At 39.0% G+C, this 144,179-nt stretch overlaps 1 protein-coding gene across 1 annotated transcript; it reads left to right on the top strand.

Moving 5' to 3' along the window:
* Positions 1-95,019: 95,019 nt before the first annotated feature.
* COL1A2 (collagen type I alpha 2 chain) lies at positions 95,020-131,339 on the top strand. The gene is made up of 52 exons (XM_081244307.1): positions 95,020-95,240; positions 97,770-97,780; positions 98,414-98,428; positions 99,075-99,110; positions 100,236-100,328; positions 101,663-101,716; positions 104,542-104,586; positions 104,675-104,728; positions 104,820-104,873; positions 105,190-105,243; positions 105,664-105,717; positions 106,245-106,298; positions 107,887-107,931; positions 108,225-108,278; positions 108,379-108,423; positions 109,072-109,125; positions 109,661-109,759; positions 109,885-109,929; positions 110,037-110,135; positions 110,561-110,614; positions 110,775-110,882; positions 111,252-111,305; positions 111,407-111,505; positions 112,426-112,479; positions 112,929-113,027; positions 113,413-113,466; positions 113,960-114,013; positions 114,170-114,223; positions 114,489-114,542; positions 115,526-115,570; positions 116,737-116,835; positions 118,028-118,135; positions 118,810-118,863; positions 119,797-119,850; positions 120,573-120,626; positions 120,724-120,777; positions 120,874-120,981; positions 121,358-121,411; positions 122,292-122,345; positions 123,562-123,723; positions 124,461-124,568; positions 125,239-125,346; positions 125,698-125,751; positions 125,840-125,947; positions 126,093-126,146; positions 126,519-126,626; positions 127,094-127,147; positions 127,269-127,376; positions 127,704-127,962; positions 128,380-128,564; positions 129,278-129,520; positions 130,357-131,339. The coding sequence occupies exons 1-52, from the start codon at positions 95,171-95,173 to the stop codon at positions 130,501-130,503; spliced, it is 4,101 nt and encodes a 1,366-aa protein (XP_081100433.1). The 5' UTR covers positions 95,020-95,170; the 3' UTR covers positions 130,504-131,339.
* The last annotated feature ends 12,840 nt before the right edge of the window (positions 131,340-144,179 follow it).

The following is a 144,179-nucleotide window of genomic DNA, read 5'->3' as shown; positions in this document are numbered from 1 at the left end:
GGCAGCAGATCGTGTGCAGAGATGCTGCGCTCGGCACTGTGATCTGGAGCCCCAAGCAGTACAGCTGCGCATGCGTCTGTGCCCGTGTCTCCGCCCCGACCCCGCGAGAAGTGAGCTCCCTCCCTGCGAAGAAGAACGCTATAAAGCAGCCCTACCCAAGCCCTTCGCTCTGGAGTCGGAGCTCGCACCTCTTGATTCTTTGATCAAAGAATAAAACTTCCGGGGCTTCCCTGCTGGCGCAGTGGTTGAGAGTCCGTCTGCTTATGCAGGGGACACGGGTTTGTGCCTCGGTCCGGGAATATCCCACGTGCCGCGGAGCGGCTAGGCCCGTGAGCCATGGCCGCTGAGCCTGCGCGTCCGGAGCCTGTGCGCCGCAACAGTGAGAGGCCCGCGTACCGCAAAAAAAAAAAAAAAAAAAAAGAGTAAAACTTCCCTTTGCTTCTGAACTGGACCTGGGTCTCATTTTATCGGCTCAAGTGACACCCTCTAGGGGGACCCTTGTTGGGACTGGAGCAAACTGGCGTTTTCTCCCTTTTGTAAATTTCTCTGTGTCATATTTCTGTCCTCCTTTTAAACTCTCATTTGAATTTTTTTTCTTTTTTAGTTATCAAAAATAATGTATGTTTATTGTGGAAAATATAGATGATTAAGAACAAGTAAAAAGAAAAAAAAAAAGAACTCTCCCCTGCAAGCAAAGTTCATCCAATATAGTCAAGACAAAGGTAGAATAACTATAATTTTGTAAATGGGAGACATTAAGGACATAAAGACAGCAAAGATCACTTGAATTGTATCCGTTTCACGTCAAGGGCACCCTTATAATCACATTTAGTTACACAGGGATGGGCTATGGAAACAGCTGGGTGGACCTTAATTTAATTTAACTAATTGATTTATTGGTTTCATTAATTGCTGTCAAAGGATACAAATACTGTCCCCAAGGGCCACAGTTTAGTTGGTCATCACAACAGCTTCTAGAAAAGTAATTGGATTTCTTAGTTTAGCCCTGGAGGTGAGCTATCAAAGAGCTAGCAGAATTTAACAATATAGTGTCATGGAAAATAAAGACAGAGAACAACCTATTGATGTAAACAGTGCCTCCTTCTTTCTCATTTTCCTCTGACAAGGTCTTTTTCCATTAGTCTTTTTTAATTCCTTTTTAGCAGAGTAAATTACTTTCATTTCTTCCCAAGCACTCTACTATCCTTTTCTTTGGATTTCATCTTCATTTTTAACCTTGGCTTTTCTCTAATTATCTTAGATGCCATCATATCTTCTTTGTACATAAATGGAATATGAATCAATAAATAATTGATAAAATTGTTAACTCAGAATCTTAAACTGACTGTTTGGTTTCCCCTGTTAAATTGCAGTCTCTGAACATAATGCTAAAGCCCAGAACCCTGAATTAGAGATATTTCTTCTTTCCTTGTTTTGAGTAAAATTAAAATATTTACCCAATTACTTTTAATAAAAATATAAAGTTTTGAGAAGAAAATTAAAATTCAGAATCTCAGATTTATTACCTTTTGATCTTTTTCCTATGTATGCCTGAATCTCAAGGAAAAAGAGCTATAAGTCAAACCTTCAAATGCTGCTTTACCCTGTAACACACTGAGGCATAAGTAGCACTTTTAATCATGAAACAAAATCAGGGAGAAAAATGTTCTCTTCCCTTCTTCCATCTTCCCTGCCTCCTTCCCTCCCTTCCTTCCCTATGCAGGTTTGGCATCTCTAGGATGCTAAAGAACCTGTGTTAGGGCCCAGTAAAAATTAGCAGTGCCAGACACAGTAGCTAACATCCCTGGGAAAGCATAAGCATCACTAGGTGGGGAACTATAATGCTGGGCAAAGCAGAGGGAGATGATGTACAAACGTGTAGCAACAGTTCAAGAGAAGCTGCTTATATCTGCACACGTAGGAGAAATCTCCTGGAGATACTTTTCAAAACATTTGGTAGAAGGATGGGCACTTTGAAGCTGCTTGAGTCCAACCTCAGTCATGTAAATCAAATGAACCAATGAAATTTGAGTCATGGCCATTGCTATGACCTCATTCATCTGCCAAGGCCGGTAGAGCCCAGGGAAATTCAGGTATTAAGATATTTTTAGACTTCAAGGACATAATAAATTTGTGTCCCATTTCACAATACGTCTTCTCCATTTTCCATACACCTTCTATAATTAATGGATATGCCCCATTGCAAAATGCAGATTTCCTTTTAAATATTTAAATTTTGATTCCCAAATTAATTTAGGATTCCATTTCTTCTGAGCATGGATAAAAATTATCTTACACTGGCAGGATGAATGCAACCATGTGTATTGTGATTAATGTAGGAATAAGAAGGCTGAAGCACAGGGATAATTTCAATATACCAATGTCAGCTCACAGTCTAGAGGAAAGGTTTTGCAAGAGAAACTCTCTGATGTCCAAAGGACTGTTAGAAATAAACATGGCTAGTTTAAATCTACAGTTCTCAACTCTCCTATTTAGTTTGTGGTTCAACACTACCTCTCATGGCATTTTATACTTGAGTAATTTTGTTATATATATAAACTCTGGTGCCTTTGTATTAAACCATATTGTTGTTATATTATTAAGGAGCTATTGAAATACTAGAGTTCAGCCCTTACAAAATAATAATAATATGACTTTAACTGCCTGTAAAATAGTTTGCTTACTACAGCGACATTCATACCTAATTACAACACAATTGTGCCTTCTACAATTTAAGACCCTTGATATGCTTTTAGCTTTTATGATTATGATTTGTTTTTAACTGGACACGTAAAATATAAATATAGTAATATTTGATGTAATGAATCGAATGATCTCAATGTGCTAAACTATAGCCCAAGAAAGTCGGAAACCTTTGAAAACTACCTCAATGTTTTCCAGCCAATGAACTTCCTCATCAGCATCACTGCTAATATCATCTTGTCATCCGGGAGGCCTTCTGACAGAAGAACTTGTTAGGCAGTGTTGGGTGGAAATATCACAACAGTAGGGTCTCAAGTGGCTGTGCAGTTACCTAGACTCTCTCTGGGCAATCAGCCCTTTGGATAATAATTCTGAAAATTGATTCATGGGCTCGTACAACTAGAAAGTCTCTTAGAGATCATCTAACGTAGCTGGACTCCCTCAATTGGTACCTGCTTCTAGCCACATGATGGATCTTGTTCTACTCTCATTATTTCTCTAGTTTTGCTTGTACAATACCTCTTCCTGCTCAGAATTCAGAGCTATAGCAGGAGTCTGAATACTTATCTCTATAATGCTTCCCAATTCTACTTCATGTCCATTAACTGAAAGCTGGCATTCCTACACTGTAGCTCTTTTTATTTAATGTGAAGAATGGGAGCCACCAGAAGAGAAACTGTATGAAGCCAGAGGCAGTTGGCACAAGAAACTAAGGCTGCAGAGCTCCAAGGACTAGCTGCCCACCTTGCTGGAACTTTCCCCAGCAACTGCTAGTGAGCTGGGGATTAGTCAAAGATGACAAACCGACAAGCCGTGAACTGTCTCTGATTTGAGGACTCTAAATCCTGCTCATTCTTCAAAACCCAGTTTAAATATCTCATCCTCCTTATGAACTAATATTAATAATTAATATCATTTCCCCCGAGTCCCAAGCACTTTGTATATAGCTGCACTGTAGTTGTTTAAGAGTCTATCTTCCAGTGAGATAATGCAGTTTATTGAGGAAAGTGACTCTATCTTATCACTTTCGTATCTTCAGTGCCTGGAATAGAATAGCTGTTTAATAAATGTCTGAATGTAGAAGAAAATGTCAAAGAAAAACATGAAGAAGATAGCATACTCTTTTTATTGAACATCAGGGAGCACTGGAAAAAGAATGTAAAAATATATGAAATCTTTTCTCCTCTTTGTATGACCAGAAGAAGCCTACAAATATTGTCAGACAATCCTAAACAGTGTAGTAAAATCACTTCTGAAAATGAGGCATATTTACATTGCCTCTGCACCTCTGATAACTCTGGCCAGTGTTATTTAAATTGTTTATTATTTGTTCAGATAATTCTCAATGCCACACATGCTTCAATAATGTTAACCAATTGCACACTTGAAATACATAGATGGATTGTAGAAAAGTGCCAACATTTTCTCTTGTAAATACATAGCACATAGCATTGTCATTGTAAGTCATTTTATTAATGTCATCTGAAAAAGAGATTGAGTTCAGGAGCTATTGTCTGTGGTATTTTGCTGCTGTTTTTCTCTGTTCAGTGTTCTGTACTGTAGTCTTCACAAAAGAACACTAGAGGGATCAGCTTCATAGTTTTCAGAGGCCTTTGTGTTAACAAGCCAAGTACAATTATGGCTCTTCCCAGAAGAAGGGAAGAATAATGTTGGCAATAGGGTGTTACCACCCAGAATCACACAGAAAAGCTGCACATGTAACCAGAATGGCTTTCTCAGTCTTTATAAACCCAGAAACCTACGTGGCACTTTCTACAGCCAGAGGCAGCACTTTGGGAAATTACCTTCAGAAAACTGGGTAGAGGTCTATCGGAGCTTTGAAAAGAGCCCGCAACCCGGGGAGGGATTGAAGGAATAAATAAGCAGACGTGTTGTTTAATAAGGCTGCCAATTTCTTTTTTTTTTTTTTTTCACTTCCAAGGGACAAAATCAAGTAAATGTCAAATTTTTCCCAGCTGGCAAGCACATTCAGATTTCAGACTAAAATCCTCCAAAAGGAGTAGGGCTGATAATGAGAACATAAGAAAAACATGAATTGTTTCTTTTCAAAATAGGATAAAGAAACAATTCAGTCATCTTTAGTCTGGACCATTTTTATTTTCACTTTGTCTAAACCGTGGTCATGAATAAACACATAAATGGATGAAACAGTATAGTTTTGGCGTTTATGGACACAAACGAGAACTAATCAAGCTGGTGATCCAAGTCTGTCAGAAAAATTACAGGAAAAAAAAAAACACAACCCTTGTCTGTAGGGTCACACGGTAGCTTTAATGTGTCAATTTCAGAAAGACCTTGTCAGCTCCTAAACTGGTTTGGTTAGTGAATTATCTCATTTGCTGATCCTCTCATTCCCCTGGTCTCTGTGGTTTGTCTTAATTAAAATAAAAACCATACTGCTTTAATAATTGGATCACATCATGTCTCTTCTCAAAACTTTGCAGTAGCTCTTAATTGCACTGAAACCTGGAATCCGATATAAAATCAATACTGGGGTTCTAAGTCCACGTCTCAAATGTTCTCGTGTCTCCGACCCAAGTGCTGGCCTCCCAGCTCTATGCAGCCAGGGATGTCACTCCAGGCAGTCAATCTGCTTGACTCCAATAATAGCCTGACATGATTCCCCTTTTCTTGGTTGTACCTTTCTCTCCTCCAATAAATAAACACTCAGAGTGCAGCTGCAACAGCCTATTTTTGTTGGCCACGCCGGGTTGTCGTTGATAGGATTTGATGTGCAATGTGTCTTGTCTTGTTTCTTCTGAAATCATAAACTCCATGCTTTTTGACTCCTCGATAAGTCCACAGCACTAACACAGCACCCGGGGCTCCATAAAAGTAGTCGATTCTTTCATTGGAAGAGCTCTGAAGGGAAGCTCAAATCTTTGTCTTTATAAGCCAAGAGTTATAATGTAGATTCAAAACTTTCTGGAAAAGCAATGTGATTCCCTTCAGCCATGCCCCTTCCTCCCTCACTGTTGATTTGGTCCCTCCCTGTAAAAAATGGGGAAAGAATCCTGGCTTTCCTGTATGATAGAACTTTCCAACAATGCCCTTCCATAAAAGGGATGGGTCTTGTTTCAGAGCCAAGCGAGCTGTCTCCAACAGCTTGGGCTGGGTGGTGGTGGTGTTTTTTTTTTTTTTTTTTTATACTTTTAGACAACGTGGAAGTGTCTGGAATGGTGCCTTCAGCCCCAGCCATCTTAGAAATTACTCAGTGTTTCAGGGCCCTGAGCCAGTAACTGCCTCCCAACCGCTGCCCAACCACTTGTGCCACGTTAGCTCTGACAGGGAGGTTGGTGAGCTGTGGACTCTGGAAGGCCGGAGTGCTGGGGTCTCCCAGGCTGAAAAACACTCTACAGGATCTACAGCAATTCTCAGAGGCAAAAAGCACCCACCCTCTTGCCCTACTCCACCTCCGATAGCAAGTGAGTTGTTCAGACCTCATTCCCATCTAAAGCTCCCCAAAGTCTAAGGCACCAAGACCCTGAGAAGCAGCCCCACCCACCCAAGCATGCTGGCCCAGAGCTGCACTCATCCAGATGGAGCTCCTTTTCCTAATCTGTCAGCTGAAAGGGGAGACTTTGGGAAGGATGCCTTTTACAAGTTTCCTCCAGTGGTGCATATACCTTATCGTAATAACTCCACCTACAAAAGCCATTTTTCCCTCATTCCCTCCAAGAAGCCCTATAAAGTGTCAAGTGACCTGGCCTTTAAGTGTGAAGTGGACCTTCACACACTGAAAGGATTAACTTGTTTTCTGGGGGGGCTGGGGGTAGGTAGCACACTGGTCCCCAGCTATGGTGTCTGTGTCACCTCCTCTGCAGCTGTCAAGTTGGTGGATGCTCCTAACGTCACAGGATCCCCAACCTAGAGCTGGCAAACTTGAACCAGATACACACCAGGGAGTTTGAATTTTTAATGAAATTAAGCATGAATAGAAAGGTGAGGCTTGTTGGGCCATGTGGGTTCTGCCAGAAACATGGATCTCTTTGGTTACAGGAAATCTGGCTAGGTATCTTGCTCCAACCAGCTTTACTGACCCATGTAAAGAGCTACTCCCTAACCAGCAGGTCATAGTGTGTTCTTAAACACACACACACACACACACACACACACGCTCTACACACTGTGAAGCGTGGGTTTGAATCTTGCTTGCCTCTAACACTTATACCCTGGGCATCTTATTTTCCATGAATATCAGTAAGTTCATCTATGAAATGGGGTAGAACTGATATCAAGCCCACTCCCCCTGCCTCATGGTTTATCCCCACTTTCCCAATATTTTAACATGGGTTTTCCACATTCTCCCTTGGTAATCTAGTCTAATGTCAAATCACTGTTCTGGTCGTGATGTAATCTTCCTATGGGCAGGGACCTCATCTGTTGGGTTGCTCTGTATCTTTTATCCCTAAAAAAGTGCTAGGTACAACAAACATTGATTGAATTAATGAATGTCAGGAAAAACTACTGTCTTTAGTTTCATCTCTGCTACAAACAAGCTATAAGTAATCTCAAGCAAGTCATCTGAGCTGTCTTGGCTACCATTTCTTTATCTATAAAACAAAGTGTTTGCAGTACAAAGATTTTGGTTCTCTAAGACACTCTTTCTCAGTTAGGAGATTATTTTGACCTCCAGTTCTTTTTTCTGCTGAACTTTTATCATTTCAGGCATATCTCACATCAAAAAGACATCTCATTGTGTTTCAGAATATAGACTTCCAAGCCAGACTACTTGGGTTTGTATCCCAGCCCTCCCTCTAACTAGCTCTGGAATTTGGGGCAAGCTCTTCACCCTTACTGAGCCTGTTTCCTTATCTATAAAATGGAAATAATAATAATGCTACCTCAAAGAGCTGTAAGGATGAGTGACTAACCTCCTGTAAAGAATCACAAAAGTGTATGATAAACAGTGAGCACGCAATAAAAGTTCACTATAATTACATGATCATCTTTCATTCCCATATTTTGAATTTAGATAACTAATAGTGGCTGGCATTTGGGACTTTCCAACAGCATTCCAGGTTTTATTTCAAACTTCTCTCTTTTTGATCAATGGTAGTCTAAATTCTACATACTGAGTATCAAGAACAAGGATAATAAAAACATCCTGGATGCAATATCCATCTTATTTGTCAGGAATATGAAACAGCATCTTCTAAAAATCACAGTGAATGTGTCCTTATGCTGATCCGAAGCCACAAAATGCAGGACTTCAATTGGGGTCGGCCCATCTTGACCTCCACATCTTTACTCTCATGAGGAAGATCTTCATTTCCTTACATTTAAGATTGGTTTTATTATTTTCTTCATTAAAGCATTAGGAGTGAAGGGAGACACAAGAGGGAGGAGATATGGGGATATATGTATGTGTATAGCTGATTCATTTTGTTGTACAGCAGAAACTAACACAACATTGTAAAGCAATTATACTCCAATAAAGATGTTTTTTTTTTAATTGACAAAATTACATTGTTTGTTCTTAACGTTTTTATTGTTACTGTTATTAATCTTGCTCCAGCCATAGAACCGGAACATAATTTTCCCTTTGGTGGAACTTGGTCATTTTGCTACTTTGAGCAGAGTTTGTGAAGACTGAAGTTGAAAGGGCTGTGAACTACGGATAACCCATATATTCCTTAATGGTTGTTACATTATTATTTTTCTCACAATTATCTGGAAAAAAAACCCCACAGATTTATTTGGAAAGACTCAGAACAATGAAATAAATACAGTACTGATTTCAAATGCAAATGTCATGTCATTTCTAAATGAGTCAACCTTCAAAAGACAATGATAAATCAACCAGATAATTTCTGCGTGTCAAAGAGTTTTAAAGGTGATAGCTAGTAAATTGAAGTACACATCAAAGTTTCTCAAATAAAAATGTTAAATATAAGTTACTTCGTCATACATATCTAAAACCTGTCAAGTTCAGGGGAAAATAATCTGTCCCACCCCCACCCATTAACTGAACAGATCACAGACATAACTGGCATCTTTCCACCTCCCAGGAAGTGGCCTCAAGGTAGAGTGGCAGCTTCATGGTTACAGCTGCGTGAGAGTGCCGCTGAGTGCTAGCCCCTCCAGCACCAATCATGGCAGGGCTGCAGCATGTCCAAATCCAAGTGGCAATGTCCAGGATGCAGTCAGAATGCCAGATTCAAAAGGCATTTCTGGATCTGTCAAGGCTCTAGGCTGTTGGGTTCTAGCCTATTGGTCATCTCAGCCAGAAAGGACAAGGAATGATTTATGAAGATATTCACACACCCCATAGAAATGCACTTGGAGTTGGATTCTCTAGACCACTGAACTTCCTGCACTCAAGCAGGCAGGGTCTTAGACTTTAAGGTGTGGGTGTTCAAGTTAATGACAATACCTATTTTCACCAGCTCATGAAGCCTGAGGCCCCCAGGTTACATGTGTCTCACATATTTTGAAGAGAGGTTGATGCTACCTGTTGTTAATTTATGAAGTGAGTGGGCTGAGAATCAAGAAGGCAGAAAAATCGTGTGATGTGCAAATGATTTTTCCTCCCCCTATGGATCAGAATCTTAATCATACCATAAATATTCTTATTCTCTGTGTGGATGATGCAGGTGATCTCAATTTCACAAGGGCATATAAAATTCAATCTGCCTTTATCCATTCTCAAGTGAACGGGATCTTGAGTAAACTATTGCCTTTTCACTGGAATTTATGTTTAGCAACAATGCAGCTGGAAATTAGAGAGCAGCAGCCCAGTTACTTGTTAGCACCCATCTCCTCTCTTAAGCCGGAATCCATGTGCTGTGCCTTTAACACAGGGGGGGCTAGCTGGCAACTCAGGGCTGAACTCTGCCCTCCCTGGGCAGTGAGTCAGACTCTGCTGGCTCTGATGAACGGAATCTCCCTCCAGAGTCCATAGCCTTCCACAGAGAAAAGACATCAGAGTGCCTGAGGGGAATGTCTCCCCTGCCAACTGACCTCCCAGCACAGAGGTCACAAGCATTCTTTACTGAGAGGACCAAGACATCCTAAAAGCCTGCGAAAATGTAAAAATGTAATTCATGATGCAAGCAAAACTTTTCCCTGCCTCCATCACCTAGGACCACATAGGAAAATACAGACGTGGACTAATGCCAGGTTCAGGCAGAGGGGGACCACAGCCAACTCTTTTTCAGTCTTTCCACAGTACCTACACCACACACATGCGCACACACACACACACACACATCCATACTATAAATTATTGTCTAGGGTTTGGTGAAAACGATGTTTCAACACATGCGTGAGAAGAGAAATTATGCGAGAGACTACAACTCTCACCCCAAAACGTGTGTGTGTGTGACTGTGTGTATCTGTGTGTAAGAGAGACTGTTACATCTAAAAGGTGTAACTTTTAACAACTTCTTAGATTGTTTTTTTTTGTAGCAGCATAACTTCCTTTAATCTTATTAACCTGACAGCAAACTTACCCACTAATCAAACACATTAGATAATATATGAAAAGAGAGAGAGAGGAAGGGAGGGAGGGAGGGAAGAAGGGGAAGGGAAGAAAAGGGAAGGGAAGAAGGAGAAGGGAGGAGGAGGGAGGGGGAAAGGAAGGGGAAGAGAAACAGGGACTAGGCGGGAGAGGGGAGAGAGGGATGCGGAGAGGGAGGTGATAAACTGAAAGAACGATCAAAACAAAGTCCCTTCTCCCTTCCTCCCACACTGCTAGATCTGTAAGCAACTTCCAACCCTGCTTACATTCCCAAGGGCAAGCTTTAAAGAAATGTTCAAGAGGCCCATAAAACTCAGTGCTTGGACACACTGGAAACTTTCTGAGATAATGGTCTGGATGGCAGCTCTTAAACTGAGCCTTCTAGGAGGTCTGTGACCTGGAATGCTGCTCTTAAAAAGAATTCTGTAGCACAGAGGAGCTGATCCCTCTCCCTCCTAAACCTCCAGGATAGGTAGTGGGGTAAGTTAGGCCACTTCCTCCCAAGGCCTGGAGCTCAGGCATTTCAGTGGAATTCCTCTCCCCAGCCCCGCACTGGCTGGGGAGAACATCACATACTTTTGTTTATCAATGTTTCTGTCCTGTTTGTTCAAATGTGGGCAATAGTATCAGCAAGAAACCAAACGGAATAGCTCCTTTAAATACAAAGAAACAGTTGATGTGAATACAGATCAAGTGAAATAGGACTTTACTTTGCATCCCAAATTGAGGAAATGGGATAGATTTTTTTACATAAAGTCTTCCTAAAAGCAGAAATTAAAGTTTACTTCAGCTTTGCTTCATAACAGTTTAGTGGAGTACTAGCTTGTAATCTAGTGTTTATAGTTACTTGGTTCACGTTCTGTAATGGTATTTTGATTTAAGTTTGAAACACTAAGATGGAAGTTAGAGATTGGCTAATAATTCATTCTTAATCAAAGGATGCAATTCAAGAAGTTGTAACTTTTAACAGCTTTTTAGATTTTTGAAACTGTAACCTTCTTTAGTTAACCTTATCAATCTAGCAATACATTTATTCACTGATTAAACATATTAGATAATAATGTGAAAAAATTCGGAAACCATTGCAATGTACTATTGATTTTATTTCCCTCCTGAAGAGATTTCCATGGGCTTCCTTTCTCCAACCAATTCTTTGCCCTTGAATTCAAAGCCTGATGCTCTGATTACAACCCTTTTTCTTTTTTTCTTTCTTTTCTTTTCTTTCTTTTCTTTTTTTTTTTTTCCCCTACTAATGTCCTTATGAATTTGGAAGCAGCTGAATCCATCTATTTATCTCTCCACAGCATCCCTCATATTATTTCCCTTTTCTGGAATGACTCCCCCCACCCCACCCTGCCCGGTTTAATCCTACTCATCCTCCAAAGTCTAACAAATACTGCCATCTATTTAAATTCTTCCAACTGGGTTTTCAGACATATATGGTTCATGAATGTCCTCCTTTGTGGCTGCCTATATTTCTTATGCCCCTCAGTACATGACATTTCCTGTGTTCTATTCATTATCATATCCACCCCCCCAACATACACACCTAGCATAACCCTCCTCTGTGTTTTAAAAACAAAACAAAATAAACAAATGAACAAAAAGACCTTAATTCCTTAATCCTCCCCTCTTGTAAATGAGCAAAACAGAAAACACCAGAGCAACAATTAAAAAAATTTTTTTCAATTATCTGCTCACATCAGCAGATGAAGTCTCCTTTAGTGTATCCAGTTATCATCCTTACGTAATACAAACAAAGCAAAATGCTAGGTCTCAACTACACAGAGCTGCCAAGCAAAATGAGCAACTTGAATAATCATATCAAGCCAGATTCCCAGAAATTCTCCTCACCCTGGGTCTCCATATCACCACCACATCGTGCAACTGTGGAGTTGTGCCTCAGAAAATTGAATTGACCAAATGTGTCCATTTGTCTGATTTGGTTTGCTTAATCAATACAAAGCAGGTTTACTGCAAGGACCAAAAATGCTCTTGTCCATTCCTCTAGAAATCCTAGATCTTAATCTGCTTTCATAGAATCAGCTACTGGAGGTCTTCTTTATTTTCCAGAGTCTTCCATTTAACTTATGAAGCGCTCCACCAAGTTGCCTAAAAGTAGATATTAATTTACTCACAGGATCTGAACTGTTTTCTCCTTAACTAAATACTGCCTTCTCAACCCCATTATATGCTTTTCAAAAGAAAAAGACAAAACAATATATATATATATATATATATATATATATATATATATATATATTTGCTGAAAGGGTTGAGGACTTTTATGAAGCATTTCAACAGATTTGTCAGAAAGCAATATGCAGTACAGCTGCTCTCTACCCCGAAAGCTGGCCTCTCAGATTTCTTCCAGAGCCTTTCTTCCAACCTCTCTCCCGCCTGCCTTCAGGCATACTTTCCGTCTCTGTTACTGCTCTTTCTTGCTTTCTCTCTGCCTGCACCCTTTCTCTCCCAGCTCCTCACTGGTGTGTCCCAGCGATAGAAGGCAGGAGTGTGAGTAGAGAGCACAGTCATTTTGGTGCACGCCCATATCCTTAATGAACATGCGAAGAATTCACTAATCACTCAAGTGCAACCAAAGCAATAAACACAGAAGAGATATAGAAACAAATTTTCCAAACAACTCAAAATGACGCACAAATTATCCTGTCCTTTACAAGGTTAAAAAAAAAGTACGCTGCTGAGGGAAAATAATATATACCTCAGAAACTCCTACCAGATATAAATCAATGCATTTCAGAAGTCTAGATTTTCCTGCATAAAATTCAGAACTTGGAGTTTGACTTCCATATGCCTAACCAAACACCAAGTCCAAGAGAACTTTATTAAACTAAGGGCATTTCACGGATTAAGATATTCTTCTTCATCAGCATTAACTGTTTTATGTGTTTCTCAGGAGTAAATTAAGAAAATAAATCAGGGACTTCACTGGTGATCCAGTGGTTAGGACTTGGTGCTTTCACGGCGATGGGCCCGGGTTTGATCCCTGGTCATGGAACTGAGATCCCACAAGCCGCATGGCATAGCCAAAATAAATAAATAAATAAAATAAAAACATTAAAGAAAGAAAATAAATCAAACACAATCCTCGACCCTTCATAAACAAAATTCAAATGCTTGATCTACAAGTTTAAGTGATGCGTTCGGTCCAAGGTAGAAAGGTAGGGGGTCAGAGGTCTCCTCTGAGAGTCTATAGGTTCTACTGGTCCTCACAAGTGTCAAGGGTATCACAGAATTGTACCCAAATCTAAATAACAGAGCCAGGTGACGAGTGTGCTGTCTTCCACATAAAATGTAATCTATTTATCTGTCTATCCTCCGTGCTTTTACACGTTTATTCAACTCAATATGTTTGCAGTGCTTATAATATTCTAGGCACTGTTTGGGTTTTGCAGACATGACAAAGAACAAAACAAAGTCTCTGCCCTCCTGAACCTTACCTTCCAGACAGACAAGGGAGAAATAAACAGATAGATAAATGGTATAGCAGGTGGTGATACATGTTAAGAAAGACAATGGGAGCAGTTGCTGCTTTACATAGGTTAGTTTAAAAAGCCCTAACAGAGAAAATGACATTTGAGCAGAGACCTGAAGGGAGTGAATGAGTAAGTCATGTGGATAATTGTGGGAAGACTACCAGGCAGAAGGAACAGCAAGTGCAAAGGCCCTGAGGTAGGAGCATGGCTAGTACATTTCAGGAACAGCAAGAGGACCAGTGAGGCTGGAGCAGAGTGAGAGGAAGAGAAGTATGAGGTAAGAAAGGTCAAAGGGAAGACAGTGCACATCCTGCAGAGCTCTATCAGCAAAAAAAAAAAAAAAAAAAAAAAGGACTTTGGAATTTATTCTGGATGAGATGGGAAGAGTCTGGATGACTTTGAGCAATGGAGGGACATGACATTAAATATTTAAAAGGAGCATCTGCCTGCTATGTGTAGAACAGACTACAATAGTGGTGGCAAGTAGCACTAATAAGTAACGATGTACCTAGAAAACAGAGCTGCCAGGATTCAATTGGTGCAGTGGATGGAAAAGGGTAGGGGCAGTGAAAGAAAGAAAAGAAAATTCCAAGCTTCTTAGCCTGAGCAACTGGAGAGATAGATTTGCCATCTACTATAATGTAGAAGACACTGGAGTCAGGAAAGGGGTTCCTTCCCTCCTTCCCCCTCCTTCCCCCCTCCTTCCCCCCTCCTTCCCCCCTCCTTCCTCCCACCTTCCCCACTACTTTCTCCCTCTTTCCTCCTTCCTCCCTCCTTCCCTCCTCCCTCCCTCCTTCCTCCCTCCTTCTTTCCTCCCTCCATCCTCCCTCCCTCCTTTCTCCCTCCCTCCTCCTTCCTTCCTCCTTCCCTCCTTCCTCCCTCCCTCCTCCTTCCTTCCTCCTTCCCTCCTTCCTCCCTCCCTCCCTCCCTCCTCCTTCCCTCCTTCCTCCCTCCCTCCTCCTTACTTCCTCCCTCCCTCCTTCCTTCCTCCCTCCTCCTTCCTTCCTCCCTCCCTCCTTCCTTCCTCCCTCCTCCTTCCTTCCTCCTTCCCTCCTTCCTCCCTCCCTCCTCCTTCCTTCCTCCTTCCCTCCCTCCTCTCTCCTCCCTCCCTCCTTCCTCCCTCCCTCTATCCTCCCTCCCTCCCTCCTTCCTTCCTCCCTCCTCCTTCCTGTCTCCTTCCCTCCTTCCTCCCTGCCTCCCTCCCTTCCTTCCTTCTCTCCTTCCTTCCTTTTCTTATTTTTTAAATGACAGAAATTGCAGTATGGTTGTATTCTGATGGAAATGATCCAACAGATAAAGAAAGAAATGATGGTGCTAGAGAATAAGGAAACAATTATAGAGTAATGTCGTTGAGGAGGGGAGAAGAGATGAGAGTGGCTTTCGTTAAGAAGCATGGCAAGTTAGTCCATGTAACAGGAGTGAAGACAGAGCTGCAGGTGGGTTAGGAGAGGTGGTGGTGCGAGGATATACAAATTTTCTTCCATTTGGTTCTATTTTCTCAGGTCTGCAGTGAAGAGTGGGGGTAGGGCATGTTTCCCATTATCCTTCCTACTTTGCCCCTGACCAAGTTGCCACCTCTATACCACCATCCAAACCCGCCACTGTGCCCTCTGAAACTGCTTATCCATAGCCAGCAGGCCCTCCCCCTGCCAGTTATTCAATGTTTTCTCTCAGCCCACACCTCCCCATCTACACTTGGATCTACATTGCTGGGGCTGGGAGATTGCAAACATATTTTTTCAGGCCCCCTGCTGGCTGGCTTCCTTCTGTCAATAGAAGATAGTGGAGAACAAAGGTGGGAGGGAGGGAGCAGCTTCTTGCTTCTGGCTCTGATGGTGTGATAGCTGTTGGCAGTTGTGATGTGGCAGCAGGAATCAGGGGGTGCAGCCCGGTTTCTCCAGTAGCAGAGCAGCAAAGCCTGGTTTACAGTCATTAGCAGCTTCTTACCTCTGAGAATCTGCTTCCGCCTTTAGACTCCTTCAACCATCTCACCTCTCTCCTTTTGTTCCTCCAGTCCTGCCAAGAGCTTTGTAAACAACTCCGGGAATTAAATTCCCATAGTATGACAGACACGGAGTAGTTTCATTTCCTTGACAATGGGTCCCTGTCTGATACACAGTCAATACTTCAGCGCCCTTTTCAAGGGTTTCCTCCATCTTCCTGCTTTATTTAAAATGTATCTGTGCCTCAGTGACACTGTTTCTCTGCAACACACTCATATATCACTGTTTATTATCTCATGTCCCAGCTATTTGAGAGCCAGGGGGTAGTGGGGCCGGGTAAGGAGAAGGCCGTGCCTCCCCATTGCTGCATTCAGACAATTATTCTCCTATTTGTCTTCTCAAATCCTTCTCAGTAGGACCAATTCCATTTGACTTTACTAATATTTAACAATCCCATCTTTACCCAAGCCACCACCTTGTTATTCCCTTTCTTTAAGCAAAGGTTCTGGCATCCAACCCCAAACTTGGTCTTTATCCAAGCCCTGTTGAAATCCTGAATGATCTCAGCGTCTACATGGATGACCAACTGACCCGTTCAACATACTGAGCTTTCAGCATCTTGGCCTCAGCCAGGTTCTTCTCCACTCCATTCAGTCCCTCTTTCATGTCATCACCTTTATTTTACCTGTTTCATAACCAAAATCATTAATTCCCATACTAACTTTTTACTCTCAAACTCTCCTATATTTGACATACTTGATTGGGTACCCCCTGGCATTTATTCAACCTCATCAGCACTGCCAGTGTATCGATCCCTCTATTTTCTGCTATTCAATCAACACTTTCTTTCCTTTCCTCATTTCCCTCCTGAGATAACTTCATTGCGTGACTCGTTGTTTCAGCAGCACTCTTGTCAACATCTTAACTCTCTTGCTATGCTATCTTTTCATCATATGAGTCCAGCAAAACCCCAATATGAGTTGTCCAACTCTTTCTCCATGTCTGTACCTGAGTATCTAAATATAGCTAGGAAAAAATCATATAACATGGCATATTGTTTACTTTCTGTATAACTTCAAAAGCCCGATCTCAAACAGGCTGAACCTAACCAGCTCCAACTACCTTAATATTTACCTCTGGTCTACACTCTCCCACTTTCTCTAATAACTTTTTCAAAAACAATTTTTTTAATTCTCCTTAAATCTTTAACCCAACCTTCAGCCCCTTTGCTCTCAGCACATGGTGATCTCATGTCAATTCATGGAGAAAAAAGATGCCATAATAGGTAGGGTCTCTCCTCAACTTCTTGATAACCAATGCCCAAACCCATCTATACCTGTCCACCATTCTTACTTCCTTCCTGTTACAATATAAAGGAGCCATTCCACAAACTTGTTTTAGGCAAGTCTCTCCACTTTTGCTTTAATTCTCTCTCTTCACAAATTCTCAGAAACCTACCACTCCATATTAAAGCTTCCCCCTGCTTTTTATCTGGAGTCTTCCCAATAACTTCTCTTTTCTTTCTTTTTAAATTGAGGTAAAATTCCCTTTTTATCTGGAGTCTTCCCAATAACTTCTCTTTTCTTTCTTTTTAAATTGAGGTAAAATTCACGTAACATAAAATTAACTATTTTAAAGTGTACAATTGAGTCACATTTAGTACATTCACAACGTTGGACAGCCATTACCTCTACCTGGTTCCAAATATTTCATCACCCCGAAAGGAAACCCCTTATCCATTAAGCAATCATTCCCCATTTTGCCTTTCCTACAGCCCCTGGAAACCACTAATCTGTTTTATATCTCTAGGAATTTTTCTATTCTACATATGCCATATAAATGAAATTATATAATATGTGACCTTTTGTGTCTGGTTTCTTTCACTTAGCATAATATTTTCAAAGTCCACTTACATTGTAGTAAATATCAATACTTAATTCCTTTTTATGGATGAATAAAATTCTTTGCAGGGATATAGCACATTTTATTTACCCATTCGTCAACTGATGGACATTTGGTTTGTTCCACCTTTTGGCAACTGTAAACAGTGCTTCTATGAACATTTGTGTACAAGTTTTTGTTTGAACACCTGTTTTCAATTTTTTTGCATGTATACCTAGGAATGGAATTACTGGGTCATGTGGTAATTCAATGTTTAACTTTTTGAAGACTGGCAAACCATTTTCCACAGCGGCTTCTCATCAACTTTTTAAAATGCTCATGTCTATCCAATTAAAAAAAAAAAATCTGAATCCCATGTCCTTCAGCTACTGACCTTTCTCTCACCTCCTCTCAGAGAACTTCTTGGAAAAAGTTGTTTAAAGGCTCAAACTTCTTTCCCCAGTTATAAAAGGTTGGCCTCCTCTAGACCCAGTCCTATGGCTTTTTCTTTCCTTTTTTCTATATTGTTTTCCCCATTGATTCTGGCATCCTGCCAGTCTGTTCTCCTAACTACAGCCAGTGTGACCTTTTCAAATGCAAATCTGATCATGCCACCCTTTTTCAAACAGTTAAGAGATATCTATTGCTCTTAGATAAGACAAAAATCCCTAACCCACCTGAGCGTGCATGGCCTCACTCCACTTACTCTCTGGCTATTCCTGTCACCAGGTACTCTGTCACACTAGGAACACAGCCATATGCCCTCTTGTCCGCCATAGGCCTTTGTTCTCACCATGTTCTCCTCCTGGATTATACTTTCTCTACCCGCATATCTTCACTTGTTAATTTCTATTCTTCACATCTCCGTTCATTTCTACAGAGCCATCCTTGACCTCCATGATTTGGTAAAATCCTATCATTTCTTATAGCACTCTTGACTTAGTTCATGCTGCTATAACAAAAATACTGTCGACTGGTGCCTTAAACAACAAACATTATTTCTCACAGTTCTGGAAGCTGGGAAGTCCAAGATCAAGGCACTGGCAGAGTGGTGAGATCCTGCTTCCTGGCTGGTATCAGCCACCTTTTCCCTATTTTCCTCACATGGCTGAGAGCAGAGAGGAAGCAAGCCCCCACTTATGAGGGCTCCAACCCCATGACCAAATTACCTCCCAAAGCCCCACCTCCAGATACTATCACATTGGAAGTTAGGCTTCAACATATATATTTTGAGGGGACACAAATATTCAGTCCATAACGACTGTAATAGGCTGGACTGCGACCCTCCAAAATTCATATGTTGATATCTTTTAACCCCCCCGTAACTTAGAATGTGACTGTATTTGGATATAGGGCCTTTAAAGAGGAAGTTAAAGTAAAATGAGATCATTTGAGTGGGCCTTAATTCAATATGACTGGTGTCCTTATAAGAAGAGGAGATCAGGCCACAGACAACACACCAACTGAGGGGCAGCACTGTGAGTACCCAGTGAGAAGTCTGCCGTCTCCAAGCAAAGGAGAGAGACCTCAGAAGAAACCAGATCTGCTGACACATTGACCTGGGACTTCTACCCACCAGAACTGTGAGAAAATTAATTTCTGTTCTTAAACCACCCATCTGTGGTATTTTGTTATGGCAGTCCTGGCAAACTAATACAATCACCAAGGTTCTTTCTATTTTGACCCTCAAAGTCACCTCGTTGTCCAAGATGGCAGCTGGAAGAAAGAAGAAAGGCAAAAAGATTTTTTTTTAAATGAGTGTTCCCAAATAAATCATTTTCCTGTAAGCAGTTCTCCTAGAAGTCACACACAACACTGCCACTTCGCTGGCCAGATGTTGGTCTCACGGCCACCCCTAGATGCAAAAAGGTTGGGAAACATAATTTATAATATCTGGTCTGCTGCTGTCCTGAATAAAATCAAGATCCTGTTACTAAGGAAGAATGAGAGACTGGAAACTGTATGGCAGCTGGCAATCTCTGCTACAATGGGTAAGTGTCATATAACCCTAGAGAATTTAGGCATAAATATATAAATGATGAAGTAAACTAAACCCACAGTATTAATTTGGGAGTTACATATGTGTATACTTGTTATTTTTATATTTTTAACACATAAGAGATATTTGGCATATTGGAGTATCCAATGGGGTAGTTCTGTGATTCCCATTTAAATTGTATAATTAGATAATTTATTAATCATTTTGTTTTAATTTCAAAGGCATAAGAGAATTTTAGCATCAAGGCATTTAACAAGAACTTAAATTTCATCATTTTTGAAAGTTTATTAATGGGATTTCTTAAGATTTACTTAAGTACTTAGAAAGATTTTACTTGTTAATCAGATAATTTAGGATCTTTTAAAAAATCAAGTGTTTTAAATTTATAAATTTAGTTTAAAATGTTTAAACAATTTTAATTAAGTGGGTTTAAAAATCCCCTTGAAAGTGGTTGTTGAAATATGCTACATTTTTAATAGGATAATAAGATTTCTAAGTTGAATGTAAAAGATTGAGGAAAAATTAATTTGGATTTGTAATATGTCAAATATTAATATGAAAATCCAAAAGAATCACAAATAGTCTCTTCTGTGCATAGAAGCTGCCCTCAAGGACACTAGAAAAACTTCATATTGACAGACACATGCTTACAAAAAACTTAATGACTTCCAAGTATTGGGGCTTTTTTCTCTAAATAATGTGAGTTCATTGGAATTCTTGGAGCAAAATAATGTCATGATCACATTTGGGTTTCATGAGATAATTTGGATGACAGTGAAATGTCCCTTCCTACTTTTCTGCCCAGTGAATTCTACTCAATTCTTCAAGCACCAATTCCAGGGTCACCTCCTCCATGCAATCCAAACAGATACACAACCACAGGCAGCACTGTTTCTTCCCCTACACTGTTGTATTTATTCATCCTGTACTATGAGCATTTCATTTTATTGAAGTTATTTGTGTCTGTCTCCCCTAGTAAACCATGAGGCAATACTATCTTATTCATTTTTAGATTTTTTTGTGCCTAACATGGAGCCAGATACATTGCAGTCATATGATATGCATTTCAATTGGATAGAATGCAATTGAAATGCAAAGTTTAGGACCTGATTCTGAATTCAGTACAAACCCACCAAAGTATAGCGGTGATCTCTCCTTTCCTCCCACTTTCAAATTTTTACTGCAATTATAATTAAATAAATAGTAAGTCATAATGATTAATTATTTGTGTCGAAGACACATCTAGCACCACAGAAAAAGAACTGGCTCTTCCAACATTTCCTATCAACAGGTTTTGGGCTGTGTACTCACTTGCAAATGATTACACATTCGCAGGAAAGAAATGTGTTTTGGTTGGGAAAAGTCCCAGCAGGCCCATTGGGTGGGCATTTGATTCCTTGATAAAAAGCCAAGTCCTGCTGTCTGGAAAAGAGGAAATTAGAAAAGGGGCAAAGGACCATTTGCTTCAGGGCCTGAAATAACACCAATTTCAGCAAGAACCATGAGCAGCAAGATAGCTGAATTAAACATTGGAGAAATATTGCTATCTAAGGCTTCTTTAGCTATAAAGGAGCTTAGAAAACAACTTCAGAATAATTTCCCAGCCCACAATATTTTGACCAAGAATATATTGAAAGGAGATTTAGCAAGATGTTTTAGAAGACTTTAACAGAGTAAAAAAGATATAATCTTTTTAGATCCAGGAAAGATAAACAAATATCAATCCAACAACAAAAACCCTTTAACGTACCTTTTGATCCTGAGATTATATTTTGTGTATGTGAGTTATTTCCTTTGTGTATATGAGTATGTGTCTCTTCTCTCCCTTTCTCTCTCTCCCCACCCCTCTTTTTCTGTCTCTCTCTCTCTCTGCCTCTCTGCCTCTCCTTCTTTCTCTCTCTGTCTCTCTATCTCTGTCTCTGTCTCTCTCTCTCTGTAATTATACTGTAAAAATCAAACCAGCAGGAACTGCTTCTTAACATTTAGTCATTATCTACCCTGGCTGTTGTAAATTTTTTTCTTATCTTATTATGGAGAAATTTTGCTCTCTATTGCCTATACTTCTCTCTAGCACATTAATTATCTTTCCAATGACAGGCCCCTAATCCGTTTTTTTTCCTGTGAAATCTGTAGCACTTAATGAAGATTATTCTCACTTTGTAAAGGCTTTAGAAGGGACTTTTCAGGTCCTGTCTAAATGAGGGCCTCTTAAGTCATATGATGAGCTGAGATTGAAGGCCTGTTCTCTCAGATTTGATTAGCAGGTCCCGCCGATGGCTTGCTACTACTTTTCTCGGCTCTGTGATTTTAGCCAGAAAAAAAGCAAAAAGAAAAACAAGAGTAGCTATCTGGATAATAGCAGGAACAAGTCAGGGAGGGGAACATCACCTGCCATATGCACTATAACTGAATACAGTCATTAGCTACAGATGCCCCGTAATTTGAAATGGGGGCCTTTCTGTCTCTTATCTGAGGTAGTCTCAGAGTTGAGACCAGTATGTATAAATAAGAGCCTATTCATATTCCACTGGGGCTTAGAATTAGGGATCCTAGCATGTGGTTTTCCCTTCCTGTATCTTCATGACCTCTCTGCCTTTTAAACAATCAGGACTTCCTGATTATGGTCTGCTCAGGTCTGCTTCCACTATTCTCCCTCAAGAAGAAAAAATATATAATGCATTAAGTCCCAATTCTGAGAAAACAGGGTCCAGATCTAAAAAGCAGATGTCATTCTGATTGTCACTAAGAGCTTTGATGACATGCTTCCCATCTTCTCTCACTCTTGGGGGGAAAGCCATATTCCAGCCTTATGCTGTCAAAAACACACACACCTAACCAGGTGCTAATTATATTTGGAGTTTCCAATATTCAAATATTCCCCCAAATTAGTGATAAACACACACCCAGGGGTTTTAAATCAGAGCTATACATCTGGCAACCTATGGACCACCTGCTGCTGGAATGGTAAAATCAAAGTCTGGGAACAAGATATCATGATTCTGAAATAAATCTAAAGAATAGAGAATAGGAAATGATGGCTTTTTTTCAGTAATGATAATTAAACTGGCTTCTCCTATCCCTTGGAATCAGATGAGATAGGAATAATAATAACACAAACAACAATAACTAACATTTACCCAATGTACTAAGGTGCTTCTTTCACTAATTCTTTGAATCATCATAACAAACCTATGAGGAACATATTTTTTATTATGGTTTCCATGTTAAATGTATGTGGGAAATAAGTTGTAAATTTGCATTAACTTGCCCAAAGTCATAGGTTTTGGAAATACAAAAATTGAGTTTCTAGGCTAGGGTTTTACATTAGAGCTTAAACTCTTAATCACTACTTCTTCTCCATTAGGGTCCTATCATCCTAGGGCCCTAAGTTTACCAGAGCCCCAGGTAGAGCTTTGCCCACATGCCTACTTCCAAGTCATATAGGAACCCAGGCCCACACCACTGGTGGAATCCCACCAGCCAACAAGCATGAAAAAGAGTACAACTAGATTGCAAAATTTTTGTGATGTTGATAAGCATGACCCCAAAAACAAACATAGGAATACTATCTCCCATAAAAAGTCCTTCCATAACCTGATGCCTAACGTAATCAAAATCCTAGAATGTAGCCTGAAACCTTTTACCTTCCCGCCTTCACAATACTGTTCCTCAGCCTAGAAAATTCTCTTTTTTTTCCCTCACTCCCTGCTCCACCCCAACTTTGATTGGAAACTCTTATTTTTTGCTTCCAACTCAACTTAAAACTTACTTCCTCTAACAAGCCTTCTGCAACCCCCTAGTCCAGGTGAGAAATACCCGTTAAGGGTTTCTGTCGTCCCTATACTTTGCTTATCATAACATTTATCATCATTTATCATATTTCGTTTTATTGCCCTTCTTCCTTACTAGGTTATAAATTCCCTGAAAGTTGTAGAATCACATTTGCCTTATTGCCTAATACATAGTTGGCCCTGTATACAAAATTGTTGAATTAATGAGTAAGTGAATGAATGAAGAAGCAACACATCTTTTGACAATACCAAGTATTAAATTCTGAAATACCTCTTATAGGTAAAAGAGAGAAATGTTCTTCATCTGAAAACCCTAAAAAGCATGAGCCATGGTTATTTATCTAAGATTAGTTAACTGTCCTTTCTAGGTCCCTTCTAGTTTTATAAATCTTTTTATTTTTTTTAACAAAACTGCCAACGCAATCTTTAGATTAATAGCAGCATTGTTGTCATTATTTCACCACTTGAGTAGATGAGTGCCTGTCTGACACAGAGGTGAATAGCAAGACTGGCCTCCATCTAATCAAGTGCTCAACAGCACTCGTGTCAAGGTGTGATGGCAACCCTTCCACTTCTCAGCATTATTGCCATTTGATGAAAGAGGCAATAAAGGCATTTTCTTTAAGTAGAAGTCCTTAGTCTGTGTAATTTTACCCTCACCACTGATTAATTTATCAATCTTACTTCCTTTGCTCCAGGGTATACAGATTAAAAAAAAAGTTGAAGACCCATATTAGCTGTGTGAATTCCCGCACAAGTATTTTAATATGTTCATTGAACAAAGACAAGTAATTTATAACATGCTATTTTTAACAATTACCTCTGCCAATACAACTGATTAATCTGCAATTTGTTTCAGAAATTGGACTGACCAGTTTAATGCATAATTTTTAACATAAAATATTCAACAAACCTTTCTGCATTGATTAGGGGCCACTGAGTAAGGAAAGTTATATTATTAATTTCCTGCATCACCCCAATGTAAAACTTGACAGTTTGTAAACTAGAATATTCAACAAAATCTAAAAATGAGGGGGAAAAGATCATCATTCGTTAACATAAAATACTCCTTGTAAATTCCCATATTCCCTGAAGGAGCCACCCGAACCCATTTAATCTATGTTAGTTGAGAAAACTGAGGCACTGAGAAGTCTAAGTCATAATAAATTTTAGTAATCTGACAAGAATTTTAATGTTTGTTCTTGACTATCTTGATACAGTGACACTAATTTGGAAGAGAAAACATAAAGGACCTAGAAAGTAAACTGAATTATGATGTTTTTTAGATACATAGATCTAAGGAAAGGCATTGGACCATGAGGTCTTTGAAAACAAACTATTGTCTTCTGCCCCGTACTTCCAGCCCAAAGTCTGGGGTATATTTAGTGCTTTATACAAGTCAAATAAGTGAATGAATAAATACTGGTAATACGTCCATTTCTCCTTCATAGACGTTTAAAATTCTTAACAGTGTTTATTAGGCTCCTCAAGACCTGTCCTTATATCTCCAGTCCTCTCTCAACAGCCCTCCCTTGCCTTCCAGACAGACAGAACTTCTTGCACTTTTTCAAATGTGTTTTGCATTCTTTTGCAAACTTGAAAACTTCAAACATGAGGTTCCCTCTACCTGCACTAGCTTAAATGACACTTCCTCTGGGAAGTCCTCCCTGGAGGTTCATCTTCCTTGTCTATGCATTCCCAACACCCGCATTTCCCAGTCTCAGCACCTATCCCACCACTTTGGCTTTGCCCTCCTACCTCTGGGTCTCCAGCAGACTTTCCTTGAGGGCAGAGATTGTGTCTGTTTAATATTAGAGCTCTTTATGTGCAAATGAGAATAAAAGCTACTGAAACTCATCTAAGCTAAAAAGGGATTTAATAGCTATATATTCAGGCATTCCAGATTCTTGTTTGAAGGTATCAAATCTCTCTCTTCTCCATCTGTTTCTCACCTGTGCTTTGCTCTATATGCCAGTCTTCTATCTCTGTCTCCCTTCATCTTCCATGTTCTATCTCTATTATCTCTTCATCTCTCTTTCATTTTTGTTTCTCTCTATGATAGTCTTCTTCTTTCTCACTGCAGGGAACTTCCTCCCTGTGTCTGAGAGAAGGTTGTGCGTGGTTTGGCTATAAACAGTTCCAGGTTACATCATCCCAATTTAATGACCATGAAAAAAAGGGTCTCTCTCTCTTGGCATTCAAGTATAAAATCTGAGGGTGAAGTCCTGGATTTGGACCAATGTTCTGGGATTGGACTAATGCTTGGACCAATCACTGTAGCCAAGGGAAAGAACAACTAAAATCAGTCCCACAGCATATTCCCAGCCTTACATCCTGGGCCAGTGGGGTCATGTGACAGGCAGCCCTACCAGAATTGGAACTGGGGAGGGACAGTTTCCTCAAATGAAAAGAGGTACTGTTACAAAGAGAGGAGGAAGTAATGTTGTGTGAACAAAACAATACAATTCTACCCATACTTGATTAACATTGTATTCCAAGACCCTATCATTAAATCTGGCATATGACTGTTGAGTAATAAATATGTAGTGAATAAGTGAATAAATTAACTTAGGAAAGGATTTGGAAAACAATATACTTGATGTATTAATATCTGGAGTAGTGTAACTCATAAGTGAGAATGAAAAGAAACACACGATATTTCTTGTTACAACAAGAAAAAGAGAGCAGCATATTGCTATGGCTAGAAAGCAAACACGATGCTTGGTAAAAGATTTGCAAAAGCAGTATACCTAAAGTCACATCACAGGAATGTCTGGTGGAAGGTTAATATATTTTGGTGATTCCTCAGTCCTGCCTGGAACCTATTCCTAGACCCAGGTAAGCCTGATTAGCAGTTGTGCCTACAAAACTCTTCACCTTTAAGCTCAGGTCTTTTTACTGGGCCAATAAGTATTCTAAGAAGTGGGTATACATACATCTCAATTTTTATGGTCCTCTATCTCAGAACTGAGGCATTCTTGTGACTTCAATGCCTTGGGCCTAGATACCTACCTTTTGTCTCATCTGAGCTTCTGTACACCTGTACCCTGACCCCAATCATCCTAGCCTTGCCTGTGTCTTCTTTCATATTTGAATCTAAGTGGTAGTATCCCTCTTTGGTTTCCTATAAATTCCTTTGATCGTTGGACTTTGGATAAGTTCATGCTTACTAGATTTCCTTTCATTGTCTGTTCCATTCCTAGCTGGATTGAAATGGTAGACCTAGAAATCTGAACCGACTCATCTCACTGTACTCTATTCAGCTGGGTCCTTTCCCCTCAAGTGATTTTCTCATCCTGGATCCTTTTTACATGCTCATTGCTCACAGATGAATAGCTCCTGGACATAAACCTTGTTTTGACCTGTAAGCCTGATGGGCCCTTTCCATTATGATCTATTTTCTGGCTACCCACTCCAATTGGGATAAATAATAATTTTCCAGAAAATTTTGTTTTCTGAGATTCTAGAATTAGTAAATAGAGATACATTTAAAAGTGACTTCCATTATGTAATCTAACATTAGAAATGTACCACGCAAAAAGAGTAGAATATTTAGCATCATTTAACACATCTATTAGCTTTCCTAGTAGGATGACACATTGTGCTATTTGACCCTGAAAGATCCTCATAAAAAATTGTAGTTGGGTCAAATGCTTCCTTGCTCCAGCAAAGAAAAGCCTAAATGATTTACTACCCAGTGTTTTATCAAATATTAATTTCTTGAGTCTCATGAGGATACAGCACTAGCTTTCAATTATATCCGTAATATAATTTCCAGAATATGCTCATTTCAAGATATATTTAAATGTCTGTCTGGCTTTTTGTGTTTATACCATTAAACATACCATCCCTAGGGGTATCTTTCTAAAATCACATAAACTTAATAGCTCCATAACCTGAATGTTGATTGAGTTCTATATTTCTCTGGTCTACATATATGTGACAGAAAAACCAAAAAGTAACCACTAACTTAGTCATTTGGAGTGGGGAACTGCTTCTCCCTTACCTGTCAAAGTAATGATAATTTCAGTCACATGTCAATTTGAACCAAGAGGAAAAATAAACCACCTCATTTTTCTTGCTATTTTTCAACAAAGACATCTGAGAACTAGTGGGCAAAGTATGTCTCATACATTGATTCGATTTTATATTCTCTATCATGACAATTGGTATCCATCCATTAAACAAATATTGGATGCCCAATATATATCAGGACAATACTAAACACTGCTTGTAATATTTAAATAGTAGATTTGAGCCCTTAAAGTCAATATTGTATCTCACCACTAAAAAAGAAATGCCAAGAGAAATTTTCTTCCCCCATTGTTTGGTGATAGAGCTACAACTCCTTACCTTTAGTTTTAAGAAGCTCAAATCATATTATCTTTATCATGACTCAAATTCACACCATAAGTCTCACACATGAAAAAGCCGAGACATACAGATTTTAAAAAATTAATCCATTAAAAATTAGGCATTAGAGAACCAAAATAAAATTTCAGATCAATTTGTCAGCATTCTCAACATTTACTATTCCTAACTCCTTAACAAGGCATTTTACATTTGATTGAAGAACGCTCAGTTAATTTTACGTAAAATACGCGTGGATGACTAAGGAATATAGTAGAGGAATAAACTTCATGTTGTCTCCTTGGAACTACTGAAATGAAATGCAGTCATTTGGGACATTACCCTCCTCTGATACAGGCAGTAAGAGGTCCCCCAGATGTAGGTGGAGAGCTTTTCCAAGGATTACTCTCTGGATTCACCAGGGGTGGATAACACACAAGACCTGACCTCTTTTGCTTTCTCTCCTTTTGGTTCAACTGCTGCACATCTGTTAATTTTGGGGTTTGATTCAGGTAAAAAGGTTTAGTAGGGAGAGGCTAAAAGTAAGAACTATAATAAGAATTGAGATTATCTATGAATGTAAGTTTCACTTTTGCTGTGACCACAAATAATAAAGAAGTTATTTTAAAGGTTAATAATTAAAGGCAACTCCACCCCCTTTCTCTCTGGTAAACAGGGAAAGCAGGCATAAGATGGTGCAGTTTGCAATACTGTGGTTCTAAGGAATGACTGCTAACGTGGTCTCCTCCCTCTTGGAACGAAACCTATGTCATTTGGAAAACCTTTATTCATTATGCAGAACCTGAGAGACACACAATATTCCAGCTGGTTTCAGAGACTAATGTTACCAACAGCCACGTCACCTTCTCTCCCTTTCTCTTTCCCTTGTTCCTTTTATTTTTTTCTTTCTTCCCTTGCTTAACTCCTTCCTGGATTCCTTCCTTCACTTCTTCCTTCCTTTATTCATTCCTTTCTTCCTTCCAAATGAGTGAGTTTCCAATTTTCCCTGTTATTCTTCATTTCCATAGCTTGTGCTTGGAAAACTTTTTTTTTTTTTTTACATGATGGCAAACAAATCTTACTGGAGACATTCAAGGGTTGGGCTTTTTTTTCTCCCCTATAAATTTGCCTTGGTGCAGTTAAAATGGATGTTACTAAATCCTTTTAGAAGGGCTGTTTCCACTGCTCTAGAGAGTTTGCCCTTTGCAGCAAGAACCAGGGGACATGAGGTAGAGAGGCAGCATGCAGCCAACCAAGATCTAATACCTACAGTTTCTGGGTGGGACCCCATCCTTGACTGGAGGAGGAGAATGAGAATATAACAAGGAATGATTGATCAGAAATGAGAAGAAACTCCATAAATTCAAGACTATGTGTTTGTGTGTATTGAGGGGAAATTACTTTTAAAAGGAGAAAGGAATTTAAATGAAATTAAATTCTGGCTACAAGGAAAACATACAAAATCCCAGGAATTTATAACTAAAAGTGTTTCTCAGACTCTACAACTACTCATGAGCTTTTAATCTTCTTAAAAACCTCTCTAGTAATAAAGAGAAAAACATGGTAAGTGTTGAGTTTATATAGTACAGCTTATACTGGTCTGCCTGCCTGGAAACACCAAGAGTAGTGACATATGATTTCAATTAGGTTCACAGTTCCACAAAATATCTTCTCTACGAAATAGAAAAAGAGCTAGAAGTTACCAGTGTTGCTAAAGACCTCTTGGCTTATCCTTGGGCATTTTAGTACATTGTTCCTGATAGATTTTCAGTAACAAGACAGTGATATTCCAAAGTCTCAACAAAGCCTAACCTGGAACAGTATATAACTGATAAATGAACGAAGGAAGGAAACAAGCAATGCCATTAGTCACATAACTCAATAGGAAATCAGATGTTGAATGGTTGAGTTCTGGAGAATCTTTGCTTGCATTTTCTAGGCTCTGCTCTGTGAAGAATGGTTATCTCAATCTTATTTGTTTTTTATTTTCAAAGGAATTTTGTGAGAATTTGTTGGGTGATACCTCAAAAATATTTTGAAATCCATACAAATGTAAATTTCAAAACACCATGACCTCAAGTACCAAAATTGCATCAGTTGTAGCTCCTATACCTCTCAGCTACAATTCTTCTCTTCTTTGTCTCTAGTTCCACGGGGTGGAGGGGGGGGAGCAGAAAATATCTTTTTTGTACAATCCTTCTGGTTAGTCACATAATCACACCCCAGAAGCTATAAGTATTCACACACCTAGAAGAGACTGCTTACAAAAATCATTTGCCTTAATTCCATACAGAAATAGTCTTTACTGATTAAGGTTATAGTTTAATAACTATGTTTAAGTAGAGTTCACAAGGAAAAAAATGACTCATTAACTTGATAATTTAAATTGGTTATTATTCACTAGTATTCTTTGTAAAGGAAAACATAAAACTGATCTTTCTCAGAGTTGAAAGCATTGAGCACATTAGACCAGAAAAGAACCTTCCCTCCAAACACACTGTGAATATTTACATTCAGATACCTACAATCTTCTGATCATTATGGTCAGACATAACAAAACTCAATAACAAGAAGTTTTCAGACACTTGAAGACAAAAATGCTGCTGTGTTTATGCATTCTACTTTGTCTTTTTTGCATAATTATCTAACATTGAAAATAAATGTACAGGTATGTACCCTGGAGCCATACTCACTCTAATCTAAACTCTGAAGCCTCTGTAGGATGGCTAGGCACATGAAGAGAACTAGAAAAAGAAATCCCTACAATTACATTCAATGGGAATGGCACCACACTACACAAAGCCAAAAGAGTTATATCTCCAGTCACCAACTTGCCTATAAATATTTAATACAACTAGATGAAGAGTCGTGACTAAGGGGAAAAGTGTGTGATTTCCTCCCATAAAGGGAGAATTCTAAAACTGGAAGAGAACTTGGAGATCATCTAGCACAATAGCCTCATCCTACAGATGAGAAAATCAAGGCCCAGAGAATTTAATTTCCTTTTTCAAGGCCTCCCGATGATTTAGTGAGCCAAAGCGAACTGGGACCAGCAAAAACAAAGGGGATTTTAATAAGACTTATTTCGGAAGTGTAACAGTTACATTACAAAGCATCCCATGTCACATTTTAACATTTTAATATTTTAATATTTCCTGTAGGATCTGAGCTTCCAGGAAAATGGAGTCTGTATCTTTCACTGATGATAGATTTTCAAGCCCAAGTATAACTAGTTTATCAGTGTCAAATTGGTCATAGAATTTTAAAAATTTTAGAGCCCAAAGAGCTTTCTGGGACATTTTGCCTAAACCCCTAAATTTCTAGTGGGAAGCTGAGACCTAAAGAGAATAAACCTATTGTCCAGAACATGAAGAGGACCCGTGGATATGAATGCAAGATGTGCACGTTCCACACTAGAAGCGCAGGACAGTCATTTTCAAAAGGCGTTAAGGAAGACCTCGTTAAGAAGATGCCATTTGAAGAAAGACTTGAAGGAGGAGAGGAAATGAGCCATGTGGGTATCTGGGAAAGAATTTTTCAGGCAGAGGCCTTTTCCAGGAACAGCAAAGAGGCCAGTGTGGCTGATGCTATGTGAACCAGATAGAGGGTAGCTGGAGATCAGTTTAGGGAAGTTATGAAAGGGCAGATCTTGTAGAGCTTCAGCAGCCATTTTAAGAACCTTCGCATTTACTCTGATTGAAATGGAGAGCTCCTTGAGGTTTCTGAGCAGAGGAGTGGTGTATCTCTATTTTTAAAGGATCGGTCTGGCTGCTGTTTTCAGAGCAGACCGCAGGGGGGCAAAGATTAAAGCAGAGAGACTACTCAAAGGCTCTCCCCATAAATCCAGGCAAGAAATGTTAGAGGCCCAGACCTGAGTGGTAAAATGAGGTGGTAAGAAATGGTCAGATTCCATGTGCATTCTGAAACCTGACGAATTGAGTGTGAGGGAAAGGGAAAGAACAAGGGTAACTCCCAAGTTTCTGGCCTGAGCAACTGGAATGATGATATTGTCATTAACTAAGATGAAAGAGACTGTGAGGGGAACAGGGGTGGGGGTGGGATAGATCAGGCGTTCCATTTGAGACATGTGAATTTGGAGATGTCTATTATACATAACGTGGATTTGTCAAGTGCACTGTGGATGTACAAGTCTGGAGTACAGGAGAACGTCCAGGACTGACATGAAATTTGGGAGTTGTCAGAATATATTTGGCACAGGTGGTACTTGAAACCCTTTTATTAAGCTAAACAAATACAAAAATGACATGTAATACATGAATTGCCCTTGACTGTACTTCATTATCCACTTTAAAAAGCTAACAAAAATGCAATGAAAGAATGAATCAAACCTTATGAAATTTCAGGCTCCCTTTGCGATTGTGTTTCTGTGCTGATCCTAAATATCAGGAAACATTGATTTACTAGATGAAAACACAATCAGTCAACAAGATACCATACGGTTGCCTTCTTATGATTTAACTAATTTCCTTGCACATATACATTAGATTGATTTTATTATTATAATTATTGTATCAAAGATGACCTCGTCCTGAGTTCCTACATAAAATGATGTTTTAGCTTGACATCTAATTACAGTTTTCTTCACTTTTCATGATCTGAGGAAATTGAGACCTAGCCTGATCTACTCTAACATCTTGCCTTTTCGCTAAGAGAGCAATTCAGAAAATACACAAAAGATGGGTTTCATGAGTATGTACTACCCATTAGCAAACAATATGAGGATCAATTAATTAATCATTAAATTTTCCCTATTAAGTATTTTGGCTTATATCTCTATAGTAAAGTCACTAATGAAAGTCACATATGCTGAAGTTTCATTTCCCTTGAGAGAGTACATATTAAAGTGTTTAAATTAGCCTTCTTTAAATATATATAAATCACTCTCATCTAGAATATTTTAAATAAAACTTCCCACCTAGATTTAGGGAGCCTCTCTTTTAAAAAAATTAGATGAGTCTAATTAATATCTATTCCCAGAAGGAAAATCTCCCTACCAGTTTTATTTTAAACTGAGAAAATAATGAATAATTAGAATGGTGTTGAAGAAGATACTTAACATGCGACGAATCTTTGTGAAAAAATAGAGGTACATGAATTCCACTGCTATTCTTTTAAGAGTAAATTTTTGTGCTGAGACAAGATTGATAGACTTGTCTGCTTTCTCTGCAGATTCTTGCCTCCCCCAGAAAAAAAAAAAAAAAACGTACTTAGGATGTATTTAAAGGAGATGGGAGATCAGAAAACAATACTAAAGGAAACTCAAGTAGAAGCAGCTGTTGGATTTATTTTGTTTTGGCAGTGTAGAAAGGTAACTAAAAACAGAAAGGCATATGGAAGGGGAAAAAACACAAAATTTACAAAAGGCATAAGCCATCCAAATACCCAAAATACACAGGGAAAAATCAAAATACTTTACACACAGACCATCATCAGTGAATAAACAATCTGTACATGACATGTGTTCCCCTTTTCTACTCTTATTGTGAGAGTCTCAGTTGTCATGCATCAGTCATTCAGTCCACAAATATTTGTAAGCATCTCCTCTATCCCTGCACTCTGCTAGGCACTGAGGATACAGCAAGGAATGATCTCATGGAGTCTCCATTCTAGCAGGAAAGGTACATATTAGAGCAGGCAATAGAAAGAGGGTGAGTATTTCTAAAGGGAAACCTCAGTCTCCCCTTCTCTCCACCGCTCTCTTACTACCATCACCTGTCACAAGCGATTCTCTCACTGCTGTCTTCCATTCCCCCTCTGTCCAGTAATTTCCACCTGATCATCCAAAGGAGTTCAGAATGCTACTGCCCAGGCAGGGGAAGTAAGCTCTTCATCTCCTGAATTGTAATTGGCATAAACTACTTATACAAATATTTCAGTTCATCTCATATACACCTAGTCCCTTCTATGTACAAGTCACAGGAAGGCCCAGGAAAAATAAACCATGTTCTCTGCTCTTATGAAGTTGACCCTCCTAAGCATAGACAGATATGAACGTGAATAATTCTAACGCAAGTCACCATATGATAAAGCATCCAAAGTCATGTATAAATGACAGGGTTTGGAGGGGTCTAGGTTAAGGAGGGGAACACTCCATTCAAATCAGGAAAGACTACCCAAATAAAGAACGATATCTGAGATGCACCATAAACAGTGCTTAGAATTTCAATAGGCAGAGAAGAGAAAGGACAGTCCAATCTAAAGAAAAAAAAGATAGCAAAATCACAGAAATGGAAGACTAGGGTGAGATGAAGGGACAGCAATTGTCTGGAAGGGCTGGGCGTGGAAAGAACATTTGGCTTAGTCTGTGTTTGTGTTTGTTCCCTTGTGTATTTGTGGGGGAGTACTTGTTGTATATTTCTTGCATTTTGATGCCCCCATTACATTCTCAAAAGTATGAAAGTGGGGCTTCCCTGGTGGCACAGTGGTTAAGAATCTGCCCGCCAATGCAGGGGACATGGGTTCAAGCCCTGGTCAGGGAAGATCCCACATGCTGTGGAGCAACTAAGCCCGTGCGTCACAACTGCTGAGCCTGCGCTCTAGAGCCCATGAGCTGCAACTACTGAGCCTGCATGCCACAACTACTGAAGCCCACATGCCTAGAGTCCGTGCTCCGCAACTACTGAAGCCCACACACCTAGAACCCGTGCTCCGCAACAAGAGAAGCCACCGCAATGAGAAGCCTGTGCACCACAACAAAGAGTAGCCCCCGCTCGCCCCAACTAGAGGAAGCCTGCGCACAGCAACGAAGACCCAACACAGCCAAAAAAAAAAAAAAAAGTATGAAATTGACAAAGTACTTGCCTTGGACTCAGGAAACCTCGAATCCAATTCCAGTGACTGTGTGACCGTGGGTAAGTCATGTTATCTTTCTGATGTCAGGTTTCCTCTTCTGTGAAATGGAGAAGATAACCACATCTGAAAAAAAAGTCCAGGGCTGCAATAGATAATATACCTTTGAAAACATCCCACACTATAAAGAAGACCATGAAAATGTTTAAGATCTTTCCTAATAGGTGCTCATAAAGGGTTTTGTTGTTTCATAAGTCAGTACAACTAGCCACAAGTCTTTATTTCATTTTAAGTTATCTGTTTCACTTGACAGTTTCACTGGAGATCACTCTGTCGCAGCGAAATCGAACCCACCATTACTCTTCTAAAATAGTTTGTCTTCACAAAGTAATGATACAGATGTCAACATCATCTGTAATATTTAACTGTATTTAATTTTGGGTTTGAGATTTCTGTTAGGGAGAGATGGCATATCACTTTTATTAAAAAAAAATCACAGCATCTAACATGGCTGTTATCACTTTCTGCAGGAATATTACAGTTTATGAAAGTTCAGCATAGCACTATAAATTCTTAAAATTAAGGAGGAGAAAAAGAAAGTGCAGAGGGGATAAAGGAATAGTTAAGAGGTGATGCTATTTCATTTCCTCTCCATGTCTGGAAGACATCTTGGGGAAAATACACATGAAGTTCAGGAACTGAGATAAGAAGCTTTATTGTTTTAAACTCATATGTAAATCTAGATTTAATAAAGACTCTCTTTCTTAAATCTCCAATTAAAAAGTTTGAGTTTTTTCCCCTAGAGTGGCATTTTGGTATATGAAACTTAGAAACTCACAACTGCTTAAGCAAGTGTTCCATATTAGATTGTCTCTGTGAATTTCTATCATTATGAAATGCAAAACAGTTTTCTTTTGAAACTCATATTCAAATATCATTTCAATTTCATATAATTCTAATGCTTCCTTGTGTCCACAGTGGCAAGCAGATATTACTAAAATGAATTTTACTAATATTTTCTTTTTTGAGTAGTCCATTGAAAGAGGAGGCCTACATCGCAATGAAATAAATGGTATTTAGTATGTATCATGCTTTCGAAAAACTGTACAAATACCATTTGGTACAAGCAAATAAAAGAGTCACCTCCAAAACTGACATGGCTACTCATATATGATATAAGGACAACCCTTGTCACTGGCCTTGCAGTGACATCTAATGTGATGGATAAAAAAAAAAAATCTAGGTAGAGTCTACTGTGTTTGCACATTAGGTAGAAGACAGCAGGACTTCCTGGAAAGAGCAGTGGTTTGGAAGCTGGAGAACATGAGCGAGTCATTGAACTTCTCAGGACCTTGTTTCCTCCTTGACAAAAACAAGAGGCTAGCCCTAGAAAGACTTTCTAAAAGCAAAACAAGCAAGCGAACAAACAAACAAACCCCCCCCACATGATTCTAATCATCATTTATTTTCCAGTTACAAACAGTAAAGATGCACAGGAACTCCATAGCAAATTGTCTCAGAAAATGACCAGAAACAAAATCAGAAAAAAGTCACACTGTTAAGAACTACGAGTCCTAATAGCCTCATCTTTTCTCTCCTTTGCTCCCACCCTAGAGGGGGAGGTGGGGTGGAATGGAAGAGAATTGTTGGAGCAGACTACGAGAGAGTGCTGAAAAATCTTGGGAAAGAAATAAAGCTATTTAGTTTGTCATGTTTGGTTCCAAATGGATCTCTGGTAGTCATCCTTTAATGCATCTCACTTGGCAGCCGCTGAGTCAGATGGGAACCTGTCTCTCTCTTAGATCAGACACAGCTCCTAAATTGTCTCCACAGTGAGTTCTTCCACCTCCATAACTCTCGGAGCACTTAACATATACTGACATGTTATTGCAGGCTATTTTTAAAGTATAAAACTTTCTTCTTAGATAGAACAAAGCATGCTGCATACTGTTTGCATTTGGGGTCCTTCTGAAACCACAGTCCATAGAGCGAGGCTTTCCATACAGTGGTCTTTAATAAATATTTGCTTGTGAATTAATAAATTAATGTGGTAGGGAGATTCTGTAACAGCTCCCAATAATCCCCACCTCCTAATATTCATGCCCTGGTGTTATCCTTTCCCCTTGATTGTGGGCCAGACTTAGTGATTCTAATGAATAGAGGACAGGAAAAGTGACAGGATATCACCTGCCAAGATTAGGTTACAGAAAGAATGTGACTTCCATCTTGCTTGCCACCTCTCACTCTTTCTCGGAGTGCTTGATCTAGGGCCATATTGTGGCCATATTGTGAACGGCCCTGTAGAGAAACCCATATGGCAGGGAACTGATATCTCCAGCCAACAGCCATCATGACCATGCCAATAACCATGTGAGTGAGCTTGGAAATTGATTACCCCCAAGTCAAGCCTTGGAATGACTTAAGAGCCCCAGCCAACACCTCGATTGTAGCATTGTGAGAATTTGTGGCTCACAGAAACTATGAGACTATAAATGTTTGTTGTTTTAAGCCTTTAAGTTTTGGGGGCAAGTTGTTACACAGCACTAGATAACTAATGCAACTAGCAAAGCAATGAAAATCTCCAAAGAAAACATTCAGGAGTGAAACATTCAGGGATTTCTAAGCTTCTTGTATTGATTTGCTTTGAAGCCATATTAGGAAAAAAATCCCATCACCAATATTCCTCACCACCACTCCATACATACATACACACATGAACCTTCAAGTAAAACGAACCAAGAACCTGTTTCTATACTTGTCATAATTTTGTGTTGGTCTATAACCAATTGCATGCCATTAGAAAGATCAATCTTAAAAGTAAGAATCAAATCAAGAAGGGGGAGGTTTATGTATAATCTTGACTATGAAATAATTAAAGATATGGTTCATCCACAAGCACAGTCCATTGTAATCCAGGTGAAGAGGCTAAATGGCTGCTGCTCCCTCTGTCCTCAAAACCAGTCAACGACTGAGTGCTTCTGCCTGGAACTCTCCCCTTGGTGCTGGGTAGAGGAGGCAGATGGGGATAATGTGAACAGTATCCTACTCCAACTCAACAATTCAGTCTTAACATATAGAAATATGAAGCTTTATACCAATTCCTCTAATTTGAGTTAAGCCTGCATGTCCAGAGAGAGGAAAACATTAGGGCTGGTAGCAGTAAGCTCATGGAAAAAGAAGAGCATATTTGGAATGCACCATGAGCACTCAAAACCTTTAAATATATTCTGGGAAAAGGGGAACAAAAAGAGCATCTGGGTTTCTCATTAAGGCCAACATACTCAGAAGACTGGCCATTTTCTGCCAAGTTCTGCTGCCATATGCCAAAGGGTTTTGTTTTATTTTTTAAAGCTTTCTCAGCTCACTGTCTTATACCTCACCCATCTGGGGCACTTTCCGGTGCATATGTGCAATACTGTGGAACCACTAAGTCCAGATTTCACCACCTTGAGAAAAAAACAGCTATACTCCAAAGCATAGCAACCATGACTTCCTGCTTTCCTAAACAAGCAAGAAGTTCTTCTTTATCCAGGGTTCTACCAACCTTTGTATGTATAAAATCCTAGAAGTAAAAGTTGGTTGCCCTTGGTACTGGCTCCTGGAAATGCGCCCCAGAAGCTGTATGTGCTAGAAGCTAGAGCAGCTGAAGATTAGCATGTCAGGACTGGGCCCTTAGGCAGATACCCACTGATCATGACTCAAAGAGCAGAGAAGACATTCATTCTTGGATGCTCAGTTAAAAATGAGTAGAAAGGTCATCTAAGAGGCACTCCCCAAAAGGTCACAGTCCTACAAGGATACCTCTCTTACTCTCACCATGTATCTTGATTCTTCTTTTTCCTCACACCCCTTATCCAATCCTGTTGGTCTAACTTTTAGAGTTTATCCTAAATACAGCCACTTTCCACCATCTCCATAGCTACCAACATGAGTGGCTCTCTTTTCTGGACTACTGCAAGCTTCCTACCCCTGCCACCCTCAATTGCAGCGCCGGCGATTGTCTAGCAACACGAATCTCAAAACCTGCCAATGGTTTCCATATCTGCACAGTATTTCAGGAGCCGCTGCCTTCACCAGAATGACCTCCCACTACCTTCCCCCTTGTTCTCTCAGCCCTCAGGCTCTCACAATGCTTCTCAATATGGCAAACTAGTTCCCCCCTCATGTCTCATGCCGCTTTTTCTGTGGTGTGCGCTCTTACCCACATGGCCAAGTGGTTCACACTCTTACTCCATTTCATTTTCTGCTCAATGTCCCTCCCTCAGAAAGGTGTTCCCTGAACATCCTGTCTCAGACAAGCCCCCCCAATACTCACACTCTTAATCACACCCCAATTCCTCATTTTTACCTGAAATGATACTGTATATGCATTTATTTCTGGGAAATGAGCTTCATGTTGGCAAACATTTTCCCTGCCTTTTTACTTTTATATCTAAACACTTAGAGACATACCCAGCATATAGTAGACCCTCAATTAATATTCTTGACTAAATAAAGAATTGAACAGCTATCTATGTGAGCTGAATGACCCAGTGGTCCCACAGGGACACATTTCTGATGAGGCATTTGCCCCTGCTGCCCCTGGTGTCTCAGTTGTTACCACCATTAACCTGGAGGCTTACTGATAAAAACTGAAAAATCCCCAGGTGGACCACACCCACTCCTGTGCCCAAACGCCATAGCCTGCTCACGGCCCTCACCAGAGGGGCAGGGCTCTGTCTGTTAGACCCAGCCATGGCATTCACCTAAGTGTGAAGGTAATAGAGTGTCCCTTTGATTTTATGCCCAGTTAAGGGCACTTCATGCCAAGACTGGCTTGGATGCTTGTGACACAGCTCTTCAATTTTACTCACGTTACCACTTTTCTTGGATCTAAGGCTGCTACCAAGAGAGTGAGGTCAGGATGGATTCTGGTAGCAACTACCAGGAAGAAACCTGAAGGAGGTTTTTTCAACACTTGACCCTCAGCAAAGAAGACACTCAACACGCACCCTTCTCCCCCAAACTTTGTTCATTCAATCCTCAAAAAAAACCTCAATCTTCTAAAGAAGATGTTGTATATATATATACAATGGAATATTAATCATCAGCCATCAAAAAGAATGAAATAATGCCATTTACAGCAACATGGATACAACTAGAGTTTATCATACAAAGTGAAGTAAGTCAGAAAGAGAAAGACAAATATCATATGATATCACTTATATGTGGAATCTAAACTATGGCACAAATGAACCTATCTACGAAACAAAAACAAACTCACAGACATAGAGAACAGATTTGTGGTTGCCAAGGGGGAAAGGGAATCGGGAGGGAAGGATTGGGAGTTTGCCATTAGCAGAGGCAAACTATTATATGTAGGATGGATAAACAACAAGGCCTTACTGTATAGCACAGGGAACTATATTCAACATCCTGTGACAAACCATATTGGAAAAGAATATGAAAAAGAATATATAAATATATATATATATGTATAACAGTCACTTTGCTGTATAAAAGAAATAAACACATTTAAAATCAACTATACTGCAATAAGATTTTTTTAAAAACTCAATCCTCAAAGCAGATTTGGAGTGCTGATCAAAGCAGATTTGAAGTGCTCCTCCTGTAAGTCACACCTGATTTTTATATCAATTTGTAAAATCAAACAGACATGACTCTGTTGAGCAGTTTCCTAACTCCATATATCAATGGATATATTAAAGTAAGGTGATATACACGTAGATAGCCCCGAGCCCAAGGCTTGAACAAACCAAATGTTGTATTACCCATGGGAAAAATAGGGTACTTCTCCAAAATATGACATTAGCAAATGCTCCAGATTGAGCATCCACTTTATAATAGGCCCTTTGCTCAACACAGGGGGATATAAAGATAAATAAATATCACCTCTGCCCTTCAGGAGTTGATCTTCTAGTAGGAGAGAGAGAGACAGTGATACAAGTGATAAACCCAAGTTTGTGCTAGATAAAAATTGTATCACTGGGCAAGACCAGGAAACACTTTACCAAGAAGATGATGGTTAAGCTGAGTCTAAGAGTGAGTAGAAGGCTGCCAGGTCATTTCAAGCAAAGGGAACAGCATCAACAATGGCCTAACAGAGCCTGACTGTTAAAGAAATTTACCTCTCCAGCCTCATCTTCCAACACAGCTCCCTGGGCCACTTCTGCTCTAGCCACAATGATCTATTTTTTGTTCTGTGAATAGGAATAATCTGCTCTTTCTCACCTTTGTAAATGATGCTCTCTCTGCCTAAAGCAGTTTCTCCTTGCCCTCAACTCCCAAACCTTGAATCTGAATAACACCTTCTCAGCCTTTAGGTCTTAACTTGGGTATAACAGACTTCTATGACCTCCCTAAGTCTGAGTTAGATGTCACTCCCATGTTCCCTGACTGCATGCCATAACTTTCCTACTGTAAAGCTTAACATACTCTAGAATAACCTCCTGCAGACTTTTCTATATTCCCTGTAGATTGCACGTTCCAAGAGGACAAGACCATCTCTCTCCTGATCACCATTGTATCCCCAGGATCTAGCAGAGTGTCTGCCACATAGCTGGCAATGCATGCAGAATGAATCAATTGTTCAAAATTTCCAAGCATAGGATGGGGTTGGGGAAAGGTAGGTTATAAGATTGAATTTATAGATTAAGAATTAAAGCCTGGGGCTTCCCGGGTGGCGCAGTGGTTGAGAGTCCGCCTGCCGATGCAGGGGACACGGGTTCGTGCCCCTATCCCGGAAGATCCCACATGCCGCGGAGCGGCTGGGCCCGCGAGCCATGGCCGCGGAGCCTGTGTGTCCGGAGCCTGTGCTCCGCAACGGGAGAGGCCACAGCAGTGAGAGGCCCGCGTACAGCAAAAAAAAAAAAAAAAAAAAAAAAAAAAAGAATTAAAGCCTGAATGACCATGGGTGCCCTGCTGAGTATATATGTTATCCACTGTTCAACAGGAAGTCACAGAGAGTTATAAGCAAGAGGAGAACAGCAAGGCAGCAATAAGAGGGCCTGAAATAGTGGCAGGGGGCTGGAGACAAGAAGACCAACTGCAAGAGATGCTGCCTTTAAGAAGTCATATCTCTAGGACCTGATGATTTATTACATGTTTCGGTAAGGGAGTAGGAGAGCAAGGATGACTCACAAAATTGGTGAGATGGAAGATCTATGGGGAATATCTTTATTTTTCTCTTACATGAGAGAGATGAGGAATATAAACAGTAGGATGGCCCTGGGTATTCAAGACTAAAAATGTGTCTGTTTTTCATTACTATGTGCCTTGACATTGGCAGCTCTAGAAGCTACGGAGACATTTGTACCCCCACGGGTGGAGAATGCAAAACTTCAAAAGACTACTTTATAACTGAAATAGGAGAGCAATAGATAGGATGCCTTTTTAAAATAACACAGAATAAATCATCTTTAAGCTCTTTAAGAAATGCATAGTAAGTGGAGGTTGAATCACTAAATCTTGACTTAGGAAAATGACAAATTATCAGCCTAGTTTTTATATTACTCTTTGTCTTCAGATTATGAACAACTTTAACAAAGATGAAAAAAAATAGGCAGACAAGGTCTCTCAGGAGATGTTTATCCAAGTGGAAATGCTGAGGAAACATTATAATAGAGATAGGGGAAAGACAAGCTTGATAAGTGAGAGAAAACCTCAGTGTCAAGAGAGGAAATGGTTTTCAGAAAATATTTTGAAGAGATGAGAGAGGACACCAGGCAATAACAAAATGCTTTCATATGGGTGGGAGATAGAGTTTCTGAAGGAACCAGAAAATCAAGAGGGCTTGAGTACAGAGAGAGAACAACTTTTAAGAAAGATGAGAAAAATAGGAGGGAGAAATGGAAGCAGGCTTGTGGTTGGAGAAAACAATTATAAAGTAGCCCCCCAAATCTCACCCTGATCTGGAAAGAACAAAGAGATTGCAAACAGTCTTAGAACACCATCAGAATTCCTTAATTTGGTAATCAAAGCCTTGGTTTCCTCATCTATAAAAAGGAGATACCATTAAAGTTTGTATTAGTCATCTAAGGCTGCCATAAAAAAATACCATAGACTGGGTGGCTTAAACAACAGAAACTGATTTTTTCACAGTTCCAGAGGCTCGATGTCCAAGATCCCAAGGTCTGGCAGTGGTTGTTTCTCGTGAGGGCTACCTTCCTGGTTTGCAGACTGCACCTCCTCACGAGGTAGACAGAGAGAGAGTTGTGATGTCTCTTCTTCTAAAGGCACTAATCCCATCGTACCAGGGCTCTATGCTTATGACCCTATTTAACCTTAATTACTTCTGTAAAGGTCCCATCTCCAAATCCAGTCACATAGGGGCTTAGGGCTTCAACATATGAACTTTAGGGGGACACATTTTGGACCATAGTAAGGTTGTTATAAGAAATGTGTGAAATGATGCAAAATACATTGTGTCTGGCACATAGTAAGTGCTAAATAAATGTTGGTTGATTTTAGCCATAAAATCATCATGGTTAAAGGCATCAGCTCTAAAGTAACCTATGCTTTTTCTTTTATGTTTTCTAAGGAGTGGAAAAGACACCTGTTTCCTACTGCTCCTGAAAATTGACCAGCTGCCTAGCATACTAACATGTCCTCAGGCCTGTTTTAGAAACATCACCCAATGTAGAAGTAGACACAAGAGAAGTCGAGATATGGTGAGACGTTGGAGGAAGAGGAGGAGAAGGTGGGGAGGGAGGAAAGGACGAGGAAGGACTGAGATCCAGCAGATTCGATCTTCGTCCCACACACCTACAGTGTGCAGCTAAGTTATCTGATGAAAGAAGGGACATTAGAACTACCACCACCAGGGGTGTTCACTACAAATTTCTACTGAGGAGGAGATAAAAATGCCACTTTTAAGACACTTAAGTGCTAGTCTCCTGCTATTCCGTTCAGAGAGACCATGGTCAATAGATCAGGCTAACATCTCAGGTGGGCACAAACTTAATTGGAAGGTTGTTTTGACTTATAACAACCTTTGAGTTTGGAAAACATGCTGCTACTTTTACTCAAAGGGAAATGTATAGAACAGGATCAAAGGCTAAGACCAGCTATGAATTTAAAGGGTCCATGGAAGTATAAGAAACACTTTTAAAAGGGCTATGAATTTTCCATTCCCTATTGTAGATTTTTAGGTAAAAATACAGCTAGAAAGCCACTATATTGAAAATCCAGGAAAATGTGGTCTGTTTGAGTCACTTAAATTATCACAAACCCACCTTGATATATTCTAAAACTACCTTCTAAAAGGGGTAAGATGTTCTAAGTTGAAATAATGCCCCGCTTGGCTCTACTATAAATAGAATGGCCATCATTTTTTAGTGCCTAGAATGGCGGGCGCTTTACAAATACTGTCTCATTCATTTATTCCTAAAAACCCTGTTAAGGTTGCTATTATTTTTACCACTTTACAAATAAGTAAACCAAAGAGCTTGCTCAAGGTTATACAACTAATAAATGAAGGCTAGAATTCAAACCATATCTGACTCCAGACACACCTTCTCTCCTTTACGCCAGACTCATGATCCTTAGGGTGTTGGAACCTGTGAGCGGGACTAGAAAAATGGGCCGGGCTGGTTTAAAAGAAAAAGTTAGCATTGATTCTTAAATCTACGTATTTATTTTTCAGTATCATTCTTAAGAGTATTTACTTACTCAAATTTGTAAAAATCACCTGAAAAATACCTCAGGACTGAAAAATTGCTCTACCATTCTAGTCACTTGATCATATAATGGGCTTTTTAGTTTTGATGCTAGAGCAGAAGATCTGGGCTGCAGTTCAGTGTTGCTGCTTCATAAGTATGTGATTTCGGGCAAATTGCTCATCTCCTCTTAGGATGCATTCTCGAGGGAGCATTATCACCTATGTCACAGGGAAATTTTAAGAATTACATAAAGTGAAGTCTGAAAAGCATAGTCAACTGCCACATCAGTGTTTATATTTTAAAAGCTGATGAAAACATTGCCAACATCTCTATTTCTGAATAAGGGCAAACAGGAGAGACTGCAAGGATTTTTACAAAGAACCCTAATGCCTGAGATTTAGGACTCATTACCATGTAAACTCCAGATACAATCAAAGTTGTTTTCAAACTTCATTGTTCCAATCTAGTTTATCTCTTTTCTCCCCCAGTTATCCTGATGTGTTTTCACAAACTATGCAGACTTCAAAAACTCACTCTCTAATAATATACTCTGGATAATTGTTAGCTTCATGAAATGCAATTGCCTATACTTTAAGTTATAATTAAAGGCATTACTTAAACCCTCAAGTGGCCTTTGGAAATCTGAAAATGGAAGTTGAATTCATAAATACTAGGGAAGAATAGGAAATCCCAGAACCCTAAATCAACTGACTCAAATTCATGTGAACTCAACTGAAAGAGAAGCCATCTCTTGCTTTGGTTATCACCACAAGACTTATACGGACGTTAACACCAGTGCTACAATTACTAAATGAGAAAACTGGACTCTTTAAAGTTCAGTACATTTACTGATGGAAAAACATTGTGATTCAGCTGAACAAAGGAAATGCAGTTTTAGAAAGACCCGTTGAGTAAGGGGCAATTCTAATCACGAAGAAAGTCCAAATGTGCCTCTGTGGCATCTGATTGAATGAGAATGATAAGGATTGTAAATCAGACGTTCTATGATTTGGTCAGTCTGGGACCATTTACCTCCTTTCTCATGATACTATTCATTGTTGTCAGAGAACGACCTGATGAGCCATACAGAAAGACCTGTAGGTTATTGCCATCATTGACAGCTTGAGCATTCTATTTTTTGAAGAAATCAATTATTTGTCCACATTTTAATAACTTTGTCAGAAGAATTCTATTTTACCCACTATTCCAAAATGAAGTTAAGATCATCTCACCCTAAATTCCTGGTCCAAGTTCTCTCTTTTTTTCCATTACTGCTTAAGCCTTAATTCTCTAATATCTACATATACCACAATAAACTAAATTCTACCCTTCCTACCTACCCAGACCATTAAAAGTAAAATATGGGCTTCCCTGGTGGCACAGTGGTTGAGAGTCCGCCTGCTGATGCAGGGGACACGGGTTAGAGCCCCGGTCCGGGAAGATCCCCCATGCCGCGGAGCAGCTGGGCCCGTGAGCCATGGCCGCTGAGCCTGCACGTCCGGAGCTGTGCTCCGCAACGGGAGAGGCCACGGCGGAGAGAGGCCCACGTACCGCAAAAAAAAAAAAAAAAAAAAAAAAAAAAGTAAAATATAAGTCTCTAAATATAGAACTAAACTCCCCTCTCAATAGTGAACAATTGTTTTGATTCTCCTGTTAAGCTCTAGCTAATACACATTATTTTTTTACTCTTATGGCCCAAGTGCTGTCACTAAGATGAATAAGCCATGAACATTTCCCTCAAAGAAGGGTTTTTCACAGAAAAGTAAAACTTACATGACACCTTTATTATAAAATGTAGATGGCGTACAGTTCATGCTGATCCCACCTTTCTTTCAAGACCTATAGTCCCTGATTTTCTCTTAGATTATCTCTTGCTATATCACTCCACTAACATTATTGTCTGGACCACTTTTTTTTCCTAATTAGAATCAGATTAATAGAGCAGAAAATGGCCTGATGTCATTGAATCCAACCTCCCACTTTACAGATGAAGAAAATGAGATCTACTACAATAACACGTGTGATTGAGAAAACAAAACCATTCCCGTTAACCATGTAGAAATGTATAATAAATGGAACAAAAGAAGAAATTGTTCAATACATAGCCTGCCTCAAGAGAAAGAAAAAGGGATCCCAGAGCCAATAAGAGAATGGAAATCCATTCTAGTAGGAACAGTAAGTGCCAAGTAACACTACCATAGTTAGAGGTTTTGGACCTTACAACTGGTCAGATCTCTAGTGCCTCAGTTTCTCAGGCAGTGTGGACCGACATGATAAATGTTTGTAGTGGCCATTGAGGTACATTCTGGAGAACTAGGCAGGCCACTTAGTTGACTGAGAGTCCCAGCTGTGTCCCTTGGGATTCATACTTTCCCTGGCTGCCCCCAGTCCCCCAGGCCTGAGCATAGCATGGGGTACAAGAGCCAGCCTGTTCCTACCTGACACTGGGCTCCTCCAACCAGCAACCTTTAGTTGAGGAGTCTCCATTAGCTTGGCCTATGTTTTCTGAGAACTGTGCTGTGGCTGAGATGCTTCCAATCCAGCCCTCCCTTTGCTCTCTTCTTTCACAGGTGTCAAACCTACATTGACAAACCTAAAGCCTCTCCCAACCTCATCCTACTCCTTCCCCCTTTATCTTTCACAAGCACTTTCTAAAATATATCTCTTGCACATCTAACCCCATCTTGGTATCTGCTTCTCCAAGGACCTGAACCAACACAGAGTCTAAGCACATTTTTAATGTGGTATGATACATCAGTTGGGAACTTGGGAAGCTCTGCACTAGAGAAATTTTCAGACATGTGCATAAGGAGACATTATGCAATGATGTTCATTACAGCATGGTTTAAAGAGTAGAAAATTGGAGACAACCTAAATGTTTAAACGTAGGGAAAGGGATATTTGGGGGTATATTTATTTAATGGTACAGCATATGAAGAGAATAAATAGAGCTACTGGTATCAATGTGGAAGAATCCTACCAATATAATGTTAAGTGAACAAAAGTTGTGAAAATAGACACAAGCAGTATGGCACAATTTATTTAAATCTAAAAATACATAAACAGTATTATGTCATTTTTGAAAATTACAATAATTTGGGTAGCAAGAACACATATCAAGTTGATAATCTCTGGCATAAAAAGGAGAGAAAAATAGGATAGGGTAGATTTCAATTCTTTCTGTAATATTTTATTCCTTTTCTTCACGGATAGCAACTGTTAAATTTTATTGGTGAATACATAGATGTTTGTTATAGTACTCCCTGTACATTTCTCTCTCTATATATATTTCTGAAATATTTCAGATTTGTCAAATGAAATAAAAATTTGTTGAAAGAAAAGAAACTGAGGCTCAAAGAAAGTAAGAGACATGACTAAGTTTACATATTTAGTTAATGACTGGCTCCCAGTCCTCTTGGCACCTGGACTGGCTCTCTGGCCACCACATGCTGCCTCTACTGTTATGTGTCCATCTAATGAGGAAGACTATGGTCAATGTGTCTTTAGTATCCTTCACAATACTTGGTACTATCCTGGGTGTAAGAAAGTACTTAAAATCTACTAGATCAAACTGAAAAATAAACATTAAACCTCTAATGCAAAAGTATTTTATCCCTGGAATTATACTCCAAGAGAAGAAATCTCATGCTACATTTCTGATTGCTAAGTGTTGAGAAATGTGTAGGTCATGCACTCAGCAGGTCTGGTGGGCCTAAGTGCTAGCCCAGATTTTGTCCAGGGGCACCAAAAAAATTGGAAGGGAGTTCTTTGTCTAAAAAATCAGACATTAAACTAAAAATCTGAAGGCACTTGAAGTTTACCCATAACATATAGGTGATTTTGGAGAGCTTACAGTCTTCCTCTGAAGATTTACATTTACAAGAGCCCTACCACTCGCTGTACTCAGAACTCCTTTGTTCAGAAACTGGGAAATTCAACGGCTTCACTCTCTGCCTTTCAGTGATGAGGCAGGCTCCTTCTTCCCTGAACAGAAAGTGGAGGATTTACTGACCCTGGATCCTGTGGTCCTACAGAATGCAGCTGAAGATATATAGTGTCCATTCTCAAGAGCTCTCCAATCTACAACACGTGTAAGGCCAACAGCAGCCCAAACAAAACATACTCGGCTATTTTAAACCTAAAAATAAATGGGCTAATAACCACACACAGAAAAGAACAATTAGGTTGTACATTTATTAGAATCCTTTTTTGTATTCCTATTGTGAAAGGTAATTTTTTTAATGTTAGTATAACCTAATGCCTTTATGCTAATTTTTTTTTTTTTTTTTTTTTTTTTTTTTGCAGTACGCGGGCCTCTCACCGTTGTGGCCTCTCCCGTTGCGGAGCACAGGCTCCGGATGCGCAGGCTCAGCGGTCATGGCTCACTGGCCCAGCCGCTCCGCGGCATGTGGGATCCTCCCGGACCGGGGCATGAACCCGTGTCCCCTGCATCAGCAGGTGGACTCTCAACCACTGCGCCACCAGGGAAGCCCTATACTAATTTTGATTACATGAAAATTTGAGGTGAATATGTCCTTGAGGGTAAGCTTTGTCTTTTTCATCAGTATATTTTTAAAAGCTGGCCAAGTGCTTGGCACATTATTAATGTTTGTTGACTGAATGAAAGGATGAATAAATGAATATAAGCGAAATTAAGACATATTTCTTACTGACAGACACTAATGACTAAAAAAGGGTTCCAACAAATGAGCAGTTGACAATTAAAGTGTAAATAGAAATCTAATGAATGTTCTAATTGATCTTCCCTGCTTTAAAATGTAGCCAGGATTTTTTAACCTTGAGATACAATGCTCAGCAAATTAGTAGACTGTCCTTGTGCAAAAATCTCTTTCATCAATCTAATAGTTTGTCTACCCAACTATAGGCTTTAAGACCTCTGCCAAATTAGCGTTTTGTTTTGTTACTCTTAATAAGAATTACCTCTTAGTAATAGATTCATATACAGACATTTAGTTTAGCACTTTGGACTTCTATGACAATAGTGAGACGTTAAATTTTTTTTAGGTCTTCAAAGTTAATAAACCTGAGAGGGTAAAGAAAATTTTCATTCTTTCTGGATAATTCTGCCACCAGGAAAACAATATACCTCTAGTGTCTGAATAAGGTTTTAACAACATGTTGTTTAAAAATTGATTCTTTCTCTTTTGTTTTACAGAAGCCTCAAGATAATGGGTGCTAAACATTCTTAAACCCATTGAGAAGTTTGATACCATCTATACAAGGCTTGCTAAAAGGTGGTAAAAATTGTTTTTTCTTTTTTTTTAAATTTTAACCCTGACTGTAGGAATTGGAATTTTAAAATAAGATTTTGTATAAGAGCTGTTGGTGAGTATTGAATCCCACTCAGTCCCCAGGCAGGAAGGGTTAGGGATGCTTTCCTTCAGCTCAAACCCCAGGAATGTGGCTTCACTGGAACCACTTAAAGAGCTGAAGCTGCTGCCCCAGCTACTGACAGAGGACAATGGAATATGGAAAAACTCTATTCTGATGGAAGACAAAGAAAGACTGCCACCAAGAAAGATAGCAAACGAGTTTCTTGGTGCAACATATGTGTGAGAATTTACTGTGAATGCAAGAGCAAAGAGCTAGGCTTGAGGTTCTCTAAATACTGCCCAAAATGACCATCTCAAGGAACACAGTAACCTTAACAAAGGAGTGTGCCACTAGAGTCCCATGGACAGAGGGAGAGCATCACATAAGCACGCAGCCACAATGATGAATTTCGTAGTATATCAAAAGACCTGCAGGTTAGATACCCCAGTGATTTGGGGTTGGAGGGTGGGCAGTTTTCAAATAATGCCCTCAAGTTTGCCAAGAAAAAGTGTCAGCTTTTTAAAAAAGAAAAAAACCTGCCATGTGCAGAGAACACAGACGTCAGCTCATTTCAGCCCTGATTAAATAGTGCCTTTTCTTTCCTCTGACCTCCTCCCTCTCCCTCAGCCCCCTCCTCCACCAAAGGGGTCAGAAACTGCAGTTGGCAAAGCTGAAGGAGGAGAGGGCACAGAAGCAGGAAGTAGAGAATCAGAAACAGAGCTCACCAGGTCGGCCTTCCCCACTTCAGGCCTTCTTTCGGACAGACCTAAGCCTCACCTTCAGATAATAATCAAGGTTATTACTACGTGGAAGTGGGGATTTTAATGACCAACATAAAACCTCTTGGGTGGCTAGAAGAGCACAAAAGGTTTCCCTGCCTGGAATTCATGCAGGGCCAGAAAAGAATCTGTCCCACTGAGCAGGTTGGAACAGGAAGTGGGGGAAAGATTAAAGCTGTTTTAGGATTCTCGAGAAGACTTGCTCGTTCACTATAGCAAGGTTATTTGCCACATCAGAATTCCAGTAAGTTCTGTCTTCTGGTCTTCAGGATAGGTATTCCAGGAAAGAATAAGGAAAAGAGCACACAATTTTTTTTTTTTTTTTTTTTTTTGATATTGACATGGTTCAGTGAAGAGAAGAGTTAGGGACAGGTCATGAAAGATCCCTCCCAGTTTCTCTAGCCAAGTCCCTCACCAACTCAGACTCAGGCGGGCAAACAACAGTGTGAATTCACTTTGCTGCCCAGAGTTCAGTATCAGCTGAGGCTGAGTTTGCTTTCTTCCTCCCTTAACCCCTCCCCCCCATGATCTCTCCTAATGGCCCAAACTGAACAGTTTCTTTTTTGACTGTGTAAGGGTAATCTGCTTTCCCCAGAGAGCCCTGGACCTGGACCCTCTGTCCAACATGCCCTGCCACAAGCCAGGGTCACTTTCCCAATAGACTAATCTCCTAGGCTCTGCCTGCCCGACAACACATTCTATCCACCATCTGTGATTCCCCTGCCCTGCCCCACTGACCGGATTCCACCTCTTTATAGCAACACCCGCCCACAATTCCGCCACACCCATGGGGAAGAGCCTGCAGCCATGAAGACTTTCTCAGCTCTGACTTCAGCCTCTGCCCACCAGCCTTTGCTACTAAGATCCCAGCATGCCTTGCATCTGAACCCATAGAAAGTTGGAGCCAAAAAAGAACTTGGAATGACTCATTTGAAACTATTTGTCATTAAAAGTGGCACAACCCTTAAAGAAGAAAGGTGGGAGGTAAAGATTGGGACCTCTGTTACCACCTAAGACGAGGAAAGTGGCCACAAAGTGTTCATAATGTTCCTCAGGGGTTATCATTTCAAATCAGACTCAGACCAGGAAGATGCAAGGATAATCATGAAATATGAGGCTCATTGCTGCCGAGCACCAGTTAGTTCCAAATGTGTTCATTTATTCATTTGCAGTAACAGCCTCTGAAATCAGTGGAGTGGTCTCTAGGAAGTAGAGGAATAAAATAATTTTCCAACTCTCATAGTCAGAGGGCTAATTCAAGTTTCAAAAGCAACACTAACTTGCTTAAAGTACCATAAAAAGAGAGAGAGTGGAAATTCCATCCTGCTTTAATCACCGTCCACTGCAAGTTCCCTTAATGATTTCCAGCTGTCTCCATTTAAGCTGTTGCTTCGACAGAACTTTCATACAAGCTTGGAACGTTTTAAAGTAAAAAAAATAAAAAAAACCTTACTTTTCCCTCAACTGCATTCTAACCAAAAGCAGATTTCTCTTGGATTATATAAGAATATGATGAGCTGGAAGGGAGCAGGGGAGGGGAAAGGAGCAAGGCGTCGGCCTCTGCTCTTTTGCAGTCTCCACAGACCATTCCACAGGAGGCACAAAGGGAAATGTGGAAACCCAGGGAGAAGCCCACACCCTTGTGGAAAGTCAAAAAATGCTGTTACTTCAACATACCACTGCATTCCTAAATGAAGAAAAACTATGCAGAATTAAGGCACCATGAAATAACTACCTCTGAAGTCATATAAGTTAAAATTTTGTGTGCGTGTGTGTGGTGTGTGTGTGCGATGTGTGTGTGGTGTGTATGTGTGATGTGTGTATGTGTGATGTGTGTGTGTGATGTGGAGGGGCGTGTGTGGTATGTGTGTGATGTGTGTGAGTGTGATGTGTGTGTGATGTGTGTGTGATATGTGTGTGTGCATGTGTGTGGGGGTGTGTGTGTGTGCATGTGTGTGTGGGGGTGTTTGTGTGATGTGTGTGTATGATGTGTGTGATGTGTGTGGGGGGTATGTGTGTGATGTGTGCGTGTGTGTGTGTGAGTGTGATGTGTGTGTGTGTGATGTGTGTGTGTGTGTGTGTGTGGTGAGTAAATGGAAGTATTTACAGACAAAATTGTACTGGCCAAATAGCCTGTAACCCCAAATAATTCATTCTTTGCATGTGGGATGGAGTGGAGAACAATGGAAACATGGATACACAATATAATAAAAGGTTAGATATTAACTATCGAATAAGGTATTTTGTTACAAATCATGAGCTTGAGGTTTCATGCCCCTTCAAGGTCGTAGTTTTCTTTCCAACATGGTCGTATGCTCTTAAAAAGTAAAGAGCAACCATTTCTTAGTAATCTTTCTCTTCCACCACAGCCCCTAGCACTAGCATCTCAATGAAAACACGTTAAAGTAGACAAAGGAAAATTTTCAGAGACTGATGTTAGTTAAGCAATAGGATATGTGGATGGAGAAAATACAGATGGCTTGAGAATAGATGAAATAATAGATTCTTTCATTCTCATGATTCCATGAATCTATAATTTTTTCACATATCATTAAGTTTTCCATGTAGATATAGTCCTACATTGTAGGGCAGAAAGGAACCTTAATAGGTCCTCAAATTTTCCTCTAAAAACTATCCCAGACTACTGAAAATCTACTTTCCTTTAAAAAAAGAGTTCTATAAATTAACCTGTTAATATTTTTTTCTTGTCCACCATGTCTGTAAGGAAAAACTCTATCTACCCCAAATCCTTTATTTTGCACATTGAATCCTTTGACGGTGGGGGGAGGGATTCTTAACAATATTAACAAATTCATAATAATGTTCTATTTAAAATCCAAAACAGGTACAAAGGATGTACAAGAAATAATAGCTAAGTCAGTCTTTGAGTCACTTCTCATCCTCATCTTCATTCATTTTGACAATTAGTTTTGAGTACTTAGGGTGAAGCAGATGTTGAAAATCCCATAGATGTTCCTCATAAATCTCATTTCTATCATTTAGGAGCAACTGGAGACTCTAGAATTTCTATCTATAAGGGCCCTGGGGGTAATAATCTGGTTGGCTGGCAAGGATGTCAACTTCTGAAGCTGCAGTGAATGCAGCTTCTGCATGCAGTTCTGAAGCTGCATGTGAATATTGAGGACACTGTTTTACTTGCATTGCATCTTTATTTGAGGGCTTGAAGGGTTAAATCCCCCCGCTCCTCAAGCCACTTGGTACTGTCCCTGTTGAGGATCTTGTTTTAATAAATTTTTGAAATTTTATTCTGAATCTTTCCAAGCTCTCCATATTATTCTCAAATTCTAGTGCCAAAAATTGTACAGAAGACTCTAATGTGGGTAAGCACATTAAATGAAGACAAATTCATCAGTTTATAATTGCTGGGTTTTGCTTATTTGTAAGCCTCAGTAATTACACTTTTCAAACAAATTCACTGTTCTTTTGATTCCTTATGACTAGATAATTTTAGCTGACTATCACTGCAAACAATCATTTATTTTCAAAAGTGTTCTGCATATGAAAGCTGTCAATAATATAGAATGTGAGTATATTATATCTGTACTGATCCTTTCTTTTGCCTACTCTTTCTATACATACCCACCCCTTCCATTTCTTCTTATTTTTCTTTCTGTTAAATATATTAATACATAAAATACTATTAATAAATATTCCTGTGCCACATTTTTTTCTTTCATGGTCTATGTGTTTTACCTTCTTTACTAGATGTAAGTTTCTTAATTATAAAGACATTGCCTAGTTCATCTTTGCATCTCACTGGCCAGCATCTGGCACACAGAAAATATTAAGAATGGTTTGTTGAGTGAATGAATGAAAATACCAAAACCTGAACCCTGGAAGAAAGATATAAAATAAATCTTTAAAACTTTAATAAATGGATTCAAAACGTGTTTCAGATAAACTATTAGCAAGTCCTCAAGCCTAACACTTCTAGGAGGCCCACTAGGGAGGGTCAACATAACCCCATAAGAGCATAAACACAGCTGTTGTTCTCTTCAGGATATGATTAGTTTTGATTTATTGCACACATCCACCTGCAAGGCTTCTCAAGCACACAGAGTCATAATCTCCAAAGTCACCTGGTGACAAGTGAGTCCCTCAGCTCCATTGCTCACCTGGATCAGCAGCTCTCATTTATCTGTCAGGCAGCTCAGAACTGCTCGCAGCCTCAAGGCCCACAAACTTAGGTTTTGTCAAATCAAATGGGTGATAATTTACAATTTAAGTATCTTTTACAGAATAGTGAGTTATTTCTCTTCTTCATCTTTTTTCCTCACAAAATAAAACCTTGGAATTATGGACCACAAATAGATATATAGTTAGTGCTTTTCTTTTTGAGAACATAGGTGCATTATCCTGTCATTGGTCACAAGGAAGCTGAGGCAGGGAATTTAAAGGATCCAAGTAAACATATCAACACTTCCCCCAGAAGGGCTCAAAGTGCATGGATTGGTTGCATATGACAAGCCACAGAATATGCCAGAAGAAAGGAGGGAAATCAGGTAAAACTCAGTTTTGAAACTGAGATAGAAATGTAAAATAGGAATGAAAGACAGAATGTCCACAAGGAAAGCTATGCTCCCTAAGGAGTTAAATCCTGAATCCTGAGATGGTAAATTCTAATCAGGCTTTAAATCAGATCAAGTTACCTCATGTACACATAACTTACCTCTTCTGTGAAGTTTGTTCTTACTTCCAACTAAAATAATGCATGGACAATAAATACTTGTCCACGTGCAAAGAATACCACAAATGAAGAGCAGACCCAAAAAATGTGATTCCCCAACAGAAAAAGGAAATTATCCTTGTAGTTATCCTACATTATAAACACCACTTAACACAGGATCCCTGAGTAAAGTATGCCTTGCAATTAATAGTCTCATCCATATACAAAGTCTGGCCCCTTCATCTTTTCTTAGCGGTCTCTGCAAAGAGAAGGGAGCATTTCAAAAATTTATTTACCCACTGATAGAACACTGAATTAGGAACTAAAATTCATGTTCGAATCCTGGTTCACTCTCTTAGCACTGTGTGAGTTTTTAGTAAATTACTTAAGATCTCTTGAATTTTTTTAAATGATAAAATGGGGAGGTTAATGACACTTGCCCTAATAACCTCTCATATGGTTGAGATAATCAAATGAGATGTTATATTTAAATGTGCTTTGCGAGCTCTAAACTGTCATGCAAATATAAGATATTAATTGAATACATTTGATAACATAAATGGCTTTCATAGAAATTTTTCTACCATTCTATAAGACAGAAAACTGCTGTGAATCTTTCCTATAACAAAAGAACATAAAAATAAATAGCTCTAATGATACTTAAACAGCTTTGCCCTATCTACAAACCATCTGTCGCTACTACAAACAGCTACTAAAATTACAGAGGTAAGCAAATTCTTCCAGGTAGCTCCTTTCTCTTGTTTCATTGAGCTTTGGGGAAATATTTTTTAAGTTCTAGTCTATTCCTCCTAACTGGTTTCTGGTGTACATATGAAGGATAACTCTCCAGACACTCACGCTTTCCAGAAAGTATTTACTTAGAGAAAATTAGAATTTAATTTATACTGGATGATCAATACAGACCTTTATGCATGCAATACATCTAATACACTGCAGCCAGATTAATTTCCCTAGTCAGTGATTAAGTGCCTTCTCTGTCCCAGGCCCTGGAGAAGGTGTCTGGAATACAGCAGAGAGCACAGTGGGCAGGGTCTCTGCCCTTCTAAATGTCAAATCCGTAGTTTTGTTTCAGAGCTCATCTTTCTCCACCTCCGTGACATTTGATTTTGCTGCCAATTCACCTTCTTGAAACTTTCTTGTCTCTCAACTTTGAAGACATTATTCTTCCTTAAGGTAGCGGATACCACTGGCCAAATGCCCCAACCTGAATTTCCAACCTCTTCTCCTTCATCACCCTCCGTCTAGGGCTAGAGATGTGATGCAGTTCTGATTAATTAGACGTAAGATGAAGTCTATGCTGATGTTCCTGCAATACATAGGAAGCGCTCCTTCCTCTTACTGATTCCTTCTGCTAAAATGTAGATTACTAAATAGAGCTATAGTCGCCAACATGCAACCATGGGGGAAAGTCATGGCAGTTACAGTCTAGGAGTTAATTACACTCAGCTAAGTCAAATTCACTGTCAGTCACAGCTTACATCTCCTCAAAGAGACCCCCCCAAACCTCCCAATCTAAATTAGCACCTCCTACTAGATATTTTCAGAGCACTTTGTGATCTTCCTTAATATAACCTATATATTTTCAGTTCTATATTTCACTGTGATAGTATTTATTTTACATCTTTCTCCTCCACTGGAAAGCAAAGGAATAATTAAGTCTCTTTATAGCCATTCCACATTCAGTGCCTCACAGATTATCTCACACATGTTATGTGCTTAGCAAATATGTATTGAAATTTGATGACTTCTCTAGACTTATGTTTCACATTAACTTCTGGGTATCTCTACTTGAATACTTTGCAGCGCTTTCAAAACAAAGACCCAAAGTAGATTTTATTTTTACTGAATTTCTATTCCCACTTAATGGCATCACCAAAGCCAGAAACCTCCAAATCCTCCTTACCTTTGACTCCTCTCCTCCCCCTTGCAACCAGCTTGTATCTAAGCCCTCCCAGTTCTGTCAATTTAATGTTTCTTCACCCTCCTTTTCATCCCCTTGGGACTGTGTATCCTTCCTTACTTCAAGCCCTCATTATACCTGCAGTACTACAGTATTACTATGGCAGTAGGCTGCTCATTCATCTTCCTGTGTATTTGAATTCCATCCTTATTAATGATCTTCAACTAAGTATCATGCCCATTTTACAGATCAGAAAGACTAAGGCTCCAAGAGTTCAAGAAACTTACCTCAGGTCACCCAACTAGTAAGTAGCAGAGCTGGAATTTATACTGGTCTATATCCCTAAATCAGGAGACTTGGGAGAGATCTTCTAGACCTCAGCATGACCAAATGCCCCAATCCAGGCAACCTGAATTATAAGACTATGTTTATACATGGATCACCCCCAGAAATCTGTGCATTTCTTGGGAACAGAGAAAAGATTTTCATTTTGTCCCTCTCCATCATCCATCACCACCCCTTCCCCAGGACACAGCATAGTATTTGCTCCATTGTAGATTAGATTATCAAAGGATGTTTGAGACAGAAAGGAGAAAAAAAAAAAGGAAAGAGAAATAAGGAAGGATTCTTCCAAGGGAGAGAGAGGGAGAGGGGTCCAAAGCAATAAGACATAAGAGAGAAAGAGAAAGGAACAGAAAACATAACTCACTTAATTTAGATTCTTGTTCAGAAGTTATGTTTTTTCAATAAATGTTAGTTTGAATTTTGGCTGATGTTTTACTTAGTTCAGCACAGGGAAAATTCCAACTTGGCCTTTTCCCTCAGGAACATTTATGAAGAGTTAAGAGTTAAATGATGATGTGAAGTAAAGAAAGTCAATTCACATATACCCTTCCTCAAAGTAAAAGTTAGCAGCTAAGTGCCACCAAGTAAATCACCTCTCCTCTAAAAGCTCTACCCTCTCCCCTTCAAAACAATTATAGTCTAAAAAGCCAGATTGATTTGTCACATTTTTATGTTTTTACCATTTTGTGCTTTAAAAGTAATTTGGGACTGTATTTAGGGCTGCAATTTCTCCTCTATAGCAACTAAATACCTTAAACCTTTCAGTCTGATAATTAACCTACCAAACTATTTCACCCAAATAATCTTCTGGAAATTTAACAATGTACCCCCCAAATCTTTTGTAGGCTGGTTTTGCCTCAGCACCACTAACTCACTCAGTATCATGTTTCTCATAGGCGGCAGCTGAAATGAAATATGCATACTATGTAATTGGAAAAAGATTCTGTCTCATTTGCCTCAGCTGTTCTTCCTTGTTGGCAATCAGAGGGAAAGAAGGCAGTAAGAAAACCTTCCTGCTGACAGTTTAGAAGAAAAGCCATCATCACAGGGCCACATCAGCAGCGGTGGGCCTGAGTTCTCTGCAGGCTTCTCACAAGGCCCTTAGACCCCAAGACACTCATCATGGTTCCTTGACACTAAATGAGAAGAGTTTCGATAAAACAATATGGTGTGCAATTACAAAACACATCTTAAGTGCCCCCTACTCATTGGGCCTGTTCCATTTCCAAAATGCTCTTGTTCTGCTTTTCAAAAAAAAGAAAAAGAAAAAGAAAATTACCTCTAGCCAAAGTGCCACATGTGCAGAGAAATAACACATTCTGTTTTTATTTTTTTATGTGTTTCCATAATCCTGGTAATAAAACATATTAAAATGAGAATCTCCCTCATTAGGCTGGGGTTTATATGGGAGACAATTTAAAATTTTATAAATTTGCTATCACTTATAGTTTCAGTTCTCTATTATTTAGAATTTAATTGTTCAATTCATGAATTAGTTATAGCTAGCGCTTATTATACTTTCCACATGCCAGGCACTGTTCTAAGTAACTCGTGTATATTAATTGTGTCCTCAAAAGATCCTATGAGGTAGGTGCTATTAGTATCACTCCTATCTTTACAGATAACTGAAGCACAGCGAGGTTAAAAAACTTGCCTACATCACCAGCTAGTAAGTGGTGCCAACACCATAGTGCCTCTTACTTAGATAGGCTATCATTTATGTGTCCACTACTTCTTTTTTCCCTCCTCTCTGTGTTCCCTTTGGGGCCATTTTATTCATGTATCCTTTTAGCAAATGCTTACCCTTAGAGAGTGTCATCAGTATATGGAGGAGATACGAGGCACACCCCCAAAGTCACGAGAGAGGGAAATAAAGTGGGCTCAGAGAATCCTTCAGAAATGTGGCAGAAGCAGTCAGTGATCCCCGAATACCCATGGGTTCCTTACTTTTCCAGCTTTCCTTGAAGTTGGAGGGAGCCATGTGACTAGCTCTGGCCAATGAGCAGAAGTAAAGTGAAGTGAGAAAGTGTACCGGAAGACAGAGCATTCAACTACGTCAAATGCCACTGGTAGGTCAAATATGGTGGGAATTGAGAATTGATTGTGATACTTAGCCATGTGGAGGCTATTATTGAGCATGATAAAAATAGTTTCTCTACAGAAAGTCATTAGCAGCATTATTGAGCCAACAATATAGAGTACAAGAAATTACTTCACCAGTGGGTACAGAAGATGGGTATATAGAAGTTAATCAATAATTGGTATTGAGTTATAGAACCTAGATCCTCCTCCTCAAACGTATGTTGTTCTCTTACCTAAGCCACTCAGAATCCTCTTTTGCTTTCCTTGTTCTATTACACATCCACATATTCACACACATATATCAAGTTGTCGTAAATTGAATTATTGGTCCAAAGTCTTTTACTCTCCTATAGTAGTGCTATCCACCTGTAGTTTTGCCATGGTCTTATGGTAAATAGAGTACACTTCTAAGCCCCTTAACTTTGGACTTGGTCATATGATTTGCTTTGGCCAGTGGGACATTAGCAAAGACAACCTCAGCCTAAAAATCGAAATTTGCAAAAAACAAAACAAAACAAAAATGAAAATGAGCAAACCAAGCCAAACAAAAACACATAGATACAGAAAACAAATTAGTGGTTACCAGAGGGGAAGGGGAATGAGGGGAGGGCAAAATGGGTAAAGGGGGTTAATTGTATGGTGACAGATGAAAACTAAACTTTTGGTGGTGAGCCTGCTGTAGTGTATAAAGTGGAAATATAATGTTGTACACATGAAACTTATATAATATTATAAACAATGATACCTCAATTTCCAAATTAAATAAATAAAATTTGAAGACAGAAAAAGAAATTGAAATTTACCTGAGCAATTGGACTTGCCCTCTTGCAGGTCTACATAGCCCTGAGATAGTCCACACATGCAGGATATTCCACTGGTCCCATATAGACACCCCAAACTAACTTGCAACCTGGAATCCAGTCCAGCCGACATAACCAAACTTCAGGTGACCTGCAAAGGCATGAGCGAGAAATAAATGAATTTTTTGCTAGAAGCTGGCAAATTTTGCAGTGTTTGTTATACAGCATTACTGTGAATAGAGCTGACTAAAACAAAATTAAAGTTATAAATCTCTCAAGTGTCCTGAAAAAAATAAGGCACAAAGTTTTGCCTGGACTCTTCTCTAATTATAAGCCTCAGATTGACCAGTGCATAAAGCCACTCCACCCAATACCCACATCACACAGTAAAATTGTTTCGTTCTCCTCTTAAAAAATCAGAGACTTTAAGAACTGTAAGGGGCCTGAGTCGTCACATCCAACCACTTCTTTTTTACATCTGAGAATACCCAGGAGGTGAAATGACATGTCAAATATCACACTGCTAATCAGACAGAATAGCTATTAGAACCCAGATTCTTGATGGTTATTTCAGTACTGTTTCCACTGTGTCACACCACCTGTCTGAATTCCAAACTGAGAACACTCAGGTTCAAGCTATATTCAGAAACAAGAAATATAGGACTCAAAACTATAAACACTCATTCTCTTGTCACCCACAGTATCCTCTTTCCTTTTTTATAAACTCCTTTCTGTCAGTGTCTGAACCACTCCAACACACACACACACACACAAAGAGTTGAATTCGGTCTTTAGACTTGGTTTTGAATATGATTCTATATCCTCTGAAAATCTTGGTTCTATCAACAATTAACAAACATGTTTCAAAATTTTCACTGGACGATAGTAAAAAAAACAGTGGTGTGCCCAGTAGAATTATAAAATTATTGAACTAACAACTTAATTTTACAGGCAAGAAAATTGAGTCCTAAAAAAGTCAGATGATTTGCCCAAAGCCATACAACTGGATGGCAGAAAAGAAGAGACTGGATCTCAGGATTCTTGACTCCTCTGTAGCATACCTCCCAATCCCTACCATTTATAACAGTGTACATATATCTGTGCCTTTATGGCTATTAACTTCATTACTTCCGGAGAAAATAATTTTGGATTACTTTTTCAATATAGTAGTTCTTTTTTTTCTAGAATGGAGATAGAGGTTTTTGTTTTAGAATGTAATCCAAGTATTCTTGAGGGATTTCAAAAGTTACTATGACTTTTACTCTTCCTAAAAGACCATCAATCTCTCAAGAGGATAGTGACTTGCCTTTGCACTGCTGTGCTTTGAAACAAAAGGATAATTTGTATATTTAAAAGGCACCTTTCATCTTCTCATCTGCAGAGCTCAGCACTTACAAAACAACTAATTAATTGTTTCTTCACCTTTTGTCTCCTTAGAAAAGAGGAGAAATTCTAACACTCAAAAGCTAAGTCATTTGCACAAGGTTGGACAAGAAGTCACTAATTTAGCATATTGCTTCTAAAAAGCTCTGGTATGAACTTTTGTATATTAGTATTACTAATAATAACTCCTACAAAACTAGCATTCACTGAAGTTATACTGTGTTCTAGATACCATGATATAACTTTTATATGCATTAACTTATTTATTCCATGATTATTGTATCATAGTATGTAATATTATTATCCTCATTTTACAGCTGAGGAAGATGGATCTTAGAGGTGTTAAACACCTTCTCCAAGGGGACACAGGGGAAAGAACATGCCCAATTTCTGGCAAAGATGTCATGTGTTTCTTAAAAACTATTACCAATTCAGGACAGGGAAAGGATCTTGATTCTAGCACTGAAAGAGTAAACAGAATGGTTTCTGGGGTTTTCTGGTGTATTGCTATAGATACCCATAGCTACTTGTTTGAGGCACTGTGAATCTATGGATTTGAGCTACTTCATTAAGGTAAATTAAAAATTAGTCTTTGATGTCAGAAGTTAGGATGAGGTTTCCTTTGAAGGGGAAGGAGTGCTCCCGACTTAGAGGGAAGCCCACGGGGTCTTCTGCAGCATGAGTAATGTTCTATACTGTGTTGGGGGTGGTTGTTAGGTAGGTGGGTTTACTTTGTGAAAATTCATTGGGAATGATACTTATGATTTATGTAGTTTTCTGTATGTTATATGTCATTAAAGTTCACATTAAAGTTAACCTTTGAAAATGCCTAAAAACATATCCAGCATAGAACCACTGTCTACCTCTGAGGAAATGTTACATTTACCAGCAGTGAAGCACGTGAGGCAGCATAACAGAGGTTATGCATATGGACATTGACGATGACAGGTCTTGTTCAGTTCCATCCCAATTAAGCATTTCTAAGCTTCAACATTCTTGCTTATGAAAATGAAGGGACTGAGATCTATTACAGTCTTAGCTATCTTCTTTGTTACTTCATCTTCCAAAGGTTTTTGTTTACCTTGTTAGTCCAAAAAACAGACACTAAGATGGAATTAAATGTGCAATAGATTTATTGGGGAAAACATCGGAGGAGGCTGAGAAAGATGTCAGACTGCAATGCAAGTCTGAACTTTATGAAGGTGAGAGGGCAGGGGTCATTGCAACAGATAATGCTTGAAAAGAACCAGGTTTAGGGAGAGGGAGAAATAATGAATTCAGTTTTGGCATATTGAGCTTGAGGTGATCTTTAGACATCAATCCTAAGATGTCAAAGGGAAATATGGGTCTGGAGTGGGCTGCAGTTGCACATTTGTACATATAGGTGGTAATAGAAGCCAGAGGCATAAGGAGAGAGCCTAGGGACATAGTACCAATTGGAAAGAAAAAAGGACTCAAGCACTGAAAAATTCAGATAATTTAAAGTCAGGAGAGAGAAGGATGAACCCGCAAAGATTACAAGTCAACAAGGAAGCAGGAAGAAAGCAGAAAAGGATTGTGTCCAGACAGTGAAGGAAAGTAAGAAATGCTCAACAGTGACGAATGCCACAGGGAGGTCAAGTTATAAGCAGCCTGAAGCTGTCCATTGGATTTAGAGACCTGGGGGCCCTTGTTGATCTGAACAAGAACTATCATAGTTCAGTGATGGGGACAGGCCACTCTCCCTATTGGTGGTGGGTATGGGTAGGGAGACAGAGGTGGAGACAGTGTATAGATCTAAAGGACAAGTGAGAAGATGGGCTTTCAAGAGGATGCAAACAGTTCCTCTGTTAGGGGGAAAGGATAGAATAGATTGGATACAGGTGTAGGCAGAGATACTTTGGGAAATGGGAAGATGAGAGATCACAATCTTATCTAACAGTTTCCATTTTCTCTGTGAAAATTCTATCTTCGGAGAGCAATGGAAAGGATAGAAATGTTGAGGATTCTGGAGAACAGAGAATTTGAAAGTCTTTTCAGAAAATGTAGGTGGGAATTAACCAAAAATCATGCAGCAAGTTAAATGCCCATTTGCAGTTGTTGACTCTACATTTATAGAATATCCAGTGAGGCCTGCTGTGCTACATTCTACAGCCAGGTTGGGCTGTTAGCTGCAAACACAGGAAGGGCAGATCTTTGGGTTAATCTGGGGCTGACTTTATGCCTGATGAGTGCAATGAAGAGCCAAAGGTGAATGCATTTAGTGGTACTGGCCATCGCGTTACTGAAATCATAATGCATGGATCGTGGTTGAGAAGGAAAGTGACAAAAGGAAAGGAACAATGGATTGACAGAAGTCAAGCAGTCATGGAGAGAACCCCAGCGCCTGAACATCCTTGCCCTCTAGCTTTAAACAACTCTTCTAAGACCCATCAGTTTGGTTCCCAGGAAAAACCATGTTATAAATCTTATGTTTGAGAAATCAACTATACTTATGTCAGAAAACACAATTATAAAATTCCTTGCCTTCATGAAGTTTTGTATTCTAGGAAGTCAATAACAATATTTATTGTGGAGCAATACTATCCAACAGAAATACCATGGGAACCATATATGTAATTTTAAATATTTCAGTAGTCATATTAAAAAAAGTGAAGAAAACAGGTAGGCTTGCCAGATAAAAAAACAGGAATTATGCTTGTACTAAAAAATCATTCCTTGTTTATCTGAAATTCAAATTTAACTGGGCATGTTGTTCCTTTATTTGATAAATCTGTCCATCTAAACAGGTGAAATAAATCTTAAGACTATCTTTTTATCATTTCCACATGTAATAAATGTTTAAAAACTGAGATATTTTACATTTTAATTAATTTAAAGTAAATAAAATTTTAAATTCACTTTCTTATTCATACTTACCACACTTCAAGTGTCCAATAGCTGCATGTGGCTAGTGGCTACTGTACTGATCTGCTGAGTTCTAGACTATAAACTCCTGATGTCATGGACGATGCTCACCTTTGTAATCTCCCCCACTGACTAGCATAATAGCAAGGCTCCATAATTACCACCAACAGAAGGAGTTACATTTGAATAGAAAAGATATATAATAATGGGCAGAGAAGTAGTATACGTGTTGAACAAAACAGCCCTCTACAAACCCAAGAAATTATACCCTTTGGACAGAAACATATGAAAACGATGGTCCTCAGAGAAACAGTTTCATAACCAACTGGAATCTAATTTTAAAAGAAAAACTTTTAAAAGTGTACTTCAGCAATATATAGAGAAAAGGAAAAGGTGTTTTTAAGAAAGTTTCTATCCCATTCATGCACCAGACATTTCTTTCTCTGTGTTTTGCATGGAGCTCAATCCCTAACATGAATATATGCTCCACAAAAACAGCATAAGAAACTCCATCTCTGTAAACACTACAAGGACAAACTCTCCCTAAGAATTCCACAGAGCAAAGAGTCATGAAGTTGGGTATCTCTGATGAGCATGACTATTTTCTTTAAATCCTCTCAGGGTGTTTTCTGTTTTACAAAATGAAAGCAACCTGGAAATTATTTACTTCTCTGTGGAGACCCAGAAGAGTAATGGCAGACTGGAAGCTCACAAAAGAGAAGGCTGAAGCTGTCCTTTTCCTCAGGGAAAAATAATCTGAGTCTGATGCAATGTCGTCTTTTTTTCCTTGCCATTCTTTTTATCTGCCAAAGCTGTGCTCTCCTAGAGCATTCATCAGGCCGCTCTTTCTTGGTTAGCAGAGAGAACCCTGTATGAATTCTAACCCCACAATATGATCCATCTTGGAGAAAGGAAATACAGTGAAAGAGGAGGGGGAGATAATTCCCGTATTGATATTTACATTTCCCAGAACATATAAAACTACCATTTGAAATTAATTGCTCGCAGACCAGGCTTCCACTGAGAAAACGTTGTTTATTCAGAGAGAAGACTGACCTGGAGCCTCTGAATCAGAGACACTGTTTTAATTATTCTTTTCTCTTCACTCGTCAAATGAGCCCCCTTAATGGCTCGGTTTCTTAAAAGTTCCCCCACTTTTGTATTTTTAGTCTGCTGAAGTTTAGAATTCATTATATCATTTTTAATTAGTTAAAAGGTTAATTTTATAAACTTCTGAAATGACAAAACAATAATTGGTTTCCCCAATCTATAAATGAATTTTTTTCAGTGACAATTACAGGACCAATTTTTGAAGTTAGAATCTACCTGTAGTGTTCAGGTTAAAGTCCCAGTTTGTGGGAGAGGATGGTATACAAATTTTAATGATTTTACAGTGGTTGGGTAACGATTGAACATTGGAAAGATGACGCCTAAGTATTGGGTTGGCCAAAAAGTTCCTTCGGTTTTAAAGTAAAAATAAAAGACACATTTTTCAATTTTCACCAAGAACTTTATTGAACAATGTATTCACCCTTTTGTTCCACTACATTCTGCCATTTTTCAGGCAACTTCATAATTCCATCTTCCCAAAACTTTTTATCTTTCCGAGCAAAGAACTGTTCTAGGTGCCTTTTACAGTCTTCCACAGAATTGACATTTTTTCCATTAAGAGAATTTTGTAAAGATCGAAATAAATGGAAATCCAAAGGTGCAATGTCTGGTGAATAAAGCAGATGAATCAGAACTTCCCAGCCAAGCTGTAACAGTTTCTGCCTGGTCATCAAAGAAACATGCGGTCTTGTGTTATCCTGATGGAAAATTATGTGTTTTCTGTTGACTAATTCTGGACACTTTTCATCGAGTGCTGCTTTCAGTTGATCTAATTTGGAGCAGTACTCGTTGGAATTAATTGTTTGGTTTTCCGGAAGGAGCTCATCATAGAGGACTCCCTTCCAATCCCACCATATACAAAACATCACCTTCTTTGGATGAAGACTGGCCTTTGGTGAGGTTGATGGTGGTTCATTTCGCTTGCCCCACAATCTCTTCTGTTCCACATTGTTGTACTGTATCCACTTTTCATCGCCTGTCACAATTTGTTTTAAAAACAGACCATTTTTGTTACATTTCAGTAGAGAATGGCATGTGGAATACAGTCAAGAAGGTTTTTTTCACTTAACTTATGTGGAACCCAAACATCAAAGCAATAAACCTAACCAAGCCGGTGCAAATGATTTTCAACACTTGATTTGGATATTTTGAGTAAGTTGGCTATATGCCATGTGGTATAACATTGATTGTTCTCAATTAATATCGCCATTTGATCACTATCAACTTCAACTGGTCTACCTGACCGTGGAGCATCATCCAGCTAGAAATCTCCAGCACAAAACTTCACAAACCACTTTTGACAGTCACAGCACCTTCTCCATACACTGCACAAATCTTTTTTGTGTGTTTCTGTTGCATTTTTACCTTTCTTGAAATAGTAAAGCATAATGTGCCAAAAATGTTGCTTTTTTCTTCCATTTCAATATTAAAATGGCTAAACAAAAATTCACCAATTTTGATTTTTTTAATGCATGCTGATATGACAGCTGTCATAATACAATCTAACAATTTTTTTTCAAATGAAGTTAAAGACAACTAAGCGCTACTAGAGCCATTTTATGGGAAAAAACCAAACAAACTTTTTGGTAAACCTGATGTACTACCCACTGGTAGTTTTTTGAGGCATGAACTCAGGAGCAATAACCTGAAAAGAAAGGTCACCATTTAGTGAAGAATCATTTACTTCCACTACTTAGCATTTACTGAGAACAGACAAATTATGAGTCTGTCAGTAAATTGAACACTCAAGAACAACTCTTTTCATCTTTGTCTTCTCTTAATCTTCCAAATCAGTATAATAACCCTACAAAAAGAAAACATGGCCTAAGATGGAATTAGAGTCCTGGGTGAAAATAATTCAACTCTCCTTCATCCTAAAAATAATGTATTACCAGCTCTGTTGTACATACATGAAATTGTTGGGAGACAATTCTTTATGGGTCTCACGTTTCTGCACATTTTGCAAGAGAAGCACTGATTGCTCTTTTATTCTGGACTATATTTTCAAGGATGTTTGTACCATGAACAACCTTGGAAGAAAAACATGTTTATCATCCAGTAAAATAGAGAGCAAACACAGGAAAGCTTACTGCTTGTTGTAAAAGATTCGGGTTCCCTAAATTCAGGGTTCCTCTCCTGTAATGCAACCTGCTGCATATGCAGATGTCATCTGTTTTTTTTAAACCACCCTTTGGGACTCAGAGAATTGGGGGGGGGGGAAACATATTCTGACCATTGTTATTACTGCGCGTAATGAACAGCCCTTTGTCTCTCATCCAGCAGTCTTCTGTCTTCTACCAGTATCCATGAAACTGTGGCAGTCTTACTTGTCAGTTTGCAAGCAAGGCAAAATCTCAAAGCTTTAACAGTTCTTAACAAGAATCAGCTAGGAAAAGCACAGAAAGACAGGCTTTACCACTCAAATGCTCCTGATATATTCCTTCAAGCTGAGGCTGGAGCGGGCCAGAAAGTGAGGGATTTCTGGAGCACAGGTTCTGAACACTGATGGACAAACTTTTCATCACTGTACAGTTTGGGCTCAATATGTGAAATGTATTTTTGCTGCAACTAAGGACATGAACCCTTATGGTGTGGCCCATCTGATAGGATACTGAACTCACCTGGCCATGCAGTATACTATAGAATAGAGTATACTTGCTGAGAGTAAGAAAAGAGAGGTTAAACTCGATCTAGCATGAAAGAGTAACTGAGCAGTCACTGCAACATGTGAGGATCTTTCTTCAAAAATGCAAAAGTATTGTCAGAGCATTAAAAAAACTTGATTCAAATAGGGATTCAAGCTGAAGGCCCTAAGTGTGACCAGTTGAAGAGTGTGGTTACTTCAGTACTTCTTTTTTTTTTTTAGTTTTCCAAAACTTTCCCTTTTAAAAATAAAAACTCTTTTCACCTCTTCATCTTTTCAAGTGTGCTGATTTGAGAATCTAGAATTCAAAAGCATGCCACAAAGACATAAATGATGTGAACCACAGATCTAGAATGTCCACAGCTATGGGGTGGGTTGGCATTGCCAAGCCCAGTATCCCCAAAGAAACCCACCCCCCAATTCACCCTCACCTCCATGAGGTTGATTCTCACAGGAAGTTACGAGTCACACCAGGGTCTAAATACAGAGCTGAGCAAGCAAACGGTACTTATTCAGGACCATTTTCCTTGGTGTCCTTTAAGAAGCTATGGGAAATGCCTTCTCCTCATCCTTCTAAGTCCCCTTCTAATTCTCAACACAAACTCACTGTAGGTGCTATATGAACAGATTTAGAGATATAAGCCCCAGACCTCATATATAAAGCTTTCCCAGTCATACCCAAGGGATAAGATAAGAGAGATACAGTCTACTATCCATGCCAGAGGGAGGCCTCCAGGAGAAGGTCTTGGGCCTCTGGAGAGAAACGCCAAGATACGGGAGGGATTCCACATACCACAGCCTGTAAGTGACATGATGCAGGAAGGAGGAAAGACAAATCAGTTTAGCTGAGCACATCCCTGTCCTGCCCTGTGAAGAATGTGGCAGACACGTGGGAGAGCTCCCCACTGCCAGTCAGAACACACTGCTGCCCTCAGATACTTTGGGTCCTCCAAAATGGTAAAGTAAAAAGAATAGCTTCTGTGCCTATGAAGTCCTGGAGGTTGAGCCACAGGAAGTGACCTCCTCTGACATTACCTGAAGAACAAAGAAAAGTGATTTCTCTTAGGAAGAACTTCACTCTTCACCTTTGATTAAAAGTAGGACAATAAATAAATAACCAGATAAATATTTTAGGTGAATGTGCTAATTGACCACCTGTTATGTTTACAATTTGACTTCATAAAGGAAAACCCTGCTGTCTTTCTATTAAGAAGTCTTAAATGATAAAGCCCTTTTCAGGGAAGTCCAATTTGAGGATGGCTGTATGTTTTAATGAAGACTTTTGACCCCTGGGAAATATAAGAAGGATCATCCAGAAACCATGATAATAGATTTTCTGTCTTTTAGTCCTGATGGGAAAGCTTATTTTGAAGAATTTTAATTCTTAATGAAGATACACAACAGATGACAGAACTGATTAACACCTAAGAGTTTGATTCTTCTCCAGCAATCTATTCAGGTTTTGATTCCCTATTAAAACTCAACACTTAGGTCCACCAGTGAGAGAAGGAAAAAAAAAAATGTCTCTTGCTTCGAAGTCATAATGGCCTCCAGCTCTGCTTTGCCCACTTTAAGTAGATTGCTTGGTTTGGCCACTTACACTGTTTTTTCTGGAAACCACTCATACTTCTTCTGGGTTGTACTCCTAAACCACTGGAAGTCGTCTGGCTAAGAAGGAATTAGAGTCCAAGTACTTTTTTATGACTTTATTTTACCTGTTCCTTTTGAGCATCCTGCCCTTTAACAAACAGAGAAAACAAACTTATTGACAACTTTTTTACAACAATGTCCTTACAGGAAGATTTTGTTGTTAATCATTCTTTCTTCCCAAGTTTTACTGCAAAAGAAGCAACCCTGCGGAATCGAGCTGGTGACTCCCATGGAAAAGTTTACCACAGAAACATTTGCAATCAGTTAAGACTTTGTACCCCTAATTCTTAGCAAGGGAAGCTGAAGACAATTCAGAATGGAAATCGAATTCTATACGGCGAAACTTGGAGCTAAGCTCTGAAGAATCACCCACAGGAGATGTGTATTTTTTTCATTGTTTTTTGCCTGGTGAATGCAGATGACCATGTCTTTAAGATTTTTATTCACTGTATTTGTGTCTGAATCTGTATAGAACATTATCTTCCACTTGGCAGGTCACCTAGACTTGCCCACATCTGTTTCTGCTTTCATTTCTGTTACCCTATTCATTTCTGGCCAGCAGTCAAAAAGAACTGCAAGTTTATAAGTGCCACGGAGGCATATGGTTAAAGGGAACAGTCTCCCTTTCACCAAGCCTCTATTTCTGTTTTGATTTTTTTTCTCTATTTTTCACTTAATTCAGAGTAATCACAACTGAGTAGAGGGTTTTATTAATTTTCTGGAAAATGATGTTTTAAAGAGGCACTTCAGAGGGATCTAAATGCTTAGAAACTTTGTTTTCCGTACTGAACTACAGACCTCGCTGAGCGGCAGCTCTTTATTGAAAGACCATGGGCCTCAGAGCTAGGCAGAGTTCATTCTGATCCAACTTTTACCATTTACTGGCTGACTAGAATCCTGGGTTTTCCCATCTGCATTTATGTGATTTTAAAAAGTCTACATCTTCAGGCTGTTGTGAAGAATAACTATAAATTCATGCTAAATGCCTGGTAAAAGGGAAGTACTATTAATAAAGAGTAGCTCTTAATAATATTTTGTAGCAGAAAAATGCAACATTCTGATCACACTCAGCAATTTAAAAAAAACCCACTGGTTATCATCTCTATGAAATCTAATATTATGTAGTGGTTTTCCATTAGGCCCAGTAGAATGTCTTTGCTATTAATAAAGGATGCAAAGACTCAATAAGGCATATAAGTTTTATTTGCTTAATGTAAGAGAATGAGCCAAAGGACAATACATTTATGGTTTGGGAAAGAGAAACAAATTGCACTCAAAGCAATAGCAGGCCAAACATGTCAGCGAAAAATACAACTCCGATAAACATGAAAATAAGCCCTGGTACCAGGAATAAAGTAAAACTGTGATTATCTACTGAAAATCCAGAGAGTAGACCTAAATAAAACAAACAGGATTAGCTGAAGGAAACCATTCTCCATCTCTCTCTATTCTCTTGATTGTAATCAGCTCTGGCTCTTAACTGAAGGGAAAGAATGGTTCCAGCTAGGTAGGGCCAATGCCAATCAGAGTTAACCATTTGAGATGACTAAAGTGGAGTTGCCTCAGAATGTCAATTTTAGTTTTGCCTATAAGTAGTGAAATTAAGCACAGAGACTTATCTACACTAAGTGCATTCATAAACATAAGAGAGACTGAAGTTTAGAATAAAGAATTTGAACAATATTTTAAAAGATGACATTTTAGGTGTTTATTTCACTTCTGGGGTTGAGCAAAGTTGAGTAAGGTATATTGTACTATTTTGATAGAATTGACTTAATCAGCTGGATTTAAACATTGCTTCTTCTGTGTGGGTGATGGTGTTTGCTGGATTAGGGGAGATATTTATGATTCTTATCTTTAAAGCAGTGATCATTTCCTATACTTTCTAATAATTTCTCAGGCACACCAAAGATAGCCATGTTCATCTATCTATATTGTGTACAAATATATTTTGTGTCTTCTCTCTCTCTCTCAGGTGAGGTTGACTTCCATAAAGAAAGACAGGGGTTCTGGTAAACATTGGAGTTTCTGTTTAATCAGTTTTCTTGTCTCCTATTTGGTATCACTTACTTCCCTCTGGGTCATTCAATGAAATTAGACTTCACTATGCCATACTAAATAAAGGGGAAAAAGGAGTGTGAATTAATGAAGTTTGGATAATATAATTCTTCTAATGAAATTCAGGTTTATTGCTTTAAAGAATCTATGGTAATTAAAAGTAGACTAAGAACTGCTTCATCGAGATTCAAATTTAATAAATAACGAAGCAAGATTTGCAATTAGATGATCATATCCAGGCACCAGTCCAAGTATTGCCAACATCTGCTTATAAGTATACTATTTTATTCATTTATTCATTATTTCTTTCCATACAAATTTATTGAGCACATATTATTTGCCAAGAACTATGGTAGATGCTAGGGATAGAATGGTTAACAAGAGAGATTACTTCTTCACCTGCTTGCTTCTTGTACACTTGAAAACACTTTTCCTCTAATTAATCTTTTCCCTTATGATCTTTTTCATATTATTCTATGTGTTGATATAATCGCAAACTCACAATTAAGTCTAAATTAATGAGGCTTTTTCCTACTTTTTTCCAAGGGCAGAAACTGATCAGCAACTCTTTCTTTTTATGCAGCTGTGTGTCTTGAAAGACAAAAAGCTGTCTGAATCCATTTTCTTTTTCTCTGACAATTTGCAGGAAATGGGTGACTTCTGACTGGAAACAACTCATCAGTTCAGTCTTTTCTTTTTTTCCTGCTGTACCAATTATTACAAGAGTTCTAGCAAACAAGTTAAGGGAAATATTATGAAGTCAAGCAAATATTGTACAGTAAAAATGTGGGGGAAATACGGGTTTTTTGTTTGGTTGGTTTTTTTTTGCATTACACGGGCCTCTCCCGTTGCGGAGCACAGGCTCCGGATGCGCAGGTTCAGTGGCCATGGCTCACGGGCCCAGCCGCTCTGCGGCATGTGGGATCTTCCCGGACCGGGTCACGAACCCGCGTCCCCTGCATCGGCAGGTGGACTCTCAACCACTGCGCCACCAGGGAAGCCCACGAAATATGTTTTGATGGAAAGAAGCTGAACCCTCCAATGGTTCATAGTAATGCAGTTGTCTCAGGTGGCAGTACAACTTTGGAAAATTAAGCACACAAGTGCTATGTAGTGTGTAGTATTCAGAAGTAAATCTGACCCCCTCAGCAAGACACGTTAGCCATAAGGGGCACAGAATCCTGGAAGGAGAATTGAGTCTGGGGTCCCAGCCGTGACCTTGGGCCAGTCACCTCACCACTTAGGCATGCAGCAACTCAAAAGCACAGGAGTTGAAATCAGAAGCATGATGAGATTTGTGACTGTGGGTAAAGAGAGCTCTTTCCAACAATGGGCTCTTCTGTCTAAATTTGATGTCAGACCAGAAGTTCTCTAAATGAAACTCCAGCGTTAGCATTCTTCATTGCTAGAAGTAGTTAACACCAGAGTTGTTTTCCAAGTGGAAAAAAATTTTTTTATTGTTCTGAATGGCAACTGTCCCACTCACCACTCTCCTTCACAGTACTCCATTTGGGATCATTGAGCTGGACCATCCAAGCACAAAGGAGAAGGTAGTAACCCCCCAAATGTGTATGTTGAATCGGAAACCCCAGGACCTCAGAATGTGACCTTATTTGAAGATAGGGTTTTTAAAGAGATAATCAAGTTAAAGGGGGTCATTAAGGTGGGCTCTAATCTAATATGACTGGTGTCTTTATAAAAAGGGGAGATTTGGACAGAGATACACATAGAGGGAAGGTGACATGAAGACACAGGGAGAAGAAGATAGCCATCTACAAGCCAAGGAGAAAAGCGTGGAATGGATCCTTCCCCCTACAGTTCTCAGAAGGAATCAAGCCTGCTAACACCTTGAACTCAGACTTCCAGCCTCCAGAACAGGGAGACAATAAATTTCTGTTGTTTAAGCCACCCAGTTTGGGGTACTTTGTTACGACAGCACTGGCAAACGAATATACCCCATGAGCTAGTACCAAGAAAATTAAAAAGGGATCTGACCATCCCAACTAACAGAAAGCAGTAGGCTTGGATCTGAGGTTTCTTGCGTCTTCTAAACACACACCCTGGTTTGCTTGTTTCCCTTTTCCTGTCATCTCCCTCTTCTCCCATATCTCCCCGTCCCCAAAGCTGCCTTCAGGCACACTTTAACCAGATATAAGATGCTGATTCAACGTCCAGGATTTATCACCTGACTTGCCCAGGCATCCCCACTCTACCTCTCTGCCCCAGAATAGTCTCCTTTGTAAAACTAGTTGGTTGGATTTGATAATGAGGACCCCTTTTAGTTACAATATCTGTATAAACATATGTAGTAGATAATAGGATCCCCCGAGACATTTTGAGAGAAAGAAAGATATGATTAAAACGGCACGTTAGGAAGATAATTACTGGCAATGCAAAGGAGGGATTAGAAAGAGAGAGAAGTAGAGGCTGAGAGACAACAACCATTGTAATTTTTCAAACAGTTAATGTGACCAAATTGTCAGCAGGATTAGACTAGAGCTGTAGTTCTCAAACCTGAGTGTGGGCCAGAATCACCCAGGGGCTTGTTAAAACACAGATTGCTGGGTCCCACCTCTCGAGATTCTGTTTCAGTAGGTCTGAGGAAGAGGCCCAGAATTTCTATTTCTGACAGGTTTCCCAGGTGATTCTGATTCTACCAGTTTAGGAACCACACTGTCAGAATCACTGGGCTAGACTGCCACAGACATAGAGCTCTAGAGAATTTGGGCTACAAGTCCCATTTTCTTCATCTTTTTTTTTTTTTTAAGTTTGGCTTTTGGCAAAAACAGGGTTTATTTTTGCTTTTGCTTTTGTTTTGGCCTGAATTATCCAAGCTGTTAAAGACACAAGAGTGCCAACTCAATGATAATTGATCATGCAAAATTCTATCTTATTTGGGGCCATATTAACAAGGAATTAGAAGCTTCAGACCCTTAAACTGAGGGGAAAGATTATGAATTGGTGTCCTCAAGTCTGGCTGCAGTCTTCTTCAAGTTAAAAACTTAGGTGACTACCACTCCTCTTCCTCCAACTTCCCCACCCTGATTGAGCATCACTGATTTATAACATAAAGCCTTCCCATTTGATTTTCCAGAGCAATTGGTGAATTCACAAATAATAGTTCTGTTCAACATTCTATGTGTGTAGGCGAAAAATATTACCCCCAATTTACAGATAAAAGAAATGAGGCTGAAAGAGGATGTTACCCCGTCTCATTTCTGTTCTTGCCGGGATTTTAATAATTTGCCAAAAAAGATTAATGTTCCAGCTCCAGAAGTTTCCCTTAACATATATGATTAGGAACAATATTAGACTTATTAAATTCACACAACCAGTTTAAAGTAAATCGCCACAGAATTGAGTCCATTAAAAAGAGCCAATCAGCCCTATCAGACATCGTCACCGGTAAATTATGGGTTTTGCTTGAATATTCATTGTATAAGATTGATCAAATTTCTGTTTCGTTTCTCTGTGTTCTTAGAGCTAATTTTATATAAAGGAGCTTCAAGCTACCGATTCAGCATATAGTCCCTTAAAAGAGGAGAAAATAAGCTTCTCTTTTCTGATTTCCTTCAAGTTCATGAAGAGAAAAATTCCAAGAACTGTACTTTCTATCAAATTGAGAAGAGAGATGTGTAATGAGGAAAGAATTTTGTTCAACAATAGCAGCAGTGCCACATAGCTGACCAGCTGGAGCCCAGCCCAGCTGTGGTCCCGCAGCCCTCCCTTCCAGCAAGAAGCCAGCGTGGCTCAACAGAGACGCCCTCACAGAGGGCACCTGCCCTCAGCCTCCATCCCAGGAACCAACCGTCCCTGTCCATAGCAGAGTGTATGCATTTATAAAACTTTTGTGCCCTGTCTCTCTGTCTCTGTCTTTCTTCCTTTCTGTCTCTTTCTCTCTTCCCAACTCCTATCTTTTAAATCAGTCCTATGGCTTTCACATGAGCATTTTCGTGTGTTGGATCCACCCAGCTGTCCCTGGATTTAAATGAAAAATGAGTTCCTTTTATTTCCTTGGGGACTTAATTTTACTCAAAAGATGAGGGTTACACATTGACACTTTATCTTCATGAGAAAGAGCAAGAGAGAGACAGAGAGACACAGAGAGTGAGGCCATTCCGAGACCAACATTTCGACCTCTCCTTCCTGATTGCTATTTAAAGCACTTACTCTGACTCGGAGAAAATGTAATATGTAGTTCCTTAATGTGTTTAGTTAAGGACCTCATGAATCATGTGGATTTCTCTACAACCTAAGTGGTTATTATGCTGACCCAAGGGTGTGCCATTTTGTGGACACTTCATCTTTGTGTCCCTGTTTATTTGTATCGAGCAAGCTCAGTTCTGTAAGACACTGATTAGAGTCACAATGGAAGTTGTTATCTACTGTAAGTTGCATACAGCAAAAAACTGCCAAGTAATGTTCATGTAATTGAAGATGCCCAGCTTTCAGACTTGATTGTGATTTAGTTTGGGGCTTCCAATTCTAGCTCAGGCTCTCAGTAAGGCCAAGACTATTCCTCATCCTGAATTATCCCTTTTCAGGAACAACACTCCAACCATGAAATCTTGGAGATTCCATACCAGTTGTTGCATTTAAAACCTCCTTTTTAACTACAACAATCTCACCCTTTGTCCTCCCCGACCTAATAAACCAAAGCTGCTTCCTTTGCTTACCACCGGATTTCAACTTTTGCAAGGAATTTTACTAAGAGAAGCAAGGCAGTAGGGGATGGTGATGGCCCTGAGTTACTTATATGACTGAGCTGAGCTTGAGGGAGAGGCTGTGCTTTCTTACCAGCTGTTAAACATCAAGAAGAGACAGGCTTCTGTAACCCTTTCCTGGCATGCTAGTTCAAAACAAAAGCCAAACACTCCGTTTTGATAAAGATTTACCTATGAAAACATACAAACAACATAACACTATGAGTCAAATTCATATCTAAATAAGATTAATAAAATGTGACACTATTTGTGTCTGTGTTTTGGATTGTCATAAGAAAGTGTGAAAGGAGTTCAACAGTGTTGGTCTCACTGACATCCCCAAATGGTACTGCTATTTGCTTCTTTTTCAAGGAAAGCCATTCTTTTCCCCTGAGGTGTAGGTTAGGAAAACACCAATCTGAAATACAGAAAGAAAGTGGCTAGGGTTGGACGTACTCTTGGTCAAATCCCAGAAGTATGTGTGTTCAAATGTGGTTCCCTTAAGGGTTAAGGGTAGGGTTCCTCCCAGGAAATGACAAATGGTTCCACAGATTTCCTCACTCCCCTGCCCCCAATATCCAGACTTGCAGACTTCAAAAAGTGCAGACTAGAAAAAGTGTTTGGCTTGAAATAATTTCTGAGCTTTAACTGGTCTCACAAACCACATTCTTTTTACTCTCCTCCCCCAGCCCAGTTTAAAAAAAAAAAAAAAGGGAGGAAAAGGAAAATGGCTTGGAATTCTGATGATAGACTTTCATAAAACTGTCCGTGTTGCTTGCTGAAGCAAAAAAAAGTCTATCTGAAGTATATGACTTCTTCTGTTGTTACTAAAATGTTTGTCTTCAATACAGAGATATTTGTCTTCTATGTTTACTTTTTTACATCTTGAATTCTTACTGTAGTTTTTATTTCCCAATTTTCGATTTTAAAAATTTAATTCCATTTTAGCCCTACCCCCTATGAAGACATCAACTGTTTTGTGAAGCTCCAGGTCCCTGGATATACCTAAACCCTTAAGTCAGTGTCTATAAGACTTTTTTTTTAACCTGCAGATGCCTGGGACCCACCTCTAAAAATTCTCAGTCAGTAAGTCTGGTTTGGGGCCTTAAAGAGTATAATTGGTCCTCCGGTGATTTTAATACAGAACCTGGCTGGTAAAATACTGCTACATAATATATACCTCCCCCCGCCAGCACACACACACACACGCACACACACACGTATGCACACACGCACACACGATTCCCACATAACGACCAGCATCAGAAAGAATGGTCATCGTTAAGAGTTCCATTTGTAATTCTATTACAGAGGATATCCTATTTTTTCTTTATTGCTAAACTTCTTGAAAAAGTGGCCAGTCTGTCCTCACTACTCTCCTGCTTCCTAACCCTACCACACACTTATACTAGGTCCAGTCTAGCTTTCCTCCTAATGATTCCTAGATCAGTGGCAGTGACCTCTTCATGATAAAGTTCGCTGGTCTTCTTTATTCCCTGCTTCTTAAACACATTTTCAGCCTTAATACTTGACCATCTTTGCCTTCCTCCCTTGGATTAAGGAGCTTTGCACTCTCTCAGGTCTCCTCCTGTCTCTTTGTTCTTTCTCTGGATCCTCATATTCTTTCTGCTGCAAAAATTCCCCTCAGATCTGCCCTTGGCTGTCTTGGTTTCCATCTCCACAACTTCTCCTCTGGCAAGCTTATTCAACCCCACAGCTTCAACCAGCACCTCCTCACCAGGCGGATCCCAGATCTCTCTCTCTAATTCTGACCTCTCTCCCAGTCTCCACTTCTTTCTCTTTATTGTTTGCAAGACTCCTTCATCTCCTTCATCCGCCTCTTCCACTACACCTCCAAAGTAACATGTTCAAAAGGGAATTCATCTTTTCCCCCAAACCACTGCTCATCTGGTATTTCATGATTCTGTAAATTGTAGCTCAATCCTCTCACCTATCGAGGTTCGAATCTACAACATCTCTGACTGATTCCCGTCACTAGCCCACAACATTCAAACGGGTATCTAGCCCTGTTGATTCTTCCCCCCAAGTATCTCCAACTCAGTCTCCTCCTTTCTAGTCCTACTGCCAGACCATAAATACTATTGTATTTTAAATATAGAGAAGATTTTTTGAGAACAAGAGTATTCAGAGAAAGATTCAAAATGCTCAAGATGAGACTTGAACAATCCTTGAAAGACTGGTTAGGATTTAGGTAAGCCAAAGGAGAGGTGGAATGGAATCTGTGGGACTTTTACATGGGTAAAAGTCCAGATGCAGGAATAACTATGGCGTGTGCACAAGCAATGAGAAGCTGACTAAAGCTAAATGTGTTTATTAGTCTCCAAAGCTTACTCCCTAATAAACCACACATCCAGGTAATCACACCCTTGTGTAATCCCATCCTACTGAATCTCAGTTGGCACTTGAGGCTCTCTTTATGATTACAGAATGAGGTAGAAGTGACACTGTGTAATTTCCATGGCTAAGACAGAAAAAGTCTTGCAGCTTCTGCTTTAGTCCTTTACAACGCTCTCTGTGGAAGCCAAATATGAAAACTGACTGCTGTGCTATAGAGATGCCTCATGTAGGCATTTCTGTCAACAGTCCCAGCTGAGCCCAGGCTTTCAGGCATCTCTGTAAAGGCAAGAGATATATGAACAAAGTCATCTTGGACTCTTTGGACCAGACCAGCTGCCAGCTGAACCTTGAGTGACCTCACTCAATAAAAAGTAGAACACAATAATCACCCAGCTAAACCCTACTTGAGTTCCCAGTCCATAAATAAAGAATTTGTTTTAAGCCACTAAGTTTTGGGCTAGTTTATTAGGCACCAATTGATAACCGAAGTGCAAAGGTAAATTTTCCTGAGAAGTAGAAAATCAGATTAAATATGTAGGATGGTTCCAAATTATGGAGAGCTTTGAAAACGTCAAGCAGATAAGTTTTTCTTGCTAATGTACGATAATAGGGAGCGAATAAAAGTTGTTGAGCAGTAGGATGATAATCATAGCTTTGTATACAAGATAGTTTGACAGAAATACACAAAATGCATAGACAAATGGCAAGCACCTGGCAATCTGATACAGAAGATCTAGGGCCTAAACTTAGCTTTGTTAATACTGAGAAAATTACTAATTTCAGCTTGCTACCACCTCAAGGGGTTGTTGTGATGGGTAGATGGGTCATATACATGACAGTACTTTGAAAGCTCATTCTAAATACCACATAAAATAAATTTTTGTCAGTCATGTGAGTGAGAGACTAGAGGCATCAAAAGCAGCTCAAAAGCTGGGATAGCAATCTGGGTGTAGAGTGATGCATTCCTTACTTAGGATGATTGATCTGGTCAGTCTTGAGCTTTATTTCCAGCCACTTTCTGCTGCATAATTTTTATTCTAGCCATACTAACTATGGAGGGTAGCTTCAACATGCCATACCTTTCCTAAGCTTCAACTCTCTTGTTCATGCTCTGCCCTCTACCGCTACATCTTTCTCTGCTTCTCTACCATTCCATTCCTATTCATTTTCAAGACTCAGCTAGGGTTTTTCTTCTCTTGTAAATGTTTCCTTGATTTTCATAGTTTGAATTATTAGGACCTCCACTATACATTGCACTCAGCAATGATTCCGTATCATATTAAATGGTATTTGTAAGTTTACGTATTTGCCTCTCCAGTGGTACTACACTCTGAGCACCTTTGATTACCTGGCACACAGTAGGGTCTTAATAAGTGTTTTTCTTTTCTTTTCATTAACTAGAACATTGGGGATAACAATATAAGAAAGATTGAAACAAGTAGCATAAAGGAAAAAAATAGGAATTTATGATTGATTGAATTTGGAGAATGACGACCGTGGAAGAACCAGAGATGATCCTGAAGTTTCAGATGAGTATGACTAGGAGAACATTAACGCACAAAGAGATCCAGGAAAAATGATATGGATTCTGGACATAATAAAAGAATTTTGGAAAGCTTTGATGTGAGTATGTTGAATTGAGAAAATGACAAAACATCCAAATAGAAATATCTAGAACTAGTTGTATAAATAAGGCTAATATTGAGTCCATAGAACAAGAATCAACCTTTATGGTAGTGCTTACATTAGAGTGGTGATATTTGGTTATCTCCTTGATAAAAGGTCTTCTCAGAGAAACAGTGTACAGAGAGAAGAGGTGGCTCATCTTTATGGACCAAGAGAAAGAAAGGACTTACAGAGGGAAACTGAAATAAGCCAGCATTAATAAGGCTACCAGTAGTGATGTCACAGAAACTAGCAGCTGTTGCCTGCTAGTCAGCAGCAGATGGACATCCTGCACAATCTCAAAGATACTATGTGCAAATCTAAGTTCAAATTCACAACTCTGCCTTTCCCCCTACTTTCGCCATCTCTGTTAATGACATCATCATCCACTCAGTGTTCCAAAGGACACTTAGGAATCATTCACAACTCTTTTCTTAATCCTGACATTCTCACAACAAATTCTATGAATGTGTCCTTGAAATATGATTCTCCTCTTCTTTTTCCTGTCCAGCCTACCACCACCGTGTCATGTGATATAGCAGCTTTTTAACCGCCTGCTTCCAGTATCAGTTCCTTATGATGTATTCTTCTGTTGCCAGAATAATTGTTCTAAAACACACAAGTGCCCTACTGAAAATCCCTCAGTGATTCTCCATACCTTACAAGATATACCTTTGTCCTCCATGACACGGATACTGCCTACTTCTCTGCTTCTCCTGTGATTCTTTACTGCAAGCAGCCCACATGTTCTGGCCATGGGAAATTATATTCAGATATTTCAAACACAACATGCCTGAAAAAGAGTTTATAATTTTCACAAGCTCAGATCCACTCTTCTGTCTCAGAAATGTTACCACAACAAGGCAGAAACCTGGTAGGTATACCTGTTTTTGATTCTCACATCCCAAATCCACCTAATTCTCTTCTCGCCCGATGTTATCACCCCAGACCCCACTACCATTCATCTCTTATCTGGAAGAGTCTCTTAAAGGGTCATGTTCCAGTCTCCTCTCTCAAATCCATTCTCTAGACCACAGACAGAGTTATCCTCCTAAACAAAATCTGATCAGGGTTAGCATTAGAGTGAGAGTTAGGGTTAATGTTTGGACTAGGGTTTAACAATCTTCAGTGGATTCTCATTGCTGCTAAGACAAATTCCTTAAGATGCCTTTCAAGGCCCTCCCTGATTGTCCTCTGGATAACCTGGAATATCCCTCTATGAACTCAACCCCTACCTCACCCATCTCCCTTCCTTTGGCTATGTGGTACCCATTGTTTACGGACTGAATGTTTGTGTCCCCCCACCCCACAAAAAAAATTCAAACATTGAAACCCTAATCCCCAGTGTGATGGTATTTGGAGGCAAGACTTTGTGGTGGTAATTCGGTTTAGTTGAGGTCATGAGGGTGAGGCTTTCATGAGGGGATTAGTGTCCTTTTAAGAAGAGAAAGAGAGACCAGAGCTCTCTCTTTCTTTCTCTTCCATGTGAGGACACAGCAAAAAGGCAGCCATCTGTGAGCCAGAAGAGGGTTCTCATCAGGAACCAAATCTGCAGTCACCTTGACTTTGGACTTCCTAGCCTCCTGAACTGTAAGAAATAAATGTCTTTTTTTTAAGTCCCCAGTCATGGTATTTTGTTATGGCAGTCCAAGCTAACCAAGACACCATTCTAGCTCTGAGTCTGTCATTTCCTCAGAGTTCTTCCCTGTGTCCCATGGCCAGGTCAGGCCCCCTGCCATGTACTCCCATAGCACCCCACATATTTCCTGTCAGAGGATTCATTAGTTTATTATGCAGACATGCTTAATGCCTGTCTTTTCTGCTGGTCTATAAGATTATGAAGCTGGAACTCTCTCACCTTAGATTTTCAATGCGTCACAGTGCCTGAGACAGAGTAGGCATAAAATTAGTATTTAATAAATGAATGAATAACTCGATTGAACCATGGTGTTATATTTTATATATTCCTGTTTATTTCATGCAGTTCCAACCTAACAAACTCTAACCCATCAGAACTCATCATCTCCTCTTGGGGATTCACCTTAATATTCTCAGGCAAAGTTAGATACCTCATTTCTGTTTTCCCACAAAAAGATCTCTATCACATTTTTTTGTTTCTCTCTCACACATCCCCGCTAAATAATGAGCAACTTGAAGGCAATTTTCATCTTAAGCATCCTTCTCTTCTCAGTGCCTCTGATTCAATACATGTTTGCTGAATGAATGGACAAATGATTCCCTTGAGAAGGAGGTAGGTCAAGTAATATTTCTTCCAATGTTGAGGATGGAGCTATCCTAACTATTAAGTGATTCCAGTTCTTCATTACCATATTTGGAAGGTATTGTAAACATGTACAAAACAACATTCTATCTTTTAAAAGATGTGTAGAAAATAAGGGGGTAAATATGGTAATTTTACATAAGAAAACACCTTCAGTTACTTGTGACACCACTCTGCCAATTCCTTATTGGTCACTACAGTGCATCTTTTGGCCCACTCTTTACTTCCAAAAACAACTTAAGTAGTGGAGATTCCTTAATGTTCTTTGGGAAATTTGTCTAAAACATTAAAGGCCATTAGATTTTAAGTTGTGTCATGAGTTTCCACTATTCTTTCTCAATTATTTTTCTATTTGTAATCCTTCAATTTACCACTATCATTCTCTGACTTTACTTCCTACAAATATTTTGGAGATGAAGTCTACAGAAAGAAAAGATTCAAGTTCCGAGAACTGATGAACTGTACTATTTCAGACCTTTGCCACTGACTGGTCACAAGACACTGATGGAACCACTTTAGGTCTCTGGAATAACTCCATTACTCCTTACATGAAGTGCAGCAATTAGGACTATAAAAATAAAGCAAATGGTCTCTTCAATCCCTTCTTGCTCCCTGCTCCTGCCATGGGCTTTCATAGCCACTGAGGCTTTTTCTGGACAGTTTCTTCAGCTTGAAGAACATTTTGTATTTTCTGAGACAATTATAGATGGCTCACATTGATTTGCCATATTTTTTACTGGTCTATCTTTCTCATGACTGCAAGCTTCCTTTTAAAAAAATTATTGAGGTGAAATTCACATAACATAAAATTAACCATCTTAAAGTATAAAATAGTTAGTACATCCACAGTGTCATGCAATTGTAACTACTATATAGTTCCAGAACATTTTCATCATCATCAAAGGAAACCCCATACCCATTAAGAAGTCATTCTCCATTGCCACCACTAGTATGTTTTCTGTCTCTACAGATTACCTATTCTGGATATCTCAAATAAATGTGATCATATATTATACAACCTTTGATGTCTGGCTTCCTTCACTTAGCATAATATTTTTGATGTTCATCTGTGTTAAAGCATGTATCATTACTTCATTCTTTCTATGGCTGAACAAAATTCCATTGTATGGATACACCACATTTTGTTAATCCACTCATCTGTCGATGGACGTTTGGTCATTCCCACCTTTTGGCTATTGTGAACAGTCCTGCTATGAACATGTTAGCTTCTTAAAAACTGGCATTATTTACCTTGATACCCTTAGTGCCTGGGAAATTGGTTAATCAAAAGTCTGTTGAGTGTACTGATATAAGCTAATGTTTTAATGAGTATACAGAGACAAGCTCACACACACACGTACAAATTCTGCTTCTCCTCCTATCTTCCTCATCTCAAGTAATGATACCAACATCCACTTAGCAGCCCAAGGCAGAAACTTCTCCCCCACTTTCTATATTTAATTAATCACCAACTCCTAAGAATTCTAAGTCTTAAATATCTCTCAAATCTGCCCTCTTCTCTCTAACTATCTTCACTGCTTCAGCCTTAGGTTAGGCCCTCATCATTCTGGCACTATTACAATGCCTTCCTAAGTGACTGCCCAGCCTCCAGGCTCTTTCCTCACTGCTTGGTCATCCTACTAAAACATAAATCAGATGGTATCAGTCTCCTGCTTAAAACCCTCCATGGAGCAGTTCTCCATGGACTATACATTAAAAGAAGACTCCTTAAGATAGCACAAGATGCCCTTCCTAATTCCTCTTTACTTTATTGATAGCCTTATTACTTTCCCACTGCTCTTTAACTATACCCTAACTTCTAACTCTGAATATGTATTTTCCCTCCCCAAACATTTTCCCTCTTCTTTCATGCCTCCATTCACTCAACAAATGTTAAATGAGTACCAACTCTGCCTCAAACTATGCTAGGTTCTGTTGACACAGGGGTGAATAAGACAGGCTAGGTTCCAGGTCTCATGGGACCTATCTTATAGAGTAGAGGCAATGTTGACATTTGAGGTGGATGACCACATGTTACGGAATCTGTCCTGTGTACTGTAGGATATTTAGCAGCGTCCCTGGCCTCTATCCACTAGACACCAGTAGCACACAACACACCTTGTTGATAATAATTATAACATTATTTTTGAGTACAAATTATGATAAATGTCACCTGCCTCTACACATGTGGTACCATCTCCCTAGAAAGGGTTTTCTTTTCTTTTCTGCCTGATGAATTTCCTCCAAGAGTCAATTTCAACATTCCCTTTCCCTGCTCAACCTTCCCAAGTAGAATCAGTTACTTCTTGCTCTTTGATCCTCCTTATGGACTCCCTTAAACCTTGTTAATACACTGTACACTGAATAAGTGCAAAATATCTTTGTTCTAATGAGATAATGCCTTATTTTCTCCAGTTAGGTAAAGTAATCTCTCCCCATTAGTGAACTGCCCCTACTTCAAATTTTAGTAAACAAGGGATTTCAGTATATGCAGATTTAGTTTTGTGTACTTTTTTAAGTTCCAGTATATAAGAATTATGAGTCACTCCTGTTGGGGATAATTAGAAAAAGAAGAAATTGGGTGTTGGGAATAAAAAAGTAAAGCAGATGGCATGGCAGTAACAGAGGTTTTTGCCTTGAGGCTTTAGGAAATAAGGGAATCTGAGGAGACATAAACCAGGACCTTAAAATGGTACTCCTGCAGCTGCAAGGAAGGAGGAAAGTGATATTTGTGTGAGAGGGGCCTGATGGCATGTGCTTTAGAGAAATCTCTGGGACTGAGGATGCAGGAGTCAACAATTTGAATCACGATATCTGAAAGGCACTGCACATTTGGATAGAGAAAGAGATACAGGGGGAAAAATCCTTTTACATGCATATTATCTTCAGCAAAGCAAAGCAAATTTATGGGCATTTCATTGAAATGGCAGGGGAGAAAGACCCTGAGAAATTTCTACTGAGCAAGATATGGTAAATGGAAAGCAATTGTACCATAACCATTATTAGTAATTTAAGACGTGAAAAATGTCACTGATACTCTCTTCATTTAGCATGCTGTCTTGATGCTCTAGAGATGATACAAAGATTTATAAGGGCCTGCCTTTAACCCCTCTATAACTTTATTTTCTCCCTAAAATCTTAACTACCTCAAACTGAAATATCTCTGTCCCCTAACAACTGGGGAGGACCTACTGCATTTGTGATGTCTCCTGAGGCTGTAATCTATATCTTATCCCTCTATCCCTGCATCTGCACCTGGCACAATTGGAACTCCATCACTGATTGTTGAGGATGCAATCCAAAATAAGATGTGGCTAGAGGAACTGGTAAAACCCATCCTCGTCTTGCAGATGGAGATTCTGAAAGAAAAGTGAAGATTGGAAGCAGGTGCAACAGCAATGGAATCAGCTGCAGGCAATAGCTGGAAGTCAGAAGCAGGGAAAGCACAGAGATAACTAGTAGTATGTGCTGGGCCAAGCCAGGAGTGCCATCAGTGAGGTCCTGCAAGAAGGAATGCAGGTGTCCCAACAGGTGCTGGAATACAGATCCCTGAGGAAGCAGATACAGGCAGGTAGGTCTGCAACAGTAGCAGACATGAATGTGGAGACATGGTGCTGAAGTCTAGGGGCAGGATTCCAGTCTCCAGGGTGTCAGAAAGGGTTGGGTTTCCAAGATCGTATCTCAGGTCCAGTTTCCAACATTGTATCTTGCATAGACATTAGGTTTGTTGAGTGAATGAATGCATGAATGAGTGAATAGAGTGAATAAAGCCAATTAGAGAGGAAACAAGCACATTATCAAAAGAAGAACTCAGGTGTAAGAAGACAAGATAAAGACATATGCTGTGGGCTTCCCTGGTGGCACAGTGGTTGAGAGTCCGCCTGCCAATGCAGGGGACACGAGTTCGTGCCCCGGTCCAGGACGATCCCACATGCCGCAGAGCGGCTGGGCCCGTGAGCCATGGCCGCTGAGCCTGCGCGTCCGGAGCCTGTGCTCTGCAACGGGAGAGGCCACAACAGTGAGAGGCCCGCGTACCGCCAAAAAAAAATAAAAATAAAAAAGACATATGTTGTAAGAATGGGCTTAACATGTAGACTGGGTTTCAGATATATGAAGCCCAGATAAAAGAAGAGTGCCACAGAGTCAAATCCAATGAATGGTAGTTAGAAAATGCTAGAACTGGAGCTTCTTCAATTCATCATGTACAAGGACAGGGCCTATTTCCAGAGTCTAGGCAGGACTGGGTTTGCAGTTGTGCCTAAGTGGCTACAGTTGTAACATAAGGAGCCTGTCAGAAAACCCAGTAGGGACTCACAGGCAAAAACAATGACTTCCGTGATTGTTTTAGACCAGCATATTGCACTTTCTGAAGTTCTGAACAGGAAGATCTATCCTCTTACTCTCTTGGGTGCTTCAGAAGGAAAATCCATTTTTTAAGGCTGTGGAGTGCCATATTAATTCAAGTATCAAAATGTGATATGGGAACTACAGGAAATAGGAGCATATATGTCTGTGATGTCAATATAGAAATAAAATGTTTCAAAACATCACCCGGACTTTTGGGAGCATTTTCTAGAATGAGTAATGGATTTGCAGTAAACCATGAATCTTTCCTGCCTCACCTGAACTATTTAATTACCCAGGGAATTACACCCCAGGTCCACAGAGCGAATTCCAAGCTACTGAAACAGGGAGAAGTTAATTGTTCCAGAGGGGAACTGATGCTACAAACCAGACTTCATTAGCACGAAGTTCTAAGCATTAGGCCAATCACACTCAGCTTTCTTGAAGAGTTAAGGTATATCCTTCAACACACATTTTTCCACTGTAAATATTATGTTACCCTAATAGCTTTAAATAAAGTCTGGATCAGCAAAAAACAAAAAACAAAAACAAAAAAACTGTGAGTAAAGAACAATTAATAGCCTTTCAGAATGTTCAGCTACCCATCCTCTTGAACCAAGGAGAATCAAGAAAAGACATATTAAGTCAACAGATGTATTAGAGAGCAAAAATGGATGTGGAGAAGGCTCTCTGGAGTGAAGGAGAATAAAGGAATTAACATTTTCTTAACTGGACTTTCCCACTTTTCTATCCCGTTATGCTCACAGCTATTCTCCATGATACTAGATTTAGATCTATCTAATTCAAGTTTAACTTAACAGTCACAATCCTCAACACTAAATCACCTGGAGGGTTATTAAAACACAGATTGCTGCTAACCCACAGCCAGAGCTTCTGATTTAGTAGGTCTGAGATGGGGCATGCAATTTTTCTCTCTAACAAGTTCTAAGGTGAGGCTAGTATTATTGGTCCAGGGACTACACTTTGAGAACTACTGATCTGGAGAATACCTTTAACTTTGTTGAGCCTCAATTTATCCTCTGTAAAATCATAACTAATCTTCAGATTGTGGTAAAGGTTAAATATTGCAAAATATTCCAGACAAATGCTAGATATGATTTTAGTTTAAAGAAAAGAGCAGGAGAGTGGGAATCAGGTGACCCCTGGTTACGGGTCTACCATAAGCTACCAGTCACATAACCTCTCTAGGCATGTCTTCTCATTTATAAAATGTATTATTTCATGCAACTAAAACTTATTGAATACCTGATGTGTAACTGACATCTGCCAGACATTAGAAATATGGTAGGAAAACAAATCCTGATTCCACACACTATAATTACGATTATGATTTGGATGATATCTAAATTATCTTCCAACTCTAAAACTATGTGGCTTTATCATTAATAAAATTAACTTTTTCCTATTCTTCAATCACTTCGTCCTTCATAAATTTGACTTAATAAAATAAAATCTTTATGAGATATCAAGGAACAATTAGGTGTTATTATCAGGTGAGCTGGTTAAAATATATTCACGTATTATTCAAGTAAATTTCATATGTTGATTGCCACTCTTACCTATTAACAAAAATAATTTTTTAAGGGTGTGGGTTAAATGGTAAACCATCAGTGAAGGAAACAACCAGAATTTACATTTAGTTCCATATTCTCCAGTTATGTCATGCAAATCAGTCTTCATTTGTTGAGTAAATATTTGTTGAGCAGCTCTTATTCAGCAGGCACTGTACTAGGATCTAGAGTTGGAAGTGTGAATAAAATAGGCATTGTCTCTGTCATTAAAGACCTCACATTTAAATGAAGCCAGTCAATGAACAACTAGCTCCTTTAATTAATTAATCAGTTATCATGGTGATAGATACTACATATTAGAAGTACAAGGCATTTGAAAATGTACAATAGGCAACAGATCCATGCCCAAGAATGGGCTTGACCCATTCTAGCATATCTGGGAAGCCTCAGACAAGTTACTTCATCTCTCTAAGCCTCAGTTTTTTTACTCGTAAACTTGGGAATAATAAAACATACCCCACCAAGATTTAGATAATGATTTTTGGAGGTTTGAGATAATTTATGTAAAATTCCTAGCACAGTACTTAACACACTATATAATAGGTAGTTATGATGTCATTAACTAACTGGAAGATTATCTATGCAAGTAGCGAATTCTAAAGGTCAAAATCAAATTTAAACTCTAAAGAGTTTGTCAGTAATACCATTAACTTAATTTGCTAGTTATTTTTAAAAGACGAAATATAAATTATATAAATTCTAAATATGGTATCATATATAATTAAATCTTTATAATTCTTTTTCTATATGTAATATATCTCAATTCAACTTAATGGGTGAATCAATCAATTACCAACACCCGGAATCTTCAGCTTCAACTGAAGCAGAAGTCTCCTTATTTCTTTCAGCCACTTGAAAAGAATTGAAAAATATAAGTCTGGAAACCAAGCCAACCAAAGTCCTAAGAACCCAGAGTGGACTTTTGGAATGCATTAGCATTCTGGTGCTCCTCAATTTAAGGATGGATTTGGAACAAGCTGAAGAAATGTAATCAGCATCTTCTCAAAGAAAAAGGTGGACTTAAAAGCAGAAATTTGTGTGCCCTAATATATCCCTCTGAATTACAGGGCTTGGAATAGTCAGTAACAAGCTATCACAAAACACCTATATCCATACAATCTGTACACTCTAGAATACTCAGAGTTGTGCTTAAGTAAAGAAGTGGTTGTCTATTTCATATTTCTAGACATGAAAAATGGGGCACTGAATCCCAGAGGAATCTCCCAGATTAACTGGGATTCAAGAACCATGAAATAAATTGACTCTGTCTACACATTTTTTTTTTTTTTTTTTTTTTTTTTGCGGTATGTGGGGCTCTCACTGTTGTGGCCTCTCCCGTTGCGGAGCACAGGCTCCGGACGCGCAGGCTCAGCGGCCATGGCTCACGGGCCTAGCCGCTCCGCGGCATGTGGGATCTTCCCAGACCGGAGCACGAACCCGTGTCCCCTGCATCGGCAGGCGGACTCTCAACCACTGCGCCACCAGGGAAGCCCTGTCTACACATTTTAAAGGGATCTCCTGAAAAAAAAATTGATCATTCACTACCAAGTTTAAAAAAAATATCTGCAAGCACTTAAGTGCTCCTTGCTTCAGTAATAAAAAGCAAATGAGGAGAAATATAATGTAGGAAACCTGAAGAAGGAGAAGAACATTTCAATGGAAGGCTTTAAAATGGGGTTTGTATGAAGATTAAACATCTGCTTTGGATGGTCTCATTCTAACACACACAATTCTCTTCCATATTAATCCTAACATCACCCTTAAACTATATCCCAGCTCTCTCCCGACTCCTATTATACTCCTGATGTAACTTAAATTCTACTCTAGATGTATTTATTTCCTCACTCTTCCACTTTCTCTCAGTAGGATTTCATTCCATTGAAACCACCCTCACCAAGGTCACCAGTGATCTCCAATTTGCCAATTTATGTCACCTTTTTAGCCTTACTTGACCTCTCTTGCTTTCCTCCCCCAAACAACCTATTTCCTTGCCTTCTGTGATGGAAACACCATGGTTTTCCTCCATCCCACGTGGCTGTTGCTTCTCAGTCACCTTTATGGATTTTCCTCTTCTACTGTCCACTGCTTACATGCCGGAGCTCTTCTGGCTTTTGTCCTAGGTTTTATTATTGTCAACTTCTTCCATTTACATGTACAACGTGGGGGATTTCATCCACTCCCATGACATCAGTAATCTGCTGACTCCCTTATTGATAAATCTAGGCCCAGTACACGTTTTGGACTTTAGGCCTAAATAATCTAATCATCTATAAGACCTATCCACTTGGATGGTCCACAATCACCTAAAACTGAACATGCCCAGATTTGACTTCTTTATCCTCCCCTCCCTCACCTCAAGTCTTCCCCTCCTCAAATGTTTCCCTGCTTGATGGACGATACATCCAGGCAGCCAGTTGCTCAGCCAAGAAACCTCCTGATGCTCCCTGAGTCCTTCTCCCTCACTCCCCACAACCAAACGTCTGTCTTTTTCTTCTACTCCCAAAATATTTACAAAGTCTGCCAACTTCTCTCCAACTCGACCAGCACTACCCTAGGCCACCATCGTTTTCCTTCCGAATTACTACCACCTCCTAACCGGTTTCTTTGTCTCCACTGTGTTCTCCTTCTAATCATTTCCCTACACTGCAGCCACAGTCATCTGTTTTAAAAGCACTCTCTCATTACACAAGTTTTCTGCTTAAAATCATCCAAACACTCCCCAGAACATAGTCAAGAAAACACAAACACCAGAATATAGCTGAAAGGGTGCTTTTTGATCTGGTTCCTGCTAAATCCACCAATCTCATCTCCAGCTCCTTCCTCTGCTCTCCCCACTTCCCTCCACAAACCCACCATGCTGAAATGCTTCCATTCCTCAGAACTTCCAAGTTTTCTAATGACTCTGTGCCTGGATCTCTCCCTCATCTCTTCTAATCCTATTCATATTTAAGGCTTGAGCTTCTTGCATCCTCCAGGAAGCCCTCTTTGATTCCACCCACCTAAATCTAGATTAGGTGTCCATCTAATCGTCCCCCAAACACATAAGCACCCTGTGCTCCCCCATCGCAGTACTCCCTACACTCTTAATCTCCAACAGACTATATGGCCCCCGAGGGCAATAACCATGTTATATACCCACCAATTAGCACAATGCCTGGTACAACACTAAATAGTACTTGAGTGAGTATTCATCTGGTCTTATTTAAATAATCAGCGAGAACCGAATGACCCAAAAGATGTGATGTAGGGCAGGAATCTCCATGTCTTCCAAACAAATATCACAGACAGAAGTCAGCCTTCAAACCTTCTCAGCTACCACCTTAATTATCAACTAATACCTTCTTAGCAAAAAACCAACTCAACTAGAACTAGAATAAGATAGTGTAGTACTCGTGCTTTCCACAGACTGGATCCTCAAAAATGTTTGAAAGGAGATGTCAGTTTGATGTTTGATCAAAGAAAAGAAAGGAATAAACGCATAGGCAGCATAGTCTTATCAGGCTGCCCTGCATTTTTTTAAGCAGTGGGACTCTCGACCCTCCTCTTGCCAGACTTTACGGTGTGGCCCAGTTTGTAATCTGTGGGTTATAGGGAGCTAAAGTGATCATCTTTTTTTCCAGCAGAGAATGATTTAGGAATAGGAACCCAGGTGTTAACTGTGTAACAGCAAAACGTAGAGGTCTTTGATCTCTACCTCCCTTCTTCCTTCTCGCCACTCCTCCACTCTCGGCCTCTACCCCACTTTACTCCCTTACTTTTCTTTCCTCTTACTCAGTCTCCAATTGCCCCCCACCCAGTCACCTAGCCTTCCCCTAAACTCACATACATCATCACAGCCATTGCCAGGACACTCAGTTTAGGCTCTGAGCCAGTCCTCTTCCCAGCCCCACCCCTATCCACTCACAAAGCTTCTTGCTTTGTTTGGAGGCACAAAGTATTTAACAGAGACCTAAATGTAAGCATTAAAGAACTCCTCCAATAACACAAACAATTAACTCTCCTCCCCAATAAGTGACGAGTAAGAGAAAGAGAAGGGCAAAATAATGTGTAAAAACTGCTGGAATGAAAATTTGTCTCCCGCTTAAAAAAGAAAAACTCCCCTTCCGTTTTTTCCATTTTCATTGTTTCCTCTAGATCCAGGGCCTCCCACCAAACACTCACGACTGCCTGCTTCAAACCCTGCCACATCAGCAGGGAGGGAGCCCGGCAGCGTTTGGTATTTGCATCAGTTTCCAGGAATGCTTTTCCAGTTACCAGTTTACTCTGCAGAGATATGTTTCCTTTAGTTTATAAATGTGTGCTTAAATTTCTCGAATTCTCAAAACCTTGCTGAGCATTTTGCTATGCTAAAAGGGAAATTATAATCACATTTCCAAAAAATGTACTACAATTTCAAAAAGTCTTCTCAAGTTATCTCCCAAGTCAGTGCTCTTAATTAGAATAAAAGGTTTGTTTTTTTTAATATAGTTTTTGGTTGTTCTCTTTTATTTCCATTAACTTTGTTGTTTGTTTGTTTATAAGCTAAGAGGAAGCAACCAGTTTAAGAATATTCAATCCCTTTGGTTTATAGCAGCTGCTGATAGAGTTAGGCAGAAATTCTTCTTAAAGTACGGGGTTGGGGGGAAGGAGGAGCAGAGAGATGGGGAAAAGAAAGGAAAAAAGATTAGCAAGGAACTACAGCCCACTCATTTCTGTTTGGTGGAGACAGAATTGACCTAAAGATGCCCCTTTTGCACTGACTTCTGGGAGAGAATGGCTGCCTCATTGGGGGTGCTGAGCAAGCAGAGGCCTTTCCTCTGGACCTGGAATGCCATCTCAGAAGGGTTGGGGAAAAGGCCATCCACTGAAGCTGACTGCACTCGGTATTCTAGATTCTCAAGAGTTCTGGCCTCTCATTTCCAAGGCCTCAGGGTCCTCTCCTCTCCCTGGTGGGGAGCAGAGTGGGAAGTGTCCTCAAGGGGAGAAGGAGCTCTCTCCCTAACGTGGGTGGTGGGGAGAGAACTAACACCCACGTTGGTGGGAGCTCCGCTTGAGGTGTTACCAGAGAAAACAGCCTGTATCCCAAACTCAAATTAGAAGTCCCTCTAGATGGCCTAGGCGTTTTCTCCAAGGTGTGGAGATTAGCTGGGAGGTGCTTGGGCCTTTCCCGTAAGTGTGGGGTCGGTGAATGAATGGGCAGAGAGGACAAAAGGGATGGCGGGCGGCGCCTCACTGGGGGCTTATCTGAGTCTAGGCTCAGGCTGTAGCTGGTAAATCCAGACAAGGAGTCTGTGGAGAAGAGGAGGGGGAGACTGGAAACCCGAAGGGGAGGGGGTGGACTTTTCCACCGCAACCTCAGAAAGAGACTGCGAAGTAAGAAAGGAGTCCGTGTTGGTCAGCTGCAGACACTTCGCAGGGCCAGATAATCCCCAAAGCCTCGGTTTAGAATCAGCCTCAACAGAGGGAAGCGAGGAGGTCGCATGATTTCTCCCGTGGCTCGGTCTAGTCTGGTGTGCGCAAAGCACATCCCCCCTGGTGCTGGATGCCACGCTGACCCTAGCCCGCTTCCCTCCCCACCCTCCCAACGGTGGGCGTCCTCGGACTCCAAGTAAACCCTCCACCGACTGAACCCCCCTCTCACCCTTTCCCGGAGCCAGAAGAGAGAGAGCGCGTTACTGCTGAAAAAGTGGGCGCACAGACGCCCCAGAGAGGGAGAAAAGCTGGGCGGGGGTGGGGGCGGGGTGGAGGGGCCGGAGGGAGGGCGGCCTCGGGCTGCGCCACGCAGTCGGATCCTGCTCCCTGGTCCCCTGCCCCCTCCGCGCCCGCCGGCCCTCCGCCCTGCCTGTGGCCCGCGGGGCACCAGGTAGGCAGAGCTGGACAGCTCCTGCTTTGATCTCTGGGCTCCGGTCCCTTCTACAGCTGCCCGGCTGCCCGGAGATCTGCGAACTCTGCCCACGTCGGTGTCAGCAGAGCTCTCCGACGTGTACAGAAGTGTTTCCAAACTTGGGAAGGGCGGGGGAGGGCCGGGGGAGATGGGGAGGGCGGAGGTATGCAGACAGCGAGTCAGAGTTTCCCCTTGAAAGCCTCAAAAGTGTCCACGTCCTCAAAAAGGATGGAACCAATTTAAGAAGCCAGGCCCGTAGCCACGTCCCTCCCCCCTCCGCTCCCTCCTCTGCGCCCCCGCAGTCTCCTCCCAGCTGCGGCTGCCCGGGCCCCCAGCCCCAGCCCTCCCATTGGTGGAAGCGCTTTTGGAAGCGCCCTCGGGCCAGAGAAACTTTGGCCGTATAAATAGGGCAGATCCGGGCTTTATTATTTTAGCACCAAGGCGGCAGGAGGTTTCGGCGAAGTTGGAGGTACTCGCCACGACTGTATGCCTGTGCCCGCCAGGTGATACCTCCGCCGGTGACCCAGGGGCTCTGCGACACAAGGAGTCTGCATGTCTAGGTGGTAGACATGCTCAGCTTTGTGGATACGCGGACTCTGTTGCTGCTTGCAGTAACTTCGTGCCTAGCAACATGCCAATGTAAGTGCCTTCAGCTTGTTTCGGGCAGTCTGGGAAAGAGGTTAGATGGGTGGGCACCTGGTCTGAAAGGGAAAACCTAACAAAGTTCTAGGTACAGCTTGGAGGGAAGGCTCTCTGGCATGTGGAGAAACGCTGGCATTTATGAGAAACATGGAAAATACTTTAGAAATGAAAGCAAAAAAGGCTCCTTGACTCCCGCCAAAAGTTAGGGAACTTTTCTCTCAACTCAGAGTGAACCTGTTTACTTGATCTGGGTCCTCCAGTTAGTGAAGCTCAAAGGGAGCAGAAATCCTTTTCCTTCAGGATGAGATATTAACTGACACGATGAAGGAAGGCAAAGGCCTCCGCCTAAAAGGCCCCCAAACTGCACTGATGCCCACCTTGTGAAACTTGAGGCCTGGTTTAGAAAGCCCTTAATTTAGTAATAAAAAAACTCACCCCCTAAAGGCTTTTCTCTTCTGGGTGTTTTAAGACCGGTCTGGATGATGATGATGATGATGATGATGGTGGTGGCCATTAGGCGCCCTCTGGAGGGAGGACAATGAGAGCACAGGGGTCCAGGGCTTAAGGTTTATGGAATCCCCATTTAAAGACTCCACAGGTTTATACAGAGAATGATCTGCATTTCTCATTGAAGCCAATCCCAATAGCTAGTCAGTGTATCCTGGGAAGAAAAATGGATACATTCTGAAAAGTAAAATTAGCTTCTCATTTCATTACCTGGTCATGGAAATGGTAACATTATTTAGCTAAAATCTGCCCTGCCTTTTGTTGAGCCAGAGTTATCTCTTTAATATGTTCCCAAAGACAGGCATTCTGAACATAGCAAGTTGGGAAATATCAACACTGATCTGAGATTCAGGAGACCCGGTTTTTCCCATGCCAATAATTTATCATGTGACCTTGGGCAAGTCAAACTGAGCCGTTTCTAAAATGCAGGATAGAAATGGGATGGACTCCAAGGCGGCTTTCCAGCTGTAGGTTTTATGACCAGATTTCCATGTCAAGATAGAATGAAGAAAATCAGTCTGGTGTTGCCTTGAAAATGGCTGACTAATTACCAAAGATGCTGATTTGATGGGGATAACAGGGGGATCTGGCCACACCCAACACTCTAAAAGTTTGCTCCACCCACATGCCACGGTGTCTACCACTGCATCATTACTGATGCATTTGTGTGTGTATGTGTGTTTTCTCCTTTCATCCACTTTTAGTATACACACTGTGAATGCTAAGGAATAGTTGCATTGAACAAATTCACATTACCAACTTCATTTCTTTTTATGAGATCTGAGGGTGGCAGGGGGAAAGAGTTGTCTCCTAGAGAAAAGATGAGAACAGACCTAGGGAAGTTTGAAGGTACAAAGGGCAATTCACCTTCTGATCAACATCCAACTACAGTCTGAATAAAAGTTACCAAACACACATTCTTCAAAGTGGCTCAGTCTGAATAATTAAAAGGCAAATTTCCAAAATCATGAGAACTTCCGTTAATCAAGTCCAGGCATAATTATTCTTCCTACTGATGAACACAATGAAGTAAACATATCATTTTCCTAATTTAAAAGTAATTCTCATAAATTGCCCTTAAATGTCAGTGCTGGATGTGGTCCACCCTCCTGAACTGTGACTGTTGCAGCAGCTGTTCCCACTCCAAATGACACACTTCTTGGCCACCTAATTAAAGCAATTTTTAGGGGTGATTCATTTTGTTGCCAGCTTGGCCTTATATCCTGTGTTAACCTATAATTTTTATACCGTAGGAGAGGAATTCAGTCTTCAAGGGCTTATAGCAATTATGGCAAAGGGGAGGATATTCCTTTAGTGTATTTTTCCCATTATTTTTCTAGATCTTTAATCCACAGTTTTTCCATTTATACAGAGCAATTCTTCCTTGGGGACAAAAGTGATACACATTGGTAAAATGACCTTACCTAACTTAAGTGAACCTATTTAAAGCAAAATTTCAGATGTCCGAATGAATCCATTTTCATGGTGACTTATTTGCAAATTAGACCTTTTGGAAAAGGACATTAAGAATGATACAAACTCTGTAACGTTAATGTTTTAGAAAAAAACTTTAGGTAACATACTTTTCTAAATTTCCCCCTTAAAAAATTTTTAAGTATCAAAAATTGTCTAAACTAATACAAATTATTTCCTCATCAATATACTGGTTTTGCTCATATTCAGTGATTCACCTGTGCAATATAGCATCTTAATTACTAAACATTAGAAGTATCCTTTAGACACATTAATATTTCACAGCATTTATAAAGTAGTAAATAATTAACAATTTAATTCAAAATATATTTACATATTAATATTGAAAACAAATCATCCTGCTGATCCCTGCCATAATTTTGACGTGCATAATTAAGTCATTAGAATATTCTTAATAAAAAATACAATTTGTCCTTTAATTAGGTAAGTCAATTTTATAGACTAATATACCCATTTGTTAGTCACTGCTAGTGATCAATGAAATAATACTAATAATTATTTCTTTCTTTCCCCTTTCCTCTATAGCTTTACAAGAGGTGAGTAAAATTATTTTTAGAATTTGTTATTTTAGACTTTGATTGCCTTGGCCACAGTAATGTCTTCTCTGGGGAAGGAAAAGGAGGCTGTATTGATATTGACCAACTCGAATTTCCAAAATAATCATTGGGAGTTATGGTAGTCAAACCTTTCTGGCTGCCTTAGAAAGTACCCACCCCAATTTCTGAAATGGGCGGGGCTACTGAATAAGTCCACCCTAAAATGAACACCCATAAGAAAAGAGAGTAAATTATCCAGTGGAAGTTTGGGTTTTAGCATCAGCTGCTACAAACTAGAAGACTTCACAAAGCTAGAGAATTTTATCACTCCCTTGGAATCATTTGCAAGATTATTATGAACAAATTCTTAGTTCATGAATTGGATTTGAGGCATAATTACAGATAAGTATATATCTGGGTTCTATAAGTATTTTATTTTATTCATCGGTAAAATTTAAAATTGTGCTTTGAAATATTAAGATAATAGTAATGCATAATATATACAATCTGTAGGTATGTTTGTATACTACATGGAAATGGGAGCCATTTTAAAGTTTATATATTTATATATTTTATATATATATTTATATATATAATCTTCCTCATAATAATCCTTTACTTATTCTTTTCTAGGCAACTGCAAGAAAGGTAAGAATCCAATACTTCTCCATAGTACCTGAAATGATCAGCGATAACTTACAATTTAACTAAATTTATGGTACACCTCAGAAGGAAAATACTTTGTCAAGATTTTGCCCACATGAATATGCATTAGCTAAACCATAAAATAAAATAGCTTTGATGTGTAAGATAACAAAGCTTTATTATCTTCCAGAGTCATCTCTAATTATACTTATATTATACAACTGGTGATTTACATACTAAAGGAAAAGAAAAGACTTGTTTTTGTTCTGGAGATGGAATGAGTATTATGTTAATTATAGGTGATAAACAAAAGTTTATTTTAAAGGGCTTTGACTATATAAATATGCTGTTATCGATGTTACAAGATGATAATTTTATCCACAGAAATCATCTTTCTAAAAATAGTGGTCATAATATTGGCCTAATGCTGGAGACTATAGCCTCCAATCTCCCAGTTTAAAAAAACTACATGTAATTATAATAAAAACAAAATACTTTTGTCTATTGTATTGTGCCATTTTTATAGCCACTATCTAATAACATTATGGTTAGATCAGCCTTACCGACTAATTATTATCAAGAATGTTTTGCTCATTCACTGGAAATTGCCTAGGCATTTATCATTGTGCTGTTTCTACCTTCCTCGTAGGGCCCAACTGGAGATAGAGGACCACGTGGAGAAAGGGTGTGTAATTTTTGAACTACTAAAGGGCTTTGGCCCATATTTTAATAACTACATATTAGAAACTACAGGAGACTGACAATTTATAAGGATATTATGTATCCAAATAATTGCCTACCTTTTAAGCAAATAATGCCTTACAGAAAGTGAATAAGCATTATTATATATAATCAATATTCTTTTTAGGTCAAGATTATCCTTTAAGAAAGTAGAACTATTACAGACAGCCATATTCTTTGCATGGTCTATCTTTCTTTGTTTTTAGTTGACCTGTCCAACACATACATAATGGAAATATATCTACCTACCACCACATGGCCCTTCTCTTTTTAACATGTTTTGTTTGCTTTTCAAGTAAGATCTCTTATCTAGGCTGGGAATAATAGTTAAACAGCAGCCAACAACATGTTTCTGTCTAAATTAATAAATGTACAAGTTAGGCTTGCATTTTATTCATCGTATTCTTAGATCTCCTTGCTATGCTTATGTGGCATGTATAACCACATGGTTTCATTATATGACACTTTCATCAATATATAAATACCTATACCTTGTATCCATCAAGAAGTGCAGACTTAAATGTATTCCACTCAAGCAATCTATTAGAGGTAGGGTTATGTCAGTAAATTACTTTAACAACATCAATAGTGTTAATGGTAGGAAATCTGCAGGATATTCTACCCTGTGATAAAATAACTATTAATTATCATATCAATTAATCTGCTTTTCACACATAATATACCAAAACAATTGAGTAAGTTCATCAGTCAGAAACTGACAATCAATATACACAGTACATCACTGTGCACTGTTAACCATATGAATTTATAGCTATAAATGGTAGCTATAATTTTTATCTTCATTTGAATACTGGAGCTCCATTATGAATTAATGGCTGACATAGTCCTCTTCCAAGAGGAACTATCCTGTCTTGTGTCTTCTTCAGACACCAGCTACTAAACCTCCTTCTAAAATAGACCCATGTCAATAGTGGCAATTATGGCATCTTAAATTTCCACACCACTTGTACATTCTGACCAACTGATCTTACCACATGTATTCTGAGGTCTCCTTTAGGTTTCTGCAGAGTCTGTCTAACCCTGACTTAATTCACTTTTTACATAACAGGGTCCGCCAGGCCCACCAGGCAGAGACGGTGATGATGGTATCCCAGGCCCTCCTGGTCCACCTGGTCCTCCTGGTCCCCCTGGTCTTGGTGGGGTAAGGTGTCTTAAGTATTGTTAACTTTTAGCTAACTTCAGTTTCTTACATCTGTATTGGAAGAAGATTCATTGTGGAATTTATTTTTAGTAGTTTTAAGGGAGAGTCTGCTATTTGGATATTAGTATAGTATTTTATTTCATTTCTTTGGTTTCTTCATTCAAGATTCTGCTTTGCCCGATCTCTTTGTGAGCCCTTGTCAATTACAGGACATGTCTTTGTGTTCGCTGAAGGTAGCTGCAGCCCTCGTGACCATTATTTAATTTGGGAATTTAATATCTTTTATCAGTAGGACACAAATAAGAGGTGTTGCATTATTAAAAAGTTTGATTAGATTGAATTATAAATGAAATCCCTGATCTTAAGCAATTTCACAAACATCCTACTCTTTTTATTCTCCTTGGCTTGAAGTCTACTGAACCAACATTCAAAGCAGTTTTTGGTTTAATTTGCTTGAAACTAATTTGAGAAAAGTACATTTCTCTTTCATTAATATCTTCTTTTAGCTTTATGCTTTAACAATGGTATGAGTGCCAAATGGCCTCACTGCAGGAAGGAAAACATATTTGCTTAATTGGTTAGCACTATGAATCAGAAGCCTGATTCTAATACCCAACTGTACGCCAGTAAAATAAGACCTTTCTCCCCCAAAGATCTTATTATGATTGCTTATCTACTGAGGGCATTAAAAAGCACCTTTCTTAATAGGTCTACCACTGTAAGAGAGATCTTTAACAGTAAAGCTATTACTGTGAACTATTTTTTAAAAGTTTAATCTTCCAAGGGGCATTTTAATTTAATTTTCCTCTAAACTTTAAAACTCTTTATATCCTTTTTGAAACTACAGCAAGAAAAAGGTCCCTTAGTCATTTTGTGTAGTCATGGAGGAGCAGGGCAACAGGTAGAAATATAAAGTTGTTCTCTTGGTTTCTGCTTAATTTATCAGGGGCCCTCACTGACTTTTAAAGTTTAGAAAGCTGTCTTCCTCAGTGTAGAGGTAGGGGGTGGGGATTTGAGTGAGAGGGTTAACAGGGCAGGAAAAGTTTCATAAATAAGGTAGGGAAGCTCTCTATTTCAAACTAGGTGTGGACTAAATTTTAAACTTGTATCTCTCCTGAATTTTTAGGAATTTAGCTCAATATGGAAGTCTAAACTAATAATTATGTCAGAAATACTGCTTCCTTTTAAACAACAACAGAAAAATCTTTAGAAGTAGAATGAGAAAATGAAATACATGGCCAATAGTTTTATATATATATATATATATATATATATATATATATATATATATATATATAATTTTATTTTATTTATTTATTTTTTTCCCCATCTAGAACTTTGCTGCTCAGTATGATGGAAAAGGAGTTGGAGGTGGCCCTGGACCAATGGTATGCTTATCTCTTTTTATATAGCCAAAAAATTACTGAATAGAGAATCTACTTTATGTTAAATTTCACATTGCCATTTATTTAGCTACCTAGTTTAATACTCAATACTCAGATCAGATAAAAGCAGCAGCTCTCTTTGTATTCAAATCTATAAAAATCTAAGCCTAAGTTAGGGGGTTTGAGTTTTTCTACAAACATGCCTCCTTAGGATAGATCAGATATTTATATCCAAGAAATAATCTCTGGACATAGTAATCATAATTTAGGTACACCAGCTTAATTCAGAAAAGTAATCACTCTGATTAATTTTTTATGCCCTTTAACATTGCCTAGAATTTGAAGCAACCCACAGAGACGCAGAACTATTAAGTTCTATGAACTTGCTGGAAAGGATCAGCAAGTTCTAGTGTAACCCGTTCATTTTCTAGGTAGAGAGTTTAAGTCCTTCCCCAAGGTCATATATGCGGTTAATGACAGAATGCCAGGCAAGATGTCTGATATTCAACATCATGGCTCATGTATCCAGTACTTGAATAAAACATTACTTTATTTAACAAGTATTTACCAAGTTGGTCTTCGATAAGACCCAAACTATATTATGCATTTGGGATATAGCAGTGAATATGACAGATTCCCACCCTCCCTCAAGGAATTAACAACATAGGAAATGTTTCTTTTTCTCCATCTTGATAAAAAATTCTTTTTTAAAGTCTAATTATAAATCAGTATAGGAGGGAATATGACTATGATGATGATGGTCTATCTTTAACATGTAAACCTTCTAACAAGCATTAGTGAGATGTGTTAGGGGGAAAAAAACTGATACGAGCATGCAAAATATATACTAGTATGTAAAAAATAGAGGCGAAAATTGCTGGAAATAAAAATGTTAAGTTGATTAAACACTGCAGTTTAGTACATACCCACACATAATCTAGTGATTTTTAATTAATTGTTTTCAAACAAAGGTATTTATCTGCCCAAGTTAAGATAGTCTTTAAAATATAAATTTTACCTGGACAATGCATTCAGTGCTCTGTCTTCAAAAGATATTCTGCTGGAGCTAATGGTCCACAATAAGCTAATACACTGTAAGGGCAAGACAATATTTTCTGTAAATTAAAACTCTCACTTGAGAAGTAATATGCCGTTAATTGATGATTTCCAATTTCCTGATTTTGCATGGTAATTTAAAACATTCATATCTGAAATGAAGAAGTAGACATTTTCTTTTGGCTTTGTTTATATTGGATATTTGAAATCAGCCATTTCAGCTAATGCTGGACATTAGTCAGTTTTAAAGCAGTACCTATATTTCAAGAAGAAGCTAAAAAGAAAAAAAAGTAAAGCATTAATTTAAAAAAAAAAGCCTACATAAGCCTGGAAAATTAATATGGATTTCAGATTCCCCTGACTTTGGAACATCTCTCTGGGGGCATAAAGCAGAGTGTTTTACTTTTAAATATCAGTGAAATATAATTTAAGCTTGCACAGTCACACACATTCACAGACATATGTAATCAACAGATATGTTTCACAAATAGGAGAGATAGGCAGCAATAAAGCATTAAAATAAATTTCCATGTTGGAAAATCAATAACTATAAAACCCCACAGGGTTCTTCTCTGAATTAATGAATAATCATCGTCCATCTCAGCCTCCACAAAATAAACTACCTTTTATGTAAATGAAATTGTTGCAAATACATGGAAAAATGAATAAATATAATTAAAAATTCATGGTGTCAAGGAAAATTATTTTAATGTACACCTAAAAATATTATTTTGATTGAAAAGTGACGGTTTCTTTTAACTTTGAAGCAATTTCTAAAACCAAATAAATAACTCATAATTAAGATGATGAGCTTTTTAATAAAATCCATATTATTTCACTCTAGGCATTAATACAGTGGGGCAGACTTGACTGCAGAGTCCCCATGCTTGATGTGTCATGAGCAAATTACCTGAGACTTGTCTGTGCAATATATTCAGCATTAGAGGAATGGCCCCTACAGAAGAGTTTGCACAGGCCTTGCAAAGGGGAGTCATAATGTGTATTTAGCTTCCAAATACACAATGTGTATTTAGCTTCCAAACTAGTAACACTCTGTTTTACTCTGTGTGCTACAGAATGAAGAACAAAGGCGAAAACAGTCTGCTGTCATTTGGGCCATATTTTCAATAATAGTAGCATATAATAGATTCTTCCAGTAGGATGTTTCAATAATATTTTATTTTTCCTTCACCCCTTATTATATCCACTTTTGTTTGATATTTTCATCAGTCACCAATAGCCCTTAAAGGAGCTATAAGGTTATAACAAACCTCCCTCTAATCATTAAGAAAGACTTTTGATCCTTTTCAATTTATGCCCCTTGTGGCAATAAAAATATCAATTTCTTAGCTGAGTATGATATGAGGAAATGACATATGATAAGGAAATCCAAATGGAAATGCTTCGTCAGCTGCATGAACAGCACTTGTATATTCTGTACTGTGCAAAGACTGAGTCACTTCACTGCATTAGAGCAATCTCAATATGCCCAATTGTGCACAACTTTAAGGAACCTGTGGCCACCTCATCTAACTGAGTTCTGATTTGGATTAGGAGGGGCAAAGGTGAAAGCAAAGGCAGAGAAAACAGTGGAGGAAGCTTGGGTCCTTAAATGCTTCCTTGAGAGGAACAAAAACTATGAAATGAGACCAGGACAATTCTGTTAATTTGTCCATCACAAAACGTCTATGGCACTACTAAGCTAGTCCTGTCTAACCCAACCCTAGGCCATGACGACTTGTCAGTGCTAACTATATCTGTCCTCTTTACAGGGTTTGATGGGACCTAGAGGCCCTCCTGGTGCATCTGGAGCCCCTGTAAGTACTGAAAGCTTATAATCTCTCTTATGTAAAAAGACAGAGAATTAAATAAAGGCTTGGAATGTGACATACTGTTTTTTCTTAGGGCCCTCAAGGTTTCCAAGGACCTCCTGGTGAGCCTGGTGAACCTGGTCAAACTGTGAGTACTTTTCCCCCTTTGTGATAAATATTTTTTTCAAGAAGTTTCTTAATATAGCATTAACAAAACAATGGGTCTCCCATTTTCCTAGGGTCCTGCAGGTTCTCGTGGTCCAGCTGGCCCTCCTGGCAAGGCTGGTGAGGATGTAAGTATTTACTCTTAAGCATTTCCAAATGCCATTTAAATACTCCTGCCTCAACAGAATTTCTGGATTCAAATTAAGTATTCTGCCAAAAGCTGAATATGCCTGACATAATTTTCCCCATATGGATAATAACATTTTAATGAAATAATGATTACTTTTCTTGTATTTAAGGCAATATAATTGTTAATTAAATATATATTTGGATCCACATTTTTATATGATGCCTTTTTTCCCTGTTGTAAAAACCAAGATGACCCGACTTTCATCTGATAGTTTACCAAGAAAGCGTTTACCCTATGATGCTTTCATGTTTTAGGGTCACCCTGGAAAACCTGGACGACCTGGTGAGAGAGGAGTTGTTGGGCCACAGGTGAGATTTTTTTACAACAGTATATAGTCCAAACAGCAGAGGTATCTCATATATAAGATAGTTGCTAAAACTAGAATCAGACTAAGTGGCAACATAGAAGTCATACTTATAACACTCACTGAAGGTATCTGACAAATAAAGGAGCCTAGTTAAGAATGCATACAGGTTTTATTAATGCAAATAATGTAATATTAATGATGGTGAGCATCCTTTAAACAACTAAATTGTGTGTTCTATAAGTACCATAGTATTAGTTACTCAAATTAGAGCAACTTATTTGCTGCTCTGTGCTTACACATATACTAGTCTTTGATTCCAAGCTTGGACTTTGATGAGAAGAAACACTTTGGAGGGAAGAAATCATCGTCTTTTTATTTAGGACAAAAACGTCATTCGTCATCTTCTATGTTTCTTTTTAAGGGTGCTCGTGGTTTCCCTGGAACTCCTGGACTCCCTGGCTTCAAGGGCATTAGGGTGAGCACATTCTTTACCCACAGAAGAGAAAATGTTGATTACTTTTAGTAAAAACCTCAACTATATTTAAACTCCTGGATGACACATATTTGCTTCCAAATTCCTGGAATTTGCCAGAGTGGAGAGAGAGTTAAAGGGTAAGGTGGCCGGAAAGTAAAGTGGGGTGTAGTTTTTTCTTTTTTTTTAGTCTGTTCATAGCTTCCAAGAAAGGAGGATCCCTACAGGGAAGATGGTATAAAATGGGTATAACTTAAGAGGTATTTAAAGCTCTCTGAAGATCATAAAATTATTAATGATGGAAAGTACATGAGAGAGCATCTAGTTCTTTATCCTTCCCTTTCAAGTGTAGGGAGGTTTAGTGACTTACCTAGGGCAGCAGAGGGAGTTTGTTGGGAGCTGGGGCAATGGGACTCCATTCTACAGAAGCAGTCAGAAGCAGGAGATATTAACTGCAAAGATACAAGATGTTTGAGTTGACCAAACACTGTAATGGAATAGCATTTTAATAATAAGGATTTGCCTTTCAGGGTCACAATGGTCTGGATGGGTTGAAGGGACAGCCTGGTACTCCAGGTGTGAAGGTAAATACTAAATCAGAAGCACTGTTTTTAAAACAATTGATTGTAATTTCCCATCACCATCAGAAAGTATATTTTTACTGAAGGCTAATCATATTCTGAAGCATATCTTATTTCCTCTTCAATACTTTAAATCCCTCAGTGGTGAGGACTATGGGATTCTGTAACAAAAGGCCAATTATTAATAATATTTATTTAATTCAATATCTATTAAGCAATTGAGATTAAAAAACATGTCAATAGTTTCTTCCTCCATTTCCTTTTCTCCTATAATTTTAGTCGATCTCTGCAGCCAAAATAAAAGTAAATAAACATATTATCAGATATTAGAACACTATGTTATTTTAAATAGTAAATTCTCCTTTGCCATGCACTAATTAGATGGGTACATTCATGTCACAATATACTTTTCAACCTCTTCCCTGTGATTTATCTGTGCACACTCAAAAAAATTTTAATTAGGTAATTAAAGTCTCAGAAGTGTGTTATCTCTTGGCTGGGCTCTTCTCTGACAGCGTTTTCAACTATAAAATGTTCTCTCTCCTATTAAGGAGATAATGTGATATTAAAGTGAATACCAACGTAATCACAAATTAATGAGTAAGGAATACTAGTGGGACCAGAAATGAACATGAATATGGAGAATCCGTTCTAACTTTCCAGCTGCCACACCAATGGATAAGGTCAAACTCATTCTCCCTGGAGCCTAATATAAGAGCTCAGACTACTGATCACAGCATCATAAAATGTTAGGGCTGCAAGGAGCTTTGGAGACCCTCTCATTTTGCAGATGAGGGAAACTGAGGCTTAGAGAGAGTGAGTGACTTGCCCAAAGTCACACATCTAGAAGTTAGAAGGGCACAGGCTAGAATTCCTGACTCCCACTCTAGTGCTTACTCACAAAGAATACACTTCAGATAGAATCCTAGAAATGAAGGGTCCTTAAATGGTCTCGAAAACCAGGTTTCTTCTATATCTAAATTAGATTATCTTGAAGGAAAGTTCCTTTTCATGTGCCATTGTATTAAATTACCACCAGCACCAGCATCACTACCACCACTACCCCCACCAACATGGTTTTTACTCAAGATAAGAATGTAGATTGGAAAAAAAAAAAAAGAATGTAGATTGGAAGTAAATAAGACAGTTTTATAAAATATTATGCAACTTTAATTTTTCATGCATATTTTATAAAAATAAAAATATTGAGTGTTCAAAATAACTTTAAAGAGGGTAAATATAGTTATGTTGAAAGCAATTTATCCTATCATCCCTTTTTATGTTATCATTGCTAATATATAAGCCTAGTCTAAATGATATCCAAAATCTAAGGGGAAAATTGGGGAAAGGGTAAATAACACTAGACCACATCTCCCTGATTCTGTGATATTTGGTATTATCTAAATAAAAACCCATATTTTATAAATATTTTAAATGTATGTGATTGGCATAATTGAGAAACAATCTATGTAAGAAATGTTACAAAATATATGAATGGTTGAAATTGAAGTAATAGTGTAAAAACTACCAAATCAGAAGAAAATAATTAATATATATAATGAAAAAAACTCAATCTTTCTTTCCCATATAGGGTGAACCTGGTGCCCCTGGTGAAAATGGAATTCCAGGTCAAGTAGTAAGTATTGATTACTTTACTGTAAATCAAAAATGTGTACACTCTTTGCAAGCTGGAACTTCTTTAATGTTTTTGCTAATTACCATTTCCCTTGGCATTGTATTCTTTGATATTTTTCTAATAGCCTTCTGTATAGCTAATTGAAATCATTACCTTTTAGTTGGAATTAGAACAAGACCTATTTATTTCTAGTGGATTCTTGCGCATGTTGGAAATTGGAAAAAGGAAATGATGCCTGTAACTTTTTCTTAAATTAGCATTCTGGATTTCAATGGAAATATTTCTGCTTCTAGGGAGCTCGTGGGCTTCCTGGTGAGAGAGGACGTGTCGGTGCCCCTGGCCCAGCTGTGAGTGCTTCCACGTTTGTTCATTTTTATTCTTTTTTAAAATCTTCTAATAGGTGCCATTTAACTTTCCACTCGACTTTTTTCTTTATTTTCTTCATAGGGTGCCCGTGGAAGTGATGGAAGTGTGGGTCCTGTGGGTCCTGCTGTAAGTGGTGACACTGAGGAATTTGGAAGGGACTGAGAGTGTGGGATGGGAGCTATCTTCTTTATTAATTCCCTATGAAATAACACCATTTTAGACACCTTACCAAATGTTCTAAGAGGCCACTTAAAGGTTCTATTTATAAGAACTACTATCCCTGAGGTTTGTAATTGATATATAAAGTAAAATCTACCTCACCTGGGATACCTGGAATGTCTTCCCTTCGATAACATACCAATGACAGCAGATTAGCTGTCAGTTTTCTCTTTGCCAACATTAAGATCAAGCCACTCTAAGCCACTTCAGTCTTCTGTTGTTGTTTTGTTAATTTTTTTTTCCATTGATGATCACTTTATTTAGGGCTTTTTTTTCCAATAGCGTTTTGTAGGCTTTAGTGCACAGGTCATACTTGTATTTTGTTAAACATTCCACTAATAACTTGATTTTTTATTTTTTTAATATCTTTATTGGAATATAATTGCTTTACAATGGTGTGTTAGCTTCTGCTTTATAACAAAGTGAATCAGTTATACATATACATATGTTCCCATATCTCTTCCCTCTTGCTTCTCCCTCCCTCCCACCCTCCCTATCCCACTGTTTTGTTAATTTACTGAGGAAACTTCTTTCCACCTTCTCCTTTGATTTCAGGGCCCTCTTGGGTCTGCTGGCCCTCCAGGCTTCCCAGGTGCTCCTGGCCCCAAGGTAAAAATGCTGGTGACCATTGTCATTACCTTGATAAACATTTTATTGTGATGTGAAAGATAGGGACTGTGTTTGCATATAGATAATTACAGAACAGGTAGCTTAATTAGTCCCTCCTTCAAAATGGATACAGAATGACCAGTTTTCTCAGATACAGAATGACCAGTTTTCTTACTCTAAACTTGAAATAGATGATCTCTCTGTACCCGAGCACTGTGAGCATAGATAGAGATGGCAACACAGAAACTGATTCCCTGGGGTTCCTCTGGGATACTCCCAAACTAGTTGGGACTGACTGGCTGAGAACCAGAGTCTCTACCAAGAGAGACAGAGGTAGGTGAAGACAGCAATGGTAGCCAAGATGGCAGAACCAGGCCAGGAAAATAGGAACACAAACCCCAATCTGTGGTACCAGATCAGATAAGGGAAATTATTGTAATTCTGAAGAAATTTCATAAAACTTGGTGACCTAAAAACAGAGATATGCTATTTCATTATTTGCTGACTAATGCCTCAATGTCATTCCTGTTTTTAGGGTGAACTTGGACCTGTCGGTAACCCTGGTCCTGCTGGTCCCGCGGGTTCCCGTGGTGAAGTGGGTCTTCCAGGTGTTTCTGGCCCTGTTGGACCTCCTGTAAGTAGCCACTGTCATTAACTTCATTGAGTAGAAGGAAGAAAACAAAAAGAATGAAGGTGGGGTCAAAGAAGAACAGAAATACTCCTATGAACCATATCTTTCTCCCTTCCTTTTCGTCACAGGGCAACCCTGGAACCAATGGCCTTCCTGGTGCTAAGGGTGCTGCCGTGAGTATATGGCTAAAATATGCTGCTGTGGTTTTAAAGGTATTTTAATGGATGCTGTCTCTCCTGCCAGTTGCCTCATGAGGGACCATGCTGCGTTTCTTTCCCAGGGCCTTCCTGGTGTTGCTGGGGCTCCTGGCCTCCCTGGACCCCGGGGTATCCCTGGACCTGTTGGTGCTGCTGGTGCTACTGGTGCCAGAGGACTTGTTGTAAGTGGTCATGGCTGATGCTTTCATCAATCTGAAATACCAGCTCTACCATCATTTCATCCCCATCTAGACTTCGTCTTGTCATCTTATCATCCTTATTTCTTCCTTAGCATTTTCAGTGTGTATTTCTTCTGTAAGTTCATGCACACGTATGTATACTCTCTCCCTCACACCCACACACAGACACACCCCTCCTGCTATCCTAGAACATTACCGAAAGGTCAGTGAGGCACACTTCTATTATATCAGTCTTGTCCTTTCAACCAAGACCATTCCCCTGTAGGTCGTTTAAATATGAACTGAGCATATTTCTTAGAGAACTAAAGCTCTCTTTACTTTGATTCATAAATAGCCCCTGATGTTTGTCTTCCAGAGAGTTGTGACAAATGTTTGTCATTTGACCACTGTTTTGTATTGGACCTTAGGGTGAGCCTGGTCCAGCTGGTTCCAAAGGGGAGAGTGGCAACAAAGGCGAGCCCGTAAGTAGTTCTATAATCACAATTTTAATGGAGTTACTACTTTTTCAATCCAAAAAGTAATATTTTCACTTTTTTAAAGTTATTACTTTTTTTTCTAGCTAGATATGAACACAAATTTTACTTTTCCTGTGTCCCCTTCTTTTGTTTTTTCATTAAATAGGGTGCTGCTGGGCCCACAGGTCCTCCTGGTCCCAGTGGCGAAGAAGGAAAGAGAGGCAGCACTGGTGAAATTGGATCCGCTGGTCCCCCAGGACCTCCTGGGCTGAGGGTACGTTCCAAATGCTCTTGACACCCAGACACACCAGAGGCACCCATTCGTTGGGAATTGGTCAGAATTACTAAGTGCATTTTCTAGATGAAGGAAACATCTGCTTTCCATCTGCTTTATTAAATCACTGACTCTCAATATGATATGTTATAAAATTGGTCTGGAAACAATGTTGACCTACTTTTGCAGAATGTTTCCTCCACACAGTCCTTTGGTGTTTGGATGAAGTTTTTTGGCTTGGTTTGTAATTGTATCTCCCCCTTAAGGTCATCAAGATTTCTTGCATGCATGCCATGTTTCAGTAAATTCTGCCCTACCTGATATAAGGATACTCTCCAATTCTTTTCTATTTCATGTACTTTGTTACAGGGAAACCCTGGTTCTCGTGGTCTTCCTGGAGCCGATGGCAGAGCTGGTGTCATGGTAAGTTGTCTATTACTCACATCCTGGGAAGGAACTTGATGCTTCTGGCCGTGGGTATGTCACTGGAGTTAACAACCTCCCCTCCCCTTTCTTTTTAATAGGGCCCTCCTGGTAGTCGTGGTGGAACTGGCCCTGCTGGTGTGCGAGGTCCCAGTGGAGATTCTGGTCGCCCTGGAGAGCCTGGCCTCATGGGACCCCGAGTAAGTTTCAGATTGATTTTGAGCAAGTCACACCTAGCACTGTTTCCTTTTCTAAAGGGATGATTAATATTTGAAGACAACAATAAAAAAAATCAAAAGTTAATTTGTTAGTAGACTTGCTGATGGTTCCCTTTTTAATTTAACTTTATCAAAGCCCAGTAGATATTTTGACGAATTTAGTTAGTTCATAAATTTCCTATTTATTACTTGATACAATGGCTGTGAGGTTTTTGGAAGAATAGATTTACTTTAATATATCCAAATTAGGTTGGTTCTCCTATCAGCATGAATCTTTTATCTCAATTTGTGAGTTTTATATAAGGTGTTCATGAAATATATTAGGACTATACATTATCAGTTTATTAGATTCATAAGTGAATCATTTTTCCAGCGATCACAAAGTGCTGTAATGTATTCAGCATCACACTAGCTATGGAGAAATGACCTTTAGATCTGTAGACACTCTAATCCATAGCAATAGAGTAATTTTTTGCCTCCATTATCTCTTACGGATGAGTATCAACTGTCATTGTACCATAAACAAGTAATAAAGACACCAAATACAGCAATTTAAAAAATCCACTTTGAAAATTACTTACTAAAAGTATTTGTTTTTCTATTCTAAGGTTAAAAACATATACATTTTGCACATACAGTATTTTGCTCAACAGTTTTTTGAGATATCTTTAAATGGATCAGTTGCACTAAAATTCAGTAAAAGGAAAGGCATTAAAAATAGAAAGAAGAAAGTTTTCAGAGCTCTTTCATACCTCCCAGCTAGTGGCTAATACCCCTAATGTTTTGCCCTAGTCAACAAACAAAAAGTGGGGGGAAAGTGCTTTTGTGAGATTTCAATTAATTGGAGCCTTGAGTATATGTGTTAAAGTGCCAATAGGAAAGCATCCTCATTTATTTTATAGGGTTTTCCTGGTTCCCCTGGAAATGTTGGCCCAGCTGGTAAAGAAGGTCCGATGGTAAGTATCGCTTATATTTTCAAGGATACTTATTGCACCCTTATCAAGTGTTTCCTGTAGCTTATTTATATGTGAACACATTGAAAATATATATTAGCCACATACATATCTGAGAATGCAAAGTAATAGATTGTAATTACAGAGTCCAAATGAACACAGGAGCAAAAGGAGAGAAGGAAAAAGAAAAACATGGCAGGGAATATTGAAGAGGGTGACAAGGGTATGAAAAGAGAGGAGAAAGAGGGAATTTTGTACATATGAGATTGATTTGGATGTGCATGTACCGACATCCTATTTAGAAAAGGAAAGTGGATTCATAATTTATTGACACTTCATACAGGAAGCTCTATACAATCAGAAAATGATTCTGTTTCATCTTGTGGCAGTATCACAAGCTTGAGGTTGTGAGATCCTGTGCTGAGTAAACTTTAAATAAACTCTGGTTTCAGGGCCTCCCTGGTATTGATGGCAGGCCTGGACCAATTGGCGCAGCTGGAACAAGAGGAGAGCCTGGCAACATCGGATTCCCTGGACCCAAAGGCCCCACTGTAAGAATCACCACAACCTCTTCTCCCTTGGCACTTTTTTGCCACATTTCACCAAAACTCTTATTATTTCTCTCCTGCCTCAGTCCACTCTACCTCAAGGGGGTTCCTTTCAACACAAGGAAACTGCAAGCCACTTACCACAACAAAAGTTGACCTCCAGTGTATCATTGTTCCTGCTGAAAATCCACATCTTGAGTCATATGCTCCTGCAGACATAAGTGTACTTTATTGTATCTGGAGCTGCATGATGATGGATCATGCCTTAAATAACATAATTCAAGGACTAGGAATCTAAAAAAAGAAAAAAGGCAAGAAATTCACATTTCAAAATTGTCATGGTTAATTTGACATTAAATGTATTTTTTTTTTTTAATGTTTATTATAGGGTGAACCTGGCAAACATGGTGAAAAAGGTCATGCTGGTCTTGCAGGTCCTCGGGTAGGTACTAACTTCTATGTGGCTCTATCCACATAGTATTCACGTAGGATACACATCTTTTGAGGCCATCTGATATCATTCCATCACTTTCTTTCTAAGATGGCATCCCCAAGCTTCCTTTTACCATCACAAAATGTCTTTTCTCTTTAACCACACTTATAAGGCAGTGAGCTATGATGAATCAGAATGTATATTAAGTCAAAAATATTTATGGATGCATTTGGGTTTTATTTAATTCATTTTATGATTAAAAGGCTATGAATATACTAGTAGCATTCTCTGACTTTCATAAATTGCCCTTCATCCATGGACTTCCTATGAGCCATATCACAAGTTAGTAGGTAGTATTTGGGCCTTGGCCACAATGTGTTTAATTCATGATGAAATAACAAGCTTTGTTGTGAGGAAGTAATACATGAGGGAGGCTTTGGGGTATCTTAAATTGTCTGACTCACAGGCAACTAACTCTGAGCCTTTCTGTTGAACATTTTAGGGTGCTCCAGGTCCTGATGGAAACAATGGTGCTCAGGGACCTCCTGGACCACAGGTGAGTATTTCTCTCACTCTTGCTCTATTTTGCACTAAAATGAATCTAGTCCCACAAAAATGGCCATCTCTTTTTTTGTCCAGTCTAAAAGTTATGTAGCTAGATAGCAATGGTGGCATATATCTCTATTTATGTAATCTTTCCTATCACTTTCAGGGTGTCTCGGGTGGAAAAGGTGAACAGGGTCCCGCTGGTCCTCCAGGCTTCCAGGTAAGTCAGCTAAAACATACAGACCACTGCTTTTGGTCAGACTATCCAGCTGTAAGTAACTATAACACTCTCCCCACCACACAGAACATGGTTTCAGAACTGAAGCAAAGAAGCATACATTTTTTCAAGGCAAACTTTTCTGTAATCCTTTAGTAACACATAATAGTGATCATGTTGATATTAGATATTTTCCCAAAAAAACCAATTATTAGAAAATCCCCCAAATATAGCCATAAAGATTGAGGTTTGTCTTTTTTTCATCTAGGGTCTGCCTGGCCCTGCAGGTACAGCTGGTGAAGCTGGCAAAGCAGGAGAAAGGGTGAGTAAAACAAGTGATAGTAAATTCGCCTAAACTTGGGACTTTCCCTCTGTTTAATACCCTACTGTGCAATTATAATATGCAAAAGGAAACTCCATATTTCATATGTTAATGATAGTGTTCTACATATGTTGGTACTGATGGAGAGAATGAGCCAAGTTACTCATTTTCATTCAAATTACTTTGTTTTAAGGATTGAATGAAACATCACATTATGGAAGTACAATATCATGAACATTCCATTTAATAGCCTTACTTTTTGTATTGTTCTTGGTAATGTTAAAATACAAATTATTTCCCTCTCCATAGTAAAAAAAAAAAAAAAAATGCACTGATTTTCCATCAAACTAGACCCTGAAAAATTGCTTTTAATGTTTTTCTTGGCATTCAGACATGACACTGCTATTCACAATCAGGGCATGAGTTCTGAGTCATTTTATCTGTAATTGTGATGAATGTGCCTCAATTCAGTTACATTCTGTGGCCTGCTCTCCTTTGTCAACAGTGGGGCACATTAAGGAGACAGCTGGTCAGTAATAAAGGAGATACACTTGGGTATACAATTAACTAGGTAATGTGCAGAATATGATCATTTCTATTAAGAAAGCAGTCTGTTATATAACTAAAAATAGGCAATGTCTGATATTGTTCATCATCGTTATTTATTATATTATCAAAGGAGATAGTTTTTTGTCACTTTTTAAAAAGCAATAAACCAAATAATGAGAGACTAAAATTTTCTGATACCAGGTTCTAGGATAGATATATATTTAATGTCAGTGGAATTCTCACTTTTTAAAAATCTTTCCATACACCACTGAAAGCTTTCTTGTTCCTAATAGCCTGTGTACTTATACAGTCACGTAGGTAGAGCCTATCTGGCTTTATTTCACTCTCAAAACTTTTCTAAGTATCATAAACATATGTGGATTTAGAGAACATACATAAGTTTCACACTTTATTTTTTCTCATGCTTTGCCTAGGGTACCCCTGGTGAATTTGGTCTCCCTGGTCCTGCTGGTCCAAGAGTAAGTGTTACTTAACTTTCATAAAATTCTCGCAATGTTTTTAAAACAAATGGTGCCTTCTCCTAAAAACTATTGATGACCTTGTAACAGCAAATTCCTGACACTCTTCTGTAGTCAAACATAATCTGCAGAGAACATTCAATTTCTAAATTGATAGTAGACTTTTTATATAATTGCTCATATTTCTTATTTAAAAACCACAGGATTATAAGAAACATAAATGAACTAATATATGTATTATATTCAGTGATTTATACAAACAAGTATGATATATTTATGACAGTGGCTCGACCTGAGCTAAGGAAAAGTAATATCTTACTAAGATTTAAAATCAATTTTTCCAATGTGTGTTGGTGTTCAAAGTCTAAAAGATGAAATCATGAGCCTACTTTTATTTTAAATATTAAATAGATTGATGTCATTTGTCTGTGGTCATTAGAATAACTGGAGAGATTAGTTGGCCTCTGAAGTATATTGTCATGTGGCTAGTTACCATATAGCTAGGATGCCCAAACAAATTTACTGTCATAGAACCATAGTATCATAGAACCAAATTATAACAAGGGCCTTTGAAACAGTTGCAATGTGGACTTACATGTTAAATATTCTGGACCATAGAATACTATGTTGTAGTGATATTTACATGCAAATTGGGAAATATTTAGATAGATAGGTAGAAAGAGAGACACACATACAAATACACACATTTTCATACATATATTCTCTGTTAACTATATTATAGCTGTTACATCACTATTGCATGCAATTGTATAAAGAGAACATAGATATGAAATGTCTAATCTTATTTACATCTGGCATTGCTATTCACCTAAAATGATGCTACTGTGCATAACTGGCATCTATTTTTACCTATGGACCTATCACAAAAAAAGGAAATGAATTCCAAAAGTTGAATATTACACTCTAAAAGCAACAAATTTTGGAGTTGTAGCCATAGAACATTAGAGCTGAATGAGACCTTAGAGGTTATCTCATCCCATCCCTTCATTTTACTAGTAGAGAAATTAAGGGAAAAATCACTATAATTTGCTAGTAAATGGCAGAACTAGGATTCAAAAGCTAAACAAGTGTGAACTCTAATGTGTAAAGTGGTATCTCTGAAAATGATGAACAGTGTGACACTTCTTCTAATCTCCTTTTCATAGGGGGAACGTGGTCCCCCAGGTGAAAGTGGTGCTGCTGGTCCTGCTGGTCCTATTGGAAGCCGAGGTCCTTCTGGACCTGCAGGGCCCGATGGGAACAAGGTAAAACTTTGTTACATATTGCTGGTTTGGCCCAGTGTGCTCTAGAATAAGTAAATCCTTTACAGAAGTAAATGAATTGTTTCCCAGATTTTTTAAAATTTATTTCCAGTTCTGTGATGATTTCCACCTCAGTAAATAACAATCTGATTCCAACAGACCTGAATTATTCCAAAAGAGGCAAAACCCCAGTGTTCTACACACATAAATGAATTAGTATGAGTTTTCACTCTTTTCTCATCACACTATTTATACTTTTGTCTTAATCTAGAAACATCGTATACATTTGGACACTATTTTTAGAGAATGAACTTTTACCTTCCCAACATCCTACTTCATAAAGTAAAATTTCAAAAAGTAATCTAAATTTTAACAATAAGATAATTTTATGATGATAAAAATTAACTGGACAGTACATTCATCCCAAAAACATAAGCCTGAAAACTTGTGTTTCAAAATAGAATCTGTGGTCTAGATCTTAAAATAGATGGAATTACACATTTCTGAAAAACAGATTACTTCAACCACAATAAAGAGAAGGTAACATATTACTTCTGATTCTTACCTTTAAGGGGTAAAGATTTGCTATAAAAGGCTATTTTGGTATATGGAAGGATATTGGAAAAAATAAAAATAAAGTAAGAGGGAGAGAGGAAGTAAGAAAGGAAATATTGGTTCTGTGAGAAAGTACTTTCAAAGGGTTTTATCTCAGGAGCTAGTCAACAGGTTTTAAATATGTGGAATTGTAAGGTTTTATAAAAAAATGGAAGCTATAGTCCACACTCTTAAGAAGATTAGAATGTAAACATCTCCCCGGTTGATGAGGTCTCTTTCCACATTTCCTGTCTGAGCTAAGAGACTTAACCTTGAAAAACGTTTGTGGGCATTTTTCACTCTCTGCCTTCCATTGTCGTACCCTCTTCTCTCCCATGCCTGACTTCCTTAAGAGGACTGGGAGCAGGTTATAGAAAAATCACAGGCACCCATCCTACTACCCTCTTCTCTTTAGTCACTGTGTCATTAACAGCATCTTCCTCGGTTATATTCTCCCTCCTTTCAGTAGGCCTCCTTTGTGTCTCTAAGCAGGCGAGCATGCTATCCATTAAATGTTTAAATTGGAATGCTTCAAGAGTTTGGCTTTTCATTTTCTTCTTGTACCACAGAAATAACTGATTTTACATGTGTTTGATTCAAGGGCGAACCTGGTGTGGTTGGTGCTCCAGGCACTGCTGGTCCATCTGGTCCTAGTGGACTCCCAGGAGAAAGAGGTGCTGCTGGCATACCTGGAGGCAAGGGAGAAAAGGTAGCCTCTCAGTGTTTTACCTCAATACATATTGTTGATGAATTCTCACAAAGAAGGCTGTGCAAGGTCAACCTTTTTTTTTTTTTTTTTTTTTTTTTTTACAGTTCTTGGCAGGTGGTCTGGTAGCATTTTGATATCTATCTATATACATTTCCCTCTGCCACCTAGCACCTACGCATTTCTAAACTCACTAATCTGGCAAAATTCCTTGCTACCATGGAATTTCACGCAAACAGATGGTGTTGAGTAATACATGAGGCTCATTTTAATGCCACTAACAATAATGCCTCAGCCTGCCCTAATTAATGGGAAGAAGCTATATTGAACAGCTGTCAACCGTGCTGCTGCATTAGTTATGCCATAAGAGTGATCAGGCACTGAAGCCCATTGTGATGTTGCCTTATAATTCTGTCCACATGAATTTGTACCTTGCTTGATTACACTTCAGGAGGGTATATGGAAATTAGAAAAGAATATTTAACACTAATCTGGAAAGGGCCTTGAATTATTTTTTCCTCATTCAATATTTTATAGAATGGTAGGGAATCAAAACATTACTAAAGATCTTAAATGAACAAAAGTATTATAGCATCTTCTGTAAAAACACTGCGGATTAATTTTGATTCAAAAATTTGGTCGGAAAACAGAAAGTTGCTCTTGCTTTTTACTTTCAGGGTGAAACTGGTCTCAGAGGTGATGCTGGTAGCCACGGCAGAGATGGTGCTCGTGTGAGTAGAATTCTGTTGGTACTCAGATTGTTTTGTTCTGTTCTGTTTTGTTTTACATTTCACTCAATTTGAGTTGAGAAGCTTTCCAAAACTGAACTGACAAAAGAGGGATTCAAGTTTTGTAAAAGAGTATTCCATTCCTTCCTGGATCTATGACTAATAATACCATTTTACATGTTCCAAAAGAAAAATTCAAATGAGCACTTATCCCCTTGAAAGTCATAGCCTGAATTTTCTACCTTCCTTAGTGTTAACTATACCAAGTACAAACTACAGTCCAAAATCTCTAGGTTTAATAGAACATTAAGTGATTGTTTAAGTTATCATAGGGCTTTAGAAAAAACAATAATTCTTACATTTTAGGAAGCCAGAACTCCTAATAAGGTCCTATTTATTCAAATGTATACCCTAAGAATTTATCACTCAAAGAGCAGCCCCAAAGATTAACTGTTAATGCCATGGAGATGCCAATATAATCCCATAAAGGTATAATAATCCTACCTAGAGTGTTGATATCATGGCTCTTCCAGGCCATAAGCCACTTGGGCTCTTCTCACCTCTCCCCCAGGGCTGATAACTCCCTGTGGCACATTCATCATATCCTTTCTCCGACTCACACAGTCCTCACAGTTCTTAGCAAGGCTAGTCATTTGCTACTTTCCAGGGAATTTTACAAGAGCAGAGAGTTCAGATCTCCCCAGTGTTCCTAACCTGCCCACGACTTAGTTCCATAACCTTCACCACTAGGGTACTCTCCTCCTGAGAGTGGCTTCTAATAGTCTTGATAATTAGAACTGAAATGCTTCAAAGGCTTTCTTGGTGTCCACCCAGAGTGTTCAGTCACTGTATAAGCACAGCAAGGGGAAACAGCAAGGGTCACTTTTGACGGTATGGGGGTGTTATTAACAAGACTTGTTTTCTTTTTGGTACTAGGGTGCTCCTGGTGCTGTAGGTGCCCCTGGTCCTGCTGGAGCCAATGGGGACCGGGTAAGCATGCATTTTCACTGAGTTGCAGCTCTCTGATCCAATGGCGGTATCTAAAATTCCCTGCCACCCTGGCCCCAAAGGGCCCTGGCAATTCATTTTTATGGCTTGGTATAAAGCCCATTTATTTAAAAACTTATCCATTAGTATGGGGCAGCAAAAACAAACGCTGTGTGTTTAAAGTTCTCTTTCCCTTCCTATACACGTGCCAGGTATCTGATCTATACTTCAATCCCTATCATTTGTTTTAAAGTCTTTTAAAGTCTTTCGGGGTTGCCCATTAACAATATCCTAATGCACTGAGCCTTCTTGAAGCCTTCATTGTAAAAAAAAAAAAATCAATAAAATACATAGTGTGCCCATTTCACATTGAACAGTCCACTTAAAATAGACCTTATTTATTGTCTTGCACAAATTGCAGCAAATAGATCAGCCCTGTGTCCATCTAAAAATTAAAATGTCCTCCTCCTGGTATTGTGGGCACTGATTTATAGTGTTTTGGCAAGTGTATGACCAATACCATTTCACCCTCCAAAATGAATACAATATTATGCAGGGTAAGAATCCATTTCACTTTTCTCTGTGAGATGTGAATTAGTTATCTCTTTGGATGCAATTGCAAACCCTGGCAAGAGCCCACTGTCTACGCCTGTTCCCTCTCCCTCCTACCTCTTTGAGCATTTGTATGAGGAACACTGACAAACTCATTTTTGGCCCCCTTATAGGGTGAAGCTGGTCCTGCTGGTTCCGCTGGTCCTGCTGGTCCTCGTGGTAGCCCTGTAAGTAAAAACCTGGGTCACTTTAGACACTCATAACTTCTAGACACTGATGAATCTAAGATTGCTAAGACATTTTAAAATCCCTTTTCCCACCTAGGGTGAACGTGGTGAGGTTGGTCCCGCTGGCCCCAATGGATTTGCTGGTCCTGCTGTGAGTATCATGTGACACAGGTTAATCTGAAAACATTCCAAGTTAGCAAGTAGAGTAAGTTGGAACACCTGAACTATAACTGTTCCTTTCCAACAGGGCGCTGCTGGTCAACCTGGTGCTAAGGGAGAGAGAGGAACCAAAGGACCCAAGGGTGAAAATGGCCCTACTGGCCCCACAGGCCCCGTTGGAGCTGCTGGCCCATCTGTAAGTTGAATTCACTGATGGTCAACATAGCCTGTGCAGTTACCCATGAAATCTTATAACTCAACATAAATCAATCAAGTGCCTGCTATACATCAGGGAACATACCAGATAGAAGACAATTTTAAAATAAGAGTTAACATTTGCATACCACTTTACACATTATAAAAGTTTCATAAATATTGTTTTATCTCACTTCTTTGATTACCCATAAAGGTGGTAATATTGAAGTAAGGGCATTTATTTTATATAACACAGATAATCATTTTACATTTCTAGATTTGATTCTAATAGACATGGGGATGATCCATTTGAAGAAAAGAGTAATATTTATAAAGATTGTTTTCTGATTTGACCATCTTTTTTTGTTTCCATGTAGGGTCCAAATGGTCCCCCTGGTCCTGCTGGAAGTCGTGGTGATGGAGGCCCCCCTGTGAGTATTTACAGTCTATTCTGATAATTTTTCTTTCTTCAGAATCTATTAGGGACAACTTGAAAGTTTGGAAATTTGGGGTAATTTGGACTATAATGAGAGTCTTGAGAGTCAAGCTAAACTGTTTAAAGAAATTCTGATAATGTAGTTAAGATCAGACTCATGGAATGTTAACTTAATCCCAGCTGGAACTCAGTGCACTGTATGTTGCTACCACTTCGCTTGAGGTAGTGATAACCAAAGTTAACCCCAAGTAGTTTAATTGTGAAATGGGTAAAATATTTCTTTGGTACCTTTTATCGTTTTGTTGATGCCCCCCTTCTTCTGCCTGATTAGGTCCCTTCCCTTGGTGTCCAGTGCTATCACACTGACTTCCTAGAGACCCAAAGCTCCCCAGGAATCAACTCCACTGACTTCTTCCTCCTCTCATTGGACAGCAATTAATACCCTTGGTCTTTTATTATACCTTCTTCTGTAAACAAAATTACTTACTCAGTGTCCATTCCCTTAGCACCCAGCCAGGTGGTTAAGAGTTATTAATATATACAGATCATACATAATAATAGTATAGTGTCTTGTCTTCTTGCTTGTACAACCATCAGGCAATATGTTAGCATTTCAAAAAAGAACTATCAGAGCCTTAATGCACAATATAGGCATTGCAACTGGGGGCATGCTGGTCAGGAAGATGTGTAGAGATGGAGGGTCTTTGGGGTCCTGGGTATATTTAACATAATACCCTACCTGAGGCTGTCACTGCCTACTCTTTGGTCCATCCTTGGTCACATGTACTGAGGATTTTCCAAGGGAGAAATTTCCATCTTACCCAAATTCCTGGAGTTGGTGCTGACTGTGGAATTTTAATGTGCTTGGTTCTTAGGGTGCTACTGGTTTCCCTGGTGCTGCTGGACGGACTGGTCCTCCTGGACCCTCTGTAAGTAAATCACTTCAAAATGTGTCTTGGGCCTCCCTGGTGGCGCAGTGGTTGAGAGTCCGCCTGCCGATGCAGGGGATACGGGTTCGTGCCCCGGTCCGGGAGGATCCCATATGCCGCGGAGCGGCTGGGCCCGTGAGCCATGGCCGCTGAGCCTGCGCGTCCGGAGCCTGTGCTCTGCAACGGGAGAGGCCACAACAGTGAGAGGCCCGCATACCGCAAAAAAAAAAAAAAAAAAAAAATGTGTCTTCATTTATTTACTCTGGCCAAAATCCCTAGCCCCTAGTAGGAAACTGGTAAGAAACTCCCTATGAAAAACATGCTACTAATATTTTGCTATTACTTTCCTAATCTGAAATCAGTTTTTCTGAATCATTAAGGCAAAATCATCAAAAATTATATTAGAAATATCAGTTTAAGAGACTTTTATTCATGTGAACATAAGTCCCCTTGTCCCCTTTTAGGGGCATGGTCTCTTTGTTAAAAATAAAAAACAGAACAGTTTTAGTCACATATCAGATATTTCTATATCTAATTACCCTTTATGGCCAACATTCTGCCTCCGTTGTTAAAGTATAATTGTTCCTGAATTTAAAGGTGGTTTGGCCTCTAATTTAATTCTGATTCAGACTCTCCTGTCAGGACTCAAGAGAATTTAATTAATTACAAAGGATTAAGTCTTCTGGTTAAGGTTTCAGGGAAAAAAAATAGCGAAGATGTTGATTTCTTGGAATCCTTTCACAGGTTCATAACAGAAAAATCTTCATTCCCTGTAGGCATTTAATTAAACCTAGTTGAGAGCATATGTGATTCCTCAATTATGAGCAAAATGCCTGTATTGGCTTTCTTCAAAAAGAAACAAGCAGAGTCCTCCAAAACCCAAATTCCCATTCATTTACAGCTAGCTCTTATAACTCGACATAGTTTTGATTCCAGTATGCCAGGTGGCTGGTGGCACAGCATTGCTTTTTCTCACAGACATTTGCCATAGCTTCTGCCTCGGTTGTTCACTTTATTACAGCCCCAGGAGAGGAAGATGAAAGTTGCTTCTTTCTACAAGAAAGATTGTTAAAACTTCTAAACATTTCTCCAAAATGACCAGGATATTATTTTGTTGCTTCAAGTTGTTTGCATCTTAATATTGAGAACCTCAGCTGCTCTCTCCCATTCCGTGATGATTAACAGAAAGTAAATGACCTCATGTATTTGCTCACAGGGTATCACTGGCCCCCCTGGTCCCCCTGGTCCTCCTGGTAAAGAAGGACTTCGTGGGCCTCGTGGTGACCAAGGTCCAGTTGGTCGAACTGGAGAAACAGGTGCTTCTGGCCCTCCTGGCTTTGCTGGTGAGAAGGGTCCCTCTGGAGAGCCTGGTACTGCTGTAAGTGATTTCAAACTCCTCTTTCTTAATACCTTGTGTTGAATTAATATAAATCCCTTATACAAATCTTCAGGTGGCATATATTTGTTGATGAGTATTGCAGGCTCTCAAGTAGAGCTCAGTTGAGCCAGGAAATCTATCCAACAGATATTGAGGTGTCATGGCTTCAGCAGATGCTCAGAAGGCACTAGATGGAGATGACAATAAGTGAGGGAACTCACTGTTTTATCAATACAGTCCTTTAAGCTGTTGTGAGGGTACCTCACTGGTACTGGGATTAGAACAGCATCCCATTGCTATGGTCACTCTACTATAAATTAATCAATATCAGTAAGCTACCACTTTTTTAAACATGCAATGTGCAGTATTATTGCTACTCTGAAATGTGACTTTACTAGACCTGGTGCAGTTAGAGGCCAAGGTCAAAATTTGCTTCCCAGCATAAATTCTATAAGAACTCTATTCCCTCACTCCAAGATGGCTTCATTAATCCCAACCACATATTTTTAAATGTTGTTCCATTGGTCTCAAGGAGGAACCAGGTACAAAGAAATAAACATGCCAAGATGTAAACTCATTGTCTTCACTAGAGAAAAGATAGCCAAAGATATGTTCTACTAATAGGAGGTCATTAGCCTTTTTCTAAACTGAGGATAAACTCATTCTCAGAAGCCTCAAGCCAACCTGTGTTATCTCCTAGGGTCTTACAGTAATACTCTATTTTTACTGTTGTTTAGGGACCTCCTGGCACCCCAGGTCCTCAAGGTCTTCTTGGTGCTCCTGGTTTTCTGGGTCTCCCAGGCTCTAGAGGTGAACGTGGTCTACCAGGTGCTGCTGGATCTGTGGTGAGTGTTTGACACCATTCTTATTCTCATTAACATAAGAAAAGATTTAAAAGCTGCCACTTCAACTGTGACAGACTGATCAGTGAATAACTCCACTTAAGATTTTTTATTCATGGCATTTTCTTTATACAGATCACATGTCACTTATCTAAGAGGCTTTAACACCACCTTACTTAGACACATGCTATAAAGACACAGCTCAACATTATGCAGAACAATTTTTGTTCTTTTTACATGCTTAAAAACGATATAAGCTCTAATTGCACTTGCTCCTCTGCAGTATGAAATGCTAGCGTCATCTATCCTGTAGGAAGAATGAACCTCTAGAAGTTCTGAATCATTCCATTAAACCTAATACATGGCAGCAACTAGGAACCATCTAATCCCCATAAACTCTCTCAACTTTATGAATTCATGTTATTTGGAAAATCAGATGAAACTAGACTCACCTTGTACAGAGCAACATTCCAAAAGTACATAAAGCTGACCATCTAAGTGTGTAGGAGGAGGGCAAAGATGACACTAATGCCACTTCTTACCATTATGTGGCCCACTCACTTTCAATCTGCCTTCTCGCTTAAAACTGGAATCCCCTGGCTAACATTGTTTTGGGAGAATGAGAGTGGCACTCAATCCAATGAGAGGAATGTTGTCTTCTCTGTCTCTTTAGGGTGAACCTGGCCCTCTCGGCATTGCAGGCCCAACTGGGGCCCGTGGTCCCCCTGGTGCTGTGGGTAATCCTGGCGTCAATGGTGCTCCTGGTGAAGCTGGTCGTGATGTGAGTCCAACATTTGGCTTGTAAAATATAACCTAGCAGTACTTCCTTGTGTGTAACTTTGTATCCTGAGCTGAGGTCTACATGTACTCACCACTCCCAGTATTGACAATCCTAAAAATAACTTGGGCTGGGGAATGAGTCTTTAAGTAGCATACTTCAAGTTGGCCAAAATATTAAAAAAAACAACTCTATAAAAATCTAGGTTGGCAAGTTCTTATTCCCATTTTTAACAGCCTGAAAAGGGGGTTCTCCATTGGGCACTGGGAGTAATGAAGGCAGATAGCTGAACTGTAGGGGTCAGTGAGCTACAGAGCCTCCCTAAGCACCTTAATTGGCATGGTGTCTTCACAGGGCAACCCTGGGAGTGACGGTCCCCCAGGCCGCGATGGTCAAGCTGGACACAAGGTCAGTACACCTCACCGTTGTTCTCTAACTTAAAAAGGACTAAACTACAGGCCAGATTGATACTAAGCTTCATTTCTGCCTTCGGCAGGGGGAGCGTGGTTACCCTGGTAACATTGGTCCCACTGGTACTGTGGGCGCACCTGGTCCTCAAGGCCCTGTGGGTCCCACTGGCAAACATGGACACCGCGGTGAATCTGTAAGTTTATAAACACCAGTCCCTTAATGCTGTCATCCTCAACAGGCTTTACCTCTGACCTCCCCACACTTGGGAACTGTGGTGGCCTAGGGAGGAGGATCTTTGGCTTGGCTGATAAATTGTGTTTTTCTTTTCTAATTCACAGGGTCCTTCTGGTCCTGTTGGTCTGGCCGGTGCTGTTGGTCCAAGAGGTCCTAGTGTATGTACATGGTGAAGATTTCTGTACAACAGTTAGGGAGAATCAGTCCACACTGTCCATTAAAGAAGATAAATAATACATAGACTGGATTTTATATATTTTTTAAAATTTAGTCCATGTGGAGAGTTGCTACAAATACCTTTTAATCTCTTATATTTCAAATCTATTCTTATTTGTATTAAATTATCACAACGCTTAGCCACTTTACAGACAGCTCAACTAAAGCAGATTAAGAGTTGGGAGTAGCACCCACATGGCTTTTAGACCTTTGTATGTCTTGAATTATCTTTGTAAACAGATTGAACAATATTTGTGGAGAAATGAGTGTCATCTTTCAAAGGTAAATGTCCTATCTGTCCTTTTTCTTTATAGGGCCCACAAGGTATTCGAGGTGATAAGGGAGAGCCTGGTGATAAGGGGCCTAGAGGTCTTCCTGGCTTAAAGGGACACAATGGATTGCAGGGTCTTCCTGGTCTTGCTGTAAGTACAATGTGGACATCCAGCATGTACACAGATCTTAAAGTCCTTCAACTCAGAATGAACTTCCTCACAATTTCACTGCTATTGTTCTAAAATGTCCTACATCATATTCACTTCCCGTTCTCTAAGTCCATAGCTCAGAGGTAATGTGATTTCATCCCAACATGAAAAGGTGAGGGTTAGGGGAGATAGAAATATACATATATTAAAATCTCCTGGCAACAATGTCCTTCAACCCCACTTAAAATAAATATAATTAGAGGAATGACTAATATTGCACTTCTGAAATGGCTTGTAGAAAAAAATAATTGAATATAATAGACATAATGAGAGAAAAGAGTCCCATTTTACATTTTCAATTTTCTCAATCCAGAGTCCATTGAAACTAAAGTTTTCCATTCAATTTTTTGAAATCTATGTATCGACACATGTTCTGAAAGTGTGATTTTCCTATTCTCTCTTTAAAGGGTCATCATGGCGATCAAGGTGCTCCTGGCACTGTGGGTCCTGCTGGTCCTAGGGTAGGTCAACTAAGAGACGTTTATCTCTGAAAGGAGCCTATGGCAGGCAGTGAGCCCCAGACCTCTTCTCCCTTGTGAGGTTTTTGCTGGCTCACACAGACTTGGTTTCCTTCTTCCCTAGGGCCCTTCTGGTCCTTCTGGCCCTTCTGGCAAGGACGGTCGCACTGGACATCCTGGTGCAGTCGGACCTGCTGGCATTCGTGGCTCTCAGGGTAGCCAAGGTCCTGCTGTAAGTATGATTTAGGGAAATAATAAAGGGCATCACTGACCTAAAGGAATATCTTCTTTAGACTAAACCAAGACAATTAAAACAACACATTAAAGTAATCCCCTGTTTCTGTATGTTCTCTAAAATATATAAAAATTGTCTTTATGTAATGAGCTCTATAAGCCCATCCCTGCAAGTATGCCTGGGAGCAAGTTGTTATTTACATGAACTTGATTCTTTTTTACTTATTAGAACATGCTTTTGTGTGAATTCGACGGAAAACCTGCTCTCCTTCTCTCTCACTGTAACCAAATACAAAGCCTCCTCTTTCTTACTTATACTTTGCAGGGCCCTCCTGGTCCTCCTGGTCCTCCTGGCCCTCCTGGCCCAAGTGGTGGTGGTTATGACTTCGGTTTTGATGGAGACTTCTACAGGGCTGACCAGCCTCGCTCACCACCGTCTCTCAGACCCAAGGATTATGAAGTTGATGCTACTCTGAAATCTCTCAACAACCAGATTGAGACTCTTCTTACTCCAGAAGGCTCTAGGAAGAACCCAGCTCGCACATGCCGTGACTTGAGACTCAGCCACCCAGAATGGAGCAGTGGTAGGTTGAGTTGTCCAACCAGAATGACCCTTCTCTCAAGTTAGGCTTTTCAAAATCAGTTCCCACTGATATTTAGAGTAAAAAGGTATTTGGGTAAAAACTGCATTATGTGAAATCATACCCACTTAATAAAACATTTTCTTCTCCCAACCAGCACCCATTTTCAAGATTGTCTTGATATCTGTTTTTGCCCTTTTCATGGTAATAAGTACCCTGATTTGATTTTCATGGAGAGGAGAGGAGGAACTGTCTAATTTAGAAAATAGCCACCCTCTTCCTGTTAATGTGGAGTAGACAATATAACAGTACAATCAAACCTGTTACTTATGGGTATCAGAATCTTTGACTAGTAATTATTAGAACCTATGTGCCACTCAATGAGAGGTTTTATGATCTGGGTCTTGTTTTTTTTAAAAGGTTACTACTGGATTGACCCTAACCAAGGATGTACTATGGATGCTATCAAAGTATACTGTGATTTCTCTACTGGTGAAACCTGCATCCGGGCTCAGCCTGAAAACATCCCAGTCAAGAACTGGTACAGAAGTTCCAAGGCCAAGAAGCATGTCTGGGTAGGAGAAACTATCAATGGTGGTACCCAGGTAAGGAATCCTACAAACATTCCTTCTCCTACTAAATAATATCTTGTTAGGATTATTTGTTTTTTAATTATCTACATTTTAGCCCTTTACCAAAATGGGCTTTTTAAAAGAAACTACTCTGTTCTTGGGTTTGGTTATATCCTAGATTGCACGTTAAAGATGGATTGATTAGACATACCCATATAATTCAAAAATAATTATTCAAATGTGACTTAATTGATAATCACTGGAGAAACTGACTAATGTCATTTAGTGTGAAGGAGTACTGGCCAGCATATAGTCCAGTACTCATGCCACATGTATTTTCAAGATATGAGCTTTTCTGAATTTCTAATTACAAGTTTTCATCAACTTTATTGGTGGGAATTACAGAAAACGAAAACTAAAGGGGTCTGAATCTCTAGATCCTTGCTCTCTTATTTTAAAAAAGAAACTCGTGTGTGTGTGTGTGTGTGTGTGTGTGTGTGTGTATGTATATCTGGGCTTTATCTGAAACAGGTCCCTTTTTGAGATGACTTGCCTCAGCTTGGTAGTTCTTATGTTCCTTCTAGGTAGCTTATATTTCAAAGACAAGTGAATTGAGTTTCCTTTAAAAGTACAAGTTCAGATCTGAGTCCATTATTCCTCTCTATACCAGACTGTTTTTTTAAATTTGACTCTTAGTATCTGAGTCCTTCTTCATTTAACTGGAATGCCCATCTTATTCTCTGTAGTTTGAATATAATGGTGAAGGAGTAACCACCAAGGAAATGGCTACCCAACTTGCCTTCATGCGCCTGCTGGCCAACCATGCCTCTCAAAACATCACCTACCATTGCAAGAACAGCATTGCATACATGGATGAGGAGACTGGCAACCTGAAAAAGGCTGTCATCCTGCAAGGATCCAATGATGTTGAACTTGTTGCCGAGGGCAACAGCAGATTCACTTACACTGTTCTTGTAGATGGCTGCTCGGTAAGTAATAGTGAAATATGGGAATAACATTTATTTGGGAAGTGGGATAGTGGAGCATAGACCATTAAATGAACAGATGAATTAGAGACCGAACTTATTTGATTTTTCTTTCATAAATGTATTTGTTTAAATTCAGATGGTAAATTCAGAATATTCTTATCAGATCTTGCCTTCTGAAATTTTCTGAAATACTGAAATATATACTCTGTTCCATGTATTAGTTATTTGTCTTTTAACATAAGTTTCTTAAATGACAATGTATACCCATAACTTAAAATTACTTGTGGTTAAAAGGGCCCAAACTGTAACTTATAGTTATATGTATTTTATTTTACTTATTAGTATGGCCTACATTTAATTTTTCTTTATGCTTTCTCTATAATATACAATAAATTGAAGAAAATTTAAATTCACTAATAGTAGTACTGCATAGCCACCCGACCACACACATCCTGAAAAGATAATGTAGAAATAAACCTCTTGGAATATGCCTTGGAACGTTTTTTTTTATAAAATTAGACTGGTAGGAAACCTCTCCCTGTAAAGACAGCACTGATGCTACTGTTTCACAGATACACTTGTTGATCTGAGACACACATCTTCAGAAGGACATGAGCCAAAAAGTGGTTATTATAATATCTAGTATATAATATTATATAACATATAATTATATATAAATATTATCTAATATATAATTATATATAAATATATGTTCTATATAATTATATATTATATAATATAATTGTATGCAATATATAATTATATAATATTATACAAGATGACTAGGTTCCATAATAGTGCTGCTTTATGTATATTTTTCTTCTCTTTTTAAACAGAAAAAGATAAATGAATGGAGAAAGACAATCATTGAATATAAAACAAATAAGCCATCTCGCCTGCCCATCCTTGATATTGCACCTTTGGACATCGGTGGCGCTGACCAAGAAATCAGATTGAACATTGGCCCAGTCTGTTTCAAATAAATGAACTCAACCTAAATTAAAGAAAAAGGAAATCTGAAAAATTTCTCTCTTGGCCATTTCTTTTTCTTCTTTCTTAACTGAAAGCTGAATCCTTCCATTTCTTCTGCACATCTACTTGCTTAAATTGTGGGCAAAAGAGAAGAAGAAGGATTGATCAGAGCATTGTGCAATACGATTTAATTAATTCCCTTTCCCTTTCCCCCCTCCAAAAGATTTGGAATTTTTTTTTCAACACTCTTAAACTTGTGGAAAATGTCAACCTTTGTAAGAAAACCAAAATAAAAATTGAAAAATAAAAACCATGAACATTTGCACCACTTGTGGCTTTTGAATATCTTCCACAGAAGGAAGTTTAAAACCCAAACTTCCAAAGGTGTAAACTACCTCAAAACACTTTCCTGTGAGTGTGATCTACACCATTAGGTGCTGACCTAGACAGAGTTGAGCTGAGGTATCTGTTTTTTGTTCAAAATACAAAGGTGCTAACTAATAGTATTTCAGATACTTGAAGAATGTTGATGGTGCTAGGAGAATTTGAGAAGAAATACTCCTCTGTGTTGAGTTGTATTGTGTATTTTTTTCATTTGATTTAACATCAGTACTTTACATCTTATTCCCGAATAAAAGTAAGTGGATCGTTTGCCCAACATTGTCCTCTTCTTTAAATTCAGCATTTGTTCTTTGCCAGTCTCATTTTCATCCTCTCCCATGGTTCCAAAGAAGCCTTGTTTCTCGGACAAGCAGAAAAATTAAATTGTACCTATTTTGTATATGTGAGATGTTTAAATAAATTGTGCAAAAAATGAAATAAAGCATGTTTGGTTTTCCAAAGAAAATATTGAGTAGAATTCCTTGCTTCAATGCTCTTTGCAGTATAAATATGGATTATAGCATCTCTAACCAGCCATTAGACCAAGTATTTCTCATTAGATAGGAACTATGCAAAAAGGGCAGTTTGGTATGGTAGAAAGAGCAGAGAACAAGGACCCTAGAGATCTGAGCTCCAATTCTGGCTCAGCTCCTTCTGGCTAAATGACCTTGAGCGCTTTACCTTTCTGAGTTTCAGTTTATCTATAACATGGGGAAGATTCCTTCTCTGAACTGTTAAACATTTGCCCTACTCAAAATACATAATACCTAGGCAACATGGCAATTGTTGACCTAAGTTTATTCTAAGTAGAGGTCCATAGAACTTTTTGGTTTATTATCTATTAAGCACTTTGAAACAGTGGCTGAAAGTTGGTCTATGCACAATTAATACTATTAACTAAAACAGTTTCAAATATTCAGTAAAAATGCCATACACTTAAATCTGATGCAACTGAGTACAATGCCTGTTAAGAGGTAATGTGTGTGCTGTCAATCAGCACAGACAGTTGTGGATAATAGTACCATGAACACCTACCTGCCAAATCAAGTTCATTTTCCTCCCCTGCACCTTTCAATGACATCTTTAATACACTTAAACATAGTAATGTGTCAAGTAAAATGTTAAGATTCATTTAGAGCTTATTTCCTGTTGCAGAACATAATTGTGATTGTAATATTTGCCTCCTGTTATAAGTCATCTCGAGATTCAATTAGTTTTTAAAGCAAAAGACTGAACATGATAAAAATCTAAAATTAACTCTAAAAAGTTAGCAAGGTCTGTTAACCAAATGGTAACTTCAAATTATGGTCCTTCCACCACCTAAATCAGAACACTAGAATGCTTATTAAAATGCAGATTCCCAATCCTCATCCACCAAATTAAGATTTAGTAAGGAATCAGTATTCTTTTAAGCACCTTGAAAAATTCTGACATGCACCAATTGGCAAACCACTGGATAAGGTGATTTCAACAATCCTTTGTAGTTTTAACATTTTATGTCTGGCAAGAACGAATCAATATACCTAACCAAGCAACATAAAGAAAACTGAACCTCTGGAATCAGAGTACTAGTACTCCCCACAAATTACTAATTGAAACAGCCAAGACAAACTTACATAATAACCAGTTAGAAATCTCTGGATAAAGCATATGCTATGCCCTCAGGCTCACAATACAAGAACACACGATAAAGTTGATAAAGTTGGTATAAGGACGGGAGAAAGAGCAGGAAGAAAACCAACATTTATTGAGTACCAACTACGAGCCAAAACTATGCTACATGTTAGTAATGACTTTTGTCAAACTGTATCCAAATAGGCAGATTTCCTAAGCAAGCAGTCACTTAATAATCATTTAATCATCCTTATGAGATAGTATATGAAAACAGTTAAATAATGATATATCTGATAGATAACAATAAGGAAATAAATGATAGAATATCTAATAAATACTAATAAGGAAAAAATAATGATATATCTAACAGATAATAATAGGAAAATAGTGAAATAAATTTTTGTATCTCAATAACATTTACAAGGATAATTAAACAAAAAAAATGTAATAGAATGTTACAATCTTTAAAATACAATATTCAAGCACACTGTCATTAAAAATATTTTAAATGTGAGTAAAAATACTGAGTAGGTACATTTATGTAGTAATGATAGAAATGATTTTTATCTCTAAATTATCCAAATGTGCTATAATGTAGTTATATTACTTTTATCATTTACAACAAATTTACTCTTAAAATATCATGAAAAGAAATAAGCAGTCACAGTGAAAACAATCCTGGTTGAGGAGTGACCAACTCCAGGGGAAGGGTGTTCACCCTCCCGCCCACCCACTTTCTGAAAGAGAAGGAAAATCCTAATCATTCATCATGTCCCAGCCACTCTGGGGGGCACTGGGGAGGGGTGTACAAAGCCATACCAGGCAGCAGCATCCTCAGGGATCTCGCAGTTCAATTGCAGAGAGAGAATAAAATAATGCCTGAACACAATTTTAAACGAAGTGTCCTCTGAGGATAGCAGAGGACACTATTAATTAAGGAGATGGAATCCCAGGAAATTGACCTTAGCCTCATGCAGTAACAGTGATATTTGGACTGAGCTGGCCAGCTCTTGCCAGAGATCTCATATCACCTTCTAGCCTTCTGTCTGGCTAAATGTTTCTTTTCCAGAATCCACATATTAGAACGATCTGGTACTTACCAAGACAGGAGGTCCACTGTTAGTGTTTCCAGGGCCTGGGCGATGTACTGAAGGCTTGGCCTTTGAACAGCAGGTCCCCTCTTCAGAGGCTAATCACCAGACTCAAGGGAACCTCCTCACAACATCTCCCGACCCTTGGTCATGTGAAGGTCAGCTGCCTCTAACTTGTGTTAGTGTGAGAGGGAAGAAGATTGCACGTGAGAGAGTTGAAGGAGCTAGGTAGCCAAGATGAGGGGAAGAGATATTAATGAAGTCTGGTAAAAACGGTCATTTAAAGTTCAAAGTCAATACAGCTAATGCACTGGCAAAGAGCAAAGACACCTGAGCAATGCTGAACACATTTATTATCTTTAATGCCATAAGACTTTTTTATGCTATTCCACTTAATATCACTGAAAAGGAAGTTCAGAAATTGGATTATATATAAGAAAAGTTGGAAATGTCATTTTGAGTCAGAACAACAATCCATCTAGATAAGTACTTTGCCTTTGACAGTGGCACCAGGGGAAATTTGGGAGAAACAGTGGTTGGCACTTCCCATGAAGCCAGCCTCAAAACTCCCATTTAATAACCCATTGTAAATCTTTTTTGTACATAGATGTATCTAAACCCTTCCAGAGCCCTCTATCTGTTTTGAAATATGTTGGTATTACAGTACCAACAGGAGAGAGCTAATGCTGAATTGTTAGCTCAGCTTCCTGGCCCTCTGATCAAGTAGCTAAATATGTTTTCTATCCCTATGCCTGGATCAGCCAGGGATCAACAACTCAGTGGCCTGGGGGAGCACCAGTAACTGCAACAATGGGGCCACAGACAGCCCATAATGATTGACTTATCCCTGCAGTTCAGTGAAATGAGCATATAATTTGTGGTCGGCAGCCAAGGTTATGCGCATCAGCTCCACCACCGACTAGCCATGGGGCCTTGGGAAAGTCTCTTAAGTTTTCTGAGAATTTGGTTAACATACCTGCTCTCAGAGATTTCCATCAGCATACCTACTGTGCCTATCTCACAGAACCATTGGGAGGACTAGGTGGGGCATATGTGAAAGTGCTTAATGAAGTGTAGGCAAATGTTACCTGTCATCATTAGGTCTAAAACTTCCAGTCACTTGTAATCCCCTCTTGATTTAAGTTCCTATCCCTGGCCTTCCAGTTTAGGGAGAGGAGAGACTAGAATTTAAATTTAATTAGCACCATTCCTGAATTGGTAGTCTATCAATTTTGAGTTGTGCCTCCCTATCAGTAAAAATGGGAGCTCTTACAACTAATTTTGTTAATCTAATTATATATAAATGTTATATGTGTACTGTTGCACTAATATATTATGTGCAATATAAAACCTACATGGACAAAAATGTTAAAAGACAGAAAATAAATACAAATAGAAAATTCCACACTCCATTGGATCATTTGGCACACACCTTGGCATGTATCACCTACCCACCCCCATTTCAGAGACTACTGCTCTAAACAAGGACTCATGGTGGGCTCCAGGGGAAAACAGAACATCAGTGAACTCCTGAAATAGAGTGCTAAATTGTGTGTGTGTGCATATTTATTGGAAAAGGGTCCATAACTTTCTTCAGCTAAGCCAAGGGGTACATGACCAAAAAAGATGTTATAAACCAATAACCAAAAGAAGTACTACTCACTTCATTAAACCTGGACTTTTCTGAACTAGACTTTCATATCTCATCTTGGGTCTCATACTCAACACGCTGCTTCTCCTATCCTAAGACCCAAGAGAATGAACCAACAACGGCCCAAATTAAAATAGAGGTTTGTCATTCATTCTTTCACTTCGCTGCTATAGACCTCTATCCTATGCTTTAACAAGTCTTTGCACATGCTTTATGACCCAGCCTTATACTCTGCAACATCAAAATGCACCTGTCCATGGAACCTCTTCAAATGAGAACAAAGTCAATAATGGAGATCAATTAATGAGTTATTCCTTTTAGGTAAAATATGCATATGTAAGTTATATTTTTTTTTTAAAAAAAAGAAGTTTTAACCTAAAAGGGATTAAAAATCTGGGCACTATTAGAGGTTGTAAGGACAGTAATAGGAACATGTTTTTCAGGGACCCTCAAATCACCTCTTAGAACCAAAATGTCTCCTCTTCATCTGGCTGCTCCCAAGCAGAGCTATTATTCTGAGTCCAAGGTGTAAGAGTAATCTTGGCCAGAATTAGCAATCCTAATGGATTCTAGAAAGGTATCTTTAAAACTACAATTCACTACATATTTAAAGATGTACTTTATTACTAATCATAAACACTAAATGTACTTTTCTGCTAAAGTAAATATTTTTCTGGTGTCCACTGAATAATTAATCATAAACAGCATGGAAAAAAAAACAGAAACGATTTTTTTTTCATGGAATCTATTAATGCCAGGCAGGATAAGAACACTTACTCACAAACCACTGTGCTGAGTGGATGGCCTTTCTCTCCCTACTGGATGTCACTTCAAGTTCACTGCTCCCCCTGCTGACTGGATAATAGAACACCCCAGTCTCTTAGCACTGCCACATGCACAACATCAGAGAATGAAAACTCGGATTTAGGAGGAGAAAATAGAACAGTTTCCTGTGCTTATTTCCTGTCTGCCCCAGACACACAGCCTTCTCGCCAGATGATGGAGAGATAGTGTCCACAGTGGTCTACCTTATGTCCTCAATGCTCCTTTTACTTACCCTCTCTAATTCATCCTTAATATCTCTCCCATAGAGCTAATAAATGGAAGTCCCAAGGAGAAAAACATAAAGCTCAAAAGGAGAATGGCCTTTTGGGTGAGCAGTGCTGTCCAATGCTGCAAATGTTGCCCCCAAATACCATGAGTAATCCTTCAGGATTTAAACAAGAGGTTTTAAGGATTATATACAACAGAGAGAAGAGGATGTGCCAGAAAGAACAGGAGCTTAGAAAGCCAAGCTATCTGGATTTAAATCCTGTCTCCACCATTTCATCATTCATAAAATGGTGATAACGATGGCACTACCCATCGGACTGTTAGAATCGGAAACAGGAATGCATAGCAGCTTATGAGGGTGGTGTAGAGAAAGTACCCAGCACCACTGTTATCATTATCCCTACAAGGCTAGATCTTCGTGAAAGCCCCCCTTTTTTTTTTTTGAAGTTTTGAATTTTATTTTATTTATTTTTTTATACAGCAGGTTCTTATTAGTTATCCATTTTATACATATTAGTGTATACATGTCAATCCCAATCTCCCAATTCATCACACCACCACCAGCCCACGCCACTTTCCCCCCTTGGTATCCATACGTTTGTTCTCCACATCTGTGTCTCAATTTCTGCCATGCAAACTGGTTCATCTGTACCATTCTCCTAGGTTCCACATATATGTGTTAATATATTTGTTTTTCTCTTTCTGACTTACTTCACTCTTTATGACAGTCTCTAAATCCATCCACGTCTCTACAAATGACCCAATTTCGCTCCTCTTTATGGCTGAGTAATATTCCATTGTATATGTGTACCACATCTTCTTTATCCATTCGTCTGTCAATGGGCATTTAGGTTGCTTCCATATCCTGGCTATTGTAAATAGTGCTGCAATGAACATTGGTGTGCATGTGTCTTTTTGAATTATGGTTTTCTCAGGGTATATGCCCAGTAGTGGGATTGCTGGGTCATATGGTAATTCGATTTTTAGTTTTTTCAGGAACCTCCATACTGTTCTCCATAGTGGCTGTATCAATTTACATTCCCACCAACAGTGCAAGAGGGTTACCTTTTCTCCACACCCTCTCCAGCACTTGTTGTTTGTAGATTTTCTGATGATGCCCGTTCTAACTAATGTGAGGTGATACCTCATTGTAGTTTTGATTTGCATTTCTCTAATAATTAGTGATGTTGAGCAGCTTTTCATGTGCTTCTTGGCCATCTGTATGTCTTCTTTGGAGAAATGTCTATTTAGGTCTTCTGCCTATTTTTGGATTGGGTTGATTGTTTCTTTAATATTGAGCTGCATGAGCTGTTTATATACTTTGGAGATTAATCCTTTGTCCACTGATTCATTTGCAAATATTTTCTCCCTTTCTGAAGGTTGTCTTTTCATCTTGTTTGTAGTTTCCTTTGCTGTGCAAAAGCTTTTAAGTTTAATTAGGTCCCATTTGTTTATTTTTGTTTTTATTTCCATTACTCTAGGAGGTGGATCAAAAAAGATCTTGCTGTGATTTATGTCACAGAGTGTTCTCCCTATGTTTTCCTCTAAGAGTTTTGTAGTGTCCGGCCTTACATTTAGGTCTCTAATCCATTTTGAGTTTATTTTTGTGTATGGTGTTAGGGAGTGTTCTAATTTCACTCTTTTACATGTAGCTGTCCAGTTTTCCCAGCACCACTTATTGAAGAGGCTCTCTTTTCTTCATTGTATGTCCTTGCCTCCTTGGTCACAGATTAGTTGACCATAGGTGCATGGGTTTATCTCTGGGCTTTCTATCCTGTTCCATTGATCTATATTTCCATTTTTGTGCCAGTACCATATTGTCTTGATTACTGTAGCTTCATAGTATAGTCTGAAGTCAGGGAGTCTGATTCCTCCAGCTCCATTTTTTCCCTCAAGACCACTTGGGTTATTCGGGGTCTTTTGCGTTTCCATACAAATTTTAAGATTTTTTTGTTCTAGTTCTGTAAAAAATGCCATTGGTAATTTGAAAGGGATTGCATTGAATCTGTAGATTGCTTTGGGTAGTAGAGTCATTTTCACAATATTGATTCTTCCAATGCAAGAACATGGTATATCTCTCCATCTGTTTGTATCATCTTTAACTTCCTTCATCAGTGTCTTATAGTTTTCTGAGTACAGGTCTTTTGTCTCCCTAGGTAGGTTTATTCCTAGGTATTTTATTCTTTTTGTTGCAATGGTAAATGGGAGTGTTTCCTTAATTTCTCTTTCAGATTTTTCATCATTAGTATATAGGAATGCAAGAGACTTCTGTGCATTAATTTTGTATCCTGCAACTTTACCAAATTCATTGATTAGCTCTAGTAGTTTTCTGGTGGCATCTTTAGGATTCTCTATGTAGAGTATCATGTCATCTGCAAACAGTGACACTTTTACTTCTTCTTTTCCAATTTGTATTCCTTTTATTTCTTTTTCTTCTCTGATTGCCATGGCTAGGACTTCCAAAACTATGTTGAATAATAGTGGTGAAAGTGGACATCCTTATCTTGTTCCTGATCTTAGAGGAAAGGCTTTCAGTTTTTCACCATTGAGAATGATGTTTGCTGTGGGTCTTTCTTACATGGCCTCTATTATGTTGAGGTAGGTTCCCTCTATGCCCACTTTCCAGAGAGTTTTTATCATAAATGGGTGTTGAATTTTGTCAAAAGCTTTTTCTGCATCTATTGAGATGATCATATTCTTCAATTTGTTAAGATGGTATATCACATTGATTGATTTGCATATATTGAAGAATCCTTGCATCCCTGGGATAACTCCCACTTGATCATGGTGTATGATCCTTTTAATGTGTTGTTGGATTCTGTTTGCTAGCATTTTGTTGAGGATTTTTGCATCTATATTCATCAGTGATATTGGTTTGTAATTTTCTTTTTTTGTAGTATCTTTGTCTGGTTTTGGTATCAGGGTGATGGTGGCCTCATAGAATGAGTTTGGCAGTGTTCCTTCCTCTGAAATTTTTTGGAAGATTTTGAGAAGGATGGGTGTTTTCTGCAGTGTCTGTTGTAACTTCTCCTTTTTTATTTCTAACTTTATTGATTTGAGTCCTCTCCCTCTTTTTCTTGATGAGTCGGGCTAATGGTTTATCAATTTTGTTTATCTTCTCAAAGAACCAGCTTTTAGTTTTATTGATCTTTGCTATTGTTGTCTTTGTTTCTGTTTCATTTATTTCTGCTCTGATCTTTATGATTCCTTTCCTTCTACTAACTTTGGGTTTTGTTTGTTCTTCTTTCTCTAGTCCCTTTAAGTGTAAGGTTAGATTGTTTATTTGAGCTGTTTGTTGTTTCTTGAGGTAGGATTGTATTTCTATAAACTTCCCTCTTAGAACTGCTTTTGCTGCATCCCATAGGTTTTGGATCATTGTCTTTTCATTTTCATATGTCTCTAGGTGTTTCTTGATTTCCTCTTTGATTTCTTCAGTGATCTCTTTGTTATTTAGTAACGTATTGTTTAGCCTCCATGTGTTTGTGTTTTTTATGTTTTTTTTCCCTGTAATTGGTTTCTAATCTCATAGCATTGTGGTCAGAAAAGATGTTTGATATGATTTCAATTTTCTTAAATTTACTGAGGCTTGATTTGTGACCCAAGATGTGATCTATCCTGGAGAATGTTCCATGCACAGTTGAGAAGAAAGTGTAATCTGCTGTTTTTGGATGGAATGACCTACAAATATCAATTAAATCTACCTGGTCTACTGTGTCATTTAAAGCTTGTGTTTCCTTATTAACTTTCTGTTTGGATGATCTGTCCATTGGTGTAAGTGAGGTGTTAAAGTCCCCCACTATTATTGTGTTACTGTCGATGTCCTCTTTTATAGCTGTTAGCAGTTGCCTTATGTATTGAGGTGCTCCTATGTTGGCTGCACATATATTTATAATTGTTGTATCTTCTTCCTGGATTGACCTCTTGATCATTATGTATTGTCCTTCCTTATCTCTTGTAACATTCTTTATTTTAAAGTCTATTTTATCTGACATGAGTATTGCTACTCTGGCTTTCTTTTGATTTCCTTTTGCATGGAATATCTTTTTCCATCCCCTCACTTTCAGTCTGAAGTGGGTCTCTTGTAGACAGCATATATATGGGTCTTGTTTTTGTATCCACTCAGCAAGCCTGTGTCTTTTGGTTGGAGCATTTAATCCATTCATGTTTAAGGTAATTATCGATATGTATGTTCCTATTACCATTTCTTAATTGTTCTGGGTTTGTTTTTGTAGATCCTTTTCTTCTCTTGTGTTTCCCCCTTAGAGAAGTTCCTTTAGCATTTGCTGTAGAGCTGGTTTGGTGGTGCTGAATTCTCTTAGCTTTTGCTTGTCTGTAAAGCTTTTGATTTCTCCATCGAATCTGAATGAGATCCTTGCTGGGTAGAGTAATCTTGGTTTGCAGGTTCTTCCCTTTCATCACTTTAAATATGTCATGCCACTCCCTTCTGGCTTGTAGAGTTTCTGCTGAGAAATCAGCTGTTAACCTTATGGGAGTTCCCTTGTATTTTATTTGTCATTTTTCCCTTGCTGCTTTCAATAATTTTTCTTTGTCTTTAATTTTTGCCAATTTGATTACTATGTGTCTCGGTGTGTTTCTCCTTGGGTTTATCCTGTATGGGACTCTGTGATTCCTGGGCTTGGGTGGCTATTTCCTTTCCCATGTTAGGCAAGTTTTCGCCTATAATCTGTTCAAATATTTTCTCGGATCCTCTCTCTCTCTCTCTTCTCCTTCTGGGACCCCTATAATGCGAATGTTGTTGCGTTTAATGTTGTCCCAGAGGTCTCTTAGGCTGTCTTCATTTCTTTTCATCTTTTTTTTCTTTATTCTGTTCTGCAGCAGTGAATTCCACCATTCTGTCCTCCAGGTCACTTATCCGTTCTTCTGCCTCAGTTATTCTGCTATTGATTCCTTCTAGTGTAGTTTTCATTTCAGTTATTTTATTGTTCATCTCTGTTTGTTTGTTCTTTAATTCTTCTAGGTCTTTGTTAAACATTTCTTGCGTTTTCTCGATCTTTGCCTCCATTCTTTTTCCAAGGTCCTAGATCATCTTCACTATCATCATTCTGAATTCTTTTTCTGGAAGGTTGCCTATCTCCACTTCATTTAGTCGTTTTTCTGGGGTTTTATCTTGTTCCCTCATCTGATACATAGCCCTCTGCTTTTTCATCTTGTCTATCTTTCTGTGAATGTGGTTTTTGTTCCATAGGCTGTAGGACTGTAGTTCTTCTTGCTTCTGCTGTCTGCCCTCTGGTGGATGAGGCTATCTAAGAGGCTTGTGCAAGTCTCCTGATGGGAGGGACTGGTGGTGGGTAGAGCTGGCTGTTGCTCTGGTGCGCAGAGCTCAGTAAAACTTTAATCCCCTTCTCTGCTGATGGGTGGCGTTGGGTTCCCTCCCTGTTGGTTGTTTGGCCTGAGGTGACCCAACACTGGAACCTACCTGGGCTCTTTGGTGGGGCTAATAGTGAACTCCAGGAGGGCTCATGCCAAGGAGTACTTCCCAGAACTTCTGCTGCCAGTGTCCTTGTCCTCACAGTGAGACACAGCCAGCCCCTGCCTCTGCAGGAGACTCTCCAACACTAGCAGGTAGGTCCGGTTCAGTCTCCTATGGGGTCATTGCTCCTTCCCCTGGGCCCTGATGTACACACTACTTTGTGTGTGCCCTCCAAGAGTGGAGTCTCTGTTTCCCCTAGTCCTGTCGAAGTCCTGCAATCAAATCCCATTAGGCTTCAATGTCTGATTCTCTAGCAATTCCTCCCCCCGTTGCCAGACCCCCAGGTTAGTAAGCCTGACGTGGGCTCAGAACCTTCACTCCAGTGGGTGGACTTCTGTAGTATAAGTGTTCTCTAGTTTGTGAGTCACCCACCCAGGATTTATGAGATTTGATTTGATTGTGATTGTACCCCTCCTACCATCTCACTGTGGCTTCTCCTTTGTCTTTGGGTGTGGGGTATCTTTTTTGGTGAGTTCCAGTGTCTTCCTGTGGATGATTGTTCAGCAGCTAGTTGTGATTCTGGTGCTCTCGCAAGAGGGAGTGAATGCACCTCCTTCTACTCCACCATTTGAACCAAATCCTTCCCTGAAAACCTTTAACTACATTATTAATAAAAGTAATCACCTTTCTACAGGTACTATCTTCTCTGACAGCAGTGGCCTAAAACGGCAATATGTCTACAATTCAACTACTACACTTCAATTTTGTCTACCACAAATAGATTCCAGCAAACTTCCAAACCCTCACAACTTTTGGTGAATACTTCTCCACAATCCAATTTTTTAAAGTATTTTTATTAAAAGCTTGAAAATCTTTTCAATTTTTTACAACAACAAAAAATAATAATAATTTCACCCTGACAGTTAAAAAAAGAAAAAAAGTAAAATTTCTGACAAATAGAACAAATTTGCATTTAACTGGCCTCTGCCCTATGCCATTAGGTTCTTCCAATTTTTGAGAGAAAGTTTCTGAGCACAGAAATGACCCTTTTGCTCATTTGGAAGCCAGCTTTTCTACACAAATCAGCTATAACTCATACATGTTGAATTATCCAAACTTCTGACACTTAATTTTCACAATTTGATTTTCTAAAACTTTGTCTCTGGCAGTGGAAATCCTAACTCAAGAGTTATCAGCACAAGAGATGATCATAATTATTAAATTCATGTCCTCAGGGAAATTTCTTGGCCTATATAAATTTACTCAAGGGCTTTAAACATCATTAAATCACCTATTATTGCCAGTGCTTTGAATGTCTATATGAGTAATATTATAAGTGGATCCACTTCAAGGAAACATAGAAGAAGCTTTGATTATAGTTATTTCCAACATGGTTTTTTCTATCACTGATTATAGGCCTCCTTTCCTTTATAATACAGAAGTCTAAAATAATTTCAAAAACTTTATCGATGCAACTAAATTAAAGTTTCCATCTACTACTTTGCTCATCATGATATGTTCCTAATCAAAAAAAGGTAAAAAGACCTTCTTCAGATAACATCTAGAAAATTGCCCATTTAACCATTTTTTCTGGATTATTCACAACAGATATTTACTTTTAGTTATTGCTGGGCATGCTATTAAAATATAGTGAACTTATGGTCAATTTGAAGTGCCATATGTTTTCTTAGATTTTCTTCAACTAAAATATTACAATAAACACTCACCTTGCCATCATAAATTATAAAAAAGAGCCGTGCTTTTCTTCTTTCAAGCTTGGGAAGGCTATCTATCAAACAGAGTACAAAGTCCACTAAATCCTTTGAACCTTTGAAGAGAGAAAGACAAATCAATGGCAAAAATGATGTGCCTTCTCACCAATACACAAATTAAACTGTGTATTTTATAAGATTTATAGGGTAACTGAGCTCTTTTTATTATCATTTCTGCTAGGTATCTGTCAAGTGAGTCTAATTCAGTAAAATAAATTGATACGTTGGGAAAAATCTGTAGTCTCCATTCTAGGTTGGGGAAAAAAACATACAGACAGTTTAGTCACCCTATACCACTTGTATTATGATTTACTTGGTCTGAAATATTGTTTTAAAACTCCCTTGGTGATTGTAATATGCAGCCAGTCATGAGAAAAATTGTACTAGACTAAAGCCACAGTAAAATCACTGGTAAAGTTGGAAGTATGTGAATATGTGCCTTTTTCTAGGAAGAAAGTGTGCAATACTTCTCAAAGTTTTTCCAGACCACACATAATATCTACCTAATCAGAATTGCTGGGGGTGGAGCCAAGGCATCTGGTATTTTCAATGAGTAGTAAGGTGATTCTCATGTACTCTCAAAGTTTGGGCACCATTGGTTTATTGCTGTCATCATATTATTGACATTCTTGGATGATTCTGTGCCCCTCTCCCCAAAAATTATTAGGACCACAGCTCTAAAATCATGGGCTCT

This window comes from Mesoplodon bidens, assembly GCF_964165515.1.
Source record: "Mesoplodon bidens genome assembly, chromosome: 9".
NCBI classification, from domain to species: domain Eukaryota; kingdom Metazoa; phylum Chordata; class Mammalia; order Artiodactyla; family Ziphiidae; genus Mesoplodon; species Mesoplodon bidens.
This window is presented reverse-complemented; position numbering and strand designations above follow the sequence as displayed.

Coding starts and splice junctions, on each gene's coding strand:
- COL1A2 (XM_081244307.1), top strand. CDS start 95,171: ATGCTCAGCTTTGTGGATACGCGGACTCTGTTGCTGCTTGCAGTAACT. Junction 112,480..112,928: donor CTGGTAAAGAAGGTCCGATG/GTAAGTATCGCT, acceptor CTCTGGTTTCAG/GGCCTCCCTGGTATTGATGG. Junction 125,752..125,839: donor ATGGTCAAGCTGGACACAAG/GTCAGTACACCT, acceptor TGCCTTCGGCAG/GGGGAGCGTGGTTACCCTGG.